The 121,896-nt window shown below is 33.8% G+C and overlaps 5 protein-coding genes across 9 annotated transcripts; 3 read left to right on the top strand and 2 right to left on the bottom strand.

The window, feature by feature from the left end:
- The first annotated feature begins 450 nt into the window (after positions 1 to 450).
- Positions 451 to 1,329, top strand: LOC140435071 (uncharacterized). Its single transcript, XM_072523769.1, has one exon. It carries the CDS (start codon positions 451 to 453, stop codon positions 1,327 to 1,329), a length of 879 nt encoding a protein of 292 aa, XP_072379870.1.
- Positions 1,330 to 3,452: 2,123 nt separating this feature from the next.
- LOC140435065 (zinc finger MYM-type protein 1-like) lies at positions 3,453 to 5,666 on the top strand. The gene has a single exon (XM_072523755.1). The coding sequence runs from the start codon at positions 3,453 to 3,455 to the stop codon at positions 5,664 to 5,666; it is 2,214 nt and encodes a 737-aa protein (XP_072379856.1).
- Positions 5,667 to 16,467: 10,801 nt separating this feature from the next.
- Positions 16,468 to 65,205, bottom strand: LOC140431696 (uncharacterized). Of its 4 annotated transcripts, none has more exons than XM_072519591.1 (7): positions 65,068 to 65,205; positions 43,588 to 43,739; positions 33,925 to 34,111; positions 29,201 to 29,390; positions 25,405 to 25,618; positions 21,442 to 22,965; positions 16,468 to 16,925 (listed from the first exon to the last, which is right to left on the bottom strand). In XM_072519591.1, the coding sequence occupies exons 2-7, from the start codon at positions 43,622 to 43,624 to the stop codon at positions 16,600 to 16,602; spliced, it is 2,478 nt and encodes an 825-aa protein (XP_072375692.1). In that variant the 5' UTR covers positions 43,625 to 43,739; positions 65,068 to 65,205; the 3' UTR covers positions 16,468 to 16,599. The 4 variants fall into 4 exon arrangements, with proteins under 4 accessions (XP_072375692.1, XP_072375697.1, XP_072375683.1 ...); XM_072519582.1 differs by having other exon boundaries at positions 16,471 to 16,925; positions 25,405 to 25,723; XM_072519587.1 differs by lacking the exons at positions 43,588 to 43,739; positions 65,068 to 65,205 and adding an exon at positions 43,238 to 43,517 and having other exon boundaries at positions 16,471 to 16,925; positions 25,405 to 25,723.
- On the bottom strand, positions 60,758 to 96,591 carry LOC140431718 (uncharacterized). 2 transcript variants are annotated; one of them, XM_072519604.1, is made up of 3 exons: positions 96,110 to 96,591; positions 91,590 to 91,637; positions 60,758 to 65,322 (listed from the first exon to the last, which is right to left on the bottom strand). In XM_072519604.1, the coding sequence occupies exons 1-3, from the start codon at positions 96,426 to 96,428 to the stop codon at positions 64,217 to 64,219; spliced, it is 1,473 nt and encodes a 490-aa protein (XP_072375705.1). In that variant the 5' UTR covers positions 96,429 to 96,591; the 3' UTR covers positions 60,758 to 64,216. The 2 variants fall into 2 exon arrangements, with proteins under 2 accessions (XP_072375705.1, XP_072375708.1); XM_072519607.1 differs by lacking the exon at positions 60,758 to 65,322 and adding an exon at positions 75,924 to 76,690.
- Positions 96,592 to 108,241: 11,650 nt separating this feature from the next.
- LOC140435055 (uncharacterized) lies at positions 108,242 to 109,279 on the top strand. The gene is made up of 2 exons (XM_072523744.1): positions 108,242 to 108,882; positions 108,936 to 109,279. Exons 1-2 carry the CDS (start codon positions 108,242 to 108,244, stop codon positions 109,252 to 109,254), a joined length of 960 nt encoding a protein of 319 aa, XP_072379845.1. The 3' UTR covers positions 109,255 to 109,279.
- Positions 109,280 to 121,896: the final 12,617 nt, after the last annotated feature.

Genomic DNA, 121,896 nt, shown 5'->3' with positions numbered 1-121,896 from the left:
AATAATTGTTTGTCGGTTGGTGTGAGTGTCAAAACTTTTTCGGGTAAGTTGATAAATTCCAGTATTTGAAAATAAACACTAATTTCAAAAAAACGTCTGTGTCACGTTGAAGCTCTATAATCAGTCTTTGATATAATGCTACTTTTGTTTCTTCAAATTGACTACTTTTAGACATAACCTCTTTTGTTGTGCAAAGCAAGCGTGTTTACAATATGGGCTATGCCTCGGTTTTCATTATGGGCTAGTGGCCCATATTTAGAACAATGTAAATGTTTCAATTGTTTCAGGATGTCAAAACAACAGCTGAAAGAAGATAAAAAAGAAAAAACTGGGATGAGAGAGATATGGAACGTGCAATTATAGCTGTCAGTTAGCACGAAATGGCTACGCTGAAAACTGCAAAAATGTTTTACGTTCTACGTTGCAACGTTCTGCAAGAAAACTTAAACTATGCCAATTGAAGCTGCTCAAATAAAGTTAGGGCGTAAAGCTGTCTTAGGAAATGATCTTGAGGACATGTTAGTTCGTTATATTTTGGAAATGGAAGCTAAATTTCATGGACTAACCAGAAAAGATCTTAGGAGGATGGCGTCCGTCTTAGCTTCCAGAAACAATATCAAACATCCGTTTGGAGGTAATCCGGCAGGCAGAGCCTGGCTGAGGCTTTTCCTGCAACTCCATAAAGAGCTATCAGTACGACGACCAACGATAACATCATATTCACGAGCAAGAGGCTTTAACAAAGAAAATGTCACATCCTTCTTCAATGTTCTGGAAAAAGAATATGACAAACGGTTTTACCCACCTGAATGTATCTTCAATGTGGACGACACAGGTCTTACGGTTGTACAAAATAAGATTGCACAGGTAGTAGGCCGAAAAGGGAAACGACAAATTGCATCATTAACTTCTGCTGAAAGGGGCTCTCTGATAACCATCCTGATATCGATGAGCGCTGCGGTCCAATTCATCCCACCAATGATGATATTCCCAAATAAAAATATTAACCAGCAACTGATGAAAGGAGCTCCTCCAGGGTCCATTATGGCAGTACATTCCAGTGGATGGATACAAAGCAATATTTTCACAATATGGTTTCACATTGACACAGTGAAACCCACAGAAAAATCACCAGTCCTGCTTATTAGGGATGGTCATTATAGCCATACACGTAATATAGAAGTCATAGATTTAGCTAGAGATAATCATGTCACTATAATTGTCTTGCCTCCCCATTGCACCCACAAACTCCAGCCATTGGACAAAACTTACATGGGTGTTACTTACAAAGGATCAGGGTCTGGTTGCGCCACAATAATCGTCCACTAAGTGCATTTGATGCGTCAGAGCTCTTTGAGAGAGGTTATTTGAAATTCCAAACTGGAAAGATTGTCGTTAATGGTTTTAGAGTTACAGGAATTTATCACTTGAATAAAAACATATTTACATATGTCGATTTCATGGCAGCTGAAATTGAAGCAGAAAATACTTCGACAGTCGCACCTGATGATGCGAATGATGAAGATGATAATGTAATCGTCGTTTCAACCGCTGCTGTCAATTCAAATGAACCTACAAATTCTGACGATAACTCTATCAATTCTGAGAGCACACCGGATTGTCGTTCCAGCCACAATAATTTATCATCTAACTCTCCCACTCTTCCATCTGGGCCTAATAAACAGCTTGAAACTATTCCTAAAACTAATACACAGCTTGATGCTATTTCTTCAACTAGTTCACAGCTTGTCGCTATTTCCACAACAAGCTTTTACAGAAAGTTTGCCACGCCTTTCAGAACACCTTGTGCAAAGCTTGGTGTAAAAAGAAAGTATTTGAGAATTAGCCCACTCCATCAATTCCTTCCACATCTGGGTCTTCAAGAACATCTCTGCTAACACCATATGATCTTTTTCCTGTGCCATTATTGAAGAAAAAAACCTCCAATCGTGGGCGTAAGCCAAGTAAGTGTTCAGTGATAACCCCTTCACCTTACAAAAATGAATTAATCCAATCTCTCAACAAAGACAAAGGGAAGCAAAACGAAGTAGAAAAAGCAAAGAAAAAAGAAAAGGGAAAGAAATAAAAAAAGAAAACGTAAGCAGGTTAAAAAAGTCACAAAGAACCAAAAAAAAAGAAATCGGGTTGTAGTAGCGAGGATGAGGAGGAATATGCGCCTTCAGGTGATGAGAGCGATTACAATGAGTTTCCTTCTCCACACAGCCTCCACAAAACGCAGCTGACGTAACTTTTATGTTTTGCGAAGCACTTTTTTCAGAGGATAATCTTGGTGAAATATGGGTCACGTGCTTCATGTGCCATTTGTGGGCACATAATGAGTGCGCTGGGACCGAAAAAGAAGAATATGTGTGTGACTTTTGCAAATAGTTTTCCCCTAGTAAAAAAAAGAAAACTTAAGAAAATCAAACACATACGTCATTGCCTATGAGTTATTTGATATATTGTTTGTATTTTCGATATTAAAATATACTTATTTGTCACGCATTTACCTTATTTTACACAAATTTAAGACACATTTTTCGGGGTAGCCCATATTTAGGATCATTATTCAAACGACGCAAAAATACAATTTTTCATTATTTGTACATTTAAAACAGTTATATATTTTTTAATCAATTTGGACTTTGGGCAGGTTATAAGTAACTAAATATAGGTATTCTTGCGTACCTTAGGAATTGAAATAGAATTTTTATTCTTTTTTTATAAAGAAATACAAAATAGGTATCCCATATCCTTTCCTCTACATATTGTTTAAAATATTTAAATTGGCAAATAAAAAGCTTTTTATTTGCCAATTTTTCTGGACTAATATTTAACAAATGTTTTGGATATCTTTACAATTTTTTTTACTCTAGCAACACTGATTTCTTTCACGCCACTCCTAACCGCTGCGCCGAGTACATAATGTCGTATGTGATGTGTTTCGATCATTACATCAGCTCCGCATAGCAACGAACACATTAATATAGTCAAGTTCATTGTACTACACAGCTGTAACGTGATAGGTTAAAGGAATAACGTCACATAGAGATGGGAAGTTCTTTACATTTTCGGGTATTCATTCTATCGTTACTTAATTGTTTAAATACAATATTTATTTATTCACTAATACGAATACTTGTTACCAATTTATACTGACTGATTATAATAAATTATATTCCACCAAACAGAAACTTACAATAAAGAAAAGTTAATAATCAGAGCTTAGTAGCCTACCGTTACTATCGGAACGATTGGATATGTTTTGAACATCTTTAACGGACAACATGCAAGGACGATCGAATCATCAATTTTTAGAAAACGTTAGAAAACGAAATCGAAAAAGTCTTAAACATATTATACTTTGTATTGTACAGTTATAAAATGTTGGTTTAGTAAATAGTGACTTTATGCTCTGTATGTGCTTTGTACAGTTCAAAATTTATTTGGATATGGCTAATTCTGACATTGCTTCTACAAAGGCTGAATGTGATTGTGTCATAGAAAAGTTGCTAAGTTCACCATTTAGTTCACTATCGTATTCACAAAAATTGCAAATTATTCAAGATGGACCACCAAGGCCCTTTTTAAATATTACTACACAACTTAAATCCTGCGTTCGGCATTTTAATACAGATTTGTATAAAAGTGTACACTGGCTGTGTGGGTGTCAGAAACTAAATAGACTTTTTTGCTGGTCTTGTTTGTTATTTTCCGCGGATAAAAATGTGTGGACTAAATTGGGCTATAATGATTTAAACAACGTACATAGAACACAAAAGAGACACAATAATTCAGTGAATCATATTTTGTGTGAAAAGTCGTTGCTATTATTCGGCAAAAATCAAAGGATTGAATTAGCTTTAAATACTCAAGATATACAAAGCATAGCAAGACATAACGAAAAAGTGAAACAGAACAGGCAAATTTTAAGACATCTTATAGGAGTTACCTGCCTATTCGGAAAACTGTGTCTTCCTTTCAAAGGTCACAGCGTTTCTAAAAATAAAGGGAATTTCTTAGAATTTATTAATCAAATAGGCAGAAACGATAACGTACTAAAAAATCATTTAGATAACTCTTCGGCTTTTCGTGATGTTTCCCCTGACATACAAAACGATTTAATATATTCAGTAAGTGAAGTAATAACAAGAAAAATTAAGACCGAGATCTCGAAAACTAATTTCGTCGCCTTAATTTTAGACGAAACATCTGAACTTTTTACGATGTCACAACTGTCAACAACATTTCGGTATGTGAATGAAAATGGTGTAGTTGAAGAAAGGTTTGTTCACTTCACAAATGTCAGCTGTGATAGTAAGGCAGATGCTCTTTTTCAACACAGTCTACAAATTTTAAGGGATTTTAATTGTGTGAACAAACTAGTGGCTCAAAGTTATGACGGTGCGACTGTAATGGCAGGACAACATAACGATTTACAGACTCAAATTCAAGAGAATTGCCCAAGTTCAACGTTTATTCATTGTTATGCTCATAAACTTAATTTAGTTTTATCTCAATCTACTAGTTTCATTAAACCAATAAAAAATTTCTTCGATAATCTCTCAAGCTTCTCTGCTTTTTTTGCCAATTCGACAAAACGTACACAGGCATTGGATGCCCACGTTATTAATGGAATTTCTTCAATTGCTCCTACGAGATGGAACTTTCAAAGCCGGATCGTGCAAACAGTGAAAGAATACAAGAAAGATTTGTCATCCCTTTTTCAGGTAATTATTGAAAATCAAAATCAGGATTGGGATCAAGAAAGCATCATTTGTTCTCGAGGTCTTTTATCTTTATTGAATGATTTTGATTTTAACTTTTTTTTGACAGTATTTTCTGAAATATTTCCACATTCTGAGAAGCTATTTAAAGTCCTCCAAACAAAAATTTTAGACATCGATTACTGTGATAAACAAATCGCTGAGTTTAAATCATACATTCAGAAAATGGAAAACGAGTTTAATGAGTTTTGGAACTGTATGGACATATTGGTGTCAGAAAACCAATCTCCGAGCAAAAGAATACGTCTAGATTCAGTTCCTGAAGAAGATGAGAAACTGAAAACAACCTACTCAAGAATATATTACGAAATTCTGAACGTTATTAATTTAAATATCAACCAACGCTTTGGTGAGATTTCAAAGTTACGATTTTTAAATCTTTTAGATTCGACACAATTTAATTCATACGCTCAACATTTTCCTGATGAACTTCTTTATTGTTTGTTAGGTACTTATGGAACATTTTTTGATGCTGATCGTTTAAAAAGTGAACTTATAGTAATTTATAGTGATATTGATAGTAAAAAGGGCGGTGTGTGTGAACTTTACCAGTACATTCTCTCCCTTCGGTTAGATTCGGTGTTCCCAGAGGTGTCAAAATTGTGCTGTTTAATTTTAACTATTCCTACTACCAGCTGCATCGCCAAAAATTCGGTCTCCTATTTAAATAGAATAAAAACGTATTTGCGAAATTCTCAAAACCAAGAAACGTCAGCGTTAGCATTAATTAATATCGAAAATACGTTGTTAGAGAATATGAGAATGTCACCAACATTTGAAGACACTGTGGTAAACGTTTTCGCTGAACAGAACACAAATCAAAGAATAGAATTAAAGTTTAAACCTAGACTAGAAGATATATCTTATCTCGACATATAAATTTGTGGTAGGCACACTTTTGTTTTTACATGTTCTACCTAGTGTATTGCAACGCTTACCTTCTTAGGTTACACCCTCTATAAATAATTTATCTATTGTACCTTTTGTTTTTATTTAATGTTTGCTCCTATAAAGTTTTTTCTTTAGACTATTTGTAAGTTTATGGTACAGTGATAAACAGGCTATAATCGTTCGTTCTTTTGGTCTTTTTGAACTACATGGTATTGAACGTGTGTTACTATTTTATTTTTGAAAACCTACTTTATTTTGGCTAATAAAAGTTATTTGTAACTAGGTAATAAAACTGTTAATTGAAAAGTTTTTTAAAGATTATAAAATACGGAATATCAAAGAATTGTTTTTTATACTGTTTTATTTTTCATTAACTGTCAATGACCCTTTCACATATTCTAGTAGTAGTAGATTGGATAGGACTTACAATATTTTCAGCTACATATTATCCACCAAAACACTCAATTAAACAATCAGAATTTAACAGAGGTTTATTTGTGGCGGAGACTATAATTCAAAACATCTATTGTGAGGCTCTAGACTTAATAGTACCAAAGGTCGTGGACTACAAAAAGAAATATTAATAGATAACCTAAACATATTATCCAAAAGAAAGCCAACAGACCCTACGAAAATTCCAGATGTTCTTGATTTTGCTGTAGAGCTGCAGCGAAAGGAATAAACGAAAAATACTTTAAACCAAAGTTTTGTTTTGATTTATCCTCTGGCAATTCACCGGTTATCATAACCGTAAATAAAAACATATCAACAACAGAAAAGACAGATAAACAGATCGAACATGCAGTAGAACATTTTAACGCAGTTGTACAGGAAGCAGCATGGATTACCTACATACGAATAAAAACTGTTCCAATACAATAAAGGCTCAGAAAACAATGGTAAATAAAAAGATCCCCTCAGAGTAAAATAGGCCTCAATAAAGCACAAAAAGAACTGAAAAAACTAATAATAGCATAAAAATGCAACTTTTTATAAATACTTACAAAAACTAGATACAACCCAAGCAACTGGCTACTGGTTATGGAAGGATACAAGGATCTTACGAAGGCAGAACTATACGATGTCACCACTACGAGCAGAAACAGGAAAATGGCGAAAAGTCCACTAGACACAGCCGAAACATTTGCAACACACCTTAAAAAAGTTTTTAAGCTAAATGACGCAAAATACTACAAACTACTTTCAGTAGTCGCAAAATCTTATCAACTAGAACTTCCTAAAAAAAGAGTCATAAAAAAATGAAGAAAAAATTATTATACAATACAACATCGATCTAAAAAAGGTCCCAGGATACCACCTTATTACTCTAAAAACTCTGCAGCAACTCCCAGAGAAAGGTTTCCAATTTAAGAAGATAACATTTGAAAGATAACAATGATACTAAAGCCAGAAAAATAACCAGAATGTACAGTCCTACGGTCCTATTAGTCTACTTCCAGTGGTTTAAAAAGTTTTTGAAAAGCTGACACTAGGCTAATGACTATAATAGAAAACAAAAAACTAATACCATCATACCAATTTAGGTTTATGAAACATCTTCAACAATACAGCAGGTACATAAAGTTGTAGAGAGAATCAATGAAGACTTTGAAAATAATAGGTACTGTTCAGCGGTATTCCTGGGCCTAAGATAGGCATTTGATAAAGTCTCACATAAATTTCTCTTATGTAAACTTAAAAATAATTTACCAACAAATTACTATATAATCTTTAAGTCTATCTACTTTAAGTCCATCATCAACAGAAATTTCAAGGTAAAATATGAGAATGAATACACAAGCATATAAGTTCTCGCAAGGGTGCCCCAAGGAAGCGTCGTAGGACCTATATTATACCTTATATTCACTGCTGACCTACCAACAGATACAAATATCACCACAGCCACTTTTGCGGATAATACTATTATCTAACAAAAATCCCAACACAGCCTTAGAAATCCTACAAAATACCTTAAATAAAATACAATGGACGACAAAATGGAGAGTCAAATTAAAAGAAAACAAATCACTACACCTAACATTTACTACGCGTAGGGAAATATGTCCGACTGTAACCTTAAACGGTCAGGAATCCCACAAGGTGATGAAGTCAAATATCTAGGTATGCACTTGGACAGATTAAACTGGAGAAAACGTATATTTACTAAGCGAAAACAACTGGTCATAAGTTGAGGAACATGTATTGGATGTTAGGCAGAAAATCAAAACTAGGTATCAACTGAAAATAAAATATTAATCTACAAATCCATCCTAAAACCAATTTGGACTTATGGACTAGAATTATGGGGAACCGCTGCATATTCCAATATTAAAATAATACAAAGATTTCAATCCAAAATATTAAGAACAATACTAGGATTTCCATGGTTCATAACCAATGAAGCCATCCATCAAAACGCCGGACTTAACATACGTCAAAAATTATATCAAAAAGTGAGCGAAAAACCGAATGTGCTCACAAAATGTTTACTAAATACCTAAACCGCATACAGTTCGAAGGTTAAAACGAAAAGTTCTGTTAGAACGTTGATTTAATTATTCAATTAACGGTTACAATTAATTGATTAATACTAAATGTATATGCATGTGTATATTATGTATAAATAGGTGTCAAAGGCAGCTTGAAGAATAAGTTTAAAAAAGGATGCTACACTGGATGAATCTCTGCATGTCATAATACTTTAATTTTCAGTCCTATTACTTATTGTTTATTATCTACCTACATATTTAGATTGAGATTAGGTATACACTGACGTATAATATATACACTTAATGAAGGCTTTAAAAAGTGTCCTAAACATGAATACCTCTATTTATGTTATTGTTATGATACGAACTTGCTCGAAGTTCACGATTTTTTACGAAGTGACATTGTGTTTTGAGGGTCATTTACTTAATATTTTAGTAAAATGCCATTTAAGTGTCTTGTTTGTGGTCGCGGAAGTGGAAAAGCCAAACATCACTTTTCAGGTGTATCAAAACATGTAAATTTCGTAATATAAATTGTAAAGATTGTAAATTTAACAAAAAATCTCTAACTAACTGTCTACTACTATAAAATTGGGTTATGCTCCTTAAGCTCGAGTCAAAACCACTATCTTCCAATCCCAGTTTCTTACTTTCTTGTAGATATCTTAAAATTCTTTTTCCAACATTCCATGTCTCTGTAGTAGGATAATCTAAAAATCTGCTCAAGTATGATCCTGCATAACTAATTTTTGTCCTATTTGCTATTAATAAATACATCAGTCCTCCAATTAATTGTCTGTAAGGTATATTCGTTAGAATTTCACTTTCCTCATTGTATTGAAATCCTTTTTCCACTGAAGTCATCTTGTTGGGATATCCATTTCTGATTTTAGAATCATTTAGTAAAGCTATTGATAAAAATAGTTTAATTGTTGATGTTCTTGCTCCTGGTGAGTAATTTGGTTTAAATTCACTTTCCTCCTTAATTTGAAAACCTTTGGCCACTATTCTAGCTTTTTTAGTTCCATCATCCTTTGTTCTAAAAACCCATTTTGTTTGAATAGCTTTTTTACATTTAGGTAATTCTATACATTTCTTATAGATTCTACCCATTCTGGATCTTTTATAGCATCTTCATAGCATAAACATCATTTTCATCTGTCGATACTTACTAAACAATAGGTTATGTAAGTCTCACATTCACTTCAGTATTTGAGTACTTTTATTTTTTTTCTGTTTTTGTTGTTTCTATCTTTGGTACGCATTCTTCATCATTATCTGAACTTATATTCTCTGTTTCATCTTTATTAGCGTCATTTAAGTAAATCATCATCTTGAATTTCTATATCATTAATTCCTCCTTGCAATTAATTTTCATATTGTATTTCTATTGTTTTCTTATTTGTATCAACCACCATATTGATCGTAGTGATTTCATCATAATTAGTTAACATTTCATCAAATCTCACTTCTCTTGAACAAAAAATTTCATTAGTTTCATAATCTATATCCAGCTCCTGTATATCCTATCATTATGCAAGATTGTGCTCTTCATTCTAATTTGCTTTGTTTTGGTAAGACTACTGCCCATGCTTTACTTTCAAATACTTTCATTTTTGATAAATCATTTTTATTGTACCATCTTGTGGCAGGTGTTTCTCTATTATTTGCATAGTGGGTGTTCTATTTAATACATATGCTGAGCACAGAATTGCTTCCCCCCATAATTCTCTTGGTAGATTAGTTTCAATAAATTTTGTCCTTACTTTGTCTAATAAGCTTCTGTACATTCTCTCTTAAATCCAATTTTCTTGTGGAGTATATGGCATTGTATATTCCACCATGATACCTTTAGTTTTTCAAAAATCTCTAAATGCATTAGATGTAAATTCTCCACTATTATCAACTCTACTTCTTTGTGTTTTTAGATGATGCTGAGTTTTAATTAATTTAATAAACTGAATCATATTTTGATCAGCTTCATATTTATTTTATAATAATCTTCAGATGTTAGTGTAGTTACTACACCTGAAATATTTGAGTGTGTCAACTGACCAATTTTTATTGTGTATTTATAACATTTTTATAAAATGGTTTATGAGTACTTTTGCATTCCATACAATCTTTGCAAATTTCTGAACTATAAGGTAGTCCTAATATCTTTAAATTGTGTCTATTTATGTTTCCTTAATCTCCTATGCCATAAATTATTATCTATAGTCTTATTTACATTTACTATATGATTTGTCTTGTTGCAATAATTATATTGATTATTAACAAAAACATTTTTATTTACAATAGCTTGTCTTTTACCATTAATATTGTTAACAAATGTTACTCTAAAACCTTTTTCTAAAAATTTAAATACAAAAATGAGGTTGTGTGATATACCTTCAACAGTAAGTGGTTGTTGTCTATACTGTGGTAAGTGCTTCTATTTTAATATCTCGTCTCGTGTCGTCGACATGTAGCTTTTACTGTACCTACCTTATTTACTACCAATACCTCACCATTCTTTGCAGCTACAATTTTCACTGTGTTGATTTGTTTTACATCTACCATGTATTCCGACACTGTTACTCACAAATTTTAAGGACTCAAAATAGTATAAAAAAATTTTCGGTGCCGAATCAAACCCCCCCAACAGGAAAATTTATTTCTCCTATTACCATATATTGTATACATCCAGAATCTATAATGAATATCCGTACATTAAGAGTTGCTATGTTACATGTTGCAGTTACCCACTTAATTTGATGAAAGCTAATCCATTTGCTTGATTTGTCTGTGATTGCTTACCAGCTTGATTTTGTCTACTATTATAATTTGCATATATATTTACTTTTTGCCTGCCCTTAAAAGTTGCCTCTTGGATTGTGACCTCTATTCCTACTTTTGAATTGGTGATTCTTATGTCCTGATTTGTAACATTTATAAAAAATTATTGACTGATTGGCTTGGAATGACATTTCATTAAAATTAGCTGGTTTACCTTGTTTTGATTTGTTTCATTTCTTCATCTAATACTCTGGATTTTACAAAGTCCATTTGAATACTTGTGTTCATCATTTCTATAGCTGTAATGACTGATTCATACTATTTATTTAATGACAGTAATAAATGGCACACTTTGTCTTCTTCTAGTTTTGAACCAGCAACTTCTAAATCTCTTATAAGGGTATGAAACAACAGAAAGTGATCTTCTAATTTTTCATTTGTTTTCAGCTTCAATGTTAACAATTTACATTTCAATGTTAATTTTGTAAATACACTTTTTCTTTCCTGTGCTTTAATCATTTCTTTTGTAGTTTTTTGCATCCTTAACTAAATCCAAGTGTTTGTCTGTTAAACATTGCACCTTTGCTTTACCTTTATAATTTTTTAGTTTAAACTCTGCTTTCTCTTTTGCTTTACTGAAATCTTGGTGTTTTCTCCAATACATGTCTTTTTTCCAGTAGAATAGTTACTTTGAATTTTTAATTGTTAAAATTTGTAGCATTTTGTCATCTAAGAAATATTTACAATTGCAGTAGTCATTGTATATTTCACACTTTTCTTATTGATCCTTTATTTTTTTATCTGTCTAGGTGCCTATAACCTGTTAGGATTTGTTGTTACGCAGTTATGGTAATTAAGAGTTCGCAGTTAATTATTTAAATACTTTATTCTACAGAAGAACTTAAATATGTGCTACATTCACATGACATTGACAACGGGACAACTCGACGGGATCACTACCCAATAAAAGGAGCGATTAATTGCAGGGATCAGTCAACTGCGCATATGCAATCTTTAAAACAAACCTCATAGTGATAGAAGAAATAAAATAAAATTATCGTTTTTTAACATAGCTATGGAACACAAAAATTTGAATACATAATTATATTTTCTACTTCTTGAAAATAATGTATATTAAAGCAATTATTGCGATTATTGAGAATAGAATCCCCAGAAAATTATTAAATGCAAGAATGCAGGGAAAAAGACCTGTTGGAAGACCTAAAAAGAGATGGGAAGATGAAGTCGATGAGGATGCCAGGAACTGCCTGGGAACGCGTTCATGGAAAAGAACAGCGGTAAATAGAGATGGTTGGAGAAGCCTGTTGAAGGAGGCCAAGGCCCGATTTGGGCTGTAGCGCCATTGGATGGATGGAAAGCAATTATGCTCACCGCAAGTTATTGTGAGTCGAACTAAATTAAAAAATAGTTTGCATATCAAATAATATGTACATAGATTCAAATTTTTGTATAGATATGATCATTAGAAAGATCGCCTGATATATACAATTTAGAATTAAGCGTGTTATCTACTACACATTTTTCATCAGCATCCGGTTTCTTCATACGTATTGTCTTAGCTTTCATTTTTTTCCTTGTTGAGAAGAATGCCTGTTTTTCAAATTTTCTTATTTGAAGATATTAATTTATTTTTCTCCAATTTGAAAGTAAATTCCTCATAAATATTCTTTATATGTTTATTTAAATTAGACTGATCTGAGAAAGTTTTATCACATTTAAAACAGTACACTGACACATTTACTAACTACGCTAATATGTAACTATTCAAAACATCATTAATCATCATATCCTGTAATTTTATACACGTGCAAATACAATATCAAAGATCAAAGTAGAATCAAAGAATATAGCCGCATTATGCATCTATATTCTTTTATAGAATATAAACTTTCGACAAGACATCAAGAGTCAAAAAAAGATCCCACTCACCCACTCAACATTAACCCGGCGCCAGTGTGGTGGGGTATGACATACCCCAGTGATTTTAAAATTAGCGCCAATATTTTTATCGGTAAATTAGCGTGACAGGCATTTCAGTACCTTTCGTTAAAACCTTGAAGGGGGTCTCGCAGTTGTCGATTTACTTTAGAAGTGAACGCACGCATCGCTGTTTTGATCCAAACGTCGTTGGGGTATCATATACCCCACCACACAGGTAAGTTAATATATTTATGGTAGTATTATTTGAGTTGGGCATTCACATTTTTATATAATTTCCGTTGAAAGTATTTATTTTTAATGAAAATTTAAAATTTTATTCATAAATTATTTATGTTTTTGTTCCAGATTATGGCTTATCGATATGAACGGGAGCAGGCGAGGCTTCAAGCTTTATGGGACGATTCTCAAGACGATGATGTAGTAATTGGATCTGCAAGCGAGAACGAATCCGACAATGAAGACAACAGTAGCCACAACTCTGACAGCGAGGAAGATGCTATTGATTTAGAACAGTCGGTGGCTGATATAGAAATTGAAAATAAACTTTTGGGGCAAGGACAGGAGAGTCAAAAGAAACATTACGTAGGTAAGGACGGCACTAAATGGTCTTCAACATGCTTTCCTATAAATGTAAGAACACGCTCAGTAAATATCATTACGCATTTACCAGGTGTAAAACGAAATGCAAAAATTACGAAAACTCCCTTAGAATGTTTTAATTTACTTTTTACACCTAGTATGACCGATGATGTCGTAACTTGGACTAATATAAAAATAAGAAGGAAGTCCACTTCCTACGATGAAAACCATCAGTATGCAGTTCGCGAAACCAATGCAACTGAAATAAGAGCATTGTTTGGACTATTGTACTTGGCTGGGATGTTCAAGTCTGCTCGGCTTAATTTAGAAGATCTTTGGTCTACCGATGGAACCGGAATAAGCTTATTTGGAGAGACGATGTCTTTACAACGATTTATTTTTTTACAGTCTTGTCTACGTTTTGACAATATAGAAAATCGAGAAGAAAAAAAAAAACTTGATAAAATGACTGCAATTAGAGCAATTTTCGAAAAATTTGTGCAAAATAGCCAAGACGTTTATACGCCAAGCGAATACCTTACTATTGATGAAAAGCTGGAGGCATTTAGAGGCCGCTGTGGTTTTCGCCAGTATATGCCGAAAAAGCCTGCACGATACGGATTAAAGATATTTGCTCTCGTTGATGCAAAACCATATTATGTTTTGAATTTAGAACTACACGTGGGATTGCAGTCAGAGGGACCCTTCCAATTGAGCAATAAACCTAGCGACGTAGTTCTGCGACTTGTAACTCCGATATCTGGAACCAAAGGAAATGTAACATTCGATAATTGGTTCACAAGTTATGAGCTGATGCTGAAGCTTTTAAAAGATCATCAACTGACGTCTACTGGAACTGTAAGAAAAAACAAAAGGCAAATACCTGAAAGTTTTATAACATCTAGGAACAGGCCAGTATATTCCTCAAAATTCGGATTTCAAGAGAGTATAACGTTAGTTTCACATGTACCAAAAAAAGGAAAAGTAGTTCTTCTAATGTCAACTTTACATCACACTCCTGATATTGACGATAATACTGGCGAAAGTAAGAAACCAGAAATAATTTCCTTTTATAACGCTACAAAATGTGGGGTAGATGTGGTAGATGAATTGTCGGCTTCATACGATGTTTCACGTAATATCAAAAGGTGGCCCATTACAATTTTTTATACAATACTCAACTGTGCAGGTATAAATGCTAGAGTAATTTATCAACAAAATACTGGCGATTTTCAGTCAAAACGAAAGAAATTTTTGAAATTATTAGCAATACAGTTACTAACAGAATACAAAAATTAGTTTCATTTTAAAGATAGAGACTTAAAGTTTTACAATACAGTAGACAATTAATTAGAATATAAGAATTCTTTGGAAAAATATATTTTGTTAACTGTTTAAACAAATTACATTGTTTGTTTATTAATAAATAATAATTTTGCCCGTCGCATGCGAACGTGGATCCAATCAATTGCCATATACAGTCACTCATTAAATTTTTAAAATAATAAACTTTTTGAATGTAAACCAAGTAAGCCCATAGCCCATTTTCCAGGCGAAAATAACGGCAGTCCATCACTATGTGAAAAAAACAGAAAGACATAAAAGAACGTACTAATACCATTCAATTTCCATCTCCACAGATAACCAGGCAGCGCTTAAGGTACTCAATTGTGTAGAGGTCAATTATATGCTAGTATGGGATTGTGTGGCTGCACTAAATAAACTAGCAGACCGTAGCAAGGTTGCGGTAGCCTGGGTACCGGAGAACGAGGGTCATAAGGGCAACAGAAAAGCAGATGATATTAACAAACAAGGCTTATCAATGCCATTCGTTGGACCGGAACCCTTCTGCGGCATTGCAAAGGCAGTCACAAGAACAGCTACAAGGAAGTGGGTAGCTCACAAATCTCTGGAATGGTGGAGAAATTCACCACGACAAAGACAGGCGAAACAGTTCATTCGCCAAAATTTACGGCATACCTAAGACCCAGAAGAACACAATAGATCTTATAAGGTAATGGGGCAAAAGCACCTCATTGAATCTAATTTACATAATTTATACTGAATAATTTTGAGAAGAGTGTCTACAAAAATATATGGCCCGACAAAAGATAGGATAACCGGACACTATCGAATTAGAACAAATGAACAACTGGAAACCTGATATAACAAACCAAACATCAACTTATATATACTCTACTCGACAATACGTCTGGTCCATCCGTTGTCTGATAATATGGCGGTGACTCTCAGAGCGACACCCAACCTCAATAGTCCTCTGCGTTACGCGAATCTTATTAACTACCTTTTTTGTGAGTATTAATGTTTCCGCTTCATCAGTGAGTACAAGTAACACACATTGGTCAAAGATATTCCTTTGAGTCATATGGGTAGGTCCGATTTAAATATATAGTTTCATTTGCCAAACTCTGCCCAGGCTAATCCTATGCGAAGTGGGAGCTCACATGTCTGGTTATCTCGGCCCAACCGAATTTCATGTCTTAAGTACTTATACGATGCAGTTTCTACAATATGCCTTCCTTCTACAGCAATATTTCGATTTAGCATAAGATTAGTCATTATTTGCATCTTATTCATATTAATGTCATATTTAGTCAAACCTCCAAGGAAGCGTGATATAATTTTTCCAACATTATTATTGCATCATCCATACGACCTACAAATAAATATATAATTTATTTATTTCTTGTTCAGATAGTGTTTACTGAATACTAACTAACGTTTACAAAATTGTCATTAGGTGTGCCAGGTTGATTTATTGTATTTCTAATCTAATATCACCCTGATTTTTCTATTATTAAATTTTATCATTAATCACATTCGCCTCCTTCTTTTACATTTTTAAATGTATGGAAATGCGATACGCAAAATAAAAAACCTTTATGTCTATATGGGAATGGTATCTAATAAATATAAGTTTTTATAAAATCGAGTAATTAATACAAGGATGTAAGATAAAACAATAAATAATAATTTATTAAATACTTGCTGTACATAGTCTTATTTTGCTTTACAAACATAATATATATATATATATATATATATATATATATATATATATATATATATATATATATATATATATATACTTCTCAGCCCCTTTTAATTAAATACAATCCACTATCATTTTCCAAACAAGAAAACGACGTATCTGGTTCTAGAAGACGGTACGAGGTACCATAATAATAAACATTTTTAATACCATTGAGCTGGGATTGTATCTTAGCCATGAATAAATCTATTGGTTCCACTATGATCGCATCTGATCTCATCGATTGAAGTTTCCTGCTTTTGGCTGATTCGGTCAAAACCATAATACCTCTCATGCTACAGATCAATTCACTTGTAACTACATTGTTTTCAAATCCACAATCAGGAATAGGACCCTCGTTTTGGATGAATGTTTTATATGTTGGTCCTAAAATATATTTTATATTAATGTATTTTCAAGAAGTGAGTTCATATCTCTCTTAGCTCATAGCTATGTCAATTTTTTTTTTGTAAACTACGTTAAGGGATCCTCCTTATCTCCATTATTAACAAATATATTCATGAAAGAATTTGAAACAAATAATGTGTACAAATAAGACGTAAAACTCACAACCCACAACAATGTGATGGAGGCATGTACAATGTACATTACGTGTTCCCCATATGGTCCCATGGACTAGAATCGTTTGACAATTTCTTGATGGACATCATAACTGTATAGAAGGATCGGTCAAATGTATCATGGAAAAGGAAAATAATAATTCACAACTATTTCTGGATGTGTTAATCACAAAATAGGATATAGAATATGGAATTATAATCTACAATAAAACTGCACATATCAATAGATATTTGAATTACCATTCAAATCATAAGATAAATATTAAAATAGTATATTAAAGTATGTGTTTAGGGCAAGTGTTTTAAAGACCAGTTATCCACGAATACTTTACGCTATTTTTTTATTGGTACACTTTGAAATCATGTATTATTACTACAAAAAATTGAAATATACCTTTCGTTGTTATGGAAATGAGAAAAACAAAAATTAATTTGCAATCTGTCATATAAGATTAATTCATTAAATGGATGGAAGAGCAAAAGATAACAGATACAAATTAAAGAGTTGTGCTTGCTTATCTTCAGAAAATGTCGGAACAGTACAACAGCGGACTATCCATTCGAAATTGCAAAGTATGTTGAGGATCAACAAAGGGGTCGATTTAAAGTCATTTGTGAAAGTGCATGCATTCATGAAGGCAATTAGCAAGAATGACGTGGCCAAGAAGGCGTATGTATTCAAGGAAGATGTTGTTAGCCATTTGCGGTATCTTTGGCTCAGAAGATGTGAATTGTGCGATTTATGCTTACATAACATCAAGAAACAAGGAAGCGAATTGCTTATTACTATCCGGCCATCTAAGACTGTGATGACTCGACGTTTTACAGTTGCTGATAGCTATGCAATTAATTATGTGCGTTTGGTGAAGAAGTATTTATTATAGCGCCCCAAAAATATAAGTACAGATCAAGTTTTCTTACGGTATGATAAAGGGAAGTGCACTAATCAAGTAGTTGGTATTAATACATTTGGATCATGTCCCTTGTAAATTACACGTTATCTAAAATTGAATGATCCTGAGAAATACACGGGACATGCGATTAGGCGTAGACTTTCAAGATCTTTTTGCCGTGGATGAAAAGGAGAAGGGCGAAACAAGCATAATGACTCATAAAACCAATTACGGAGATGCTTGGTCAATCAGACAACAAAAAATACTTCTAATTGCGAAACGAGAAGAAGCTAAAGACCTTATTAGATTTACGTACATACAAGCAATCATTGAACCACCCAATAGTCCGTGCACTTCCCTGTGGTTCTGGCAAAGAAGAAACATGATTTCACACGTTTTTGTATTGACTACTACCAACTCAATGCAGTAATAAAAAAAGTTAGCCTTTGTGGAATAGACGATACTGTGCTACTTACGAAGAATTACCGTCATAAATGATCAAAGACACCCTAAAAAATGGTTTAAGTTTGAAATGTGTTTTGCATTGAAAACATAAAGGTGAAAGACCAACCTGCCTGGATGTTAAATCCTATTAGAACCAATGGAATTTCCTGGTATTAAAAGATAATCTTCTGTATATAATCTTTTCAAATGACGATGATACGAAATCTAAGCTACAGCTAATTTTACCCAAATGTAAAATGACAGAAATGTTGCATCAGTTACATGACGGTGTATCAGGTGCATGGTACTGACAACAGAAAGCTAATCGAGGAGCTAAAAGCCGATATTGTGATGGGAAAATCGATGCAACAGTTACGAGATATAGCTTTAACAATAAGTTCACAATTAAGATACCAGCCAGGGAAGACTGAAATAAAGGTGTACCCATACAAGCTGCTGCTACCTGGTACACGTATGGCTCAAAAACATCGTAGGGACAAATCAAGGGATACATTTCCCGGTAGGTCTATCTAAGGATGTGACAGTTTTCCAGGCGGAAATAACTGCAATCCATCACTGCGTGGAAGAAATAGAAAGGCAGGATAGGTTCAGTTGCCATCTTCACAGATAGTCAGGCAGCGCTTAAGGCACTCAATTTTGTAGAGGTAAATTCTAAGCTAGTATGGGATTACGTGTGTGCCCTAAATAAACTAGGAGACCGTAGCAAGGTTACGGTAGCCTTGGTACCGGGGCACGAGGGTCATAAGGGCAATGAAAAAGCAGATGAAACGGCCAAACAAGGCTCATCATTGCCATTCATTGGACCGGAACTCTTCTGCGGAGTTGCAAAATCAGTAACAAGAACGGCTACAAGGATGTGGGTAACTCACAAATCTCTGGAATGGTGGAGGAATTCACCAGGAAAAAGACAGACGAAACAGTTCATTAGAGAACATTTGCCAAAATTTACGGCAGACCTAATAAGCAAAGACAGGAAAACAGTCAAGGCAATAGTAGGTCTTCTAAAAGGGCACTGTAAGCTGAATAGGCACTTGAAGGTGATGGGATTATCAGATGATGACCTGTGCAGATTCTGTCACCTCGAAGAAGAAACAGCACAGCACATTTTATGTAGTGTAACAGTCTGGCAAATGTGCGGTTCTTTGCATTAGGAGAAGAAAATCCACCGGCAAATAGCTACATGGAAGGTACAGTCTCGAAGCTACTAGACTTTATAAAAAGGGTCAGGCTAGAGAATGTTATCTAGGACTAGAGGACCACAATAGATCTGAAAAGGTCGCAGTGGAATAGGCCGAAAGGCCACCTCTCTTATTCTAATCTAATCTAATCAGGTGCACCCTTTGGGATTACGAAGACATTACTAAAGATTCGAGCTTCGAGAACCGTTCTATTGGATAAACTGCAAAATATATGGAGAATATGTGAGTTGTGTGCAAAGGGCAATGGTTCAGTTAGTAAAGAAAGCACCTATGACTCAGTAGAATGTTGGCAGTTTTAAGAATATAGTAGACAATACAGGACTGTTTCTAAAAACAGATGTAAGGAATAAATATATCCTTATGGCAATGGTGTATTTTAAAAAGTACTCTATTGAGTATTTTTTACATAGACATACATATGCAATCCCAAACCAGGAGGCTTATATCCTTGCTGATATACTGGTCAAAGAGTTTTTCAGCTGTTTTAGAGAGATGCCTTAGAGATCTACTTAGACTTTTGAATACACTACACCTTTGAATTCTCAGTCAGATACAACGGTTTGTATCGAACGATGCGAAACATCTTTACAAAGTTGTATTCAAACATAAAAGTGATTGGGACCAGTAGATTTCGGGTAGCCTATCGATCGGCTATGCCTATGGATCCACTGGCTACAACCTCGTTTGCTTGATGTTGGGTCATAAAGACTATTTATCATGTAACCTGAAGTTTGGCTTTAAACCTTCGGAAGAAAAGTGGCAGGCGAATTAATATGTCGACCAGATGAAGTTAAGGATAAACAACATTCACGACCTTACCCGATAGCGTATCCAGATAGCCAGTGATAGAATGAAAGATCAATATTATTCTCGAGTATCGGATGGTGACCAAAATCACCCACAGCTTCATAGTGGGTGATTTTGTTTGGCTATATCATCCACAACGATGTCGAAATCAGTCCCACAAATTTCAAAACGACAGGAAGGTCCGTATGAAATTAAAAAGAGGATAACCCTGCCAAGAGACAAACCAAAAATCGTCTTGCCACTTATATTGACTTTAATAATATAGCATAAGTAAGAACCCTACAACACGAACTACAGAAACGAATTAATGTCAAATTATGCTGATAGAAGAAAGATGAAATTCGGTGATATTACCGAAGTACCACAAGTTTTTTTTACCGCTCCAGAACTAGGGTCATCCAAGATCTCAACATGATCAAGAAATCTGTTCAGTATCTATCAAAACTTCAATTGATTGGACGACTTGAAAATTCAACAGCCTACAATTGCTAAAGTGCTGAGTTTAGAAGATGGCAGCCCATTGTTGCTCTACCTATTGACCAAGAGATCCTTTACCTAAAAATATAACGATAACATATGGCGCACTTAACTGCTTTAAGACAAATTCTGTGCCATTTTAACATAATAAATCAGTTTTACCAAAGATATTTGGGATATTTGAGTTCGACAATCTAGTTAGGAAGATATTCCTCGCTGATCAGGTCCTCTTGTCCAATCTGGAATTGTAACTGTAAATGAAAACTCCGTATCCCTTCCAGAAAAGGAATAAGCGCATTGGAACATAACTGGATGAAAGGAGTATAACATGACAAACAGTTTGTTTCAATGGGGACGATGATCAGTAAAAATCACGAAAAGCACGGGATCCACTGGAAAGCATTATTTCTTATGTACAAGAAGAAGCAGAATAAGGAAAAATTGTTTTATGCCATTAAAATATACTTCAAAAAAACTTTACCTATAGTGGTGCTGGTAATAGAAATTTCTTGATCTGGTTTCCCTGATTCTTCGCGTATACTAACTTGGTTCTTTCTTAATTTCTCAGTAATTTGTTTTATACTTATTGTGTTTTTTAAATCAGATATTTCAGAAGTAATTTTAGTTTCTTGTATAGCCACAGTATCCAACTTTTTCGCAGTTTTCTTTAAAACAGATGTTTGTACTTGTGCACTTGTTGACGGTAAACAATCACTCGTTGGTGATACAGGAGACGCCCGTTTTCGTAAGACAGGGATGTGTTGAGGTACTAATTCTCTTGTTCCTTCTATGTAACCCCCAAGGGCCCCAGAATCTGGTGACGGAGGTGGTGACCCTGGAGGTGTTCTTGGACCTTTTGGTCGTTTTTCTAATTGCCCTTCAATTCTATTTGTAAATCTTGGAGGTTGTTTTGAAACATCTGACAATTCCTCTAATTGTCCCTCCCCGTTATATTCTATGGATGTTTTTGGATTTCTTGATTGTTTTTCTAATTGTCGTTCTTTCCTTTTTGCTGTAAATCCTGGCGGTGGTTTTAGAAATTCTGGTTGCTTATCTAATTTTTCTTCATTTTGTTGTTCTGGCATCTCTGGATCTATTTTTGGACTTTTTATTCGTTTTCTCAATTGTCCTTCAGTGCTTTTTTCTTGATGTCGAGGAGATATTTTTGGAATTTTTTGTCGTTTTCCTAATTGTTCTTCCGTTGCCGCTTCTGACATTTCTGCAGATGTTTGTGATCTTCCTGCTTTTGTCTCTAATTCTTCCTCCTTACTTTGTTTCAAAATCCTTTTAGGGGTCTTCAAAACTTTTGATTTTTTAATTGTTCCATTCATTGTTTGTTCTTGAGTTTCTAAATTCATTTTTGCACCTGTCGGTAAGATTTTCATCTTCCCTTCCGTTATAGTTAGGAAAATTTCTGAAACCAATGAAGACACGAAATTATCTTCTGAATTTGCTGAATTATCTTTTGACGTTGGTAGATTTTCTATTTTTCCATCCTTTACGTGTAAATTTAATTGTGAAATTTTATTTGTTTTTTCTACCACAGCCGTTATAATATTTTCTGAATTACCTACATTGTCTTTAACATTTACTTCCTTAGATTTTAAGTTCATTTTTGAAATAGCTTTCGATTTTTTGTTTCCTTTCGAACTTTTCTTTACACTTTGTGTTTCATTTACAACACTATCTTTTGTAGAAGATAGAGTCTCTGAAATAGTTTGCTTATTTTTTGAATCCTTTACTTTAGTTCTATTGTCTTCTAGTTTAAATTTATCTGCTCTACGGGATTTTTTCTTTTTTCCCTTTTTAGTCTTAAGAATCGATGGATTTTGCATGTATGGAACATCTATCCTTTCAAATTTCATTTTACTTAACGTGTACATTAAGTCATCCCAATTATAAACTGTTTTTCTAACATGCACATAGTCATAGTCAAAATATTGCATAAGGGCACTAACTGAGTGTATGAATACTCTTGCTCCAGCGGAATATCCCGACAGGAATCCTAAAATAAAGTATTTAAAATTTACTAAAAACTTTAAAACTATTTAAAACTTAGATTTTTAAAATTGGTTTTTCCAGTATGCGCTGTAAGTTTGCAAAAAAATATCGATACTTAAAAATTATTACAAAATACACTACCTATTTCCCTTTTATTTTTTTGTCATAGAGCAACCACCTATTCCCTTTGTTTGTATCATCAAAGTTTTAAACCTTTTTCTTAAAGAACCTGCCTCTATTGTTTAATATTTGCTAGATTTATCTTTCAGTATTTCCAACAATTCTACCACTTCTAATAAACTAAACAAATGTCAACAAGTGGAAAAAATATGCATATCTGGGAATAAGGATTAATTCCACAAATAGTTGTTTTCAGAAAATAAAAGTCAGGATGGAAAAGGTTCAGACAAACTTTGACAAAATAACAAGAGTGTTTTGTACAAAAGATTCAAAGTTGGAGCTAAGAGTTAGGTTGACGAGGTGACAAGTTTTCTCACTTTGTTTTGTGGAATGGAAGGTTGGACTTTGAATGTGAGATTAAAGAAAAAACTCTAAGCATTCAAGTTATGGACGTATAGCAGAATTCCAGAAAAGGATGAATAAAATATAAATAGAAATTTTAAATACAATCAAAACAAAGAAATTGGAATGGAAGAAATAAATATTAAGGAGGAACAGGTAAAGGAAGCATTAAGAATATTAAAAAACAGAAAATCAGCAGGAGAGGACAAAATACCGAACGAACTCCTATAGTACGGAGGACCAGATCTGATCAAACAACTATTAAACTAATCCAAAAAATAATAGAACAAAACAGAATTCCTAACGAATGGAGATCAAGCATCCTAATACCTCTCTTCAAAAAGGGAGACAAATTGAAACCGGAAAATTACAGAGGAATTAATTTATTAAACACAACACTAAAATTAACAACCAAAGTGATAACAACTAAACTGAATGAAATTGTAACACTAGCAGAGGAACAACAAGGTTTTAGGTCGGGAAAATGATGCACCGACGGTATATTTATAATGAGGCAGTTTCAAGAGAAATCATTAGAATACAACAAACCGGCATATCTATGTTTCGTAGACCTTAAGAAGGCATTTGACCGGGTTAAATCAAAGGACGTTTATTATATCAATTTATCCACTTATGGTACGCATGAGAGATACCTCTAGGAATAATCAAAATCAAAAATATCTACCAAAACAACACAATAAAGGTAAAAGTAGAAGAAGAACTAACCGACCCTACTGTTCAACCTGATTATGGATGAATTATAAAAAAAAGTAAGAATTAAAAAAGGATACCAAATGGCAGAAAAACAACTTAAAATAGTCTGCTATACAGACGACGCAAAACTATTTTCTCAAAGTAAAGATGATTTACAACGTATGCTGCACCAATTTAGTATAATCGCCAGAAAATTTAACATGTCAATTTCCCCAAAAAGGACAAAACGCATGGTTATAACAGCAAATTTACTAAGATGTAAATTTAAGATCAATACGTATACTACAACACTGGAATATAGCAAACATACTTCTCATTCATAAGAAAGGTAGCAAAGAGGATATCAAAAACTACCGACCTATAAGTCTACTTCCAATCATATACAAGATATTCACAAAGATCATCAACAACAGATTAACTTTAGATGCTGTATAACCAAGACAGCAAGCTTGCTTCAGAAGTGGCTTTGAGAACTAATGAGTAGAGCTAAAGAATATGAAATACTGCTAGCATTAACCTTCATAGATTTCGAGTAGGCTTTTTGTTCTATATATTACAAGGCAGTAATAAAAGCTTTGACCAACCAAGGCATTGACAAACCGTACAAAATGAACTAGCAGAACAAAGAAATATCCATTGATGGAGAATATCTCAGCCATCTAAAATTTTTGGATGACATCGTTCTGATTGATAATAATCCTGCAGAACTACAAGAACTTATAAGCGACCTAAATGCAGCTAGCAATGAAGTTGGCCTAAAAATGAACTTGACAAAAACAAAAACCATGTACAAGGAGCTAGTGGATGTCCAAGATGTAATAATAAACAACACTGCCCTTGATATAATAGACGAGTGAGTATGTACGCCTGAAACAATTAATACATAAATCTGGCTTCTTACTCCTAAAAATCAACAGAAGGATGAAACTGGCTTGGGCATCTTTTGGTAAAACTGCAGCTATATTCAAATCAAAGATGCCACTCCAACTGCCACTGTTTCTATTGGGTAGGAATCACACACTAGTATTTGGCACTGGTTCGGTAGTGTATTTTAAAAACTTTCTTCATTCTCTTAAAAAGTTATTATTTTATAAATTACCAAATATTTTTCGAACTTGTTTGGTTTTTACTCCGTAGACAGAAGTGTAAACAGTTTACTATTATTAAATGGTATGGAATGGTATTAAATGGAAAAGATACAACTTACCGTTATTTTCTAAATGAACATACATTTTATATATGTCATCATTAAATACATGGACCCTCTTGGGAACTTCTAAATTATTAGCAAAAAACGTTGCTAACACTTTAAACTGAGGATGTGCATTGATAACGAAAAACAGATCGCTCCATTTCACCAAATACTCTCTTTGACGTCCGAACATGGTCTCAAATCGGATGTCTCCTTGCCTAAGCAGCAGCTGCAATTTAAGTACGAGATATTGTACATCATATATGTGGACGATGTTTTTAAATGGCAAAACAGAGTATAAAATTGGTCCAGGAACTTCGTCGAAATTTTTTTCCTAAAATTCGATTTTTTTAAAATAAAATATTACATTATGTCAAGTATGCGCAGATTCTGTCTCTGTAGTACAGAAAAACATCAAAGTTAATATTGAATATTCAACTTTGACCCTGCTACAAACTCAAATACTAAGACCCACAAACAGTTTCCAGAAATTTTCGTTCCTAAATGGCCAGCGTACAAAGGTGCTATCTACTCTGATGGCCCTGAACAAAAACAAATTATTGGGTGAGAGATTATGATTTTTTTGGAAGATTTTTGTATATCGGTCAACTCTATTGTTTTTTAAGGCATTGACGATTGCCCAAATTTCTATATAAATCAAATGCCTTTTCGTAATTTACCATAGCTATCGAGTGTTATGTTGTGTTAAGTTGTAAATCTACCTTAATATTTGTAAACCTACCTGAACATTAGTGACATGTCAAATAGAAGAAGAAGCCCGGGAGTGAAAGAGAAGGACAGACATTGACAGTCGACAGACTGGTCTTATGCCTCTTTACAGATAATTATGTATTAGTATTAGTTTGTCTTGTAATAAATAAAAATATACAGAAATGAGTCGTCTATTATAACAAAAAGCCCACAGAGTAGAACAAACATGGTGTCAGAAGTAAAAAAAAACAAGATGATGTCGAGCAGAACCAACCGGTCGTTATAAAAATAAAAAGTAACGTAGTCGGCAATGAAATTCAACCTTTGTCAATGGAGGGAAATTTGACTTACAACTGGGAAGAATGTTCCATGAATTTCAAAATATTTTTGAGGGCGACAGGTTTAGAGGAAGAAAATGATGCGAGAAAGGTAGCTCTACTATTACACTATATTGGTCTATTTTCAATTATACCATTATACTATTTACAAGAAATATTTACAAGTCATTTGAGGTTAACATGGATACTGTAAAATTTAAAGAGGTAATAGAGAGATTTGACAAATATTGTAACCCGAAAAATTTAACAGTAGAAAGACATTATTTTCTTACTAGAGTACAGAAAGATGGTGAAACCATTGAGGATTTCATGACTAGTTTAAAGAATTTGAGTTTAACATGTGAATTATTAATTTTAAAAGAAAGTTTGGTGTGTGACATGTTCATTATTGGTTTAAATCCTAAACACCGTTCAATTAAGCAAAACCTATTGCAAGAAGTAGATCTGCAGACAGAAAAGTTATTACAACTTGCTCAAATTATACTTACAACTCAAATGCAAGCCCAACAGTTAAATAAAAATTCAGAAGCTGTGGTATACAAAGTGGAGAAGAATAAAGATGCTCCAGGTTCGAATTTTTACCAAAAGAGCAGTTACAAGAGTCACAATTCAAATCATTCAAGGTATAGAAGTGAAGTTCCAGGTCCAAGTTGGAGAAATGATAATCAACAGCACAACATAGATGGTACGACTGTTCGTACAAGTCAAAGTCAGGTAACAAGTCAGAATTTTAATTTTAAATCAAGAAATAATGGATATGAAAACCAGAGTAGGAATAACGAAAATAAGTGGTAAGAAAGGTTTGTCAAATATGTGGTGAAAACCATAGAAATAAATGTCCAGCATTAGTAGTTATTTGTCATTTTTGTAAAAAAGAAGGTCATTATGCAAAATGCTGTCAAACTAAAAGAGTAAATACAATAAATTTAAGAGAAAGTACAGTAATACAAAGTGAAGAAGAATAAAGATGCTCCAGGTTTCTAATTTTTACCAAAAGAGCAGTTACAAGAGTCACAATTCAAATCATTCAAGGTATAGAAGTGAAGTTCCAGGTCCAAGTTGGAGAAATGATAATCAACAGCACAACATAGATGGTACGACTGTTCGTACAAGTCAAAGTCAGGTAACAAGTCAGAATTTTAATTTTAAATCAAGAAATAATGGATATGAAAACCAGAGTAGGAATAACGAAAATAAGTGGTAAGAAAGGTTTGTCAAATATGTGATGAAAACCATAGAAATAAATGTCCAGCATTAGTAGTTATTTGTCATTTTTGTAAAAAAGAAGGTCATTATGCAAAATGCTGTCAAACTAAAAGAGTAAATACAATAAATTTAAGAGAAAGTACAGTATAACCATCTAATAATGGAAAGGATCCATATTTTGTTATTAAAACAATTAGTCACAGAATAGTATCAATCAGAATTGGTCAATTGTAGCCAGAATTAATAAAACAAATGTAGTATGTTATTTAGATACAGGTGCACAAGCTAATGTGATGTATAAATGTATAAATTTAAAGTCTTTTTCAAACAATGTGATACCTATTGTAGGAAAAGTAAATTTATTATGTGAAATTGTGAATAGGTTATAGAAAGTATTGAGTTCATTATTGTGAATTTGGAGTGTCAAGTTTTTACTGGTCTAGGTTTTATACCTAATGTATGTCATTAAGAAATTGAGAAAAATATTAAACCTATAATAGAACCGCCAAGAAGAATACCTTTTTCTTTACATGATAAATTAAAAGAAGAATTAAGAGAATTAAGAATCTTGTCTACGAGAGATTAGAAATAGAATAGAAAAAGTCAACGTAGCAAGTGAATGAGTAAATTCAATAGTCTTAGTCGAAAAAAGTAATATGAGTTTGAGATCCCCGTAATCCAAGTCTGGATCCCCGTAATCTAAACAAAGCTATAAAAATATGTCATTATCCCATACCAACATTTAATGAGATTAGGTCAAAATTAGCAAAAGCAAAATATTTTTCAACACTAGATACACAATCAGGGTTTTGGATGATACCATTAGATTTGGATAGTTCTAAGCTATGCACATTCAATACATCCTTTGGAAGGTTGAGATTTGCAAGATTACCGTATGGTATAAGCTGCGCTCCTGAGATTTTTCATAAAATAATGAATGAAATAGTCGAAGACATAGAAGGAGTTTGTTTGTATATAGATAATACTCTAATTTATAGTGAAACTTTGGAAGGTCACAATAAAATACTAGAACTAGTATTAGATAGGGCAAACGGCAAAACAATTCAATTTATAATTTAATATGGACAAATGCAAATTTCTATTGTCAGATATCAAATTAATTTTACAAGTTTTAGCAATCATAATTTTAAAACTGTCTTTATATTTTAAATGATAAAGTTTTGTAATTTTACCGCAAATATTAGGCTTTTTAATGATAAGCCAAAAATCTCAAAAATGGCATTTTTTACATTAAATTGTTATTAAATAAAAAAAGACGCCGAAATCTCTGTAGAAAACATCTAGGTTTTCTTTATATAGGTCTATCATAACTAAAAAAAATAGATACCTGGATTTGTCATATTCTCGAGACAAATCTTATTGCACCGAGCTATAGTAACAACTAACTTCCATGATAACTTGAAAAACATTGATTTTCTATATTTTATTTATTTTTGTTTTCTTTTCATTGACTGTTATTTTTCGGTATTTGACATACAATTATTCTAAATATTTTGATTAAAAATAGGTAATATACAGATATATTATATTCTTACCGGATGAAACCGTTGAAATACTTCTTTAAAAAGTGGAAATGGTGGCGAAATAGAGCCAATAACATACACTCCCAATCTCCAAAGATCCCTAATGTAAGCTTTTATACAATCTGCAATGGTTTGGCTTTGATCTTCCTCGGAATAAACTAAAAGACCACCTATTGGCTGGAAGATATCTTCCATAATAAATCTAAAATGATATTCTTTATTTTTAATTTAGTTTTTAGGTTAAATTCATGGGACTTTTGCTTTCAATTTGCTTAGTAGTTGAACCCGAGAACAGAATAAACTGTATATAAGTTCATGTTCTTGTTCTTATTAGTCGTTAACCTGATGCATTTATCGTGTTAGAAACTATTGCTAATTTTGTCCAAACCACTTCTCCATAAGATTCTCCACTTCTCTCTCTAGCACATTCTCAGTAAAGCGCCAATAGAAGCAACAATATGGCCCGTGCATCGTCGTTTTGTGCTGTCTAAAAGAATCAGCTACAAGAGGTTACCAACTCTAAAGTGATAAACTGATACCAGAAAGTAAAGTGGTGGAAGTTAAAGCATAAGGATTTGGGAAGAGTCTTTAAGAGTAGGATGCTGGAAGAACTTGGGAAAATGATACGGTGAATGACTGGTGGCAAGCCAACAGTAAAGTTGTGGTACGAGTGGGAGACGAACTGCTAGAAAAAACATCTGGTAAAGGGCCTCCTAGAGACAAAGAAACTTGGTGGTGAAACGATGAAGTGCAACTGAAGAGAAAAAAGAGGCTAGAAATAGTTATGACAGGTCTAAAAGAGAGGAATATAAGGATATATACAAGGTAGCAAAGAAAGAAGCAAAGCGCGCTATAGCCATAGCTAAGGAAAGATTGTCTGTACAGATGTAAGGAGAGTTGAAAATACCCGAGGGGATGAAAAGGTTATACAGCATTACTAAAGCAATTGATAAATCATCAAAGGACTTGACCCAAGTGTGGCAGATTAAGAGTGCGGATGGAAGAGTGATAAAAACCAATGTTTAAATAAAGCAAAGATGGTGTAAGTACTTTAGAAAGTTGCTAAATGAAGAACACAAGAGGAGAGACAGAAGATGCGGGGTCACAAATGAAAATATAATACTGGACATAGCGAGCGATGAGGTTATCGAATCGTTAAATAGGATGAAGAATGGTAAGGTCGTAGGAACTGATTGAATATCTCTGGAGGTTTGGAAGGATCTAGGAGAGGAAGGGATTAATATTTTGTGACATGTAACGGTATTATTGTATAAAAATAAAGAGAACATTCAGGACTGTAGGAACTATACAGTGATAAAATTATTGTCGCACACAATGAAAGACAATTTGGGGGGGAGGGATTAGATATCGATAGGAGAAGAAGAGTTTGGGATTATGCCAGGAAGGAAGACAACGGATGCCTTGATTGCTTTGAGACAATTGGTAGAGAGATACGGTGCGAAGAAAAGAGAGCTACATTTGGTATTTATAGATCTTGAGAAGGCATACAACACAGTTCTAGAGAAGAGCTATGGAGATGTATAAGAGAAAAATAGGTTCCTAAAAAGTACGTTGGGCTCGTGAAGGGTATTTATGAGGGAGCGTACACCAATGTTAGGACTTGTGTCTGATTGACCGAAAGTTTTTCAGTGACGGTTGGTTTGCATCAAGGCTCTTCACTGAGTTCCTACCAGTTTAATTTTTTTATGCATGTACTGACTGAGAAAGTAAGGAAGAGACTGTTAATAGAGGAGAGCAAAGATATGTTGGAGGAGAAATTGGAGGGTTGTAGAAGAGCTATTGAAGAGGGGGGAGTTAATATTATCAGATCGAAAACGAAGTATATGTGGTTATGAGGTAGAGGAATGGTTGGGGACATAGAATTGCTTGGAGAAAAACTAGGAAGTTAAGGAGAATTTAAATACCTTGGCTCCTACATAGCGGAAAATGGGATACTAGCTGGAGAAACTGCCAACAGGATACAGGCTGGTTGGCTTAACTGAAAGCAAATTAACGGGGTACTTTGTAATCGAAAAATCGGGGAAGGGCTGAAAGGAAAGATATGCAAGAGTGTGGTGTGACCTGCATTGGTGTACGGCGGTGAAGTGTGGCCTGTAAAGAAGATTCAAGAAAAGATGATGGAGGTAACTGAAATGAAAATGTTACGGTCGATGTTGGGCAAGACTTGTTGTGCAACGACTTGATTAGAGAAAGAGCCGAGGTGACTACAGTCTCAAAAAATATTTCAAGAACAAAGACTGCAATGGTTTGGTCATGCCAGACGTACAAATGAAAACTATGTGGGACGAAGGATAGAGCTGTTAAAGTTAATGAAAGGAGAGGTACAGTAAAACCGAGGAGAATATGGAAGGACTGTGTGGTACAAGACTTAAGAGAGAAAGGTTTAGGTGAAGAAGTCCCGATTAACAGAAATAAGTGGCGATGAAGAGTAAGGAACAGAGATTCCCTGAAAAGGGAAAAGCTGAGGAAGAAGATAGTCCAGGAGATCTACCTTCACATCTTTTGCTTATAGCTTTCCCGGGATGGTAAGCTTTTCAGAACAATTTCTTCGAAACACGTGTCCAAAATAGTCAATGACTTGCCTCGATATTTGCATTCTTAGTATTTTCAGTACACACCCACTACTGAGTTTGTGTCTGTCGTTGCTGGAGAAAACGATTGTTGATTTCAAACAAAACCTGCCATATTTTACTTCGATTAACTAAGTCAAAGGACAGATATAGTGCGATGTTGAACTCTCTAGATTTTTTATGATGTGTCGTACATTTAAAATTGTTTTTCTTGTGCCACGCCTGGAGACGAAACCTGCTTGTTCCTCGGCAATTTTAGGAAATAAGAAATAAGAAGGCTTTAAACTCTCTAGAATTATGTGTCTCTAGAAGAGTATCTCGCTGCAGTGCGTAATGAGACAGCCCGCATTCACTTAGCAGAACCTTCCAGAAAATCGGAAACACACTAATTATAATTACTAATTACCGTGATTAAAAATAAAGAATAATATTTAATAATACATAGTAGGAAAAGTCAGCAAAAAAAAATACAAGATTTAAGTGTATTCAGACAAGCAGAATGTGCAAATAATCACCGATTAGTATTAGGGAAATTTATATATACGGGAAGATGGCAAAAAAACAATATCCACAGACATGGTAAAATCACAAATACAAGCTATAAAGTAGAAATTCTACAACAATTTACTACTAGATCACTATATCAGAAGAAGCTATAAAATAGAAAGGCAAAAACAACAAAACACTAGGACCAGGGAACATAAACATAGAACTGCTGAAATATATAGGCGCAAGGATCGTATCCTTTATACGAGTGTTTTTCAATAAAATTGAATCAGGAGAGGAGATTCCAGATAAAGGGAATCTATCATACATACCCTCCATTTTCAAAAAAAGGTGAGGTGCAGCTTCAAAGGTCAACAAATAACTATAGAGGGATCAGTGTAACGCCTTTAATAGCAAGACATTTTCCCCCAGTTAAAAAAGAAAAAATAGAACAACACATGGACCATGAGGCGAAGAACAAGCCTGATTCCGAAAAGCCAGATCATGTCTAACTTGAAGAAAACATACGATAGCATGCCCAGGACAGGACTATAGAAAGCAATAGAAGAATGCCCGTTAGAGAAAAATGGGTGAACATAACAGAAACACCGTATAAAGAAACATAGGTGCAAATACAGTTACGCAATGAAATAACAAAAACAATCACCGGGAAAAAAGCCTCAAATAGGGATGTAGCCTATCACCTACACTTTTTAACATATATATATATATATATATATATATATATATATATATATATATATATATATATATATATATATATATATATATATATATATATATATATATATATATTTATCTATTTATCTATATACATGTATATATTATATAAACCAAGATATGAAAAAATGGTGAGCTACAGGGATTCAACATAAACATGTGTAAGACTAATTGTCTTAATTATTATGTAAGATAGTAGATAGATAGATAAAAATTATGTAGGAATAATTATGTATTGGATGCCAGGTTGCAGATTTGAACTTAGTTTATAAGAGCCTATTAAGAGTTGTAAGACTTTTAAGTATTTGGGGTCAATGGTAAGAAGAGATGGTATTTGTATGAAAGATACAGAAATGAAAATAGCATGGAAAAAGAAGCCACGAAAACACTCCATGGAGTGATATGGAACAACACTCTAACCAAAGAAAACAAAAAAAAAGGATCTATCAGAGCATACTGCTGAATATTACCCTATATGGAGCGGAAGTATGTCCAATGACAACAACAATACGAAATAAAATAAAAACAATTTTAACAATAGAAAGGATATAATGAGAATAGAGGAAATATGGAACAGAATGGAAGTAGAATGCTCAATCACGAAAAAATTGGAAAACAGCCTTGCAGTGGTACGGGCATGTACAAAGACGGAGAAGAACATCGGCAATACTAAAAATAAACTAGAAAAAAGTTGATTTATATGCAGACATTCACTTGAAGGAAACTGTTAAAACCTAATAGACCAAATACCAAATATCTCTAATCTTCATTTGAATATGGAGTCAGCAAATTGAAATATACACTCACTCAAAGGGTCAAATAGTTATTTAATAACATGGAAATTACCTATCTTATATCCCTGCTATACTTTACAACAGAAAAGTTGGCTTGATGATAAGTATTCAAAATTAGTGTTACCTTATTGCTACGATAATAACATCCGAAGGAGCATCAGGATCGTTCGATGGATGTGCTGGATTAATTGTTTTCATCTGATATATATTCATGATTAGTAGAACGGTTCTTTGATGAGGCATAAGGTGAAGCACATGGTCTGCTAATATCGAGTACGTCATTGGATCTATCAAAGCTGGTTTATATCGTTCTAAAAAGAAATCATAAACAAAACATGAATGAAATGTGGATAAAATTGGTTTTATTGATTTTGGAAAGTTTTGAGTAGTTTTTCTTAGGATGAAGATACAAAAGTGCAAGTATAGTAAACGAATGTACAGTCCCTGCTTAATTTATTAATCTCACCATAAAAATTTCATTGATTTTTTGTTTTTTTGATCTCAATCGCACTGAATGTTCAGTTGGATACTAACGTGTTGAATGGGTTGTATAACTATTGGTACATAGCTACGTAGAAAATGGTATAAATTTTTCTTAGAATTATCAAAAATTTACAGATGACAGTAGAATGTGCTCAAAGTGTGGAGTAACTAATTGTTTTACTTTTTAAGTTTTTTACTTAAAACATGGATTTGTGGTCAGTTTATTTAAAATTTGCACTAGTAAGTATTAACATTATTACACAATAGTGATACTTTTGATTTTCGTTAATTCTTAATCATAAAACAAGACGATTAATCTTAAATTAGAATTTTTAGAATATTTAGATGTTTGTATTTTGAGAACGATTTCCAAAGTGGAAATTGAAACGTCAATAAACTTACTGTAACCTTTAATTGTGGCTTATTCCTATTTAAATAGTAATTACTTTAGATGGGTAAATTTAAATATCTATGTGTTGAGAAAATCTCATCCATTACTGCTCTATTAGAAAATAAAGCACTTAGTCAGAGAGAGATAGCACGAAAATGTGGTGTATCCCAGTCGTCAGTCTGGATGACTGGCAGAGATTGAAAAGATTGAATCAAAAAAGAGAAACGAGGGTCAGAACAGAATTGCCACCCATAGAGACTTAAGAAATAAGTTGGAAGAAACAGGATGCTCAGTATCGGTGGCCACTGTACGTCGAAATTTGTACGCCAAGGACTTCAAATGTCGCTGGTCTGTTAAGAAGTCAAAACGAACACCACAAATGCTCAAAAAACGCTTAGCTTAGGCCAAGATCCATAAAGACTGGTCTATTGATGATTGTCGTAAAGTAAATTATTACAAATCATTTTATTTTCACACTTTATAATTGTTATTCACATTCACAGACTTATTTCAAAGCCATATTTCAAATTATGGATGACAAGGCCCAGTTTGTCCGAAGACGTCCAGGGAAAAATATGAAAAGGGGTGTATAATTAATACAATTAAACATCCCACTTCAGTAGTGATCTGGTTGGTGATTAGACGTTTGTATTTCGTATCATTTTCCATTGGAATCACACCGAAAATTTAAAAGAAATCACAGGAAAATGCATAAACAGCATGCCGAGGGAAGTGGCTGCACTGCTTAAAGCCAAGGGTGGCTTAACAAAATATTAATGTTATAGTAAAATATTGTAATAATTTACGTTGTTTTTGTTCAGTAAATATGCAAAAAAGTTACTTCTATAATTTGTTTTATGTTTCTTACTTATAGCTAACATAGTTATAATTATGATTGATTATAAAACACAAAAAACTAGAATTTGCCAAGTGATTCTAATAAATTGAGCAGGGACTGCATTAAACATTTTTTTAATAAAAAACGAACCATTAGCGTGTTACGTTAGTAATATACTGTAATTTTTTAGATGATACATAAAATAGATAACATAAATTCTTTTAATGTAAGTTAAATTTAGTAAAAAATCAGAAATAAATAGGGTACAAAAGATAAATGAAACAATGTGTGTCATCGAATGTAAAAAATTCGAAGATAAAATGAAAATACTGAAAGCCAAGGGTAAACTAAAAAACTATAAGCAACATAGAGTATATATAGAATGTGATCTAACATTAAAAGAGATAGAGATACAAAGAAATCTTAGGAAGATAGCAGCAGATGAAAAGACTAATGGGAAAAGGACAAAAATTGGATATGGTTTCATAGTTATTGAAGGCATTAAGTGGAAATGGAATCAAAAAACAAGCCAGATAGAAAAAATAACATACAATACAGAACCAACTAGTTCAAAAAACTAGCTGAAGAAAACACAATAACGGACCGAGAAACAAAACAGGCACAGAACAGGGACATGAGCAGATCTAAAGATAATAACACAAACGGGAGTAAAAACAAATTGAAGTACAACTTAAACACAGAAAAGAACAAAACAATTTGGAAAATGGCATCATGGAATGTGAGAGGTATAAATGGGAAAGAAATAGAATTGGGGGAAGAAATTAGAGATAAGAACATTGAAATAGTAGCTATAACAGAGACAAAGAAAAAAGGAAAAGGACCAATAATATTAGAAAACGGAATGTTACTAATATACAGTGGAGTGGAAGAAACGAAGAGAGCTCAGGCAGGAGTAGCGTGCATGATAAAGAAGGAGAGTATCAACAAAATAAAAAATTGGATATATTACAACGAACGTATACTAAGAGTAGACATAGATATGGATACAGAGGAAACCAATACAAACCTAATCATATGTTATGGACCAGATGAAGACGCAACAAAAAACGAAAAGAATGAATTCTGGGACAAATTACAAGAAGTGAGAAATGATTGTACAGAGAAAATTGTGATCACAGGAGACATGAACAGCAGAGTGGGGAAAGAAACAGAAAAATGGAACAATGTCATCGGACCTTATGGGGAGGACAAACTAAACAAAAATGGAAAATTACTACTCGAATTCTATCTAGACAATAACCTGGTGATTATGAACACACACTTCCAACATAAAGGGATACACAAGATCACAAGAGAAGTCAAAGCAAGAGACGAACAATCAATTATAGACTATACTATAGTGCAAAAAACAGAGAAGAACTGGATAAGAGACGTAAGGGTAAAAAGGAGTTATGAAATTGGTAGTGACCACTATCTACTAGAAACCACATTCAAAAGCAAAAGAAAAGAAATAAAAAGAAATGAGAACATAAACAGAAAACACAAAGAAATAATAAAAATTTATAAACTAAGGGAAGAAACAACAAGAATAAGATACTCAGAAGGACTAGAGAAAGAGATGGATAATGAACATGAAATAACAGAAACAATAGAAGAAGAATGGGGAAAATTTAAAAATGCGATGATAAAAACAGCTAAATCAATATGTGGAACCACAAGAAATAACAACAGAGGGAAACGAGCATCTTGGTGGAACGATGAAGTGAAAAGAGAAATAAAAGAAAAGAAGAAATTATGGAAAGAATACATCCAAGACAAAACACAACAAAAATATGAAAATTATAAGAGACAAAGAACAAAAGTTAAAGAGATAGTTAAGAAAGAGAAAAAGAAAAGTTGGGAAAAATTCGGGGAAAAAATGGAAGAAAACAGCACAGAAAACGTAAAATTATTTTACAGAACACTGAAAAACCTAAGAAGCAACAAAGAAACGAAACTGAAACAAATAATGAACAAGGAAGGAACAATAATAAACGACGATAAGACAATAATGGAAAGATGGAGGGAATATTTTCAGCTGATACTGAATGGAAATCAAGCGAATACAATGGAGAAGGAAAGCCACAACAGGAGAGTATCCGTGAGAAACACGGAAAATCCAGAAACTATAGAAAAAGAAGAACTGGAAGAAGCAATAAGAAAGATAAAGATTGGAAAAGCAACAGGAAGCGATGAAGTAGCACCAGAAATAATGAAATATATAGGAGTAAAAGCAAAAGAAAAATTGTTATACATATATAACCTAATATGGAAGAGAAAAGTAATACCCAGAGAATGGACAAATGCAGTAATTATACCTATATACAAGAAAGGAAACACAAGAGACTGTAGGAACTATAGAGGTATATCACTACTATGTGTAGCAGCAAAAGTATACGAAACCATAATAGAAAGGAAAATTAGAAAAGAAATAGAACATAAATTAGAGGATGTACAAAGTGGATTCAGGAAAGGACACAACACACAAGACCATATATTCACCATGCAACAAGTAATAGAAAAAGCCTTAAAGAAAAATAAAGAAATATATCTGAGCTTTATAGACATGGAAAAAGCATTCGACTCAGTCAAAAGAAAAGATATATGGGAAAGCCTAAAGAAGAAACAAGTAAGTGAAGAACTGATAGAAGCAACAAAGAGTATATACATGAAAACAACAAATACAGTAAGAATGTTAAATATACAGTCAGAACCATTCGAAACAACCCAAGGAGTTAGACAAGGGGGAAGCCTCAGCCCAGTACTATTCATAAATGTAATAGATGAGATAGTGAAAGAATGTAAGAAAACATTCAAGAAATACTGCATCGGTTGGAATAGAATGCAAATGATAAATGCTGAGAACAGTAATCAACAACAAAGGAGACATCGAGGATGATCTTAACAACAGATTGGAAAACACAGGAAAACTATTCCAAGCACTAAATAGAGGATTCCTTAATAACAAAGAAATATCAACAAAGACCAAGATGACAATATACAAAACAATATATAGACCTACAGTGACATATGGAGCAGAAAATTGGATATTAAACAAAAGACATCAGAGCAGAATTCAGGCAGCAGAGATGAAATACCTCAGAAGAACGATAGGAGTAAAAAGAACTGATAGAATCAGAAATGAAGAAATAAGAGAAAGACTCAAAATCAAACCAATACTCGAGTCAATCAAAGAGAAAAAATTGGCATGGTTCGGACATCTAACCCGGATGGACAATAATAGACAAGTTAAAAGAGTGTGGGACGCCAAACCAATAGGGAAGAACAGAAGAGGAAGACCCATTAAAGAATGGAATAGTGACATCTCGCAGATACTGCAGAGTAAGGGTAAGACTTGGCAGGAAGCAACACAGATGGCATCCAATAGGAAGGAATGGAGAAAGTTCGTTAAGAGCTAGGACACCTCAGAAGACTGTCAAATATTGAAATGTAATGAATTGTATTTTAAACGGCCCAACACCGAAAGGTACAAATGGGTCTACTGATTAAGTAAAGTAAAGTAAATTTAGTAAATGCAGGTTTGCTTTATATTTCATATAATGCATATTGCATATAATGCAAAACTGCATTATATAATATATATTACATGGCTCTAGCTCTAGCCATTACACTATGGCCCAAGAAATGAAATTTTTTTATGTATTGGGAGGGTAAGTTTGTGCGGTCGCCGCACAAAAAAGGTAGGCAAATGGTTTTCGTGCCATCTTTGCTAACTGTCGTTGGCCAACGTTTTTATTCGTCTATTTATATGGTTGAAATAAAGATGATTCTCGTTTTAACAGCTGGCAACCCTAATTTGCGAGCATTTTTAGCAGCGTATAAAACATGAATATAAGTCATCAGCAGCGTATTTTATTTAAAAGATAAATGAGCAAAATACAATTTTTGTTCAAAAATTAATTACTATTAATTGAATTAAAGATATTTGCGGCCACTTTTTGACTGGCATCCTATTACCAATGTATTCTCTTACGTATGTATGTATGTAAAAATGTGAGTAACATAAACAGAAAAGAATTTAAGGCAACCACAAGAAAATGCAGAAGTCAGAATGGCGACCTATTAACAAAAAGGAAAGACGTATTGAATAGATGGGTGATATATTTTAAATAGGCACTTAATATGGAGGAAGAAGAAGAAAATCTCGAAGACGAAAGAGATGAGATAAGGGGAGCAGAGGAGGGGGAAGAGGAACCAATAACGATTCAAAGTTAAAGATGCAGTTAAGAAACTAGCCAGAAACAAATCACCAGGAATAGATGATATCTGGATGATCCCAGCTGAATTATATGAAGAAGGTGACCATGATACGATTAGGGCATTAGAGCAGCTTATAAAAGAAATATGGACACAGAAATCCCTCCCCAATGATTGGAATACTTTGCACCATTCATAAAAAAGGAGATCTTGGAAAGCTATAACCACAGAGGAATTACGCTTCTAAATGCAGCGTATAAAATATTTTCCTCAGTACTATGTCACCGTATGGCACCATATGCAGAATAGATAGTTGGAAAATACCAGGCTGGTTTCAGAGGTGGTAAATCGACAATTCATCAGATTGCAACCCTGAAACAAATTTTGGAAAAAACACTGGAATATGGCATTGATGCTCATCACATATTTATAGACTACAAAGCAGCCTACGACTCTGTGAATAGAAGAGAAATGTTCAAAGCAATGAAAGAGCTAGGAATACTAAATCAGTTGTTGTTGAATGTAGAGTACGAATTCAGGGGGAACTGTCTGAACCTTTTAAAACAAATAATGGGCTACGCCAGGTAAACCCTCTCTCCTGTATACTATTCAATCTGACTCTGGAAAAAGTAATACGTATGTCACAAATCACAATCTTTAGTTCAATATATAATAAATCAGCGCAAATCCTGGCCTATGCTGATGATATCAATATTGTTGGGAGAACGGAAAACGCTGTACGAGAGGCGTATGTAGGATTAAAACAATCAGCTACAAAAATGGGTTTCATAATAAACACCAACAAAACTAAGTATATGAAAATAAGCACGCAACCATAACTCCTACGACCACTCGTTACAGAAAACGACGTCATCGAAGCCGTGAACGAATTTGTATACCTGGGAGCGTTCCTTAACACTGAAAATAATACTACCGCAAAGATAAACCGCAGAATTTGCACGGCCAACAGATGCTATTTTGGGCTCAATCTCCTCCTTAAATCCACAATTATATCGAGAAATACAAAAATAAAACTCTACAAAACAATAATACGCCCAGTCCTAACATATGGTTCAGTGACTGTGGCTCTAGCAAAAAATAATGAAAACATGTTAGGATGCTTCGAAAGAAAAGTACTAAGGCGAATCTATGGAACAGTAAATAACAATGGAGTGTGGAGAAGTCGATACAACTTCGAACTTTATAGAATATACCAGAAACCTGATATCGTAAAACATATTAAGATAGGACGTCTGAGGTGGATAGGGCATGTAATGCGGATGGAACAAAATGACCCAGCTAGAAGAACGTTCCTTGATAGAACCATTGGTCAGAGAAGAAGGTTCCTTGATAACATGGATGAAGAGATGAGAAATATGGGAATACGTGCTTGGCGGAGAAATGCAATGGATAGGGACGACTGGAGAGAAATTCTTAAGGAGGCTAGGACCCACGTAGGATTGTAAAGCCGGAATGATGATGATAAAAAATGTGAGTTTAATTAACTACGTTATGAACATAGTGATCCTGTAGTGGGATCTTGTACTAAGAGGTACTAACAGTCAATTTACACAACAAGTAGAAATAAGTAAGGGTGTGAGACAGAGTTGCATTCTCTAAACTGTGCTGTTTAACATTTATGTATAAAAGATAATTCAACTTGCACAGCAGAATGAAAAAAGTATCAAAATAAATGGAAATAATTTGCGATATGCCGATGATACAGCTACCATATCAGACAACATAGAAGAATTACGAGAGATCAAGAGATAGTAAATAATATTAATACAGTGGGAGAGTAATATGGGCTCAACATTAACATTCCAAAAACAAAATTAATGATAATCACCAGACAATCCTATATGCCAGCCCATTTGAAAATAAACAACCAACTTATAGACAAAGTTGAGAAATTTAAATATCTTGGATTTACCTTAAAGACTAAATGGGACTGAGACAAAGAAGTGAAGGTACGAATAGCAATAGCTAGAAATACTTTTAACAAATTCAATAACTACCTTTGTCAGTGAGAAACTTCTTTGGGTCTCCATAGTCGCTTCCTAAAATGCGACATATAACCAATAATAATGTACGGTAGCGAGACCTAGCCACTTAGTCAGATAGCAAAACCGCATTGAAGCAGTCGAAATTTAGGAGTCTTAAATTAAGAAGGTTACTTAAAATTCTATGGATCGATCGTATTACAAATAAAGAGATCTAAAGATGAACTAATACCCAAAGAGAGCTTCTAAGCATAGTTAAACAGCGAAAGGTCTTATACCTAGGCCGTATTTAAAGAAGCGATAAATATAGTTTTTTAAAAATCATTCTTGAAGGTCGAAAAGGACCAAGTTGCAAATGGCACTCATCGTTCAGAGACATAAGAAACTGGTGCGACGAAGAGCAGAAGAAGGATCCTTACACATATTCCAACCAGCATGAACGCCTACACGCTGAATAGCGTGCGGCATAAGAAAAAGAAAAATTCAAGAGGAGTGACGACAAAAAAAGTTAACATATAAAAGCATCTGGATACGATTGTTAATGAGAATAACGACTATAGGGAAGTAATAACAATGAGAATTGGACAAGCTAGTGCAGTACTTAACAAAACAAAAAAGGACTATGTAGTAGTGACCTCAGCTTACAACTCAAAGTAAAAAAAATACGGTCTTATTTATTTTCAATGTTGCTTTATAGCATGAAGAACTGGACCTTAAAGGAGGAAATTATTGGTCGGCTAGAAGCATGTGAGATGTGGACCTGCAGAAGAATATTAAAAATAAATTGGATGGACTGGGTAACAAATTCTGAGGTGTTGAGAAGAAGGAAAAAAATAAATACAATTAACATAAGAAAGTTATAATATACGGGTCATTTGAACGAGATTGGATAAGTATTTGATATTGCAGATATTAATATAATGGCAATAATGGCAACGCAAAATACAAAAAATGACAAGTACTGGAAGAAGATACAATTCGTGGTTAAATAATCTAAGAAAGCGGTATAAATGTAGTTCCGTAAACTATTCAGAGTTGCAGTGTCAAAAGTGAAAGAGGCCATAATGATAGCCAACCTCTTTAAACGAGACGGTACCTGACTAAGATAAATGGAATAGTTTATAGATAAAATAAGAATCGAAAATATTAGAGAAGCACTAGGAGTATAGGGCGAAGAGAAGTAGGTTAAAGTACGCAGGCAAGTTTGTGGAGATCATAAATCGTTATAGTGTGACATCAAAATTGTGCGATAAAAATATTTACACATATTAATAAAACACCCTACTAATATATTTATATTAGTATTATCAAAACCAAATGAAATCAAATGGAATGGAATTTGATATCGATATTAGAAGAAAAAAAATTTAGATGAAATATAACATCAGTAGAGTATCAAAAATATCACTAAAATAAATTTTAAATAATGAAGGAAATAATAATAATATCATTTAGAAATAACAAAACTTAAATATTTGGATGGTATATAATATATAATACGTACTACTCATATACTGCGGTTTGCTGTAATTCATCTTGCACTCAATAATATACGATAAAAGCCTCAAGAATCATATATTACTGCAAAATACACTAAAACCATTCTTCATATCCAGCACACAACCATTTCTAGCAGCAGTTCTAACGAAATTAAAATCGCATTATATCGCTATGTTGATATAATGATCATTTTTGACTTTTGTTACATTTATGACTAAGATTGTAAGTTTCCAGAAAATACCAAATACTTTTACAGATAATAAAACTAGTTTTGGAGCGATGTTATTAAGATATGATACTGCTTATTTATATATTGAAAGAATATCGGAAAACATTTAGCAGCTAAGTACTCACTTTCTTCCCAATATTTTTCCATTTTAACTGGGGCCATGACGTACTTTTTGGTATCAAATATTCTTGTCTTCCTACATCAGGAACCCGTACTACTGACTTGTTACTGTTTTCTAGATTTGCTTCCATTACTCTGATTAAAAAGTCTACAAAAACTAGAACAAAAAGTGGATTTAAATAGCTAAATGTTTAAAACTTGTCCAAAAATTATAGTACAGTTATTATATGATTTTATAATGAGTTAAGAAATATCATAGTATTTAAAGATAAATATCATAGAAAGATAATGGCACGGAATCAAGTCCATTTGCCACAGAAAGTTGTATACAGAACTTTTCTTATAATATAAATACAGAGTTGTGGGTTATGCTGCTTTAAATTTCTATTTTTACTTTTTTAATAAAATTTACTAGAAGTTTTAACGTGTTTCTATTGGCAGTTAACAAAATAAGTGATAGATTTAATGGAAGAAAATATTTCATTTTAATGAGATTACAAATTAATTCATTGGATTTTTTTAAATGTTTTTTGCAACCGAAGAATATATGGTTTAGATCTTCGTAAGAGTTCTGGTCACAACTACAGGCCGATGACTGTATAATGTCGAGCTTAGCAAGGTGCGATGGAAATCGCCAATGATTTGTTTTAAGTAGAAAAACACTTGCCGCAAAGAATTTTGAAGTGGAATAATTGAAAATATATTTTGGTGGAGATGGTAGGGTTGGATGTATTTTAAAATACGTAATTTTTGAGTTTTCTACAACGTTTTCCCACTGTCGTTCCCATTTTAACATTATTTTATTTTTTATCAAATTAGAGACGTCTGGTATTGTACAAATATTACAATGAACTCCATTTTGTACTGCCTCCTTGGCCAAACTATCAGCTTTTTCATTACCTAGCATACCTATATGACCTTTGACCCATAAAAATGTTATATTTAAATCTGCTATCAATTTTTTTAAATTGCATAATATAGGGCATTTCATTCTTTAAAATTTTATGCTTTTTATTGACTCCAAGGCTGACTTAGAATCAGTTAGTATTACCCCCTCTCGTAAATTATTTGATATTAACCAAGTAATGCCCTTCAAAATTGCTAAAGTTCAGCAGTATATATGCTACATATTGATAGTAATTTAAATATAAATGACTGTTTTGTATTTTGAATAAAAAGTCCACAACCAACTCCGTGTTTTGTTTTGGATCCATCTTATACACTTCTCCAAGAAATTAACGCACCACTTTGAAATATTAAAATATTTTATTAGCGTTAATAAAAATTTCCATTGTAATGTTATATTTTGCAAGCCCCATGTATATGTCATTCGTACACTCTATATTTATTTACTGTGTTTTATCGCTATAGTTTTTTTTATTACAATACAAAAAGAAGCAAAAAATGTATTAATCCCATAAATATACTAATTTCCAAGTGTTCACGAATTTTATTAGACTAGTGGTTAATTGTTGATTATTGTTAATTGTGTTTATTACGGAGCGTCAATCACGTAATTTAACCCGAGATGAATGTGTCCAAGTAGTGATACTGTCGGAAGAAGGTTGGAGTTGCTGAAGAATTGGTCGTCGGTTTAATGTGTCCCACACATCCGTCTCACGGGTGTTAGAAAGATTCCTCGAAACAGGGGATCATACTCGCAGACTAGGGCAAGGACGAAACCGGGTAACTACCCTCTTTGACAACGTTTTGTAACACATCGAAGTCTACAAATTCAGCTTCGAGACGTGCCTACTATACAAATTAGTACTGAAACTTTTCGCCAGCGACTTAGGCAATACAACTTAACACCTAGGATTGCCGCCCAAGGTCCTCTATTAACTACAGAGCATCGAAGGGGGAGACTACATTTTGAGAGAGAACACGTTAATTGGTTAGAGGCTGACTGGAAACGAGTGCTATTTACTGATGAATCCCGATTTTGTTTGTACAATAACGACAGACGTGTTCGTGTGTTGCGACGACCCAACAAACGATATGCTCAGTGTAATTCTCACACACCACATTTTTTGGTAGAGGATCCGTTATGGTGTGGGGTCGTATTTCTTTGACCGCACGTACGGACCTAGTGGTCATACAAAATGGAACTGTTACAGCTAAATGGTACATATTGGAGATCCTCCAGCAACATGTAGCACCATTCGCTCCTTATATCGGTGAAAATTTCTTACTAATGCAAGATAATGCCAGACCTCACGCTGCACAGATCGTCAGAAATTATCTAGAAAAGGTATAAATTAACACTATGGAGTGGCCAGCACATAGTCCGGATTTAAATCCGATTGATAATCTCTGGGATATCCTTGGTAGGCGATTAAGAGCGACACCGATCCAACCAAACAACTTACAGGAAGTGGGAGAGAGGCTGATCCAGATTTGGAGAGAACTAGACTAAAATGAAATACGGCAATTAATTTTAAGCATGGGCCAACGATGTGAGGCTGTTATACATAGTAGAGATGGAAACACTCGTTATTAAGACTTTTTTCGTATTTTAGTTTACTTTTCTAATCATTATTTTTTTTAGAATTTTCCGTTTTATTTTTTTTTTTCTCCTGTACTTCAACATTTTCTGATGATTAGACACATTGTTATAATTACTAATAAATATGGTGAAGTTTTATTTTTTATTCTTTGCCTGTTTACAAATAAAATTGATTTATTGAAGTGGTGCGTTAATTTCTTGAGAAGTGTATATAAATGTCTTATTGACTAATCCACCCAATATAGATCTTAAAAGGGTATGGTTTATATGATCATATTCTGTATAATTGTGTATTATAACTGTGTGTGGTTTTATTAGTGATCTAAAGGGTATAGTATACATAAGCAATTTTTTATTTTTACTAAAAGAAATGTGATCAGCATTAGTCTCAACAAAAGCTTCTGCAAGTGGAGGAGAATTTTTTATTTTATAATAGGGGTTTGTGAAGTCTTTTTTTGCAATATCACTTAATTTGTTGATCATGTTTGACTCAAGGGATTTTAAAGATATTTTTGTGATAACAGCTGCTGACGCAAGTCCAAAGGTAATTCATTACACTCTGCCAGTATTGCTTTCGCCGGTGATGATACCATCCCACAGATGCAAGTTCTAAGACATTTATATTGAACTCTGTTTATTTTGTTTAGATTGGTATTACAAGAGGATCCGTATAACAACATCCATAGTCAATGATAGAACGCACGTAGGCTCTATAAAACAATAAAGCTATACCAGGAGCTGCGCCCCAACTTCGATTTGTTACACACCTAAGCAAATTATAGCCTTTCTCACATTTGTTTATTAAGTGACTTATGTAGCTGGACCATAGTAACTTGGTGTCAACAATAATACCTAAATACTTAAACTCTTTAACTACCGACAGGGTACGTCCACACAGAGTTAATCTCTCTGGAGCACGTAGTCTATGCCTGGTAAAAAACATGATAGAGCACTTTTCCGTTGAAAGAGTCATGCCTGTTTCTTCTGTCCATATACTTACCTTATGCATAATATTCTCAAGAGCTTTTGTGCATGCTTCATAACTATTTTGGATGGTGTATGTACAGATATCATCTGCATATTGTATGCAATTTACGGAGTTATGAAATATACTCCATTCCACGAATATACGACTGTTTTAAATTCGGTTTAAGGTATCGATTTAAATGGTCCAATGTGCTGAATTGTACAATAGTAAATTCTCCCCATTTTTAAAACACTGTTATGACAGATATAAACCTTAGATTTAAATATGAAGTCATAATATAAATATAGAGTTGATAGTTTATAGAACAGTTGTAATTCAGATTTTGAAGTATATAATTACTATCACTGAGTTTAGTATTGTAAACAAGTTGGTTTTTGAATTAAGTGATTTAAACGAAGTGTAACAATACTTAAGTGATTGTAATATTGTAATTATATTATATATATATATATATATATATATATATATATATATATATATATACAGTATACTCCCTCTATAACGAACACGGTTATTACGAGGTTTCGCTTATAACGAGGTACATGAGATGTCCCGTGAAATTTGTATTCAACTATAACCCTCTATAGCGAGGCAAATCTGGTTATAACGAAAGAAAATAAAATCAAAAAACGTGTTTTTTACGTTTTTGGCCCGGCGGTAGCTATAAATAAATACCCTTTTAAACTGCCGCCCGCAATAAAGGAAATTTGCGATTTATGATTCACAAGTGTCATTGTAGGGGGTTGACCATTCACACCTAATAATAAGAAGGTCCTAATAGACAACATGTGGAAAGTGCTTTGAACGTTGTAAGAGACTATACAAAGACAAAACGCAAATGAAAAAGCATACAACTGTTTCACATCTTTAGAAAATATGAGAGATAGAATACTGGACAATTTAACACAGTTTAAAAGGACAGACTTCTTCCAATTGCAGAAGCAATAGTTTATGTTATCCTTGAAAAAACGCTTTATACAGATTTACAGAATACATATTTTTTGTTTTAACGTATATCATTGACAATAAAAGTAAACAACTCTTTTTTGTTTTAATGTATTTCATTGACAATAAAAGTAAACAATTTTTTTTCAAAAACGCCATTCAAACAATATTTAGCATCTTATATTGCTCCAAATGGCTTCACTATAGGAAGTTAATGTTTTAGAAAACTACCTATTCATATGTATGCACAGTATTATTGTTGTTTGATATAACGAGATCGACTTATAACGAGGTAATTAGTCTGCCATTTCAGTTCTCGTTATAGAGGGTATCTACTGTATATATATATATATATATATATATATATATATATATATATATATATATATATATATATATATATATATATATATATAATATAATTACAATATTACAATCACTAAATCATAAAGTAATAAAATAGTGTAATATCAAAAAAACCCGGCACGCCTCTTTGGTGTTTACATTTCAACGAAAGCCAATCCAAAGGTCTGATGAACACGTTTGCGTAAAAATTTTTGTTATTTTCGGATTAAATTTCACAATCAATTTTGCGTCTATCTGAACATCTATTAACTGAAATAATTTTAGTTTAGATGTCATACTAACAGTAGTAGATCCTTTTTATTGGAATAATGATTAGGCCAATTTACTTCCATACTTCTACTTGCACAGTAAAATATTCGTTGTCGCAATAATCCAAAACAGTCGTATATTCGTGGAATAACCTATAGTTATTATGCATGTGTTACTTACGATTTGAGTAGACAAAAATGATTTGGTTTTCAAAATATTATTCATGAATGTACCACTTATTCATATGTTTTAATCACATGGAGCGCTTCTTCAAACTTTCAATCCACAAATTAAACGTTTTGAATGCTTAAAAAGTCAATTATTTAAAGAGACCTGTAGGAGCTTACATTTTTATTGTGGAGATGTTTTGTCTTTTGCGCTAGATCGGATTTTGCTAACAGGTGCCTATCTGCCTAGAAATAGTTTATTCTAAGATAAGTTCTTTTTCGCAGAGTTGTCAAATTATCCGTTATCTCACGTAAAGCAATCTTTTGATAGCAATTCAACGAACTCACTTATAAGAGCGCCGCATTTATATAAAGAATACATTACTCTAGAATTATCTGGAGTAGTCCATCTATATTCTAGCTTGTATGAACGGCTCGCTCTGTAAGTCGGTAGATACATCTTGAAGGTTCTGGAACACGCATCATCGTTCTCAGAGATGCAACCGTTATATGGGGTACGTCGAAATTAGCTTGTTCGTAACACTGCTCCCACTTAGATCTGAGGGCGGAATCTACAGGATTCTCCAGCTCTGCATAAACCCCTCAGGAAGAAATAACAGTCTACTGTATTTGAAGGACACGATTCCTTCGGGTTAATACACCAGACGCCAGACCAGTAATTCTTACGCTGGTTTCTCGAAAGATAACTTCAAGCATGCTTCTGACAATCTTCCAATCCAGAAGATTGAACTTCTATTTTTTCAATTTCATACGGACCATCCCATTGTCTTTGCCGTTTACGAGACAAGCCCCGACGACGTTGTGGATTATAAAGCCAGGCAAGATCACCTACTTCAAAGCTTTCAGTATTGCATCGAGAATCATATTGATCTTTCATTCTGTCACTGGCTAACTAGATGTGTTGTCGGGCAAGTTCGTGAATGTTGTTTATTCTTAACTTCGGGCGGTAGACATATTCTTCGCTTGCAAAATGTTCTTCTAAAGATTGACCTGTATAATAATTTACGGCCATGCGGTAAGACATTAGAATAAATGAATATGCTGGTACTAATCTCTTTGATGTTCGGATACAACTTTGGCCAGGTGTTTACCCATCGTTCGGTTCATCCTCTCGACTATTCCATCTAATTGAAGATGCAGGGGTATGTTTTGGAAGAAGGTTGACTCGAAGTTTTACCCTTGGTCGGAATGGATCTCTAAGAGAACACCATATCATCTGAAAAATTCTTTAACAAGTACCTCTGCAACGGTAGTAGCTTCCTGATTTTGTATTGCAGAGGCCTCAGTCTATTTCTTAAAATATTCCATAGCTACCAGGATATCTGAAAATGGACCTGCAATGTCGATTGCTACTCTTTGCATAGGACTACCAACATACTGTTTCATGGGTGCTCTCATTTTACAAACTGGACCATTAATCGTTGCACACAGTTCACATTTCCGGCACCATCTTCTTGCATCATCTTCAGTTCAGCCAATAGTCATCTCGAATTTTTTGCATAGTCTTCGTAATACCAAAGTGTCCACTTGATGCATCGTTATAAAACTGACGCAATACTTCTGACACTTTACTTTTACGTACAATCAACTAAAGCTCAGATTCGTTACTACAATCGTTCTCAAAGATTCTATACACAAGATCATCTTTTAGTACCAGGTAATTCCATTGTCTCCAGTAGGATTTATGTCTGGGCTCTATGCACTAATGTCTTGCCAAGAAGGGCTCTCACCTCAACACATCCAATCGAATACTCTTTATACATGGATCATCTGATTGGGCGTTTTGTAGCTGTTAAGGCTGCCATTGATCGGTGATTAATGACGGTGGTTTGCCTCACGGGGCAGTCATTTCTTTAATTTAAGACAGTGATTACAATTTGCACTGCATAGCCGTCTTGGCAGAGTATCAGCATTTAAATGAACGTTTTCAGTTCGAATGTGACCTACGTCGCCACCATTCCAACATCTGGGCTCGCGTCTCTTCGGCATCGTGTTACTAATGATTTTCCATACGATTTCCTCCAGACGTTTATCGTTTTATTCGTCGCCTTCTTCAGAGGTTCGTACTCGATAGCTCCGTGAAGCTCGACTAGCTGTTTCGTGTTCCAAGGCAATGGCGAGCGCTTCATCTAAAACTTTCGGTCTTGCTAGTCGGAAAGCTTTCTGTAGTTCACTGTCTGTCAACTCATTGACGCAGGTATTATTAGCGCAGTATTAGATATCTTGCGGTTGTTCGATCTGTCGTTCTCTAGCGCATTGAAATTGCTCACTCTTTTTCTCCCCCACCAGAAAGAGAAGCTGCTATACTTTATGTAAGACACACAACAACCAACGAAAAAGAGATGGTGTCATTACTTAGCTCTACAGTCTGCTCAGTATTTAATAATATCATAGATGTATTTATTAACATATACTGAGCATGTCAGCAACGATTAATGACTACATCTTTTGCGGTTGTCCAATCTGTCTCTATCTAGCGCATTTAAACTCCCCACTCGCTCTTTCCCGACCAAAAAGAGACGCTGCTAGACTTAATTGATGTAAGCTAGAGACACAAGTTACAACGAAAACAAAAATGATGTCGTTACTCAGTCTATATACGTCTATGGTTAATATATACGTTTATGGTTCCGACAATGTTCCCAGTGTTGCGTCACCATTTGCGCAGTAATCACGCTTACAGGGAGTCCCTATTGGGGAGAGTACATATTGTTTTTTTTTTCACCACAAGTAAGTATTGTTGGCGAATTTATTTATATTAAGGTACACTGGTGTAAGTGGAAAGTTGGGGCAAGTGGAACCAACGCTTATTTTGTTAAACTCAACTTTTGTAAAATAGCTCCACCTATTGAATACCAGCCTATTTATAACCTTTATATGCTCTGTGGTACATGGGGCCGCTAGCTATTCATTGTCGATTGTTGTCTCATAGTGATAATGAGTTAACAGGTTTCTATTGTCGGTACGTATAATTTCGAAAATAATTTTGAAATAACTGAAGACTGTTCAAGTAAGTACCTAATAAAGAGTAGTCCTTTATATTTTAAACGCATGAAAACCGCCCATTTGTTCACATTAAGTAACCAATGCATGGGTTACACTTGTCTTCAACAAAATGGTAGACATGGCAAGTGTAACCTACGTTAGGTTCCACTACTTGCCCCAGTTTGTAATTGATAATTTATCTTATTTATTTTAGACATTGGTACGTACATACGTTCGCAAAAAGCCGCTGTCCCAATACTCCAAAGACACTCTAAAATCAGCCGTTGAAGCTGTAAAGAATCAAGAAATGACTGTATACAGAGCATCAATAATTTATGAGATTCCCAAAGCAACCTTATTTAAACATGTTAAAGGTCAAAGAGGTATCAAAAGCTCAACCATAGTTAGACCTTCTGCTGTACCTTACGAAGAAAAAAAGATATCAGAAATCATCATTTAAATGGAAAAATACTGGTTTGACCTCTCCAAGAAAAAAGTGTTGTTACTTATAGGTTAAAATTGTTATGTGAATGAAAATAAGATCGAAACTCATTTAAGGATCAAATGATTAAAAGGTTGCCAATGTGTTTGGTCAAAGGTCTGTGTTTCAATTATTAAAACAATGGATAAATGGAAGCGGAAACGTTTCAAAAACAATGTTTTTAAGAAACATAACCCAGGACCGAACTGTTATTCTTATCTACGATGGTCATAGCTCTCATGTAGGCATCTTACTTGTTCAAATCGCAAGACAAGAAAACATACACATTTTTAAACTCCCCTCTACTCCAATGCACCAGCCACATCCTTTAACCTATACACATCAGAAAGTTTCGACCTTTAAAAATAAAATCGGAGAATGAACTCATTAAGTGGAAATGAAATAATTATGGATATAAACTTCCCAAATCCGTTTTTGCTGTTATAATGTCCAAAATATGGGAAAATCTATATCCAGTTAATATTAAATATGGTTTTTAAAAGGTTGGAATTTTTCCATTTTGTCACGCCGTAATGCCTATGAAAAGTTCTGAACCACAAGCATAAACGTTGGTGCACTTTTTAAGAACATCTGACAGATGTAGCTGCATTTACTTTTAATGCAGCAAATCAACCACAAATAGTCTTAGTACCCACAACAACCACACTCGCAAACGAAGTCAGTGTATCCGAGGGCGGAGACCCAACATCTTCAAACCATCGGAAGAAAACGTATGAAGAGTTGCTTCTGGAGCAAATAAACCAAATAACAAAAACTACCACCGAAAGAAAAATATCTGCACTAGTGCGGAAGTCATCACTTTACAAGACGCTGTTGCTAAACTGGAACAAAACTAGCGGCTTGAAAACCACATCAAAATAAAAAATATAGCTGTTACGAAGTTAAACTTGTTAAAAACAACAGTAGCGAAGATGACGAGCTAGAAAACGAGAATATTCGAAGGAAAAATAAAAATAAGCAGAAAAAGTCGACTAAAAAGCGATCCTTATTTGACGAAGACAGTAGTGATGGCGACAGTATTGAAGATAAACAAAACATTTCAAGCAATTCTACCATAGATGATAGATAGAGAAATTAAGTTCCTTAATTAAATGCAGCTAGACTTAACAAAAGTAAACGTCATTTACGATATAATTTGAAGCTTGTTTGACGAGACTTTTGGTTTGTTCCGTGGTATGAACGGGTGAGTGTGGGACTCGAGAGGAGAGGTGAGACGCAAAACTGGTAGCCCCGGCCGATATAGAGGGTCGAATGAATTCAAGTTTGAGGTTGGAAAAGATGAGCGATGATTGAAGCGGTCGTGTTTAATTTGGTCGGAGGGAACCGGCAAATTTGTTAAAAAAGGTGAATTTTACTCAAAGTGTAACACTTGCCGTGCTACAATAATATATACAAGGCCTGAATCGCTCACTGTCGAAGAGAATTGGGCGGGGTTTTCTTAAACATATAGAAACTATATCGTATCTTAAATTCAAGCACAATTAGATAATATGAAATTATAATTTATTATTGGACGCCACCCCTGGTTTATCCTCGAAGGGAAGAGCAAAAAAAAATTAAGATTTATTGAAAGTTTACAAGAAAACTATTCTTTATTATTTCTTAGTAATGAACAAAAAGAAAACATTAAAAGTTACGTTATCCCAAAGGGATTCCAAAATATTATTTTATGTTAACATTATCATAAACAAAAAAATCTTTGTATCGTATTAAATTAAGAATTGGTTATAAAGAAAATGAATGTATATATATATTAACCCCAAATTTCGAAATTTGTTTACATTGAAAATAATATAGTTATTTATCAACTAGGAACAATGAAGAAAATAAACCTTTAAATTAAATTAGAACACTTCACTATATTTTCATTTTTTTTTTGAGTTCATAATAATTTCTGTTGTCTTGAAAGTAGGTATAATAAAAATTGGTACAACCTTAATCTGCTCTGTTTCTCTTCTTATTTAATCGGTCACCAAATAAACCATTGATTCAGCTACGTACTATATCAAATCACCACCATCCTAGATAAGAGGGGTTAGGGATTCCATAAAAAGATACTGCTACTGGGCCATGATCTGGAATAACTCCATAGCAATACTATCTTGCGACGAGTATTAGAAATATAATATCAGCATTATAGCCTCTCCAATAAGGGTCTAAAAAAATAAATATCTATCTGAAATATGGACAAGAAAAGGATTTATTAGCTCACCTCTGAATTGAGACCCACTTTGGAAACACGTCTTAACGGTTGGACGGTCTTAACAGAAAAGAGCGAAGCGCTATCATGGCGCCTGAATCTGGAAATTGGGCGTGAGTGACAAGTTGAAAAATATGCTCATCTACCGGATATATTTGGGAATTACAGAAGAATCCTTGAGTCGGCTACAGGTAGGTACTTGACAGATAGATGGGGCTATTAGTTTTATTAAAAAAAAAATATAATCGAAATATATAATGAGTTTCTTTTAAATCTTTTGAAACGGTTACAAAAGTAATGTGTCAATTTTGAACGAGTTATCACTGTTTTTTTGTTGTATGCCATATCTTTCACAACTCACGTGGGAACAACTCAAAGATTTCAGAACAAAGCGAAACAGAACGCATAGAAATGACTCAACTATAAAAATGTAAACAAAAAAAAATAATTGCATTCTCACTCTCAAAATGCATAGGGTATTTCACCTATAACCAATATCATGAACAAAGCGGAATAAAACAAAACATATCTACAAATCATTATTTGAGACCAAATGCTCGCATTCAATCGAAACAATATAATTAAGATATTATTATTTGAAATTTCATAAGTAATATAAAGCAAAACATACTAGTGTTGTCACCAAGATACAAAACAGATAATTTACTGCGTAGTCGTTATGAGACCTAACACAATAAAACACAAAAAAAATAATGTTATCGTTTGTTCGGAAGCGTAGAGTCTTTCATCTATGACTTAATCCACGAATAACATAAGAATAATAATACAATCGTATCATTAACGCCATAAGATACAAAATACAAATGTGTCATCGTTTGTTCGGAAGCATAGAGTCTTTCATCTATGACTTAATCCACGAATAACATAAGGTAATAACGCAGCGCGTCATTATAGACACATTTAGAAATACACAAATAAAAGGAAAGAGTTACTAATAGTTCAAAATTGGGTACATTAAAGTTCTACAAAGACAAGCCTTAATAAGTTTACTGGGAAAGGTAGACATCAGAATTTCTGTAAGACACATCTATATTTAGAAACAAAAAAAGGCTGATGTTTAGTTATTAGTATGACAACTAGAATTTGTGATAACTAACGTGTATCATCCGCCTATAATAGGGACAACATTGGTAGGTCAACTTCGGGTAGGGTCAACTTCGGGTAGGGTCAACTTCGGGTAGGGTCTAAATAATTCTAGATTACATAACTAAACAGGTATTGGAGAACTAAAAAAGTTTCCTGACGCGGTAGGCTGTTATTCTAGATTTATTACTGAAATACAATTATGAATGGCTTATCATTCCGACGAGTCAACTAGCGGGAATCCGCTTACTTCATCCCTAGCCTTCCTCAGTGTCTGGCCATTCAGAATATAGGATGTTAGACAGCAATAATCTTTTCAAACATTATTTTGGGGGGTTTCGAATAGAGAGTCGAAATTCGAAGGTCTTCACACTAAGAGTAAAACTTAGGCAAATGAACAGATACTATAATGAACTATCATTGGTAACTAGACAGAGGAATCTTGATATCTTTGGTATAGATACCAAAAAAAATTACTTGGATTTATAAATCCGTAAAATAAGATAAATTGAATTTTGTATCCACTTGAAGACAACTAAAGGTATGTACAATTTATTGTAATATAAACTAACATAAGCATAAAAATATCACATTCTACCAAGGCATTCTAAAAATAAAATGAGATTAAATTTTGCAAACACCCTTAAAATCAATATAGGTTCTTGGTCGGGGTAGCATAAACTCAAGATCTCGATCAATACAAACTAGAGAGAGAATAATACCGAAGTAGAATAAGATAAGATAAAAATAAAATTTATGTCGAAAAGAAATACGACATATATACATATATATAGACATATTGAACACAATAAATGATCAATATTATAATAATAAAAAGTAAAACAGTTCAACGAACTGGGGTGCGAGCCAAACTGAGTTGCTCTGGAGATCGACGTGCGGAGTCTCCTACACTACTTCCAGAGGCTCGTCTCTTTGCGACAACATCTGAGATACACAAAATTATTAATTGGAATAGGGATAGGTCCACTAATCCACTTGACTATAGCAGGATGCTCCCTGACTAATAGTCAACACCACCGACATAAAACAAGGGTTGTCGAGACAGCTCAAAAAAATTGAAACGTGTCAACTTCCTGAAGGGAAAGAAGCACTAAGGGACAGATTTGCCGAAGCAAAGTGGTATTCAATGTACTAAGTACTAGGGTATCAGTGCTGTACTGACCCCACGCCAAAAAAAAATTTGGAAAGGAAACGAATCCTCTCCAGGATAAAGTTCGACGTTAGCGCAACTCTTCCTGTACACGGGCCACGGAGGGATTGAATAGTCGCTGGAGAAGGTAGCAAAGATTAAGTACGCAAAGGCGTAAAGGGAATCAACTAAAAAATTAAAAATTAAGAATGGACTGAACATTTTAGAAGAAAGGTATTAAAATTTTAAGAAAACCGATTTATTCGGTTTCAGACAAATCTGAATTATCCGTCGAAACACTGACTGGTTGATAAGCTTTTAGGTCTAAATAAAACAATAAAAAATAAACAAAAATCACGACATATTTACATGCAAAATTAAACTGGATGCTCGATTTGATGAATCGACATCAGGTACAGTTCGTTGGCTATTAGGCACAACGACCAATGGCAGATTTCTATAAATATGGCTCTAACCTAACCAAAAGTGTGGAACAGACCAGTGTTAAAGTTTCTGGGAGCGAAAAGAGGGATGCTTCCAGCTCAACAAAGGCGGGTGGCCAACTAAGTAGTCTTAGCAAGCTTCGCTATGGTTATCCACTAGGTAGACAACCTAAATAGCATCAAACAATAATAAAGTTGACTATGACAGTCAAGCAATGAATGAATTTCCAACCACTGGTTGAAAATTGAACTAACGCAAAAGAAGAAAGACAGGATGGCCAATAGTTCCATAAGAATATCCTCTGGGATTGATCACAGTGGAAAATTTCCAAGCAAGAAGACTTCCAGAAGGACAAAAGAAGAAAATAAATCCAAACCGTTAATACACAATCTTGGAGAAGAAAGAAAATGGGTTTATGGCATACAAACCATAATCGATACACAAACAGTTTAGTCTAAAACTGTTGTTTCCAAAAGAAACAAAAAAAAATCATAAGAGTCTTCCGCGAAACAAAAACTTACGATAAGACTTAAAAGGAACGGAAGAATTATTACAATCTTCCAAAGAAATAGAAAAATATTACAGTCCATCGTCAATAATGAAAAAATCATGATGTTGGATGTAACACACCACAACAATAAAAAAAGGTTGAACAGTAAAACATTTTTGACACCTAATTGAATCCAATATGGTCGTCATACAAATCACAAAGAAATGTTTACCATTCTTTAGCAGAACTCCAATGGAGTCAAAATAATATAAACTTTTAATTCTCAGTGGGTCATTTACGGTAGCACCAGAACTATTTCAATTGTTAAATGTATTAAATCGAAATATATAATGAGTTTCTTTTAAATCTTTTGAAACGGTTACAAAAGTAATGTGTCAATTTTGAACGAGTTATCACTGTTTTTTTGTTGTATGCCATATCTCATATGAGAGATTTGTAAATGGCATTTTAGAACAATTTTGAAATGTTCAATGTGCCACGTTTCAACCTCAAACTTCAATGTCCTATGTCCTAAGAAGCGTTTCAGAACATAATTCGAAATTTGAGATGCAGTTTTTTGTTCCAGTAGCAAAAATTTTAGTAGGTCCAGTTTCCGATCCCAGAAATCATCTAAAGTAACTTTAGTGCAATCCAGGTAACTTTTTTTTGTGCTAAACTTTTAAAGTAATGATAGACATTGCTTTTCCTAATAATTGCTTTCATAATTTAAAGAAATTGTAATAACTAGAATTATGTGTTAGGGCGTGACCATAGCTGTCATAATTATTCTCAGTTTTAAATTTCAATTATTGACATCTGACAGCTAGTTTTATTTTTTTGACATTAGTTTGTTTTGTTTTTAGAAAAAGGTTAACCTATATGAATAGTCTCATTTTAAAGATATTTCTTTATTTGTAATAATTTATTGCTGCCACAGTTTATATCCCAGTAACAATTTTTTGTAAGTTTTGTAGCATCTAACACTTGTAAACAGAGTTTATAAACGGATAGGATATGTAAGTTTTTCTTTGTTATTTTGGTATAAATTTTTGTAACTATTAATATAGTATTTTTGTGTCATTTATATTTTGTAACTGTTTGTGTTGAGACAATAATAAATGTTCAATTTTTTTCCCTAGTCATTTTATCTATTTATTTTAGAAAAGTCTCCTAACCTCTCTTTTGTGTTTTTTAGGAAAGAAGAGCCCTTTTCTTTCATTCAGCAGGAGGTGCTCTCGAAGCGGCGTCCATTTTAAATACCTAGAGGTCCTTCTTATTTGTTTTACCCATTTATCTAGAAGATTCATGTAAGTACCCCTTTTTGTGTTTCATTTTTGTAGTTGCCCCAATCCGGCCCCTTGCCATTCAACTTATCACGACCCCAGCTCTCCAAATACACCCTGAGTGCCGTTCGCATAAGTTTCGATTTGTTTTGCTTGCCCTATCTCTGCCCCAAATTTTCAACCCCCCATAGTATTACCATATGTGGTAGGCAAAATATCTCGTTACAAATTTGATCAGAAGAAAAAGGTTATAATGTATGTAGGTCAGCTAACAGAAAAATAACCATGCATAGTGGCAAAATTTTGTCGGCGAATTAGCAAAACACTTCTTTGGCCTGTTGTAGAAGATTAAAGCATAATTAATACAGATGCGATTTTTATGCACTTACCTCTCCTACAGTAGATAAAATGGGAAAGCTTTTCTCAGATTAACATTTATAGTTTTGCCTAAAAGCCACACGCAAAAAAACATGTTACAATAGGCGATACAGTAGAATTAAAATTTAAATAATATTTTTAAAATTGAATAAAGTAATTTTATTAATTATTTATACTTTAAAAAAATTATATTATATTCACATAATTCAATGAATTATTGTTTGCTCCTAACGCCACCTGTTGACATATTAACAAAGCATACGTTTTTTACTTCTGACGTTCTGACAGACTTGTCAAATTTAAACCAAATATTAAATCATAATAAAATATAAATAAATATCATTTGGTAGTAAATTTAAACATATGATATAAACTAAATAATATGTTTAAAAATAATAATTGTTTTTATTTGAAATTACTTTTAAACGAGAAGTGTGTTAAAATTTTAAAGAGATGATTAAATATTGTTATTTATCCACAGACATTTATGACTTTTAAATTTTGACAATCGTTGCGAATCCAATCTTTTATTAACAAATATTCTTTGAATTTTTACTTCTCATTTAATGTCTGTATTTTGTTAGTTCTGTATTTTTCATGCAGTTTTTGATTTAAACCTGCTTAGAATAAATATGTGATGACTAGAAACAAATTGATCGAGAGTAGTGAATCGATGCCAAGAACCACTATTTTATGACGCTACCTGTGACGACGCCATTTGTGGCGCTAGTTCCGTGACGCTCGCCTCAATATTTTACTATAGAGAAAAACGTAATACAACGCCAGTACAGAAGCTTCGCTTCAAAATGTGACGATTGGGGAACAATTAGTCTCATATGAGCCATCTCCTTAAGGCATTTGGTTTTAGGGAAGCACTATTTGCTATCCAACTATTTTTTCAACACTGCAGAGATGTCAATACATATAATGCATGCTTTATAGATTACAAAAAGCAGTTCAACATGAACCAGATCCAGACCTTAATTATTAGAAATGAGAAGATTAGAAACAAAGAATAATCATAAATCGGTATTGGGATCAGTCAATGAAAATAATTGTAGATATAACGAATATATACTTTGCGGATATCTTCGCGGGGGCACTACCTGAGACTGATGAAGGTATTTTAGTAAACGGAGAACGACTAAATAATTTCCGTTATGCAGATGATACAGTCATACTTGCTGATAGTCTAAAAAGCTTACAACCTATAGTCAATAAAGTTACAGAAGCAAGTTATAGACTGGATCTTAATATTAAGAAAACTAAATATATAAAGATCAGCAAAGATAACGCACCAATCTGAAGACTAGAAATAAACCTAAAACAAATATAAACAAACAAATCATGTACTTATCTGTGAAGCAATGTCAATGATAAATGGGAACACTCTAAAATAAGGTGTAGAATTGGAAAAGCCAGAAATGCCTTAGGGATGCAGAAATTATTCAAGAGTAGAGACTTATACGGAGATTATAACCGAATTTCATGTCCTAAGTACTTATGCGATGCAGTCTGCTCAATACTTCTTCCATCAACAGTAATATTAGATTTACCACCAGATTAGTCATTATTTGCGTCTTGTTTATTTTAATCTTTAGTCTAAGTTCCAAGGAAGTGTAATTACGGTATCCCTTTCTTCAGTCCTTACCCCCGGAGGGAGTGTAATGGGCATCGTGATATCGTGTATTGTCCGTCTCTAAAGATCTCTGTCCCTGATCATTTCTTTTAACTCATGCATAGCTCTTTTGCATATTCCTGTAATTTGATCGATCCATCTTGTCGGGATCTTCCTCGTAATCTTCGGCCTTTAACCAAGTATTTCCATGTTTGCTCTCAACATATCAAAAGTGTTTTAACTGTTGGAGATGGACTTTGCTGAAGAGCCATTTGCTGACCTTTATCTCATTTAAAATTGAATTATTTGTCCTGTGATCGGTCTACGGAATTCGTGACATTCTTCTCGAACAGAACATTTTACACAGTATTATGCCACCGTATGGCACCATATCCAGAACGAATAGTAGGAAAATACCAGGCTGGTTTCAGAGGTAGTAAATCGAAAATTCACCAGATTGCAACTTTGATACAAATTATAAAAAAAAACAGTGGAATATGGCATAGATACTCATCACATATTTATAAATTACAAAGCAGCCTACTACTCGGTAAATAGAAGAGAAATCTGCAAAGCTATGAAAGAGCTAGGAATACCAAATCAGTTGGTAAATTTAACAAAACTATTGAAAAAGTTGAATGTAGAGTACGAACTGTCTGAATCTTTTAAAACAAATAACGGGATGCGCTAGGGAGACCCTCTCTCCTGTATACTGTTCACTCTGGCTCTGGAAAAAGTAATACTTTGTCACAAATCACAACCGCAATCAGTGCAAATCCTTGCCTATAGCTGATAATATCGATATTGATGGGAGAACGGAAAACGCTGTACAAGAGCCATATGTAGTACTAAAAGAATCATTAACACTGAAAATAATGCTACCGCAGAATTTGCACGGCCAACAGGTGCTATTTTGTGCTTAATCTTCTTCTTAAATCTTCAATTTTATCGAGAAATACTCGAGAAAAGAAAATAGCTAAGGCGAACCTACAAAGCGGCGAATGACAATGGAGTGTGCAGAAGACGATATAACTCCCAACTTTATAGAACATACCACGAACCAGATATCGTAAAACAAATTGAGATAGGACGTCTGAGGTGAATAGGGCATGTAATGCGAATTGAACAAAATGACTCAGCTAGAAAAACGCTCCTTGATAGACCCATTGGTCAGACAAAAAGAGGAAGACCTAGAACAAGGTTCCTTGATAACATCGATGAAGACATGAAAAATATGGGAATACGTGCTTGGCGGAGGAAGGTGATGGATAGGGACAACTGGAGAGAAATTCTTGAGGAGGCTAGGACCCAAGCAGAACGTTTTGAGGTGTAGGTCAAAGTTAATAACTAATTAGAAGAGAAAATAATAAATTAATAAAAATATATTACTTAAAAAGAATAAATTTTATTAAAAAAATAATATAACTAGATACACATTTTAATTGCAGCTGTTTACATTATTTTACAAATAGTTTGGCCCACAACACTAAGACTTGACTTATTACAGACAAGAACGAGGCTCTCGTGGCCCAAAAGTTTGATTCGAAACTGACATGATTGATTATTTTGCCTTTCAAAAAAAGTTTGTACATTCAATGAAGCTATTGAAACATGCCTGGAGAAAAATAACCACTACGGCGAAGCAAGAATTTCATATGAAATAGGCTAGCATATGTGAGACTGTAAATGTGTTTTTAAAGGGAATATCAATGTCAAAATATAGTTAATATCAATGTCAAAAGAAAAAGATAGAATTACAACAAAATACTTAAAGGTTTTTCAAACTCTTACAATTGTAAAAAAATAAACAAAACACAGGACGACTACAAAAAATACAAAATCGCCAGAAACGAAGGTTACAAAAAATAAAAAAGGCAAAAAAGTAATCCTGGGAATATTTTGGGAATAAAATTAATGAAAATGACCACAGAAAAAGAAATAATGAAAAAATAGAAGCAGTACTTTGAAGAGCCAATAGAATGGAAACGGGATCCAAAAGAAATTAAAGAGAAAGGCGTAATCGAAAATATAAATCTAATTCAAATAACAATACACGAAATTACAGAAGCCGCTAATAAATTAACATTAAGAAAATCTCGCCTGACGTGAGAGTTCCGTCAGACGTGGTACAAACGTTCAGTGTAAGACGTAGGTCATATTTTTGTATTGCGTTAGTCAGTTACTCCAATATTTTTCCTTTATTAAAAGTATCCTAAACTTCTTGTCGAGCAAATATTTCATAAAATTCCGGGTTTCAATAAAATGAACACACATCGGAAAATCTAAATGAACAGGTTAGAAGTGTAAATTACTTTTTTGGTTACTATTTTACAGACTATATCTAATCTATCTATCACAAAATTGAATGCTCCATGCCACAATTTAAGTTTTACAGGTCAAAACGTCAAATTATTTGTTTATCTGTTTGTTATATTTTACATTTTAAAGTCATATTATCTGTTAATAAGAAGTACTAACTTGTATTTAATTGATTAGTTAATCTGTTTTTTTTATATTGGGATTGGTTACTCTTTAGATTTGTTTCAGTCAGTTGTGTTTTTATTGCAAAGAGCAATTAATAATGGGTAACTTAATATCGACTGATATTGCTAGGGTCAAAAAAATGTTCTAACATGGTTGAACGTAGATGGAAATTACTCGAGATAACGTTTAAGAGATTTTTTTATTACAAGTGGATATATCAAGAATAAATCGGCGGAAGCCCCAAGTAAACAGAACAAAAGGAAGGCCCCGTAAAAGATGGATAGACGACGTAGATAGGGATCTTAAAACCTTGAACATCAGGCAGTGGCGAAGGAAAGTATCCGAAAAGGGCAGAATGGAAGAACATTGTTAAGCAGGCCAAGACTCACAAAGGGTTGTAGCGCCATTAGAAGAAGAATTGGCGAAAGTAAAATTGCTTTGATTCAAGAATGGGAGAGACTACCTCAATAACCGACCGATAGCCTTATCATGAGTATGACAAGACGAATTAGTGCAGTTGTATTTGTACTTGTTTGCTCTCTAACAGTTTACAAATGGTACAACTTTTGTGAAACCATTTCTAACATTTTATAAACTGTGATTCAAGAGATTATGTTAAAATCTTTAGAATGTGTATTTTATAAAAGATAATAATTATTATATTTTATATTTGTTAGTCTAAATTTTCCGTTGTGTATTACTGTGTGTGTGTTACTCAGTTACTCTTCCAATTTACTCTCTGAGATATTAAGAATCATGAATTTGAGAGATGCTCTAGATTTTGTTTTCTTTTGTGAAATTCGAAATGACCTACTAAGCTTTCTTTTACTTTAAATGATTTATTACACAAGGCACAGATGTAACGCTGTCCTTCATGGGCATGTTTTACATGACGTTGTAAACTGTTATTGAAAATATATTTTTTGCCACAATGTTTGCATTCCGAAGTATCTCGCTTCGTGAATATTTTTATTCCTGTATAGTCTTTATTGTGACTACGAGTATGCACGTACAGACTCTCCTTCCGTTGATAACTCTTTGCACATATGTCACATTTATAATTTTTAGACTCACCTATAAAATGGCACTCTAAATGACGATTTAAATGCCCCTTATGTTTAAAGCCTTTATGACAATGGCAGCATTCAAATAGTTTTATATCGCTACCCGTGTGACTATTCATATGTCGTTTCAAATCTTGTTGATATTTGTAACGTTTGGAACAATGCTTGCAATTATATTTCCTTTCGCTAGTGTGAGAAATTAAGTGATACCGGAGAGCAAACTCGTTAGCATAGAACTTTGAACAAATATTACAAACTACATACGGTGTTGAATTTTGATTAATTTGAAAAGTATCTTCTTTATGATTGAGCATATGAAGCTCAAAGTTTCTCTTCACAAGATACTCTTTAGGACAAATTTCACATTTGTATTTAACATGGATTTGAATATGTTGGTCTAAATCTGTTTTATTTGAAAAAATTTTGTAGCACTTTCTACAAGCGAAGCGTTCTAATTGACTTCCAAAAGAATTTCTGTTTGTAATTTTACTAAAAGGTAATCGACGCCCCAACAAATGCATGTTATTAACAGTGTTATTACCTTCAGTTTCTAATTTCACTTCGCTTTTAAACACATTAATTGCGTATAAAGCACTATCAGTTTTTTTTCTATTACATCCAATATGTCGTCGAGTTTTAATATAATACTGTTGACAATGATTTAAAATTTGTTTTTTGTTAAGATGAAACTGCCCACAAAATCCACAAACGAATATTTTTGTTCCAAAAAATCCACTGCTAGACCTGCTTTTTCCATTTTCCATTTTTACATTTTTTTTCGTTTTCACTGGTATATCTGTAAAATAATGTAAATCTTATATAAATTAGAAGCGATTAACATTTGATATCAGTAAATTATATTACGATACTGTATACTTATAGTATATAAATATATAAATAAAGCCATAGTAAATGAATGAGATAAACCGGGCCAATCCTAGCAAGAGTGCAGTTCACGCACCGCACGCGGTCGGCCAAAACAAAAGGCGGCCGTAGGCCGCATCCATTTCTATCAATAAATCAATCAAAAAATCTAATTTTTCACGTATTTCTCAAAATAAAATTACTTCATAATAAGTTCCTAAAATCATAAGTGATTGAAAAATCAAAATACCTAGTCCCATTTTTCGATAGCATAGTTTAGCATAATTTCGAAATTAGATTGTAGAGCAAAATGTGTCAGTCCATTATCATGATACTACGACAAAAAGAGAAAGCCTCTTCGATAACAACCTTGGACCGACTCGCGCATAACAAAATTGTATGGAGAGTTATGGGAGCATAGAGATTTATACATTTTCGTGATATTAAATAATTGAAATTGTCGGTCGTCTGTTACAATGTTTAGTTTATACTTTAGTGAATTATAATCATACCAGTAAAATAATTCAATATTATATGTATTGTACTAAAAAAACTCAGTTTTTTACGGCAAAAATGTAAGAGCTAGCTATCTAGACATTCAGAAAAATACGGCACTTAAAATAAACCGTGTCAAATAAAAAAGTGGCGTAAAAAATAATAAAAAAATCAAGTTTCAAAAAGTATTAAAATTACAAAAACAATATTACATATATTTGATTTATTTTACTTAACAAATTTTTGCAATTTTTCTTTTTTTATTTTAGACTTTTGTTTCAACATCTAAAAAATAGTTTTTTACATCATCAGATGTTTGAACATGAACTGATTTTTCCAATAAAGATTTTTGATAAGTTTTGATGCCCTTTAATAGTGCCCCCATTGAATTGGCAAAAAATGTGTTCTAGTTCATGACACCTCATATTTCATGAGTTCTCAATGTAATGTTTCTGAATGCTTACCAAACCACCTTCTGGAAAGCTATAAAACCAGCTAAATTTTCTAGTCCATCCCAATACAACTCTTCCATTTCCAAATATGTTTGATGGTTTTCATTTTCTGAAGTTACTGAAAATACTTTCAAGTTACTGAAAGATTCAATTGACTAAAGAGTCGTTTGGTTCTCATCACCGAATCTTCTATGTCATTGCCATAACAATCTAAATTCGGAGAGCTTCCTGCTTTCATGTTTTGAAGCGACATGTTTGTTGTTTCTGGTTACTTATATTGGATGATAATAAAATTAGTTCATCATTCCGGTCCATAATAAAATTACGAAAACGGTATTTAAATTGCAAGGGAGACGGATGATCATATAAACCTCCAATCGCTCGTATTACTGAGAAGAGACCTAAGCAATCTTATACAATAAATTGTATGTTGTTATATACTTGATGTTGAAATCTTTTTTTAAATCCAGAAAGACTAGTTGCAACGATTTAATGCTAACAATAATACCATGTTGAAAGGGCAGTAAAGACTTTGAAGTGGATGTACGAATATTTTTCACAAGATTTTCCATTTTATCTAGAATAACATTTAGCTCATTTAAAGATGTTCCGTGCGCTTTAATATGATGTCTTGTATCTTTTTGTTGAATTTTTGAATTGAATATATCCAATTGATGTTATTCTCAAATTTTCCCAAAGACCCTAATCTAGTTAGTGCCGTAGAAACAGTGTATGAAAACAGTTTTGTTGCCAACTTAACTTTTTGGCGTTGAGGTCCTTTCACTGTTAAAAACTCTTCGCTGATTTTGTGAACAAATTTCAAATCACTTAAGCAAATCGACTATCGGTCTGACATTGATCAATTTTCCATTTATAACATACCCAGAGTCCAAAATATGATTTTTAAATAATGTTATCATGTGGTGCATCTGCGAATACATAATTTTTTTTTTCCATAAAAATTGTTTGTACAGCATCTGCCGCTAACTTTATTTTTTCCAGCATAATTCGCAATTGTTTATTTTCTTCTTTAAGTTGTTCAATTTTTCCTGCATCTTCAATTGAACCAGCCTGAGTGCCAATTGAACGTGAATGACAACAGTAACTATTTTCTTGGTTATTACCTTCAATTTCCATGTTTACAGGGTTGTCTTTGGATACTACCGCTGGCAATACACTAGTATGTAATAAATTAAATCAATAAACATTTTTTCTGACATTGTAAGTAGGCACTTACTTATTATCCAATATATTTTCGACTAGTTGTCTCGTTTTTTTTTGTTTCTGCCCGGTGTTTTCTATTAGATTGTGATACGGAACAAGAAGGGTTTTCAGTTGGTAAATAAGCATTAGGTATAGCTTCTGAATTTAGTCTCCATTTTGTTTCTGGATAACCCAACAATTTTTCTTTCAGCTGGTAATCAAATTCAGTAAAATGCTTTGAGCATACACTTGCTGTAAAAACCCAAATTTTGGCAAGGTTTTTTTTCCGCGGGAATGTAAAAAACCGACACTTCGATGGATTTTTTAGTTTTTTGTTATTATTGCTATTGCAACCAACTATCGCACAGTTTACAATTTTTAAAATATTAAAGGCACAATCTGTTTCTAATTATATTTAAGAATTTTATTCCGAAAAGCTCATCTAGCACTATATTCACTTACGCAAACTGAATAACAAACACATCGTAAAATAAAACATTTAACATTTTGTCGTTCGGTGACGTAGTCATAGAAGAGAGAGACAATGTTATTCATGCGCGTGGCTTTATCTTGTTATTGTAATATCTAGTATTATGTCCATTATTGTCTACTGTTTACACACATTGACAAGTTCCTCATTTAACACTAGAAGCGCGACCGTTCCAATTTTGACCCATTTCGAAATTCATCTCTGTGCAGTAAATAATCTATACTTGCTATAGCCTTAAATTTTTATGACATTTTGTGAATTATCTGGTATATTACATACACAAAACTATATATCTACTATGATAACTAATTTTTTGTTTTTTTTTTTACGAAAATACCTTAAAGCGTGGATGGGTCACTCTTGGCCCAGCTATCTATATTAGTATAAATTATTTACAATTGATACATACTAATTTATATTGGAATTTAGGGTTTTACTACTTATAACTTATGGCAATAGAATGAGAATCTCGAAATACATAATACCGTCTGAATGGAGGGGATACCATACTTACGTTAGTGCGTTAGTCAGATCGTCCATCGCATCTCGATCTCGCGTCCTCTTTCGTCCGTTCGCCGTAGTGAGTACGTAGTGTACAGTGTTAGTGCTTTTTAGGTTTTTAGGTCTTCATAGCAGAGGGTCAGACGGCTGTCATAGACAAAGCCAAGCTCTGACCGCTGGAAGCCGGCCAAGAAGTACAAAGCCGCGAATACGAAGAAATAACCTGGTGAAACCAACCACGTGGTCGCCACGTGGCCATACTTGGAGTTACAAGGTAAGTGCTGTGTTTTTTGCTGGTCTACCGGCGATTTGTACTCTCTGACGGAGATTCTGCTGGTCACGGTGTAGGCTTAGTGGGCGGTCCGTAAGAAGCCATCCACGCAGGCCGTTGCCGGGGCTTACAGCTTCCGTCGGAGTCTGTAAACAGTCGTGCCGGCACAAATCTGCACTTTACCAATTACATTATATATCTACGGGGGACCGCTAGCTCAAAATAGTTAAGTATAGTCCGGCTTACCAGCCATCCTGCACATTGCACAAGGTGCTTGAAAATAGGTGTCATCTGGGTTAATTTACCTAGCCTTCCACTTCGAACATGCCAAGGTCGACCCGCTCCAACAGGTCGAACAGAGTCGTTCCTGCTGAACCACCCGACCCTGGGCAACACTCCAAAGACATGCCCTCCATCGATAATTACGACTTCCCTCCGCTACCCTCACAAAGGACACCCGCAACTCAGACCTTAATCACACCTACCAACACCACCATGCCACCGATCACTTCTTTCCCACCCACACTACACATCCCAGATACCACCCAATCCAATATCACCAATAACCTATCTGACACTTTCATGTCAGATATTATTTCCACCCTACCCGTAGAACAGATCGATCGGTTGATAGCGCAACTGCAGCTAACCCGATCATCTGCAATCCTTAATACACCCACTCCTCCTATCACCACTTTAGCCTCACAACCACAACAAAACTTCACCATACATACCAATACCACCCAACCTACATCCACCCATGCCGCTTCAGCGACAAACATCCAATCTCCACAACTTATTAATACAGTCAACACACAACCAACAAACACACGAAATCCACAACCAACACACGCTCCTATCATCCCACCTTCCACACAAAACACAACCGCTTCATACGCTAACGCCACCACCACTCCCAGAACTACCGTCCCTGCATCCCAGGCCACTACCTCCACCCAACCCAAATCCTTCAACTATACTATCACCAACATTCCCATAGAGAAATCGACCCAAAGAGATTTCTTCCGCATCATAAACACCCGAGAGATCCTTCTAAACCAAATCTCGACCGTCAAGGTCCTTCCTACCCAAATTGCACACTTAACTACCTTCCATCCGGTAAATCATGTCGAGTTACAACGCAAGCTCCGTGATGCGCTGGGTGATCCTAAAGTCCTCGTCTCACCCAAACACATCCCAGCACCCAGAAATCCCACCCGCTCTTCCAAACCTACATACATGGTCGTCGTCAAGGGAGTCGAAAGAGTCTACTCTGACGCCGACCTCACACGTGCCTTCACCGACATGGATATCCCCGTAGTTCGTCTATGGAGGATCATTTCTAAGTCAAACCTACCCACTACGTTCGTAAAGCTGGTCACGTCGAGTGAATTTAAGTACACAGAGATGTTGACCAGAGGTATCTTTATGGACGGCCTCCGATTACACGTTGAGTTACCACTTAACGCTAACCCAGTCCCTCCCATCCCAAAATACTGCGGCAGGTGCAGCCAGAACGGGCATACCATTACGGAGTGCCCGCAAAAGCAGTACCGCTGTCCTACCTGCGGCCAAGACCATAAATCCACGGCCTATCCCACACCTCAATCACCAAAATGTCCCAACTGTGGCGGAGACCATGCGGCCTATTCGGCCAAATGCCCCCACAGAAGGGAAACACCCAAGACCCCGCAAGAGACACAACCAATCTCAACCGAAAAGCGAGATCCTCCATATGAACTAACTTCAGACATGAAGACGGTCATGGAGTTCACCTCGCTCATCCTTATCAACCTCCTTCCTGACCGCCGCCAACTTATCCTAGACATTACAAATCATTTTACCACTTTGATGTTTGGGCACAAGAGCACTCTTGTCGCCCATAGCAACAAAGCATCCATCACCTTCCTGTCCCTCTAATGGACAGTACGATTGGTGCTGTGAACTGCCAGGGTGTTGCGAGAAAACGCCCCTTCATCAAACATATCCTCCAATACCACAATATTCAGATCCTTGCCCTCTCCGACACCCTCGCCAAACACGATCCCATCTTCCCAGGATACTGCACACTACACCGTCCAAAAAGCCAAACGTCACACGGCATAGGCTTCCTAATTAAATATGGCATACCTTTTTCCCTAAATACCATTCCTCCTCACATCCTTCTCAATGATGAAGACTTCCTGGCAGTTGACATCCACCTCGACAATAACGAGACCGTTACCATAGTCTCTTATTACAAGCATCCTCTACAACCGCTATCCGAGACATTGTTTGACTACGTCTCCAGCCTGAATAAGGCTATCATCCTAGGAGACTTTAACGCCAGACACACCAGATATGGCGACACGGCGGTGAACCGTGCAGGCAATGTTCTCTCGGATTTGCTCCTTAACCTCCCCCTACACCGCATTCGTAACCGTGAGCCGACGTTTGTGGGTGCGCAGGGCCTGTCAGTCATCGATCATATCGTATGCACGTACGACCTAATTGATCGACTGGCTGACGAATGCTTCCTGAGCGATTCTATAACGTCGGATCACCTTCCTCTGCTGGTTAAGGAACAGATACTAAATCCTCCACCTCCTAACCCTCCTAAAGTAATAAGAGACTACAAACGCGCCAACTGGGAACTCTTCCAAACATACTTGTCAAATAACACTCCAGAGTTAGGCAATCTTTTTATGTACCCTGATGATATCGACCGAGGTATCACGGTAATTACTAACCTGATAAATCAAGCAATTGATTTGTCGGTCCCTAATAGGGTAATCAACCCTAACAAACCACCTCTACCTCAGTTCATCATCGATAAAATCAAACAAAAAAGACGGCTCCTCCGTCAATTCCAACGCACACGCAATCCCCTCGTCAAAACAGAATATAACCGTCTGTCTGCGGCGATCAAACTGCAGGTCAACAATCTGCAGTCCAGACAATGGGCTGCAGCGACCTCCAGTCTTGATTACCGCGACAGCGGCAAATTCTGGCAAAAATTCAAATGCCTAACCAAACAAAAAACCAATAATCCTTCTCACCTTGTGGTGAACAATCAAATTATTAATTCAAACGAACAGAAAGCAGAAGCTTTCAAAACCCACCTTCAGAACACCTTAGTATCTCCAGACGATCCGAGATTCGATCATGCCTTCTGTGATCGCGCAGTGAGAGACATAACACGACTGCTCAGAACCCCTTTCGACCCTCAGGCACCCCATGAACATCCAATCATGGCGCCTGTGGATCACCAAACATTCATACAATTCTGCCAAATCGGCAAATCAAACGCACCGGGGCCTGACAAGATTGCCAGGAACTGTGTGCGTCACCTCCCGCTGAGCGTCACTCTATACTTGACGAACATAGTCAATGCCACTCTTAAACTCTGCTACTTCCCAAAACCTTGGAAAGTAGCACATACAATTATGCTCTTGAAAAAGGGCAAGCCGCGTACCAACCCACACTCTTACAGGCCGATATCTCTCCTGAACTCGTTGGCGAAAGTCTTCGAGAGGATCCTCAAAGAAAGACTCGTAGACTTCGCCACAGAACACAACATCATCCCACCTTACCAATTCGGCTTTAGAGAAGGGTACTCTACCAAAACGGCATTGACTGAAATCGTCACACACCTCACACAAAGTCTGAACGACGGCAATTTGTCACTAGGCATCTTCCTCGATGTTCAAAAAGCCTTCGACCAAGTCTGGCATGTGGGACTGGTCAAGAAACTTGTGAGCATCGGGCTACCTACTCCATTCATCAGACTCATCCACTCCTACGTCTCTCAACGGCAGATTACAGTCAAGGAGCGTGATCGATACTCTACATCCTTCACTCCCACAGCGGGAGTCCCTCAGGGTTCCGTGTTGGCACCAATACTCTATACAATATACAACAGCGACTTTCCCAATCCCAGATATACACATACAACTACTTTATTATACGCAGACGATACGGCACTTCTTACTACCACACCACACGTCGACTCCGTACTTAGGTTCGCTCGAGATCATCTGCTCCTTGTTGAACAATGGTGCCAGAGATGGAGAGTGACACCTAACCCAAACAAAACACAGATGATCCTTTTCAGACACCCATATCGCAGCCAATACATTACACCAATCATAACCGAAAGGCACAATTTGAGTCTATGGGGAGAACGACTCCGTCTCCGAAACCAGGTCGATTACCTCGGCGTGGTGTTTACTCAAACACTTAGCTGGAGGGACGACACTGAAAAAACCTGTAGTAAGGTTAGGAGCCGACTCGGACTTCTCAACGCTCTTACTGGCAGATTCGGCCGCACTCAACCACGCACACTTATCCATACTTACAAAACATTCATCAGACCGGTCATCGAGTACAGATCTTGCATCTGTGCTGTGATGCCAAAGCACCTCAACAATAGACTAATCTCACTGGAAAGGAGAATCTTACGCAAACTCAACAGAAAACGACGCGACTATCCCTCTGCACTCATTCATCGCCTGTCGAACATCCAGCCCATCAATGAGAGGCTTTCCTCTCTGAGCAGGAGTTATACAATTCGCACCATCCGGGGCCAAAACCTCAGAGCCCAAAGCATTCTTAAAACTACCTGCTCGTCCCTCGGCAATGTATTCCGAAGACGACCTAAACCCAAACTCCCATTCCTACCCACTATTCTGCTGGAACTCGCCAGCAACGAGCTCCCTGACGAATACATTGACATACAGGAGGCAACTCCACTCTATTACCGCCGTATATTATAATACCGAAAGTTCATTTCGAACTGACACCGACGGGGGGGGGGGATCGGTTTTCTGTGGTTTTCCGATCCCATTGCACGATACCCCGTCGTTTGCGAGGTTACCAGTCCACAGCTGCCCTCACGCGCCGCGATATTCACTCAAAAATTAAATTGATTTTTTAAATTAATAAACATATAAATTTCATATATTTACTAATTCTGTTTTAGACCAAAAAATATTCTGAAAGGAACCGTTCACTTCTAACCCTTTCGCCCCCGATTGTCCAGGACTAGCAAAGCAGCACAACCACCAACAACACAGCAACACCAGTGGACACTTCAAAATCCCAGTGCCACACCCACCAAAAAAGAAAACACGTCCTGAAGAGGCACAAGCCTAAAGCAGGACATCAGACACACCCAGCACAGAAGATAAACACACACACACAAAACCAACGCTACAATGAATCTCGCGTCGTTCCGTTCAGTCGAATTTGAACTAGTGAAGTGGTAGTACGTCTTTTTTTACTTTTATTGACTACATATAAAGTGTCGTGACCATGAATAATCGGCGTTTGACTCATCAAAAACTTGTTGATGCAATGAATGAGATTTTAGAAGGCGAAGTATTATACTCTTTATCTGATAAAGAGTGGCAAAAACCAGCCAAGTTGATTCTACGTCCTATGACGACACGGAACCGATAGTGCCTCAGTCTGAGAGTAACGTTGTTGAAGGTATGTTATATGTTCTTATGTGATAAGATGATGATACTATTTCGTACTTTTATGTATTTTGTTGTTCTGATGTAGAATGTATTTTTTTTTTTCAGTGAATAACGACAGCCTATCCGCAGAAAGTAGGCGACGTGGTCGACGAAGCAGACGTCGGAGTAGACGTGGCAGTAGTCAACCACCGGTCAGGGGTCGTATTTTCGAATTCAATCGATTTTTTTCGTATACGGGTAAACTCGACTGAAAAATTTCGTGTACGAATCTGAATGTGTATTTTTGAACGTCCTTCGAAATGTTATACGTATACGAGAAGAATTTGCACCGGCAACACTGCACATTCGAACAAGTAAAACTCAAATAAAAAAAAAGAAGAATAATTGGCCGTTTTACTTAACATATTTTACGGTTTTGTCATCTAAAACAATTCGTTTCTTGTAAATTAGCTCAAAGGAGTAAAAAAAGGGCATGAAATATGGTAGTTCAGTGTCGGCCGAACAAAAAAAGAGCCATTTAATCCTATCAACTTCATTGTGAGGGATTTGTTAATCTGTACAATTTTTGAAATTGTACATTAGAATAGTTTTCTAGAAGGTTAAGAAAGGGATGATAAACTCTACCTCTCTGTTCCGCTAATATTTCCGCCTCTACAAGGGCATTAACTATATCTCTTTCTTTGAAAAATTATTTAAACCAGCTATTGAAAACAAAGTTCAATGTAAAAATATTGTATACAACAACGATTAAAAACGATCAGCAGAAATCTTATCTGACTTTCACGGGCCCAATGACAACTGAAATAACAATTACTTTAATCGTATACGAGCATCGATATTCGAATGGTTCAGACCCATTCGAGTCGCCGTATACGAAAAAATTCGTACAAGCAGTGTTCGAAAATACACAAAATTGGATTTCGAGCGAATTTCTTCTAATTTCGTATGCGAAATATGCTCGAATGAATTCGAAAATACGACCACAGAGCAGGATGTAATTGTGATGTTCTTTCTCAAATTCCTGTTGGCTCAGAAATTATAGCTCCTAATGGTACACTTTGAAAGATCGAAGCATTGTATAATGCATCTGCTGGTAGAAGAGCACATCAAAACATGTTCAAAGATATTTCTGGGCCTACACCATATGCCAATGGTCTTCTATTTCACTTTCCGAAATATTTTCATATTTCACTTGGGCATTAGTTTGCCCAAAGATTGAGGTCCGGAATATTTTTTCTTTAAAAAGAAAAGAGTTCAACTTTAAGTAGAATTTTTGTTTAAAAGTTCTTCCCAAAGTTGAAATCCAAATGTTATTGAACTTTTTATCTGGGAACCAATATAAGTGGTACAAAGTGTATATAGTTTATATAGGTATAGTTTATAAAAGTAAATAAAAAGGAACTAAACGCAAAAAAAATTAATTCTAAATTAATAGCACCATCTTTAAAAAGATTAACCAATTTTATTCTAATCGATAATTGTGCACTAACTTGGTTAATCTTTTTAAAGATTTTATATGATTTTTGACTTTATTTAAATTTTGTTTTAATTTTTCGTTTTCTAACTGTATTTTATTCAATTTTTTATTTATTGCTATTAATTTCAAATTATTTTTTTTTTACCTTTAATTCCAAAATTTTTTTTCTTGTGTTTTGCTATTGTTTCCTTTTCATTTATTTCTATAACTTTTTTAAGTAATGGTTCCATTATTAAATTGTATTTATTTTCAGTAAAAGAATCACTAGTTGCTTCATTCTCATCCTTTTCAAATTCATTCATATTTTGTCCCTCACTCTGTTCTGGCTCACTGCACTCATTGCAGTCGTCACCTACACAATCGATTTTATCCATTTTTGTAGCACTGTGATCCATAAGATTGTCTTCTTCCTCAATAGGAATGGCGGTTTTTGATTAAACACCGGTTTTTTTGCTTACGGTTTAACCTAGCGGTTATAACCGGCCAAAAAAACCGGTTTTCGGTTCTTTTAATCCAATAGGTTACAAAGTTACATTTACAATGCACTTTAGTTTGCGATACTTCTTCAAAATAATACCTAACCTAATCCTAATCACCGTAAAAACCTAATAACCGGTTTTTACTTTAAAAATAAAAAACCGGTTATAACCGGGACAAGAAAACAACCGATAAAACCGGTTATTGTGAAGTAAAAAAACCGGTTTTCGGTTAAAACCGGTAGGTTTTTCGCATCCCTATTCCTCAATACTATCCAGATCGTCGAGAACACTAATCCGCTCAACCACCACATCACTTATCTGATTTTCTTGCTCAGAAACATTACTTAAACCAGTCAGACCCTAGAATGGGCTTGACAGTTGATGGGTCACCATCAAAAACTATGGAACTTGAATTGGATTCATCATTGCACATTTTAATATTTTTGCGACCGATTTGGGACATATTGTTTAATCTGAAAAAAAGTGTATAATATCTGAATATAAGGAATGCTGATATTTATACTATATTCTTCCACCACAAAATCCCCAAAAATTCAATAAAGTTAGAAAGTATATTCATGATAACAACGCCTTATGTGACTTTTGTTTATTTATTGATTTAAACTGGTCTTTAAAAACATGCAAGCGCATTATATTATTGTTACGAACATGCATTCTACGTAGCCCATATAACGGTTGCAGGCCGGGACGAGAATGATCTGTCCTAGATGCGACGGGAACTGTCGACCGCTAGAAAATTCGACCCGACAATCGATGAGATGAATTAGAGGTGGGCTACTCCAGAATGTTCGACATAGTGACTTTTATATATAAGCCTACCTTCTAGGAGTTAAGTTTAGTTGTTAAGATACTACCGAACTGTAAACTATAAATAAATACAGTATACTCCCTCTATAACGCACACGGTTATTACGAGGTTTCGCTTATAACGAACATTAGATGTCCCGTGAAATTTCTATTGAAATGTAACCCTCTATAGCGAGGTAAATTTGCTTATAACGAGCGAAAAAAAGATTGAAAAACGTGTTTTTTACGTTTTGGCCCGGCTGTAGCTATAAATAAATACACTTTTTAACTGCGGGTCGCCCGCAATAAACTTCTTACAATTTATGATTCTTAGTCGGAAATGTAAAATTTATGATTCACAAGTGTCATTGTATTGGGTTTACCATTCACATCTAATAATATGGGTCCTAATAGACAAGATGTGAAAAGTGTTTTAAAGGTTGTCAGAAACTTTATCCAATGACAAAACGCAAATGAAGAAGCATAAAACTGTTTCACATCTTTAGAAAATATGATAGATAGAATACTGGACAATTTAAAGTAGTCAAAAATGACAAAATACCTATACGCTTTATACATATTTACAGAATACAGATTTTTTGTTTTAACGTATATCATTGACAGTAAAAGTAAACAACTCTTTTTTGTTTTAATGCATTTCATTGACAATAAAAGTAAACAACTTTGTTTTAAAAACGCCATTCAAACAATATTTATTAGCATCTTATATTGCTCCGAATAGCTTCACTATATAAAGTTAATGTTTTAGAAAACTACATATTCATATGTATGCACAGTATTATTGTTGTTGGATATAACGAGATACGCTTATAACGAGGTAATTAGTCTGCCATTTCAGTTCTCGTTATAGAGGGAGTCTACTGTATATGTATATAAATTCGAACCGCTCGTTTTATTTAATCTCGCTACATTATTAAAAGTGAAAATGCAAAATAAGGTCATTTATTAAGTTCGGCAGATGAAAATACATTGTATGTAATGAAACTACTTTCAATTAAGCTTTTCTGCAATTCATTAAACCTGCAATTTCTGCAGATGATAATTGACCAATATTTATTACTTGCGTTGCATCTGCATATGTTGTTTTGAGGTAAAATAAAAATATACACTGAAAAAACTGTTTGTTATATTTATTTCGTATAATAAATAAGCTAGTTGACATCATGTCACTAGCAAAGAAAATCATTACATTTTAAAATTATAAACAATACACTTTGATCAAACTATCAATTTTAAAATTTAAAATTTCTAACCATGTTTGAATCTTACGTCGTTTAGAACATATCTCTTCTAACTCGATTTTCGCTTGTGTTTCTCGTTTAACACACAAACTCAGCTTATTTTGCTTATTTTCTAATTTGATTTTTAACTGGATTTTCTCAATAGAGACAATATCTCACTATTCACTTTCACCAGCTTTTTTATAATAGGTTTTAGTTTTTTTTCATAGGTTTCGTTTTTTGATTCGTAGCTAGTTATTTCATCCATGGCACTATTCATATCTGCATCACTGATTAGGTCTTCGTGGCTTCCACCTTCTTGCGATGATTCGTCTATTTCCCCATACAGATTTGTCTGCGATGATTTGTCTTCTTCTTCGTTACTTCCAAAAAGATTTGTCTGTACTTCTTTAGCACTATCATCAAGTTTATACATTTCCCGCTCGATTTCGTCATCACTTTCCAGCTCTTTTTTTGACAACTGGCACTAATTTCTTTGCAGATCTTTTGTAACCGATCGGTTTTACTTTACTTAGATCGTCGAAAAATACTAGCGAATTAGAACTCGAATTCAAACTATCGTTTGGACTTAACTTATTGTTGCTAATGATTTTAATATTTTTCTTAGCTAGTGACATGATGATAGCTAAAAAATGAACTGACAAAACCAACTAAAAATATGTATTTATATCCTTCATACAATTGGGGGGTATGATGAGGAACAGTTGTGCACAAACGGCTAACAGATCAGGTTGCCAACAGCTGCGCGAAACATGGGGAAACACAGCTACCGGGAACAGGTGCGCCAAACCGTTGTGCTCCGGTGCGCGAACAGGTACGCAAACAGGTGCGGGAACAGGTGATTGACAGGTGGCGTGCTCGTGCTTCGCTGCTCCTCCGCTATTTAACCCCTACTTTCATGGGTTTTTTATTAAATTTTTGTACCGAAATTTATAAATTGGTAGTAATTTATTTTTCTGTAATTCTGCATAATTCCTGGTTTCAATAAATGCATCTGTAAGTGGGAGTGAATTTTTTATTTTCCAATATTTATTAGTAAGTTTTCAAGATTTAATAACGCCAGATTTGTTAAAGGTCTGACTCAGTGTTTCTTATCTTTATATTTTTGTAATAATAGTTTTCTTCGTAATTCTAATGGGATTTCATTACACTCTGCTAGCATAACGTTTATTGGAATTGATATCATTGTACTTAAACATACTCTTAAGCATCTGTATTGTACACGATCTAATATTTTTAAATTCGTATTGCTTGCTGCACTTATCTTTGATGAGTTGAATATGTTTAGCCCACAGAAGTTTATTATCTAATATAATCTCTAGGTACTTATACTGATTCACCAGTGGTATAGTATGCCCACTCGAGGCTATGATCCCCAGTGCGCACAACCTATGCCTGGTGAAAATATAATATTGGATTTTTCCGTGGACATTGTCATATTATTGTCTTTTGTACATTGTATAATAATTTCAACTATATGCCTCAATGGTCGTAGACAGCCGTCGTACGTTTTTTGGGTGGAGTATATACAGAAGGCATCTAAAGTTAAATAATATTGGACTTAGTACTTAACCCTGTGAAAGACCTTGATTTACAACTCTTCGTCCATGTAGAATTTTTCTATGATCTTTTAACCATACTGTTCTATTATAATATAGATTTAATATACTATTACAGATTTTATTATTGAGACAAAGTGACACATTTTATTATGTTAAGATCTACTATATCATAAGCTCATTTTATATCCAGACACAAACTAGGTACTCATTTTTAGACAGCGCAATTTGTATATCTGTAACTAACTTCTGTGAAATCCATACTGCGTAATAAGTAAAATACAATTTGATTCTAAAAACCATTTTTTGTTCAATTTTTGTATTTATTGGTGGTTTTTGCGACCCACCACCTATTGAAAACTTAGTAATTGCTCCTTAGTTAGCGAGGAGTAATAAAATCATAGCGAGGAGTAGTATTCTTCGTTGTTTCTATTGCAACCTCCAAATCTTCACTGTCAAAGGGAGCTTGAAGCTCACTACAATCTATTACATGCATATTATGATCAATTGTTTTTAATATATTTGGTACTTTATTCGGTGCACTTGTATCTAATAATTTCTTGTGTTAGTGAATATTTTTGCTGTAACTACTATTCTTATTTAATATTTTTTAATAAAATTCGAAATTTTTGATATGAGTCTATGATTTTTATTTAGTTTAGTAGTAGATTAATAAATTCTACCCACCATTTTTTTTATTTTTGTTTAAACAGTAGTTTAAACTTTGGTTGTACTCTGCGTAGATCTATATAATTTTGAAAATTTGATACTATATTTTAATTCTTTAAAGCAGCTTTTATATCTCTCACTTTCTCTTCGCAAGCTCTATCCCACCACACTGGTCTTATGGTTTTCTTACTGTCGGCTGTGCGACATTTCATTGCCTTATTAGCTGCTATATTAATATTAGAGGCTGGCGTTTCAAAGATGTCTTCAGTGGAAGTGCAACTTTCATTTTTGATGCTATTTTTTTAAAATATTTCAACCCATTTTCTACTTGGTTGTATTGTACCTACTGTTATTATATCTCTTTGTTAATATTATACTTATGGTAAATTGGTCTGGGCCTAGTGTATCATCTAAAGAATTCCATTCTATATAACCGATCACGTTTGAGAAGGATTTCAGGATTTTCATTTGCTCTCGTCATTTTATTAGGTATAGCATCATTTAAAATAAGAAAATTGAGATTTTCTAGAACATCTGCTAAATTATTACCTTGAATATTAACGCGCACCAAGCCCCAAATGGTGTCATGAGTGTTAAAGTCCCTAAAAATTATACTGTCTCCTTGTATTTGTGTAAATATGTTGGTCCAATCATTTTTAGTTGCTTGGTAATTTAATTATATATATATATATATATATATATATATATATATATATATATATATATATATATATATATATATATATATACAGTTGACTCCCTCTATAACGAGAACTGAAATGGCAGACTAATTACCTCGTTATAAGCGGATCTCGTTATATCCAACAACAATAATACTGTGCATATATATGAATATATGTAGTTTTCTAAAACATTAACTTTCTATAGTGAAGCCATTCGGAGCAATATAAGATGCTAATAAATATTGTTTGAATAGCGTTTTTGAAAAAAAGTTGTTTACTTTTATTGTCAATGAAATACATTAAAACAAAAAAGAGTTGTTTACTTTTATTGTCAATGATATACGTTAAAACAAAAAATCTGTATTCTGTAAATCTGTATAAAACGTATTTTCAAGAATAACATAAACTACTGCGTCTGCAATTGGAAGAAGTCTGTCATTTTTAACTGCTTTAAATTGTCCAGTATTCTATCTATCATATTTTCTAAAGATGTGAAACAGTTTTATGCTTCTTCATTTGCGTTTCTTTGGATAAAGTTTCTGACAACCTTTAAAACACTTTCCACATCTTGTCTATTAGGATCTATATTATTAGGTGTGAATGGTCAACCCCCTACAATGACACTTGGGAATCATAAATTGTATATTTCCGACTAAGAATAATAAATTGTAAGTTTATGATTAAATAAAAATAAGTTTATTGCGGACGGCACTTAAAAAGGGTATTTATTTATAGCTACGGTTGGGCTAAAACGTAAAAAAACACGTTTTTCAATCTTATTTTCTCTCTCGTTATAAGCAAATTCACCTCGCTATAGAGGGTTATAGTTCAATAGAAATTTCACGTTACATCTAATGTACCTCGTTATAAGCGAAAACTCGTAATAACCGTGTTCGTTATAGAGGGAGTATACTGTATATATATAGATCACATTAGATCTGTTTCTCTCCCACTTGAAAGAATACATCCCAGCATTCAATTCACGATGGAAGTTGAGTCTGAAGCGTCTTTGCCATTCCTTGATGTTCTTATTCAGAAAAACCCACCTCACAGTTTTTCCTATTCCGTATACCGGGAAACCCACTTGTACAAACTATTATCTCAATGACAAGTCACATTATCAGTCAGTAGAGTTCACTTGTTTTGTATTTATTATTGTATTGTAATGGCTGTTGGCTATTAACATTATTATTAATATTAAAAGTATTCAATAAATATTCAATATATATTGTTATGTTTCTTCTTTCCCAACCAAAGAAAAATAAATAAAAAAATCCATCGAAATAAAATTTCAAGATATCAATATAAATAAATTGTATATAGTAATTTAAGATAAGATTTAGTGTAGATAAGAATACAAATTTGTTTGGCAAACGACCTTTTTCCGTTTCAAACAAAATTATCAAAAAACCTTTGTTTAGAATTAGAAGACATTTTACCTGTAAGTTAATCTTTTCATTGTTTGTATAGTCGAGTATTAAATGACCATATTCTAATCTTTTGAAATATGTATAAATTGTGTATTGACAAAACCAATTTTAAAGTAAGCTATTTAGTTTTTCTCTGAAACCGAAATTAGGCTTTTCCAAAATCATGGTAAACACAATTTGAGCTTTTGATTGGACGGTCGTTTTATAATGGGAATTTTGTGAGCCGATCATGAGACCGGAGAAGTTAGTTATAATTTGGTCATTGACAGAAACAGTCGTTTGTCTCAAGATAGAGTGTGGTTCGTGAGTTTGGATACCGGCGTAACGAAAAGAAGTGCATAGTTCTGCAGAAGGAGATAAAAAGTAGATTAAAAGAGGTCCTTGTATCTACCGTGGGCATCTTGTAAAGTATATGTGAAAATATTCTTACGGCATCAAGTTGACAAAAGAAGGTCCTTGTGACATAAATAAGTAGCTGAGTTTGGAGAAGTGAATCAGGTGTCTTTGTGTAGTCTGCGGGAGGTTTGCAGAGACGTTAGGAAGGAGCCGGGGTGCCAAAGAGGAGAGATCACATCGTTGAGGAGACTGGACTTTTCTGGGTATGTTCCAACATACAACTCAACAAGAAAATAAGCTGTAAGTGTTTGTACAATTGAATTTTATATCTGTGAAGGGTCGATTTGACATCATGGTCATTAGCATTCAAATTTAAGAACTAAGGTTTTGGTAGGCTAATCAAAAGTTTAAAGTTTTATTGTTTCTTTTTTTAAGTAACGAAAAATTTAAGTAAAATTGGTTTTCACGTAATATAAATGTATGTAGATTTCAAATCTTATTATTATAAAAATTTGAGTTATTTTCTTGTATGCTGATTGATAAGATAACAACAGAATTTGATAATTGTTTTATTCTTTCATATAAAATAAAGAAACGTAAATTTTTGTAATATAATATTTTTTTTTATTCTTATCCTTTTTTTCTCTATCCCGATAAAAGACAACTAGAAAATCTTTGAATCCATCGATAACAGGTAATATAAGGAGTTTATTTTACTTTTGATAACAAATAAGTTATATTTTTTTATTGGCTCAATAAACTAAGATTAAAGTCAAAATAAACAATCATAGCAAATGGCGCCCAACGTGGGGCGTAGAAAGTATTTCTATTTAAAATTTAAACGGATAGAGAAAGCAGATTGATTGAAAATTTATTTGCCGATGGTTAAAGTTTATAATACTTGCTTTTATGACATTACATTTCAAATTTCTCTAGGTACAAATTTTTACATGATATAATTTATGATATTTGATTGATTTTTACAACTGACAAAAGTTTTAAAATTTTATTGCATTTATTTGAATTTATTGCATTTGGGATAAGAGGAAAAGTTTTCGTCTTTGCAACATTACTCGAATTTCATATTTGGCGGGGATATTATTGCACAAATTTCAAAGCTTCATATTTGGCGGGGATAAATATTCTAACGAACATGTTGACCACAAGGAGTCAAAGCAAAACGCAAGAAAGGAAAGAGGATAAGATAGAAGAGGAAACAATTATTGATGAAGGATCGGATAATGAAGGAAATGCTACAATAATGAAGGAAAGAAAAGAAACAGGGATGCTGGAAAAATTATTAGCAATGATGCAAATACAGACACAAACAATAGAGAAAAACCAAATTGAAACATCAAAGAAAATTGATAGAAATCAACTGGAAACAAAACACATAATGGATGAAACAAAACAAAAAATGGATAGAAATAACAGAAATATAGAGCAGCGTCTGGAAAACTATGAACAGGAAATTAAAGGATGTGTTGAGGGGATAAAGAAAGAACTGATACAACAGATAGAAGAAATAACCCTAAAGAATGCAAAACAAGAGACAGAGATTAAAGATATCCAAAACACAATGAAGGAGATACGAAATTGTCAGAAAAAGGAATTAGAACAGTTAGAAGAAAAATTTGAAATGGCGCTACAAGAAGACAGGAAAGAAGTAGAAAGGAGATACAAGCAAAATGAAAAACAAATGGCAGAAATTGAACTAAGAGGAGTAGAGAGAAAAGAAGTTATCATCCATGGAACAAGCGAAGCGAAATTACAGTTTGGCGGGGATGTAAGAAAACTGCACCCCGTACCGTTCATGAATAATCTAAAGAAGAAGATACAATACATGGGAAACTTTGAGACAGCTAAGGAAATGATCAGAAATCATCTCAAAGATAAGGCGTGTCTATGGTTCGACAGCAAAGTGGAGGAATTTGAAAATTGGCAAGAATTTGAAAATAAATTTCTGAATTTTTTCTGGGGAAAGACAGTGCAATTACAGATAAACAAGGAATTGCAAAATGGGAAATACCATGAGAGGATGGGTATATCAGAAAAAACATACGCATTGCAAATGTACAATAACGCAAAACATCTTCAATACAATTATTCATCCGAGCAATTAGTAGAGTTGATTGCAAGACACTTTGATGACACAATTGAAGATCAAATCAATCTACAAAACTACAAAGACATCGATAGTTTATGCCAATTCCTACAAATAAGGGCATCACGGATACAGGAAAAAAGAGCAAGAAGGTCACAAGAAAATTACAGACACCGAGAAACTCAGGAATACAGAGAGAGTGGACAAAATTTTAGGAGGGATTACACTAGACCAGAATTTATTCACAGGAGGGAAAACGAAAATAGGGAAAACAGAAGAGGAAATGATGATTTCAGAAATCGGCTATGGAATGAGGACAGATATCGAGAAAACCACAACAGAAATAACACACGCGCATATCCCGAAAACAGAAATTACAATAGACGAAATGAACAAGAATATCGTGGAAACCAGAACGGATATGACAGACCAAAAGAAAACAAAAGAGAGGTAAATCATACACAAATAGAGGAAAATGAGAATGAAAGACACAGCGATGAAAGAAGAAATACGGAAGAACAACAGTCGGTTTTTTCACGAAAGCACCCACTAAAACCAAAAAACCAGGCAGTAATTTTTTGTCACCCGAAGGAATTTATTAAATTAGCAGGAAATAATGAGGAAAGAAGAGGAGTTAATTTAAAATTTGTAGATGGTTTTATCAAAAATAGACCAATCAAAATTTTGATAGACAGCGGTTCAGAAATAACATTGGTAAACAGAAAATTAATAGAAGAAGTGAGTTTGACAAATTTAATCTACAAAATACCAAGGGTAAATTTGGTGGGTGCAAATAAACGGACATTGGCAACGATAAATGAAGGAATACGAGTGAGGGTACGATTGGATGAGAAAATGTATGCACTACAATGTGTAATAATGCCAAACATGTCGCATGACATGATTGTAGGAGTGGATGAACTGGCAGAAAAACATGTAGTCATAGATTTCAAAAATAATACGATGAAACTAACAGAAGAAAAAGAAGGAGAACAGGAAAATGAACATGGGAAAAAGAAAATTGATAATTCGGAAAAAGAACAAACAGTGGAAATGAATTTAGCAACGAAGCAAGGACAAAGAAGAAAAGGAAGAAAACTTAAGAAAAGGATAAAGGAAGTCAACACCGGAGATTCCTCAAAAGAAGGGATGAGCCCCGAAGAAGAAGAAGAAATAGTGTCAACAAAGGAAAATGGAAAGGATATGATTGAAACAGTGGTATTTAAGGAAGAGATTAATGAAAAAGAGGAGGAAAAATGGGCGATAAATGTGTCAAGAATCTGAGGAAAAAGAAAGAAAATTGATATGTGGAGAAGAAAAAGAAAATGAGGTGCGTCTGATGTTAAAAGAACACGAAATTTTAATAAATGAGGAAAACAGAGTGGCAAAAAAGTACGAACATTCTTTTGAGGTTAAAAACTTGGGAAACTTTCAATCGAAGACGTACCCGATCCCATATAAATATCGACAACAGGTGAAAGAAGAAATTAATAAAATGTTGAAAGACTATTCTTTATTGTTTTTGCATAGAGAAAAATCCCTAAATAATTCAGTAATTTTTATCATATGCAAAGGCGGGGATTTGTTATGTTTCTTCTTTCCCAACCAAAGAAAAATAAATAAAAAAATCCATCGAAATAAAATTTCAAGATATCAATATAAATAAATTGTTTATAGTAATTTAAGATAAGATTTAGTGTAGATAAGAATACAAATTTGTTTGGCAAACGACCTTTTTCCGTTTCAAACAAAATTATCAAAAAACCTTTGTTTAGAATTAGAAGACATTTTACCTGTAAGTTAATCTTTTCATTATCTGTATAGTCGAGTATTAAATGACCATATTCTAATCTTTTGAAATATGTATAAATTGTGTATTGACAAAACCAATTTTAAAGTAAGCTATTTAGTTTTTCTCTGAAACCGAAATTAGGCTTTTCCAAAATCATGGTAAACACAATTTGAGCTTTTGATTGGACGGTCGTTTTTAAATGGGAATTTTGTGAGCCGATTATGAGACCGGAGAAGTTAGTTATAATTTGGTCATTGACAGAAACAGTCGTTTGTCTCAAGATAGAGTGTGGTTCGTGAGTTTGGATACCGGCGTAACGAAAAGAAGTGAATAGTTCTGCAGAAGGAGATAAAAAGTAGATTAAAAGAGGTCCTTGTATCTACCGTGGGCATCTTGTAAAGTATATGTGAAAATTTTCTTACGGCATCAAGTTGACAAAAGGAGGTCCTTGTGTCATAAATAAGTAGCTGAGTTTGGAGAAGTGAATCAGGTGTCTTTGTGTAGTCTGCAGGAGGTTTGCAGAAACATTAGGAAGGAGCCGGGGTGCCAAAGAGGAGAGATCACATCGTTGAGGAGACTGGACTTTTCTGGGTATGTTCCAACATACAACTCAACAAGAAAATAAGCTGTAAGTGTTTGTACAATTGAATTTTATATCTGTGAAGGGTCGATTTGACATCATGGTCATTAGCATTCAAATTTAAGAACTAAGGTTTTGGTAGGCTAATCAAAAGTTTAAAGTTTTGTTGTTTCTTTTTTTAAGTAACGAAAAATTTAAGTAAAATTGGTTTTCACGTAATATAAATGTATGTAGATTTCAAATCTTATTATTATAAAAATTTGAGTTATTTTCTTGTATGCTGATTGATAAGATAACGACAGAATTTGATAATTGTTTTATTCTTTCATATAAAATAAAGAAACGTAAATTTTTGTAATATAATATTTTTTTTTATTCTTATCCTTTTTTTCTCTATCCCGATAAAAGACAACTAGAAAATCTTTGAATCCATCGATAACAGGTAATATAAGGAGTTTATTTTACTTTTGATAACAAATAAGTTATATTTTTTTATTGGCTCAATAAACTAAGATTAAAGTCAAAATAAACAATCATAGCAATATATATATATATATATATATATATATATATATATATATATATATATATATATATATATACATATATGATTTATATTTTAAGGTCTTCTATAAGTACTGCACAAATTTCTATTGTTTTAATAAAGTTTTTTGTAAATCAGAATAACAAAAGTGATCTTTAATAAGTATTCCTACCCCACCATATCGATCTAGTCTATTATTATTTACGAAATTACAGTTATTTAATCTGAAACTTTGGTTGGGTGATAACTAAGTTTCATTTAGTGCAATTAAATCAAGGCATTTTTATTGGTTTATATGAGTTAAAAGATTTAGTTTATTTTTTATTATACATTTTGCATTCCACTGTAATATGTTAAACTCCCTATTGAAAGGAGTTATTTCCATCACCTTTTCATCATCATTTGTGGAAAATTTTCTTAGTTGTTCAATACAATAAATCTGTTATTAGAAGTTACTTTAAAATAACTGCTATTTTCTTCTAGCAATTCTGCTTCCTTAACCCCTCAAAACCTACCGTCTAAATATTCATACGCAAAAAATACCATTTTTGTTTAACCTTGCAGCGAAAAGACGGCGCTGGTTTTTGTTTATTGTGTCAAATATCAATTAAACAACGTGTGGTGTTTATATTTTACCGGTTATTTGGTGTATTTAGTTAAAAATATGGCTTTTAAATCAAATCAAAATGACGTGACAACTAAATTCCGTCAAAAGTGGGAGAGGAGGTAAGTCTTTATACAAAAATATTGATAAGTTGTTATGTTTTTAGTCAGATTCTTTGTTTATTTTTTCATTTAGAGGTTATATTACACTACTGTTTATATTTAGTGGTATACAGAATCACTTTGTGTTACCGAGGGTATTCAAAAATTAAGCGTATGAAAATTCATACGTTAGGATTTTATGACCATTAGTTTAGTTAGGCATTGTAATTTTATATTTGTTTTATTTTAGGAGACCACTCACTACCGAAGAGCTAATAGCGTGTCTGGAAGAGTCCGATAGTGACGATGAACTTGCCGGTGCACAATTAATAGACATTACATTGTTTCCCCCTGAAAACGACGGAGACACGGATATCAATGAAGTTCCAGAGGAAGAAAATTTGGTGAATACTAATAGCGTGAATTTATTGGGCCCTTTTCTACTAGCAGAGTGCTCTCAGGTGGAAATAATTACACACGACCGTGAAAAGATGGAATTGCATTTGGAACCCTCTACTTCAAAAATGAGAACAGGATCGGCAAAGAACATACCTAAGCCTAAAAAATTGAAAGTCGAAAAAACAAGACGTTCGTGGAAACCCTTGCATTTTGTAGAAGAGTTGCCACAGGATTCTAATTTAAAAACAAAAAATCAAATTTAAAATCGACCTCAAATCATAAATGATATGATCGAGTCAGGAGGTCGCACAATTGATTTTTTTAAGCTTTTCTGGTCATTGGAATTTGTTCAACAAATTTGCGAAGAGTCCCAAAAATATGCGAAGTAAAAAAATGGAAATGAATCTTTTACAATTGCTCCTGGAGAGTTCTATAAATTTTTGGCTATTTTTTTGCTTTCTGGATATGTGAAACTTCCAAATCGAAGAATGTATTAGGAGAAATCGACTGACACCTACAACCCGGCTGTGTCAAATGTTATATCTCGTGATAGGGTGTTTAAATACTCCTAATGGATACTGCGTTAAGTTTGAACTATATAAGGGGAAAAGCCAAAGAGATACTAATATGCCTTTAGGCAGTTCTGTTACAAAAAGGATGGCTTTAGGATATGTTCCTGAAGGAAGGATAAATGTGACTGGAACAATTCGCTCTAATCGAGCATGTGTCGAACATGCACCGTTAAAAGATTTAAAAAAGAGCCCCGTGGATCTACTTATGGTCTTAGAGATGAGTCAAAAAATATATCTTTGATCCGTTGGCATGATAATAGCCAAGTTACGTTGGCTACCAATAAAAGCGATGATCTTATCACCAAAACAACAACTTGTAAACGTTACAGTCATATTCATAAACAACGGGTAGCTGTTCAGCAGCCATCTTTGATTCAGGAATACAATACTGGCATGGGAGGGGTGGATTTGTTTGATCAGTGGCGTGGTCGTCATCGCATAAACATTAGAAGTCGAAAATGGTATTGGCCAATATTCCGATTTTGCCTCAATGCATCGATAGTGAACTCCTGGATATTATTTAGAAATATCGAGCCAAAAATCAATTAAATAGATTTCATTCGACAAATAGTAAACACTATATTATCAACACCTAATCTTCGTACTCCTACACCTCAAAGAACCTCAAATGTCCTTGATGAAGTTCGATATGACAGACTTGATCATTGGCCGATTAAAAATCAAACACAGAGACGTTGTGCAAGACGCCATAAATGCGTAACTTTTATTTGCATCAAATGTAATGTTGGACTTCACATTAACTGTTTTAAATTGTACCACTTGAGATAAATTTATTTTGTTTATAATTTTAAGTTTTCTTTGTAAACGTTCATAAGTTCATTAGTTTCGTTTCTATTATTGCATAATTTTTAATCAAAACATGGTGTTGTGAAAGCCTAGCGTATGACTATTTAGACAGCTATTTACGACCACCTAGGTTTATTTGAAACAAAAATGCCTGAAGTATATTGTATCTTAATCCATTTTATCGCCAAATTAAAAAGAAAAATATTTTTGAATAAGTTTTAAGGGGGTCAGGTTTTGGGGGGTTAAAAGATAAATTTTTTTGTGAAATAATCTTTTTTATATATAACTGATTGGTAGCTTTAACTTATTATTTTATATTTAACTATTAAATACTTGGTTTTGTCACAAGAAATTGTAAGTATCTTTCAATAAATGCAACTAGATTAGTTTGTAAGACCATCTTGGTCTGCAACTGCAACTTGTAAGATCCATCTTGGAATATTGTTGTGTAGTTTGGTCACAATACTTTCAATGTCATATTAACATATTAGAGGCTGTTCAACTTATGTTCTTGAGATACTGTGGATGTAGAACTCTTAATATTGTTGTTAATCATGATTATACTAATATCGAGCAACTACTAGGATTACCACCATTTAGTATTAGGTGGGATATTTCAGGTGCTGCTTTTATTTTTAAAATTATAAATAGTCATATTGGACATTTTGGATTGCACCATGTAACTACTTTTAATATCCCCCTTCATTGAACATCATGTATAGTAATAAAAGTATGTTACACAGATATATGAGATTGTTGAATAACTGAGATCTATACCTATTTAACACCAGTTTGAGTAAATTAAGACATTTTTTTTTACTTTCTTAAGTTTATTATTTGTGTATTATTGTATTTTTACTGTTATTGTGGTTATCTCGTTAATAAATAAATAAATAAATTATATGATTTTTCCGAATAGGGGTAGTTATCACCACTGAAAATAAAAAGCAACCAACGGTAAGTATACAAGTCCAAAAGTGAAGTGGAGGGTAAGTAGAACCTTAATCCAAATATTCATGTAATTCGGTGGTGACACAGAAAATTACAGGGTATTGCCATATTTCACATTCATTTACTGGCCTATCATTAGTTTTAAAAATTAGATGTTTATAATATAACTTACCGAAATGTACACTTTGATGAATATTTCTTCTACTTGCAGAAGGAAACCCTAAAATTTACATAATTGTGTATGGTATCTTTAATGAGCATAATCAAACAATTCAATACATTTATGTTCATTTAATTGACATTTTTGAAATAATAGAGACACTTTTGTTTTAAATAACAAAGCATTTATTAAAATGTAAATTATTATGATTAACTTGAGAATTAGAGATATGTAACATAATGCAAAAAGCCATTATATTCCATTGAACATTTATTGATAGCACAGGTTTTATATCACAGCTGATACCTATATAGCTGATACCTAGTGAAGAATTTCAAAATTATTTGAAATTCTTTTGTCTCAAATATTGTATATCTCAAAACAACAAGGGAGATAGATGAAACACTAACAGCCTTAAACAACACTCTCATAGAGGCCGTACAAAATTCCACACCTGCCAACAATACAGGTAGCAAAGCCCAATACATCCCAGCTGAACTAAAAAAGTTGGTAGTTCAAAGAGAAAAGCTACCAACTACAATCTACATTAAACAGGCTAAGTAATCGACTAAAATCCAAACTTAAAGAGGCACAAAAACTGTCATTCACAAACTACATAACAAATCTTAACCACCACAACAACTCAATATGGACACAAATCAAAATCTCCTGTACCTCCAATGTTATTTGTCAACCACCTAGCTCAAGTATTTACTCCCAACAAAGAAGCTCCAGACATTAAAATTGAAAGAGACATAAATAACATTCCAGAGAATATACCAGTAATCAGACCACTAATCAAAAACGAAGTTAAACAAGAAATTCAATATTTAAACATTAGAAAATCTTCTGAGCTGGACAAAAGAACACCCAAGATGACAAAGGAACTACCAGATAAAGAAATCATACTGTCTACTCTCATCTTCAATGCCATTCTACAGTCAAATTACTGGCCAAAGCTCTTTAAAACTGATGAAATAATACTAATTCTAAAATCAGGAAAAAATCCAAATGAGGTTTCATCAAGAGGGAATGCCAGAATTATAGGCCAATTACATTGCTAAATGTAATATACAAAATTCTTTCTGGTATAATCTACAATAGATTATTAGAATACTCCGAAAATATAACTGGTGATTATCAAAATGGATTCAGACCAAATAGAGCCACTACAGATAACATACTTGTAACAAGAACGTTACAAGAAAAAGCTTATGAATACGACATAGACCTATATAATATGTATATAGACTTTAAACAAGCTTTTGATAGTGTAAAAAGAGACAGAATGCTGGAAGACCTTTGTAATCTAGGTATACCTAAGAAATACATCAGCCTCATAAAAATGACGTTGCAGGGTTCAAAAGCCGCAGTCAGAGTAGATGGAGAACTGACTCCCCTGTTTAACATCAACATGGGAGTAAGACAGGGAGATGCCCTATCAACCATGCTATTCAACCTAGTTTTTGAGACAGTTATCAGAAAAACCAATATAACCGGCCATATAAACACCAAATATTTAAAAATCACTGCATATGCAGACGATGTAGCCATCATTAGTAGGAATAAGCCACGACTAATGGAATTTTGATCCTGAAGCAAGAAAAAGAGGTCTCAAAATAAACGTAGCAAAAACGAAGTATATGACAGTCAAAAGAATAACTGACAATGAAAATAATATCACAATAGACAACTATACTATCGAACGAGTGGATGCCTTTACATATCTCGGCACAGAAATCAATCAGAAGAACTCCGTAAGTAGCGAAATTAATGCACGTATTTCCAGCGGGAATCGTACATACTATGGTAATAAAAGATTGATGACATCGAAATTATTAGACAAAAGAACCAAAATGACTATCTACAGAACACTGATTAGACCCGTAGTAACCTATGGATGTGAAACTTGGGCAATGACGAAAAAAGATGAAGCCCAACTCAGGACATTCGAGAGAAGAATACTGAGGAAAGTATATGGCCCGGTACAAGAGGAAGATGGCACATGGAGAATCAGGAGAAACGACGAGGTTAATGAGTTAAATGAAGGTTATGACATTGTAAGATTTGTGAAAAGTCAAAGACTGTCATGGCTGGGACATGTGCAGAGACAAAACGATGCAAAAACAACAAAGAAAATGTTACAATGGAAGCCCATAGGAAGGCGAAAAAAAGGAAGGCCCAGAACGAGATGGTTGGATGACATGGAAGACGACCTGAAAACAATGAACATAAGACAATGGAGAAGAAGGGCACAAGAGAGATCTGAATGGAAGGACATAGCCAGACAGGCAAAGACCCATCCAGGGTTATGATGCCAAAAGAAGAAGAAGAAGAAGAGGTTTCATCATAAATATAGATCAATAAGTCTACTACCAATCGCATCCAAAATACTTGAAAGGTTACTGTTACAAAAAATTAAAGACTCCAATATGGAGGAATGGATGGAAAGCCACCAATTTGGCTTTTGAAAAGAACACTCAATGATAAAGCAGGTTCACAGAGTACACTCCATAAATTCTGCAATGGAAAGCAAACAGTAGTGAACAGCTGCCTTTCTAGACTTTAATCAAGCCTTTGACAAGGTTTGGCACACAAGCCTGATTTTCAAAATTAAGAAATATCTCCCACCCATCACTCACCTGAAACTGTTAAAATCCTATCTAAGTGAAAGAGAATTCTGAGCAAGAGTGAATGAAAGTAATTCCAAAAATTTTCCTATAAAATCTGTGCCACAGCGCAGTGTTCTTGGACCAATATTATATGTGCTATACACAGAAGATCTACCCTCCAATAATGTAACATCACTGGTATGTTTGCAGATGATGTCATTCTTGCAGTAGATGAAAATCCGACTATAGCTTCTAATATTCTACAGGTACAACTGAATGAAATCGAGACATGGTCAAATAAGTGGGGAATTAAATTGAATGAAACAAAATCAGTCCAACTGACTTTTACCTTGAGAAGAGACCAGTGTCCCCTAGTTTCACTTAACAATATCCAACTTCCTCAATACTCAAGCACCAAATACCTAGGTATACATCTTGACTCAAAACTCAATAGAAAAGAACATATTCTTAAGAAGTGGAAACAAATTGACCTAAGAATGAAAGATCTAAACTGGCTAGTTGGTAGGAAATCGAAACTGACGCTAGAAAATAAAATCCTTGTCTATAAAGCTATCATTAAACCTATCTGAACATATGAAATCCAACTCTGGGAATGTGTGAGCAAGTCAAATACAACTATGATTCAAAGAAGCCAATAGAAAATACTGAGAATGATAACTGATGTACCCTGGTATGTGTCAAACCTAAGGCTTCATAAAGACCTAAGAATCCTGTTCATACAGGATGTGATCACCAAATATAGCATGAAGCACCATGAAGGACTGGAATCACACATCAACCCCTTACTTCAACCTCTAATACATAATGCCAATAGGAGACTCAAAAAGACTGGCCAGATGACCTGAGAAACGGTTAAAGTAGTCTTGTCACTAGAACAGACCTCACCAAGCCAATAGGAGCACTTTGCGCTGCAGCCAGTGAATTAGCCTATAGAAGATTATTTGTGTTTTGATTGACAAAGAGTGTAACTAAAAATGGTACAAATATCTAATTATACTCCTGTGAAAATAAAGTGTCATTTAACAGTGTACTTGAAGACAGTAGTGATGAATGTACATTACACTTAGGTACATTAACACACCACTTATGTACATGAAGACACCACTAGTACTGTTTAGAGCATAGGATTTAAGTGTTCAACCATGACCACAATTGTAGAAGCACCAATTTATATACTTTTGAGAAAACTACACCAAATAAATGATATATTGTAAAGCAAACATTTCAAAGAAGAGTGGGTTTGTTTTATTTTCACTATAAGGTATCTTTTTTGAATAAACAATTAGAAGACATTCATAGTGATTAATCTGGAATTAGAAGAATTATTAACAAAACAAGACGGCCAACACCTAAATGAAAACTGGATATACTTGATATATATATACTGGATATACTTGATTATATAAATGTTAAACTATTGCTAACTACAAGTAAAATGGTACTATTGGCTTATTTCTATTCCCAATATACCTACTAAGAAAATAAAAAAAACGTTTATTTGAAAGTCACTAGCAGAATCACAAAATCAAAGGTTATCACATCTTGAAATTTGGAACTTGAAATTCAGGAATGTGTTATTCTTCATGATTGGTCTAAATTGAAACTAGCAATCAATTAGAAGATTGTACATAGTAGATTCAAAGAATATAGACGATTATAGAAGCGTCTATATTCTTTGGTAGATTGTTAAGGGTGCAAAACTGTAATTCTTTAGATGTGTTATTGAGGCTGTAGGATCTATTATCAATATAAACTACATACTTACACCTAAATTTGGTATGATAAACATAATCAAATTGTCAGTTAAAAAGTTTTGTATTTATTTATTGATCTATTAAAATTATATATATTTTATACTTAAAAAAAAACATGTAATTTTTATACTAGGTATGTACTTACTTTTTTGACACATCACACACATATAGTTTTTCTTTTGTGGTAATTTTATATTTTTACTATGTAATTGCTTAGTATCTTCAACCTCAATTTTGAGCAAATCAAGTTCTTCCAACTTGAGTTCAAAGTTATCATTGAGTTCTTCATAGAAGTCTTCTGATTTTATTTGTAACATATTTTCATTAGTGAGAGAAAGATTGGTAAATAATTCAGTATTTTCAGGACAAAATGGTGTTTCTTGTTTGATTGACTGAAATACTTTTATTTCCTTTGATTTTTCAACTTCTTCATCAAAAATATCATCAATGTCATTCTCTTCCATTTTAATGATTCTTGGCCAAATACTATTACCACAGTTTCTTTTTTATACTATGCTATTGCACTATCTTGAATTTTGGCGTTGAAAATAAAACAATTCGCATTTTAGTGCACTCTAACCCTAACCCAACCAAATATATTTACTAATGTCTAGAGCCTGACCCTGACCCACTACTCTGAGCCGCGTAATGTGGGTTGCCTAATATGAATTTGAATCGGGAAAATTACTGACAGACTTACGCATGACTTCCGACATCGGATCATTTTTTACTAAAATAGATGTTATAATAATTATTTCTCTTCTAAAAACGGGTTGTCATTAGAACAGGCAATTTTAGTTCTATCATATAATGATTTAATGACTCCCTTTTTAACATTTATGTTGGGATTTGATTTATAATTTAGATATATGTTGATATGCGCAACAAAAAAATATTAAAAGCCAGAGCTTTTCGAGGAACTAACCATCATTTAATAAATAATTTTTATAGAACTGTGCTGAATAATGTATTTCGAAACGGGGAAATTATTCATTTATTGATATTACAAAGAAAAGGTCTCTAAAACGTTTTTAAGCAAGCCAAAAAAATCACATTACAAGGCATGAATGAACCAAATACATATGTAGCACCTTTTTTGTAGATGTATTATTCAAAAACAAACTGAAGTTATTACTATAAACAGGGATGTGTATAGCTGGGGCTACGCTTAACTTAAATAAAACAACGATTAGATCACAAATCACAAATTTCATTAAAATTATCTAAGTATATTTTTTAAATGTTAATATAATTTGGTACATTGATTTGTATAATATGTAATATTTTCTAAGTAAGTTTTTATACAAATAAATAGTTTTAAACATTTTAGGACCAAATTACAAAATGATAGATTAACAACTAGAACCAAATTAAATGTGTCAGCTATAACGGAACTATTGACATTATCTACTGACAACACTTATTTTCATCTAAACAATGATTTCTATAAACAAAATTTTTAGGCTGTGCTTTAAATCCATTATTAGCTAATATATTGATGGAAGATTTTAAAACAAATATTCCTAATCAAAATTTAAAGTCCACAATACGTTTTAAATATGTAGATGATCTGTTGGACAAACTTCTGATTAATATACATAAAAGATATAAAAGAGGAGTCAATAAAACTTACAATGGAAAAGAAATAAAATTAATCGTTGCCTTTTCTGGATGTTTTAATCTCAAAGAAAAATAGTGGATATGGGACTCATGTATAAAAAAACCAACACATATGAACATATATCTAAACTATAAATCAAATCACAACATAAATGTTTAAAAGGGAGTCATTAAATCATTATATGATAGAACTAAAATTGCTTGTTGTAATGACAATTCGTTTTGAAAGAAAAATAATTATTTTAGTCAAAAATGATTATCCGATGTCGGACGTCATGCGTAAGTCTGTCAGTAATTTCCCCGATCCAAATTCATAATAGGCAACCTACATTACGCGGCTCAGAGTAGTGGGTCAGGCTCTAGACATTAGTAATATATTTCCTCAAGGCACCGCGTCACAGTGTTGCCGTTGCCGAACCTAACCCTCTTATCTATGCGTTGCCGTATTTATTTTAGTAAAATATGTATGTATATGAATGTTACAAATATAAAGTTACTTTTACGAAATAATAATTTGTGTTATGAGAAGCTACAAATTTTAAATAAGTATAAAACTTGCCATAAATAAATTCAAATACCTGGGGTTTATAATCACGAAAAAGGCAACAACAGAGGAAGAAATTACACAAAGATTAGGACAAACAAGAACAGCAATCCGACAACTTAACTCAGTATGGTGGGATAGACACCTAAATATGAAGACAAAAACGCAGATTTATAAAACATTAGTGCGAAGTATTATGACATGGGGCCGAAAATTGGATCATAAACAAGAAAAACAGCAGTAAGATAATAGCAACAGAGATGGAATGCCTGCGAAGATGCTGCAGAGTAACAAGAATGGATAGGAGAAGTAATGACGAAATAAAGCAAAGAACATCAATAGAAACAGACATACTAACATATATAAAACAAAAAAGACTAAAGTGGTATGGACATGTAAGAAGAGCTAGCGACAGCAGATGGATAAAAAGAATAACCGAATGGAGCCCCATAGGAAGGAGGAAAAGAGGACGACCCCGAAAATCCTGGAGGAACGAAGTAGACGACGCCATGAGTAAGAGAGGACTAAACGATGGAGAATGGAACAACAGAGAGAGATGGAAACGGTTGAGCGAGGGAAGGCAGTGAATACTGTAGAATCCCTAAATATATATAAAACTTGCCATATTTTTTTTGTAAAATGTATACGAAGGTTTAAAATATAAGTTACTTTTACGAAATTATAATTTGTGTTATGAGAAGCTACAAGTTTTAAATAAGTATAAAACAAATATTTTCTGTTTAAATGCAGTTAAATATTGTAAATTAGCACTTTCAAATCTTATCTATTAGAACCATATTATTAGGTGCGGATGGTCAACCGGCACAATGACACTTGTGAATCATAAATTATAATTGTCCTAAGAACTTTATTGCGGGCGACCGTTAAAAGGGTATTTATTTATAGCCACGACCAGGTCAAAAATGTAAAAGAACACGTTTTTCGATCTTATTTTCTGTGGTTATAACTAAATTTAAAAATTATATACATATTTCCCTATAACTTTTATGCTTGTGGATATTTATATATAAAAATTTATAACTGAGGTCGTTTGACTACGAGGAATTATAATTTGTTGCATCCTTTGATATAGCTGATAATGGGTGCCACATATGTGGCATAAATTTGGGCTTATTTTTTTTGCTTTTCAAGTTAGCGCTTTTTCTGTCAAGTAATATTACAGATACATTATTTCAACCCAAAAAAAGATATAATTGTTAACAACTTCAAAACTAACAGTTTTCGAGATAATCGCATTTTACAAATCAGCTGCATAATAATTCTTAATATTGTGATATTTGTGCATCAAATCACTGAATATCTATTGATAAGCATAATTAATAGTTTATTATAGTTATCTAATACCACAACATGCTTTCTTACGTCATCATTAGACAGCTACTCCAGTCGTCAGAAACAAAAATGCCACTGAACTCCCACTCCCCGTAGGGTGAAACCGTAATACATTTAGTAGTTACTAAGAATTAATTAATTTTAAAAAATATTTTTTATTAGCACTTTTTTCTGTGTAATGAACCGTTCTCTCGGAAACAATGCTTGAAACGACCGGCGATATTGAATGTCAGTTACGCGCGTGAAAATTTTTTAAATGAAATTTGTATCAATTCTGTAAAAATTCCATATCTTTTGATCAGAGTGCCTTATTGACAAAAGTCAAAATGCGTTTTAAAGGTGAAAAGTGCAGATTTCGTAACAATTTTTTGCATTTTGCCGCAAACGAGGTCAGTTTCTATAAAGCTGTTAAATAATTGAACGTTGCGTGATTTTTGCAATTTTTTACGATCCTCATGAGACAATAAAATTTATCACTTTCGTTCACTGGACACTATGTAATTTTCATTGCTCGAGCTTAATCTTCAGAATATATAACATGAAATTTCGATTTTGAATTCTTGCAACACATATGAGGCATTTGAAATATGCCTGCAAAACGTTGAATTTAAACGTTCACATTACAAACGATCTAAAACGTTTAAAACTCCTTTTCGATTTCACAAGTACGTTTTTTAAAACAAAACAACCTCAGCTACAAATTCCTCTTACAAATGTCTGTCAAAATGTGCGATCTTTTGTAATGTGAAAGTTTTCATTCAGCGTTTTTTAGGCATATTTCAAATGCCTAATATGTTGCAAGAACCCAAAATCGAAATTTTATGTTCTTTATTTTAAAGATTAGGCTTTAACAATGGAAATTTTATAGCGACCATATGGTGGAAGTGATACAACATATTGAAAAAAACATTGACGAAAGTAGGTCTCAGTAGGGAGTATGTGAATGCTATCGCAAATATATACAAAAATACAAGAAGTGTCGTTAAAGAAGGAAACTTTATATCTGAATCATTTCCAATAACAAAGGGGCTTAGACAAGGATGTTGTCTATCTCCGATCTTACTTAAAATATATATTCAATCATCGCTAGAGCAGTGGAGGAAACAAGTATCCGGAATGGGAATAGACATAGGCGGTGGTAAATGTCTAACAACTTTATTTTTCACAGATGATGAGGTAGTCGTAGCGAATGATGAGTAAGACATGGACTACATGTTTAAACTAAAGAAAGATTATGAAAACTGGGGCCTCGATATGAATATGTCAAAGGCAGAGTATCTTAAAATAGGAGATGATGAAGAAGATCCAGAGTTAGAAGTTAGAAACACAAAAACATGCAATGAATATAAATATCTCGGATTTATAATATCTAAAGAAGGCACTACCAAAAGAGATATCAAAAACAGAAGGCAGCAGGGAAAAAAAGTTACATTCTAAACTTTCTGCTATGGTCTAATGATATTGGACAAGAAACAAAATTGACAATCTATCGAACCTTAGTAGAGCCTATTATGACTTATAGGGCAGAAGTTTGGCAGATCACGAAAAAATATAGAAAAAGAATAGAAGTAGTAGAAATGGATTTTCTAAGGGGAGCGTGTGGTGCATCCAGAAGGAGGACAAATGCTGTATATTCCAGTGTAGACAGAATTGAAACGAGACAACTAGTGTGGTATGGTCACGTGAAACGAATGAATGAAGATAGATGGCCAAAGAAAGCTTTAGATTACATACCACAACAAAGAAGAAGGGGAAGGCCTTCATTTGCCTGGGAAGAAAATGTACGACACCTAATGAGAGATAGAGCCATCAAAGAATACGAATGGATGGACAGAGAACGATGGCGGTCAAAATGCGAGAGGCGGCAGAGGCTGTAGAAACCTCGCTTATATATATATATATATATATATATATATATATATATATATATATATATATATATATATATTGTTGTGATCTGCTTTATGATGTTTTATTATTAATTAACACTAATTTAATTAATCAAATTATTTAATTAATTAATTCACTAATTTATGCAGAGTCATACAAATCAATTACTATTAAAATTTCTCAGGGTGCCTTTTTAATTTTACTTTAATCAGTTTACTTTATATATCTCTTCTAGTGGGTTCAGTATCTCCTAGTTGCTCATAATCGGGATAGAACAGGAAACGGAACTAACATTAAAACAACATAAATATGCACACAAATTATTATTTAGTTTCAATAAGCAATACGATGAATATTAATAAATAACTTTTGTGGGCAATTATCTTTCCCAACAAACTCCTATACTCTAAATTTAATTTTAATTACAAACTATCTATTGATCTGTTTTATAATAATATCTACTAAAAAAATGACCATATAACAATATAATTTATTCACAAAAAAAAATAACTCTTTGAAACTTGGAATCTTAGTTCGTATGCTTATATTTGATTTTATTTTTAGAATATCTTAGATTTTTCTTTCATTCAAATTATTTGTCTGACCTTTATTTTTTTACACCAATGATGTCTCCTCTCGATCAAACCACAGTTCTTTCCTTGATTGATTATGTCCGGCTACCATCAAATCTTTCCCGTTCTCAGCATCGATCCAAACCGCATACCAGCAAACTATTCCTCCGAAAAACACAAGCCCAATCCTCTTTTGACCGGTACTCTTTACTCACAAATTCTCCTTTCTTTCTCAATTATATCTCGTGGACTATGCAGACTCAAAAGAGGTATTAATCTTCTCGATTTTGATCTGCTCTCAGCTTCCACCTTTTTCACTATCAAACGAAAACACTGGCACTCAGATTGACTACACGAAAACACGTCTTCTCTTCTGGTCTGCCGGTAACATAATCATCTTTTCAATCTCTCCAGACAACCTTCTCAACTCTCTCATTTCCACCATTCCTTTTTAACCAATCATAAGCATTCATCTTTCCCACTTATTTTCGATTTAGAAAATTTCCAACATGATATTTAAAACAAATAAACTACTATTCAACTACTACTCACTCAAATTACTTTTCAGAAACCATTAACAATTTTACCTTTTTCAACAGAAATAAGTTTCCAAATTCTTGTTATCTCATATCTAAATCTAATTCTTATTTACTTTCGAAAAATGTCCACCGCAAAATACAATTACAAAGTTTATTCCTTAAATATATAATTATACGGGTTCCATTGTCCTTTCACTATTCACTCAGTCTTTCACGGAACAATGTTTTCTCTTACGGTCTATTACAAATAAGTACAGGGTTGTATTTTAACTTATATGCCCGCGGTATATTAAAATAATAAAAAAACTCTTTATTCTATTTCTGATCGATAAACTGATCCATAACAAATCCCCGCCTTGTTTTGAGATACAAATTTTCTTTTTTTTTTAAGTGTAACCAAAAAAAATATTATTTTCTCTCAACACAACATTTTTCTTTTGTAGTCATTTTATCCTATCCTAAATTTTTATTACTTCATCTTAAAATTTATACTCTTATTTTTATTCATGGTATTTGTACACATCCTGGATATTGTAAACTCCTCGTATCTTTTCTGATTCTACATGTTTAAGAACATAGCTGTTTATTCCATTTTCATTTTGTATGATGTATGGACCCTCGAAAATAGGCATTAGCTTTGCACACACGTCCCCCGTGAGATTTGATACTCGTAACGCCCTTATAAGCACCTTTTCTCCCTTCTGGAAAGTCACTGGTCTTCGTTTTCTATTCTGGATTTGCCTTTGGAGATATTTTTCATTACTGCGCTGCAGCCTGCTTCGAACAGTTTCCAATACTATTTGATACTCTCTCTGCTCCGGTTCTTCCCATGGCCGTACTGGCATAATACCCTTCATGACATATTCCGGCGTCTCTTTTGTCACCGTACTTGGAGTGGTGTTCAAGTAGTTTTCTATTTCTGCCACTTTCCTATATGGAATCGATATGGGATCGGATAAGTTTTCGATCGAAAATTTCCTAAGTCTTTAACCTCAAATGAATGTTCATACTTTTTGACTACTCTGTTTTCTTCATTTATTAAATCTTCATACTTTCTCAATATTACACGCAATTCCTTTTCCTTTTCTTCTCCACATCTCAATTTTCTTTCTTTTTCCTCAATTTCTTTATACATATTTATTTTGTATTCTGCCTCCTCCATTTCGCATACTTCTTCAAATACCACTGTTTCAATTGTACCTTTTTCGTCTTCTTTTGTTAATCTTTCTTCTTTTTCTTCTTCTGGGCTCATCTCTTCTTTTGAGGAAACCCACTTTTCACTTTCTTTTGCCAATCTCCTCTTTCTTCTCTGTCCTTGCTTCATTGCCAAATTCATTTCCACCGTTTGTTCTTTGTCTAAATCATTTTTCCGTTTCTCATTTTCCTTTTCCATTTCCTTACTGTCCTGTTCTTCTTCTTTTTCCTCTGTGATTTTCATCGGGTTATTGACCGCTCTTCTATTTTCTCTTGGTCTCTCGGACCCGTATCGGTTTCTGCGATTTTCCGGTTCATTCGTTCTATTATTATTTCGGTTTTCCTGATATGTGCGAGTGTTGTTTCTATTCTGGTTCTCTCGATATCTGTTTTCGTTCCATTGCCGATTTCGTTGTTCATAGTTTACTCTTCCGTTGTCTCTACTTTCGTTCTTCCTCCTCGGGACAAATTCTCTTCTTGTGTACTCTCTCCTAAAGTTTTGTCCTCTATCTCTATACTCTTGATTTGCTCGTTGTCTATAATTTTCTTGCGTTCTCCTCATTTTTCTTTCTCTTAATTTTGCTTCTCGTATTTGTAAGAATTGACATAAACTGTCAATATCTTTGTAGTTTTGTAGAGTTATGTGATCTTCTAAGGTATCTTCAAAATGTCTGGCTATTAGTTCCACTAGCTGTTCGGACGAATAGTTGTAATGTAAGTGTCTTGCATTGTTGTATGGTTGTAGGGCATATGTTTTCTCTGATATACCTATACTATCCTGGTATCTTCCATTTTGTAATTCCTTGTTTATCTCTATCTGTTGTATTTTCCCCCAGAAATAATTCAGAAATTTTTGTTCAAATGTTTGCCAATTTTGCAATTCTTCTTCTTTGCTATCAAACCGTAAACTTGCCTAATTTTTAAGATGGTTCCTTATTGTTTCCTTTGCTGTTTCGAAATTACCGATATGTCGTACTTTCTTTTTTAAATTGTTGATGAAAATTACTGGGTGTAATTTTTTTACGTCCCCGCCAAACTGTATTTTTATGTCACCCGGACTTTGGATGAGTACTTCTCTCCTGTCTCCCGTCTCTCGTTGTTTTTCTATTTCTTTCTTATCTTCTTTCATTACATTTTCCAATTTGCTTTCTAATTCCTCCAAATTATCTTTAATTCTCATTTCTTGTTCTTTCATATCATTTTTAATTTCATTAATCTCTTCTATTTGTTGTATCAGTTCTTTCTTTATCCCCTCAACACATCCTTTAATTTCCTGTTCATAGTTTTCCAGACGCTGCTCTATATTGCTCATTGTTTGTTTTGTTTCTTGTCGATTTCTATCCATTTTCTTTGATGTTTCATTCATTGTTTGTGTCTGTATTTGCATCATTGCTAATAATTTTTCTAACTTCCCTGTTTCTTTTCTTTCCTCCATTATTGTAGCATTTCCTTCATTATCCGATCCTTCTTCAACAATTATTTCTTCTAATCTGTTATCTTCGTTTCTTTCTTGCATTTTCCTTTGACTCCTTGTGGTCGACATGTTGTCTCTTTTTGTTACTGTTTTTTTTTGTCCCCGCCAAATGTGAAATTTTACAACACTCTCTATGTTGCAGAACACGACAAATATTTCTCCCCAAATATTATCAATTTATCACATAAATTTTAAATTCATCAAAAAATTAAATCAATCAAAAATAGAATAAATGTAAAATTGTACCTAGATAAAATAACTCAAATAATATTTCATAAATTTTCAAATAAATATATCAAATTCTTTCCGACGGGCAAATAAATTCTCTCAATCACCCGTTTTCCGTTTCTGATCCTTCAAATTCACAACTAGAGATACTTTTAAACCCCACGTTGGCTCGCCATGTTGTTTGATCTGCTTTATGATGTTTTATTATTAATTAACACTAATTTAATTAATCCAATTATTTAATTAATTAATTCACTAATTTATGCATACAAATAGTCATACAAATCAATTACTATGAAAATTTCTCAGGGTGCCTTTTTAATTTTACTTTATTCAGTTTACTCTTCTAGTGGGTTCAGTATCTCCTAGTTCCTCATAATCGGGATAGAACAGGAAACGGAACTAACATTAAAACAACATAAATATGCACACAAATTATTATTTATTTTCAATAAGCAATACGATGAATATTAATAAATAACTTTTGTGGGCAATTATCTTTCCCAACAAACTCCTATACTCTAAATTTAATTTTAATTACAAACTATCTATTGATCTGTTTTATAATAATATCTACTAAAAAAAATGACCATATAACAATATAATTTAATCACAAAAAAAATAACTCTTTGAAACTTGGAATCTTAGTTCGTATGCTTATATTTGATTTTATCTTTAGAATATCTTAGATTTTTCTTTCATTCAAATTATTTGACTGACCTTTATTTTTTTACACCAATGATGTCTCCTCTCGATCAAACCACAGTTCTTTCCTTGATTGATTATGTCCGGCTACCATCAAATCTTTCCCGTTCTCAGCATCGATCCAAACCGCATACCAGCAAACTACTCCTCCGAAAAACACAAGCCCAATCCTCTTTTGACCGGTAATACGTTACTCACAAATTCTCCTTTCTTTCTCAATTATATCTCGTGGACTATGCAGACTCAAAAGAGGTATTAATCTTCTCGATTTTGATCTGCTCTCCGCTTCCACCTTTTTCACTATCAAACGAAAACACTGGCACTCAGATTGACTACACGAAAACACGTCTTCTCTTCTGGTCTGCCGGTAACATAATCATCTTTTCAATCTCTCCAGACAACCTTCTCAACTCTCTCATTTCCACCATTCCTTTTTAACCAATCATAAGCATTCATCTTTCCCACTTATTTTCGATTTAGAAAATTTCCAACATGATATTTAAAACAAATAAACTACTATTCAACTACTACTCACTCAAATTACTTTTCAGAAACCATTAACAATTTTACCTTTTTCAACAGAAATAAGTTTCCAAATTCTTGTTATCTCATATCTAAATCTAATTCTTATTTACTTTCGAAAAATGTCCACCGCAAAATGCAATTACAAAGTTTATTCCTTAAATATATAATTATACGGGTTCCATTGTCCTTTCACTATTCACTCAGTCTTTCACGGAACAATGTTTTCTCTTATGGTCTATTACAAATAAGTACAGGGTTGTATTTTAACTTATATGCCCGCGGTATATTAAAATAATAAAATGACTCTTTATTCTATTTCTGATCGATAAACTGATCCATAATATATATATATATATATATATATATATATATATATATATATATATATATATATATATATATATATGATCTTTCTCATGATCTTTCTAGTTCTTTACACATCAAAATTTTAATGTTTTTTACTTAAGTTTTTTATAACAAATTTTTTATATACATGTATTATTATCACATGTTCTTTTGCTGTGCTAGTTTACAAGTTTGTTAACTTGTAAACTGTACCTAGTTTCAATTAATTGTTTATACAACTTTATCTCTGAATGTTCCATTATTGGAAGCTTTTTTACAAATTTAATATCGTTGACTGCTACATGTCTTTTTGAGGTAACACACATGTTTTAACTTCTCTTTGGATGTCTGGTTTTTTCACATTGTTCTTCTAAGATGAACTGATGATGCTTTCTAAACAGAAAGCGAAACGTCTTCAATAAATAGATGAAGTAGCCACCTTCTTTGTCTTTTATTTCTCCACTTTGACCGAAAAACCCACCACTCTTCGAGTGTACCTTAGCTTATATATATATATATATATATATATATATATATATATATATATATATATATATATATATATACATATATATGTTTATATATATATATATATATATATATACATATATAGATTTTAGATTTTGTTGTACATAACGCAATGTAAAAGCGTGTCTACAAATATCCCATAAACACTCCCAACCAACTTTGGAAAGAAATAAATTCTGCAGCAGTTTCTTTTGAACCACTAATGCTATTTAATATGAGACCATCTTTTATGGAACGTATTGATAAATGCATTGAAGACAATGGTGGACATAACAAACACACACTTACAAAAATATTAATATTATTCAGTTGAAATATTTCTTAATTTGGTTTGTAAATAAAATGTATTTTATTTTGACTTTAGTTTAATATAAAAAGTAAATTGTTTGATTGTTTGAATTCTATAGCATATTATTAATTATCTTACTGATGTAAGTAAAAAATATTAGCTTCTACTACTTTTTCTTTAATATTACGAAAACTATTAATTTTTGTTAAAGACATTTTATATCAAAATTCAGAAGTATTGATGTTTTTGACTATTTTTTCTTCGTTGTCTGAAGTTATTGTGTTAAATTACCGTTATGCAGCCAAAAACCAAAACCCTTAAAAAGGGAATTGCAAGACTTCCACAGATGGCCAGCAATTGACAATATCTAAATATTTTTCGAACAAATGTACCTGCATTTATTAGTCATTTCATTCGGTGTACTTCGGAAGTGTCGTTGAAGTGTTTGAAAAATTTATAATATGTATTATCATGGCTACTTTTATTGTTCCAATTGGGAGCCAATTAAGAGTCAACCAGATGCGGGAGGAAATCTGGAATCTGGCACTTCTCGGTGTTGCATTTATTAATTCGTACGATGTTATAGTGTGGTGCGCATTGCGAAATTTGATTAAAAACAGTGTAGTGTGCGATATTTGCAATATAAATAAGACATTTGTAAAACGCAGTGGCAGCATAGACGGATATATGTGGAGATGTAAATCGTCAACATCTATCCGTGATGGATCATTCTTTGCGGGAAGTCATTTGGCACTGTCCAAACTAATAATGATGATATATGGTTTTGCAAATGACTTCCCGCAGAAACTTATATGCAAGGAAGAGCTATTAACTACCATCAGCAATACAGTGGTCGACTGGTGTAATTTCTGCCGTAAAGTTTGCGGCAGATATTTGGATCAGCATCCTGTGGAACTAGGAGGATTTGATGCGAATGGAGAACCCCTCATCGTAGAAATTGACGAATCCTACTTCTTCCACAGGAAGTACCATAGAGGTGCCTACAGGGCAGGGAAGTGGATTTTTGGGGCAATTGAAAGGAACAGTGGAAAAATGTTCCTTACCCCAGTTGCAGCACGGAATGAAGAAACTTTGTTGCCCATCATATCAAGGTATGTTATTATTACAAATATTTAGTAGTAGAATACAGTAATATTGATTTTAGAATAATTCTACCGGGCACAATAATTATTACTGACGGATGGAGGGCGTACAGAAATATTGGTCTCCTACGTGGAGGAGTGTATGAGCACCGAACTGTTACTCATCAGACCCACTTTGTGAATCCAGATGATAACAGTGCTCATACACAAACAATAGAAAGTGTTTGGATGCGTTCCAAGAAAAAGCTCCGTCGACAATGTGGAACTTCCAGAGCTTTATTTCAATCATACCTCCACGAATTTATGTGGAGGGAGCACATGAAAAATAAAGACGAATTTGTGGAGTTCCTAATTTGTGTTTCAGAACAGTATTTAGTTTAGTTAAATTTAAGTTTAGTTTAATCTAGTGCTTAATGTAGTAAATAATTTTTTATCGTTTATTTAATTTAAGGTATTAGTCTTTTATATCATTTTATTGCATTGTATTATATATGCATTTCATTTTTTATCTTATTCAATTTATTCCATTAGTCTTTTATTTCTATTAGTCTATTTATATTATTCTATTAGTATTTCTATTATCTATTAGTATTTCTATTATTCTATTAGTCTTTTAGTTTTTTATCATTAATTTGATTTATACTATTAATCTTTTATATCATTTCAATACCTTTCATCAATATATCATTTCAATATTGACACCTGATATGAAAAACATTTGAACTCACTTTTGCTTAGTTTAGAGTAGAACGACTTAAAAAAAAAATTTTATTTTTTTACATCAGCTTTTATATTTTTTGCAGTTTTCTTAATTCACATTTCATAACTTTCCCTCAACTTTTCACTTTCATGTATCACATTTTTGTTAAAATTATTGGTCCTGATTTAGGTCGAGTTACAATACCAAGTTTTTCAAGAATTTTAGGTGAAGATGATTGACGTGATTTTTTTAACTTAAACAAGTATCTAAGAATTCACACAATACATTCTAACAAAAAGTAAATAAAATAATATCTGTTAGATTATGAGCATTTGAATAACAATAACCTTCCGCAGATCTAATATCAAAGATAGTAAAATTATACATTTTAAACTTTCTTTTACAGAATAGAGTAAATTTTATTAATTAAAATCTATGAATTTTTATATAATTTCAATGCATTTCTATTATATACGGTAATTTAATTAACACTATTAATTTTTTATATCATTGTAATCAATTTTATTGTATATGCATTTGATTATCTTTAATTTAACTAAAATCTATGAATTTTTATATAATTTCAATGCATTTCTATTACATAAGGTAATTTAATTAATACTATTAATTTTTTATATCATTGTAATCAATTTTATTGTATATGCATTTGATTATCTTTAATTTAACTAAAATCTATGAATTTTTATATAATTTCAATGCATTTCTATTATATACGGTAATTTAATTAATACTATTAATTTTTTATATCATTTTAATAAATTTTATTGTATATGCATTTGATTATCTTTAATTAACTAAAATCTATTAATTTTTATATGCATTTCTATAATATTATGTGAGAGTATGAAAAAACTGGAGACTTGGCAACTCTGACACCATTTAAGAGTATGTCATGTCAGTATGTTAACTGTCACATAAGAGCTTGGTTAGGTTAGAGTGCACTAAAATGCGAATTGCCCCAGTTGGGCTTAGGTTTCCAAAACTTGGGCAAAAGTATATTAAGCGTCTATATTCTTTGAGTATATCAATATCAAAAAATATATTATAGAAAGTTCCGAATTCCGACACCTCCGATGAAGATAGGTACAAAGTACAAATGAAGGAAAGTTTTGTATTTGGCAGTGTTGCCACGTCGTTTTAATAAATCGTAAAAGAGCATGCGATATAATATTAATTGATTTAATCTTAATTAATAATTAATTTTATCGTTCCGTACCGGGAGTACCGGTATATGTTAAGCTTTGCAGACGATCAAGTAGTGATTGCAAAAGACCAAGACGACCTCAGCTACATGATGAAGAAACTACAAGAAGAATATACCAAGGCTGGCCTAGATATTAACCTCGCAAAAACAGAGTACCTATCTACAAGAGAAGAAGACGTAGAATATTTACAGATTGATGACAACGTAACAATCAAAGGAAAGGATAAAAATACTTGGGGTTTATAATCACGAAAAAGGCAACAACAGAGGAAGAAATTACACAAAGATTAGGACAAACAAGAACAGCAATCCTACAACTTAACTCAGTATGGTGGGATATACACCTAAATATGAAGCCAAAAACACAGATTTATAAAACATTAGTGCAAAGTATTATGACATATGGGGCTTAAAATTAGATCATAAACAAGCAAAACAGCAGTACATGGATAGTAGAAGTAATTACGAAATAAAGCAAAGAACATCAATAGAAACAGACATACTAACATATATAGAACACAAAAGACTAAAGTAGTATGGACATGTAAGAAGAACTAGCGACAGCAGATGGATAAAGAGAATAACCGAATGGAGCCCCATAGGAAGGAGGAAAATGAGGACGACCCCGAAAATCCTGGAGGAACGAAGTAGACGACGCCATAAGTAAGAGAGGCCTAAACGATGGAGAATGGTTGAGCGAGGGAAGGCAGTGAATACTGTAGAATCCCTGAATATATATGATTTTATTAAACATTTGTCATAACTAAAACAGGACTACCGTGATTGATTCGCCGTTCTCATCGAATCCTCCAAGATCCACAGGATGTTGCTCCAAATATCTGCTGCAAACTTCTCGACAGAGGTACCGAGTGAAGCTTCGTTTTTGATTTCAGTTTGTGGGAAGTCATGTGCTTAGACAAGCCTTGTCTAAGGTCATGTGCAAATCCGTAAACGATAATAATGGTTTGTTTTAATGAGAGCCTACTTTTTGCAAAGAAGGGTCCTTCTCTTATAGGGTTGGTATGATCACCTCTGGGGCATCTCCACATATAGCGATCGCTTAGATTCTTGCTCATGTTACACAAGTTACATTAGATACTACCTATTTTTAATTAATTTCCGCAACACGCACCACACCAAAGAGTCAAACGCATTTATAAAACTTAAATTTGTTAAATTAAATCGTTCTTCCCGCATTTCTGCTACATTTAATACTTTTTCAGGTTCAACAATTGTTGTAGGCATTAGTTTCAATTGAAATTTTATTTACTGAACCCACAAATTCACACAATTTAAATGTAGTGACGACTTGGACAAGTTATAGTAACTAATACCAAAGTATTCTTTGCTAATACATAAAAAAACGGTATTCACGTACCATTTCATCCCAAAATTACAAGAAAATAATCATAAAATTGAAATCTGCTAAACATCTGTTGCAATCTGGCAACTATTGTTTTAAAGGTTTTGACAGTATGGCCAAGTTTATCCGCTAATGTACCAAAAGGGCAATAAAAATTTTTTTCTAATAACTAACTGCAACTAATATGGGAAAAAACAAATATTCATTCGTGCGTGTTTTATATGAATTTTAAAAAAATATTAGATTCCATAAAATAATATAATAAAAATATCCTCTTTGAAACCATATTTGAGGCATGAAACATACCTATATATAATAAGGACATGGCAATACCGCAAACGCAAATTTGACGTTTCATTTGTAGCTAACTTAACCTAACCGGAACTTTCTGTATAATATACTTTTACTTTTGCCAGAGAATAACCGAATTTGCCCTTTGCCGTTTTCCCATAGGATTGTTTAATATACTGGAGTTAGAACTAATAGTTCTAGTTACTAGAGTAGGAGTTAGTTCTAAAATAACCCTAATTGGAAACTCTGGCTTTTTGGTAAAAACATAACTGTTGTATACTGTGCTTGTATTTTGAGCAGAGTACTATTATTATGACCATGATACAATGGGTTGATTGTACCATGATGTATGACTATGAATCAATATTGAATTGTGCAATTGTGAGACTGTAGCACAGTATATTGCTTTATAAAAAATTCTTTAGCAATTTACTGTGCCCGTAGCTTGTGTGAACTGGGGCTAGAGTGCTAACTTTACACTAGAACGTATGTAAAATTGCCTATCATCTGATTCAGGATAATCTTTATTTCTAAATTCGTGTAACCTGACAGAAGGGAATAAAGAAGTATAACAAAATCATAAAATCATATTTATGGACCGATACTAATATATTAGCATAAAAGGAATGTTAATGAAACATAATCAATTTTTTTTCAATTTGTATTTGAAACCACAAACTCAGATACATGTCTACTTATAATAAGTATAACAGTTGAATTAATATTTTTTTCACATCACTGTACTGTAAGCCATAACTGGAAACAGTTCAAAACAAAACTGTGCCGTGAATGTAAGCACGGCGGAGCGGAGACTAGCGTAAGCAGCGTCCGAGGCCACTAGAGGCAAAAGCCTATGCCGAGACAAAGCTGAACCGAGGAGATTTGTATTAATCGAATCTTCACGGAGGCCAAAATCAAGGCATAGGCAAGTGAAAAAGTAAACGGGCTTAGTCCGTCGGGATACTCCCTGTGCTACGATTGGGATGAGACTGAGGTGTAATATTTTAGATATTACACCTTGCAGACATGGTCCCAACGTCAGGACGGTGAGAAATAGTTCTGCCTAGAGCGTGAACTTCCGAGTACTGGGTGGCACTCAGAAGCCGGGCTGACAACGGGTCAGACGGTCAAAAAATAAGCTTTCCTCCAAAGGTTAGGACTTTCACCCCCACGCGAATATGGATCGCTCACGATCCCCATCCGGCCGAAAGGCCACTCCAAACCCCAATGGTTATAGTTCGAGCTATAAACTCAACTATAACATCTATGATGCCCTCTTAGAAGATCAGGACACAAATTACGAAATCTTCGAAGATCTCCCCACCGAGGACATAGACGAAGGGGACTTCAAACGCCCCAAGACCAAGAAAAAACGAACAAATGACCGCGCGGAGGGAAACGCGAAAAATGGACTACACCACGGACGACGACGTACCCCTCGAAAAACAAGCCACAACAAAAAGGATATGACAGAGGAACAGCGAGGACGAAAAGTCCGAACTGGCAAAGATGAAGACGATATTGAAAGAAAAGGACACCGAAATAGCAGCACTGAAACAGAAAATTGAAGAACTACAGGATACCATGGTTACCTAGCAAAAAACAAAAATTGGCCACATTGGCTCAAAGTTTCAAAAACTTAGCAATGGAAAAGAAAATACTAAACCCAAGAAGACAACAGAAACGGCCTCAAAAGAGAGCAGCATAGAAGATACTTGGGAAACCCAGGCCAAAAAGACGTCAAAACCGTAAAATTCTACGGGAACAATTTCAAAGACAAAAGCAACCACAGAAAAGTCCACGGGAACAATCCCAAAGCCAAAAACAACCATAGAGAAGACAAAAAAGAGAACACAAGCTGAAGAACCCAAAAACAGCAAGAAGAAGGCCGTGAAGGAAGACTTCCTCCACTAGCGACCCCTAGTGCAACAGCACCAGAGAGTCATCAGGAAAGAGTTACGCGCGGTACACCACGCCCTCCGACTTTATGCCAAGCACAAGCATTGGAAACCGACGGAGAACCCACCACGAAACAAGATAAACCAAAGCCGCCTGTAATTAAATTACAGAGCGTCAGCCAGACAGGAGCAATACTAGACATTGTTCAGAAAAAGAAGGTGATAACGTCGAATAGACTATCGAGAAGCGGACGAGAAACCTTAATACAAGCGAAAAGTCCAGAAGATTACAGGTTTATGGTCAAAATCATAAAGGAGTATAATCAAAAAATACCTATACAGTGGATTGCCTTCCCACTAGAGGAAGACATAAAACCAAGAATGGTTTTAAGAGGACTACCTCCAAACACAGACGTTACAGAAATGTTCAATACTCTCACAGAAGAGTAGGATCTCGAATGTGAATCGATAAAGAACATGATTTCCAGAAAGAGTGATAAAAGAAATCTACCAATGTTTGTGCTGACACTGGAGAAGGAAGACGTGACGAAAGCAACTGAGTTGCTTTCATCAAGCATCGTAGACACATCGTCTCAGGACCAGCAACTTCATATGGAGTCATACGTCGCCATGTTACCAAATCCACTGCTAAATTTAACATCATAATATTTAATACCATATAATGTAAACTAAATTTAAACAAACAATTTTTAACGAGTTTTTACCCACTTATTTAGTGGCTCAATACATGTATACCTAGACACTGATGATGGAATATGGATTCCGAAAACGTTTTGTGATATAGCCCGATTGGGTTTTTAAATTATATATCTTTTATATAAAGGATTTTTAATAAAATTTTTTGTGATATATGGTATACAGCCAACTACAGGAACTTAGATTCCTTGTAGAAATACAAACATTAAACGAAGGCACAAAGTACCACAACCCCATCCTATTAGAACTAGGAACGTGGGAAGAAGAAAGTACAATCAAAAGAGTTAAAAAGAAAACAAAGTGGACAAACTTTAAAAGACTCGTGAGCATTGGAATTAACATAGTTCCAGTGATAGACAACCCACGAGAAATAAAAGACAGAGTCCTAGAGTTGGAAAACATCATCCAAAAAGCACTCAGAAACAGCATTACAGAAGAGGAAGTAGAAATGCACACGGGAAGATTTAAGGATATACCACAAGAAATAAAAGACTAAATAAGGGAAAAGAACAGAGCAAAGCAGACAGCAAGAAGGACAAGGAACCAGGCAGACAAAAATAGAGCAAATAGGCTAAACAGAGATATCAAAACAGCACTACAACAACACCGTAGTGAAAGCTGGGAAAACCACATAAGAGACATGGAGGAGCAAGGACCAAATATGCAAAATATTTGGAGGCTCTAGAGAATACTGAGAAACGACAGAAAGCCAATCCCTCTATTACATGGAGAAAACGGAATAGTCTACACCACAGAGGAAAAAGCAGAGGTAATGAGGAGCACTGTCGAGAGAGAGTATACATTAAATTATCACCCAGACGAGGACATCGACTTCATAAAAGAAGTCGAAAGACAACGAAAAAGACCCTAAAACCCGAACGAAATCATCCGTCCTACATCACCGGAGGAGTTAAACGAGCTAATTAAAAATAGCTCGCCGAAAAAAGCACCCGGTCCTGATCAAATAACGAACAGGGCTCTAAAATACTTACCAGAGAGAGCCCATATTATATCTAACAAATATAATCAACGCGATGCTAAGATTCAAGAAATTCCTAAACAGATGGAAAGAGGCCCATGTCATAATGTTACCAAAGCCCGGAAAAACAGCACATTTCCGCAAAACTACAGGCCAATAAGCTTACTACCTGCAATCAGCAAGATTGTAGAGAGAATAATACTCAGCAGACTCCAAGCTGAAACAAGACAGATTAGATATAATACCCGAAGCCCAATTCACTTTTAGATCAGAACACTCCAGTGAGCTACAAGTACTCAGATTAACAGAGTACATAGCAGCTGGATTAAATGACAAACAATTCACAGGAGCTGCCTTCCTAAATGTAAGCAAAGCTTTCGACAGAGTCTGGCATAAAGGACTGATCTACAAAATGAGAAGATACGGTTACAGCGGAGCAATGAGAAGACTAATCTCTTCGTAGTTGAGCAATCGTAGTTTCAGAGTCCGGATAGGACAAGTCCTATCCGAACTCGGGAACCCGGAGACTGGAGTGCCACAGGGAGCGGTACTGCCAATTCGACTGTACACGATATACACAGCAGACATACCTAGAAGACCAGGGCCAAACACAGAAATGTAGACACAGCGGTAAACAACTTACAAACAGCGCTAGACGACATAGAAGAATGGAGTTTAAAATGGAAAATCGCTATAAACTCCCAAAAGACACAGGCTGTACTTTTCAAAAAGAGGCACCAACAACCAGAAGAACAGGTAACTGTGCAAGACAATCCCATTGAGTGAAAAAGTTCCCATTGAGTGAAAAAGTGAAAGCAAAATACCTCGGAGTAATCATGAACAAAGGCTTAACGTTTAGCAAACATATAGAAGCTACAGTACAAAAACCCAACATAGCAAGAGCATCAATAAGAGGCCTAGCAGGAAGAAAAAGCAAACTTATACTGAAAATAATAATGAGGTTAATAAATAGTATAATTCTTTCTATACTAACGTATGCATCTCTCGCATGGGGACACATATGCAATACATCAAAAAAGAAAATACCAGCGGCACATAACAACAGCCTAAGAGAAGCAGCCAACGTACCGAGATATGTAGCAGATTCCTCTTTAGAGCACTACAATAAATCAGAGTGACTGACACAATGAAAAAAAAGCTAGGACAAAGTTCGCGAAGATAAAGAACCACCCCAGCCACATATTGCGAGAGATAATGAGGTACGACGCTTTCCACATGTGGAAGCACAAAAGACCCAAACGACAAATAGTAGACTAAAATTACAATACTAGAAAGAAAATCAACAATCACACCAGAGAAAAAAAAAAAAAACAACAACAACGCACAATGAAGATAGTTCGTAGCTCATAACACTCGTGGACAATCGCAACGTATAGCGTGGACCCAGTTAATTTTAAGTGGATAATTTATTAAATTAATATGCACAGATTCTGATTTTATGTTTCAGGCATCCTACAAAAAAAAATCCAAAAAACAACAAAAAATGGCGATAGCCGTTAACCGATAACTATCAGCCATGAAGGCTGATAGTTGTGCCCCTATCGCGCATCAGAGTGCTATAAGGGGGAAAGGGATGGTCTGGAGCATTGGGGATTTTCTTTCTCAGAAGTCACTTTCAATACAGTACGGGATACCATCAATAATTTAAAAAATAAAAACAGCCGTGACAATCTCGGACTGAATATAAAGTTGATCAAAACAATAAAAAATATCATAATAATTACACTTATTAAACTGATATCTGCATCAAAGTGTTTTTCCATATGTATTGACTTGTGACTCAAACCTGCCAGGAAATTATCGGCCAGTCTCACTACTGCCAATTATTTCGAACATTGTGGAAAAGCGCATGACAATAAAAATAGTAGATTTCCTTGAGGTCAATGGTATGTTTTCTGATTGTCAATTTGGTATTCTCAAAAATTAAAAATACAGTCTTAGGTATTTTAAATCGTATAATGTGTATTCAGAGTCATTTCATAAGCTTCAATTTAACTCAGTCCTTTTATGTGACTTGAGCAAGGCTTTTGACTTGGTCAACCATGAAATCCTCCTGCAGAAATTAGAAAAATATAACTTTTGTTCCGAGCTCATCCCGAACACTCCGAGTGTTGAGCTCATAAAACCATATCTGTAAGATAGGGTACAGGTTGTGAGGGTTGGTGGAGTGTTGTCGTCAGAGAGTGTGTTAAATATTGGAGTATCCCAGGGTTCAATACTGAGCCCTATTTTATTTTTGATTTATATAAACGATCTTCCAAACATGGAACATACGAATAAATTTACACTCTCTGTAGATGACACTACGGTGGCATTTGGAGCTGATAATATTGAAAATATGCTGGAGGGTTCTAAGGTGGCACGGCAGATGGCTGAGCAATGGTTTGCTGCAAATAGATTGGTTCTAAACAACAATAAAACTAAACAAGTGATTTTCACAATGAGAAATGGGGGTGATATGAATGCTGGAGTTGACGAGATTGGATTTTTAGGAGTTCTTTTGGGCTCAAAATTACAGTGAGGCCCACATATTAATAAAAGTATCTCTATTTTGAGAAATCTTTCAAAATGCCTCTTACTGGAGACTATATGTACTACGTATTACTCCATATTCCACTCACATCTTTCATACTCTATCCTTGTCTGGGGTGATGCATCTGACACAGAGTATTTGGACTGCAGAAAAAGGCAGTAAGGGTTCTTGTTGGTTTGGGGTTTAGGGAAGACTGCCGCCAGGCTTATTAAAGATTGGGAATTCTTACTGTACCAGCATAGTACATTCTAAAAAACCTTCGGTTAATCAAGAGGAATACCAATCTATATAGAAGTCATGAAGATCAGCATGGTTACGATACTAGGCACAAACAGAAGATGATACCAGCATATTGGCTTTTGAAAAGGTGTCAAAATGGACCAGGGTATTGGACAATAAAGTGTTTTAATCTTCTCCCTGAAAATATAAGAAACTTGGCTGAAAAAGATATAATTTTAATTTTAATTGAGGTTTTGTAAATATTTGACGTGTGTAAGATTTTATATTTTTAAGATGAATAAACAGTATTGAGTTGATTGCCAAATTACTGAATTATCATTAGAAAGCTCTACTGAGACGAAGCTAGAAGCATAGATAGAGAGTTTTGATGTGTATTTGAGAAATTTTAGCAAGTGTAGAGAAAGATATAACATGGTGATGGAAGAAACGAATATTGTAGCATAATTGGCATTCTGGGTACAATTCAAAAAGATCCGCGAGGATGATTCTATTGATTGCTATGATAAGATAAAATATTTAATTCAAGCCACAGTACTAGGTAGTACAGCACATCAATTAGTAGAGAGCTATCCAGCTATGCCTAATAATTATAGCGAAATTACGGAAACTATGCAAAGCAGGTTTGGTAGAAAAGACTTACATATGTATGTATATATTAAAGAGTTACTAAAATTCATTTTGAGTAAGTCTGTCTCTAGACAAAAGCTTGATATATCTAAGCTGTATGACAGCATTGAAACTCAACTGCGAGCACATTAGGTATCACATCTTACAAGTATTCAACAATGTTCTTTCCATTGGAAAGCAGGTTGAAACTGTTAATGACTTTTCTGAGAAATGAAGTAGAGAATGGTACAGTTATGGTACCATAACTGTAAAAGAGGTATATTCAAAAAAATAATCTCTGTTACCCAGAAACTCATAGGCGTACACAAATACATTATAATAACCGAAATTTACATTCACAGTTGTTAAATTTTTCATATCAGTATGTAATGTCTTAAAATATATTTTTAATTTTTTTTGATAACACTTTACAAAATCTTTTAAAAATATTATATTTTTTATTGAAAAATCAGAAACTACAATAGAAAAATCTTTTACGTTTATGGTGTATTTGAAAAATATGAAATTCTCAAAACTGTAAAGTCATCACTCAGAAACAAATAAGCGAGCACAAATTTACATATGCATTTGATCAATTTTTATATAATTAGGATGTAATACTGGAATATATTTTCAATTTTTTTTTTGATAACACTTATCTAACAATTTTAAAAACATTCAAATTTTTTTTCATTTCATTTCATTCAAAAAACCAAAAACTTCAATAGAAATATCTTTTACATGTTATGATACATGAATGCAAAATTTTTTTTGCATTCAACTCCTTTTTTACATATATTTTCATTAAAATATTGATTTAATTCTTCATTTACTTACTATACTCCTATTACAGGTCAAATGTTTATATACAGCAAACGATGCACCAATTCTTTTTCTCTTTCTGCTCTCTCTTAAATATAGCATTACATACAGTCCATCTAATGTACTTACCGTTGCACGTCATTATCATTGACAGAGATCGAAGTTGACATAGTTACCAAAGTATAAAAAAATCCTGAATCCATTTTAAATCAAATGGGTTACATAATTATTGCAAAAGTGGATTACACAACAAAACAAATTAATATTTAATGTAAATAAATAAAAACAAAACAAGAGTTAAAAAATAATCTTGTTAAAAACAATTTGAGCCGCTTGTATGCGTCGTATAAAGATGTAAAATGGAATACATAGATATTGATTTTATTTTATGTAAAATAAAAAGTATCACCACCGCAAGTCTCAAATAAGTGTTACCAATTTATGCCAAAATATCACCTTCGTTCGATTACAGTTACAGTTTGTTCCGAACAAATGTTCTTCACAAAAACGCTTTATAATGCATTTATACAAATTAAATAAAAACATATTATTGTGTATTTCTTTAAGTTAACATTAATAGAAATCTTTAAATATTATTTCTACGCGTCAGTGGCGTACCCAGGAGGGGTTTTGGGAGTTAAACCCCCTCCGGACCCTATTTCGACACTGTTACTCACACATTTTAAGGACTCAAAATGGAGGTAACATCATAAAAAACGATGACTCGGTGACCAACCAAACCCCCCCCTTTTAAACCATTAACGGCCTTAATTTTCTTCGAAAAACGTTCTATTTTTTTTTCTGAAAAACCATAAACTAAAATAGAAATATTTTTTAGGGTTATGGTATATTTGAAAAATGAGAAATTCTAAAAGCACATAAGTTTGCACAAATAAATTATAATATCCGAAATTTACATACACAGCTGCTCAATTTTTATATAAACATGTAATATTGAAATATATTTTTTGTAGCATTTTACAAAAACTTTTAAAAACGTCCTATTTTTTTCTGAATGCCCAAAAACTACAATAGAAAAATCTTTTACAGTTATGATATATTTGAAAAATAACAAAATTCTCAAAACTTTATGACAAAATTCTGATTTTTCTGTGTGGCTTACTGAAAACATTTTTTGTCACGGAGGTTTCTGTTTTTGCAGAAATCCACTTAGCTGTATAAAAAATTTTAATTGTAATTAGCTGATCAATAACAAGCATATTATGCTCTTTGCAATTATCCAGCCATTTTTTATTAGAATTTATAATGGCTTCTAATAAGTATTGTTTAATTTTGAAGGTAATTTCATACTCGGTTTTTACTTTTTCGAAAATTGTATTAAATTCTTTTAATAGGAATAAAATGGCATCTGAAAAACTTTTTGTTGGTAGTTTCAAATGTTCAATTTCGCATTTTGTTCCATAATCCCGGTTGAAAATTAGTAATTCGTGTTTTCTAATTGCTGAACGATCAGAACTAACATTTTGTGAGCAATTTTCGCAATTGAATTTTTTTAATATATAATATAATAGATATCCCGCCACGTAGATTCCCGAACAGGTCTCTAGGGTGGGTTGTACATAAATAATTTTTGTGTAACAAGATTTAGTATTAACCACATCAGAATG

Source organism: Diabrotica undecimpunctata, chromosome 1, assembly GCF_040954645.1.
Source record: "Diabrotica undecimpunctata isolate CICGRU chromosome 1, icDiaUnde3, whole genome shotgun sequence".
Classification (NCBI taxonomy): Eukaryota; Metazoa; Arthropoda; class Insecta; order Coleoptera; family Chrysomelidae; genus Diabrotica; species Diabrotica undecimpunctata.
Note: the sequence above shows the minus strand (reverse complement) of the source record. Positions and strands in the feature narration are given on the sequence as shown.

What these genes read in the sequence shown, in the direction of transcription:
- LOC140435071 (XM_072523769.1), top strand. Translation starts at nt 451, where the DNA reads ATGCCAATTGAAGCTGCTCAAATAAAGTTAGGGCGTAAAGCTGTCTTA.
- LOC140435065 (XM_072523755.1), top strand. Translation starts at nt 3,453, where the DNA reads ATGGCTAATTCTGACATTGCTTCTACAAAGGCTGAATGTGATTGTGTC.
- LOC140431696 (XM_072519582.1), bottom strand. Translation starts at nt 43,624, where the DNA reads ATGGCCCCAGTTAAAATGGAAAAATATTGGGAAGAAA. An exon ending in GGAAAAATATTGGGAAGAAA is followed by an intron (nt 34,112 to 43,587) that starts GTGAGTACTTAG and finishes ATTTCTTTTTAG; the next exon opens with AACGATATAAACCAGCTTTG. An exon ending in TATTACCAGCACCACTATAG is followed by an intron (nt 16,926 to 21,441) that starts GTAAAGTTTTTT and finishes AATATATTTTAG; the next exon opens with GACCAACATATAAAACATTC.
- LOC140431718 (XM_072519604.1), bottom strand. Translation starts at nt 96,428, where the DNA reads ATGGAAGAGAATGACATTGATGATATTTTTGATGAAGAAGTTGAAAAA. An exon ending in GTGTGTGATGTGTCAAAAAA is followed by an intron (nt 91,638 to 96,109) that starts GTAAGTACATAC and finishes TGTAAATTTTAG; the next exon opens with GGTTTCCTTCTGCAAGTAGA. An exon ending in TCATCAAAGTGTACATTTCG is followed by an intron (nt 65,323 to 91,589) that starts GTAAGTTATATT and finishes ATTATTTTACAG; the next exon opens with ATATACCAGTGAAAACGAAA.
- LOC140435055 (XM_072523744.1), top strand. Translation starts at nt 108,242, where the DNA reads ATGGCTACTTTTATTGTTCCAATTGGGAGCCAATTAAGAGTCAACCAG. An exon ending in TTGTTGCCCATCATATCAAG is followed by an intron (nt 108,883 to 108,935) that starts GTATGTTATTAT and finishes TATTGATTTTAG; the next exon opens with AATAATTCTACCGGGCACAA.